The sequence below is a fragment of the Erpetoichthys calabaricus genome, chromosome 11 (genome assembly GCF_900747795.2).
Source record: "Erpetoichthys calabaricus chromosome 11, fErpCal1.3, whole genome shotgun sequence".
In the NCBI taxonomy this organism is placed as follows: Eukaryota; Metazoa; Chordata; class Cladistia; order Polypteriformes; family Polypteridae; genus Erpetoichthys; species Erpetoichthys calabaricus.
Window position 1 is genome coordinate 123203176 of NC_041404.2, and position 112809 is coordinate 123315984.

The window sequence follows — 112809 nt, forward strand, 5'->3', positions numbered from 1 at the left end:
AGGTAATTAAAAAACAAAAGCCATGCCCGTTAAGGCTGTAAGTCCAGAATAAAGTGACATTTACGTGTGTCCAGAGAACAGTTGGTGAATACAGAAACATTTTCGTCAAAATATTCCTACATAGGCCCAGGATGTCCGTTTAACACTTTGAAAAAGGGTCCCTGTTCAGTGAGCAAGGCTGTAAGGCATTGTCTAGGCTGTCCATATAGAAGAGAGGGTGTTCGGAGAGGGGTTTTAAACTAAACTGACAAACCTTAACAGTACGACCACTACAGTGAGCTGAGAGAGAGCGCGAGAGAAGGGTCATTGTCCAGTTCGTACGGCAGAGAGAACTGGTAATGACCTACCCGGCATTTGCATACTTGTTTTAGACGCTCCCGGAGGGGTCCCAGCTGACGTCACCCACCCAATACCTGCGGGATCGCCTCTCTGTCACCACAGCCTCCTCCTTCTCCTCCTCCCCACCGCACAGCGGCCGGATTTTACATAAAAGGCAACGAATCCGAGCAGCGCAAGCACTCGGCAGGACAGCAGGCGGAGGAGGAGGAGGAAGAAGAAGAAGAAAAAAAAAACCCAGAAGAAGCATAAAAAGTCATTTTCAGGTAGGAGTTGTTGCGCAGGGTGGGAGGTGGGCTGAGATGGGGAGCGCCGAATGAGACTGATGAGAGCTATGCCTCTGGATGAGCGCTCACAACCCCGCGTGTTGCAGCCGGGTTGGCACAAGAAAAGCGGGCGATGAAAGTATGTCGAGGAGAATTTGGGGTCTTGTCTAAAGGAAAACAAAATCTTGCCTCTATCACATGCAAGAGGAGGGGCTTCTTGTGTGAGAAGTCAAAAAGAACCACGTGAACCCCTACGCCCCCCCCCACCCCCCGCCAGCCAGCATCAGTGTCTACACCGAAGGGGACACACCGACCGTTAGTTTAGGGTCACCCTAAAGCGATGTGCGATTCCATTCCCCGTATCTTTGAAGCGTAAATTCCTCAGCTGCCTAGAGATACAAGATTTCTTCATGCTAAGTTGAGAGTAGCAGTGATCAGAGCAGCCACCGGCAGTAGGCTCGCCTCTATTTTAATTATTTGAATTTCCATCTGGAGATGGCATTCTCTCAGATTTCCAATGCTAATTATTGCTGACAGCATGCAAAGCAGCTCTCACACAGCGAAAGCACAAAGGGCACACTGAGCTGAGAGTAGCGCAGATGCTCCAGCACCTCTGAGCGCATCTCCAGTTCTGTGGATGTCACCACGGTCATAGAGACCCGGCTGACCACTCTGTCACAAGTCCAACTTGGACTCCAGCTCTTCCAGAACAGCCTAAGCACATTTACTAAAGGACCTGTTTTGCTCACTTCCAGTTTTCAAGCTGGCTGAAACGGAGACCATGGATGAGATGGATGTGCCAACGATGAAGAAGGAGGTGGAGAGCCTAGAGTATCAGCTAGCCTTCAAGAGAGAGATGTCCTCCAAGACCATCCCAGAGTAAGTACCTCAGCATGTCTCTGCTAGTTCATCCTTTCCTTCCAAAAGCTTACCACAAAAGTTGATAGGTAAAGGTGAACAGAAGAGACCTCGCTATGCTTTTATTTGACAGCCTTATTCGTGTTGGTAGCCATAATTTGCAAAATACTTTTGAGAAAGGTACTATAAAAAGATGAATTGAAGAGACACCTTTATCCTCTAGATGTTGCATTTTTCTGTTAAACTTTCCTTCTTGTGCCAAAATGTTTTAAGAATGCTGCAGCACTGCCTTTCGTTAGACAGAACATTTCCTGTGTCTTTGGTGTGAAAGGCGCCATAAAAGGAACAGTTGATGTAAACAGCTGAGTGTTTCACTGCTTAGCCTGAACTTCTCCTGATTTAACACTCCTCCCATTTTCACTATTCTTGAAGTACCCTTGGAAAGTGCTCACTCTGACAACTTCTGGACATGAACATGCACTTCCTACACTTTTGTCAGATTTAATGGCCCATCTGCTTTTAGTTATTCTTACTTTGAAAGACATTATGCAAAATCTGTGGATGTGATATCCCTCTTCAGAAATTAATTATTCCTACTAATCCACCATTTCTGACATTCTAAGCAGTGTTCACTGCAAGGACTGTTCTATCCCCTTATCTTGAGAAGACCTTTCCAGATTTGCAATAATTTTTGCTATACAAGGTTTAGTGAGTGGGTGCTTCACTCTTCATCTAAGACAGCTCCTGATTTAGTCATACCCCCCTAAAAATTAGTAAAAGGTGCTACATGGAGACTGAAGTGCAGCGACCCCACTCCCACTGACTTTCAGACACGGCAGCTAATTTACTGTTGCACTCTCTTAGTTATCATAATGGTGATTCTTACTGGGACTGGTCGATATGCCAGGCCAATGTTGTACTCCATCTTTTCTTTTTCACAGCACTGTTACCTTATCTTCTGTATGAGCCTGCCAGGTACCTCCATGCTTGTGTCTTCAGAGGTTGGGCTGTTCAAGGCACTCCTCCACTTCACTCCCGCTTGGAAACCAAATATGGCAGCTCTCAGTGTGAAACGTGCAGTTCATAATATAGACATAGCTTTACTATCGCTTGGGAGTGTTATTTTTTTTAGTTCCCTGTGATTAAAGTCACTCTGAAAGGCACCATATAAAATTAATGTTGACTGATGTGACCATGGACATGTTCAAGCAGCATTCTTAATTAAAAGGGGGGGGGAGGTTTTAAAGGTAATCCAAGACATTTTGTGTATCTTTGTGATAATCTTCAACATTAAATAATAAACGACTTTAAAATTTTAAGATGGATGGAGTTTTACCTGCCCATCATCGTTCTCTGTTCCGTTACCATCTCTACTGCTCGAGTGACTTTTCATAATTAATCCTTTTGAAAGTCATGAGCAGATGCACAAGAAGGCTTTCTGTGGGCCTTGTCCCCGGGGTCTCATTACTGTGACAACCTAAGTGTGACCACACCCCCAAGAGACAACCCTTAGTTTCCCCCACATCCGCCACTCTCGTCGCAGCTTGTTGTAGGTTACTGTTGCTCCCTGTAGTCTCTGGCTTACTCATGGCATGGCTTATGCAGATGGCTTCTTGACCAAGTCAGGTGACACCATCTTTTCTATTTCTTGTCTGTCCACAGCCTGGTGAAGTGGATTGAAGAGCGTGTGCCACAAGATCCATTCCTGAACCAAGAGCTCATGAAGAATAATCCCTGGGTGGAGAAGGGGAAGTGTTCTATTCTTTAGTAGGAACGCGAGTGGGTGTGGCACTGAACATATCGACCTTTTGTAGTAGAAAAAGGTGAGAAAGTAGTGAGTCAGCTCTTTAATAAAAAAACAAACAAATGTAAATGGTGAGTTCATATACAGTATACCGGACATGTACACCAGCAATCCAGAGACAAGCCCACACACAAGGACAGAACTGGCTATTTTTCCTTTAATGTACTTCAGTGCTTCAACAAGAGATCTGTAGGAATAAAGGTTTTCTACTCCATGTTCCTTATTAGCAACGAAGTGTCACAGGCATAGCTTCTTGACATGTCTAATTGCTCTTTCTTCTTATTCTACAGAAGATCACGGATGTACACATTGCGCCTCACTGCATTGGACACACCCTCGTTGAACCGGAACCAGACATCACTGTTGCCTACTGCTTTGCCAATTCGCTGCTCTGCTGATTCCGCTGCAGGTTCGAAGAAATAGGACTGAGTTTAGAGAAACATACGGGGCAAAGAGAAAAATACACCACGCAGAAGATCTCAAATTTGGGACATGCAAGATATAGGTTTCCATACCTCAATCCTCCCAATACCTTCTATAATCCTTTCAAAAGAATTAAAATTTAAAGAAAAGTATCTTGATTTGTCTACACAAAGCCGACTAGGCCAGGAAAAAACAGGCTTGGTTACAACCCCATTAAATTTATATATTTCTTAATTTACTTTTTAATCTGTGTTGGTTTGTTCCTTCTGTAATATAAAAAACAAAAAAAAAATCCATGAGATCTATACAAGTGCATGGAGTACCTGTAGTGGAGGTAGATGATAATTTTTCCTTTATCACACACCGCCCAAAGAAGTCCACTGCTGGCTGTAAAAACAAAATTGAAGTGTCACGACCAAGTTGACCGCATCTTATTATCCTTTCAGTACTAAAGCGTTACAATTTAACTTGTCAGCTTTGTTCCCCTCTACTGGGTGCTAAGTGAACATCTAAGAGCTTCAGGAGACTCCTAGCTAACAGGCACAAAGCGGATCTGCTGACACCATAAAGCCAAAGCTGTAGCTTCCATTAACCTGATTTCTCTCGGTTAAGGATTATCCTTAGAAATCCCTAGGCAAAGCATCCAGAGGTTGGCATCTGGCCTTTTCCGTGCATGTCACTGTGCCACTGTCTGTTGTGGAATGTTAGGGTCTTGTGCTGTAAAACTCAGAGCGCTCTGCACAAACAGTCTGTCCATGCTGCAAATCTCGACACCATCTTTGAACAGATTACCTACCTTGTCTTGAATACTGGCCTGCTTCACAATATTTTCCAGCCTCTGTTGGTGGTTCTTTATGGAGACTTTTGTGCTCTCATCTTTGTTACAGTCCACCTGTAGATTCTCATCTTGATTCTGCACAGTACAAAATAAAAATGCACCCTAAGCCCAGTCATAGATAATGAAGTAAAATACAGACTTTCAAAAGGCCAAAGCCACAAACCTGGGCAAGTCTGAGGTGTGCCAATAGTGCAGTTCAGACCTACAGCCACAACCCTTGGGTAGAGCAGCTCATTGCCACATTATTCTTTCAGAGAGACCTCCCCATCAAGTCTTTATCAATACCGCCTGCCCACTTTAAATCCTTGAGTGGAGCGCCATACAGTATTCCTCTTTCACCACGCAGGAGGCAGGAAATGCAAGCACTGTTATGTTTCCCTGGGGTGCTTACCATACAACACACTTGATGGTACAACATAAGAGTAATTACTGTTTGACAAGATGATTACACAAAGGAGTTCTCATTGAGGGTGAATCAGCTCTTAGCTAGGCAAGTCTGTGCCAGGCTGCCAGGCTCCTTTCCACCCAGACTCCTCCTCAGATTATTTGCAGGCACTTGTTTATGCACAACATTTCAGAAAGATGTTTCCCTAAGCACCAGTGCAGCCTGATGCCTCCCAGCAACTGTCTCCACAGGCCTCATTAACAGGTCGCCAAGTAAGAGAGTGTGGAATGAACCATGTGGATAACAACTACAGCAGGTACACAGAGGGTCAGCTGCTGCTCACCAAAGCGTCCCAGTAGACCAACTTCAAATCGACCAGGCTGGTTATCCCCATAGAACGGTTAAGCACACAGGCAGTGTGTATCATTTCAGCGCCCTCTTGATTAGTGGAGGGTCTTTCAAAAACAGATGGCTCTTTCTACACAGCTTGCTGAAAAAAGGCACTCCATTGGCTTCCTCATTTGCATAAAACTTTTTTTTAACGATTCTTACATTTTTCACTTATGCTATTGCTGTTTGTTACATTTGAAATGAAGGGGGTCTCTTTTTTAAAAAAAAAAATAAACATCAATGTTAATAAAATCAGAGTTTGTACACTTCAGTACATTTCAAATTCCAAACTCTTTATGACTTTTCCATTATTAAAGAGCACAAGAATCCAGGACTACTTTACATTCTAGATCAGAATATCCAAGGCAAAACTACATGAACCTAAGAACACATGTGAACTCAAACACGTGGCCTATTTTAATTGCTGACCACTTACTAAAACTGACATGGAAGCTTGTGCTACTTACCTATTGTAACAGTGCAGTAACACAGCATTGTGGGAAAGGCCGTTACTTTTTAAAAATAGATGTATCAGTTTCAGGACAACGACTGTGCCATTATACACGTGGTGTGCAGAGAACTGGCTCATACCAATATTTTGAAATGTACACGCAAAAGATGTAAATAACTCATGGAAAAAAGCATATTTTGTTCAAGTGCTGCTTACAAATGGAATACTTTAAAGCACATGTTAAAATACAGAAACTCTACTGTGTTGGGGTGCCAGCAACCCATATTAGGCAAATAAATGATGATAAAAATATATATATTTTGACATATTTTAGGTAGTAAATTGCTGTGGATGAAAACTACAAAGTATGCCTTGGGAAAGGCATCCATACACACTTGTATGACTCTCAACAATATGCTCTCACTATTGGGAAACATTTCCTGCAAAAGTTAAACAAGGCCTTCGCCATGACTAATTCTTGTCCATCAAATTTCATACCCAGAGGATTTCAGATATTCACTTTAATCACATATGAAAACAAGGAAGGGGATATAGTATCACTAGCCTGACTAGAATTCTCACCAGCGCTGTTGCCAGCTAATCCACTGCCACTTGAACAGCTTATGCGTGTGGCAGTCACATGTGATGATAACCCAGCAAAAGGTCTAAAACAATTCTTAACACAATTACTGGATTCCTTGCTCTTCCTCAGTATGCAATGTTTACTTCCTTTCGTATGGCTTATCAAAGCGGACTCGCCCATATTCCTAATGTTAAACTTCTTCATAAAGGCACTCAGCCGAATGCTCATTTGATTTGTCTTGTTGAAACCAATCTTTGTAGTCAGCATTTTCCAACCATTTCAAGTTAAGCACACACAGTCTGCCAGCTGGACTGCTTAGTAAATCACAGTGACATGTCTAATATACAGTGTGTAATTTACTTTGCTAACTACATACCATTTAATGCTAAAACGGCACTAACAATTCGACATGCAGGCTAACACCTACTACATACTATACCAGTTGGCGTGTGCACACACACACAAAACAAGGTGACATTAAAGCGCAAAGTCATTAAATGTGATATTAATTTGAGATGCGTTTTTCTGGACAAAATATTGGATGTTTCATCTCATGACACTATATTATTGGAATGCACTTTAATGTTTTCCATGACATTTAAGTACTATTTAAATATTTTTAAGAATTTCAAGGACTTTTCAGTACATGATTTTGGCTTGTTAATTTTTCATGACTTTCCAGGTTGTGCAGGACCCATATGAACACTGCAAAACGTGTGATGGAATGGTATACTAAAATCAAAATATTGAAATTATTTTACTAAATAAGAAAATGTGTAAGTCCTCTTGTTTCTGACACAAATAGGTCCAATTACTGCAAAAGAGAACTACTCTGGATATTTTGGCTGCCAGACGCAGACACATTCTGTGTAAATGATGACAGACTTCCATGTACAGTATTCTTTGACTTGTGCTGTACAATACTTAAAGATGAATCAAATTTCTTTACCACTCACCCGCTTACTGTTGCGGGCCTGAATAAGAGCCTCCATCTTTCTCATTTTCTCCACCTCAATTTCTCGAGCAATCATCTGCTTGGCCTGATACGTCATTTGTCTTCGTGGTGGCAAATTTGGAAAGTGGCACAGCTCTTCCACATTTCTATATATAAGAATATAAATTTTCAGACTTGTTTACTGTAGCATCAGGCAGCTATGTAGCCTTGAGAAAGATGCTTGCTGATAAAGATAATGGAAAATATAATTAAATCATTTAAGTTACAAACCATGTCTCTGCTCATTATCTTAACAACTCCAGTAAATGACCCTACCAAGGAAAATGAGAGAAGTAGTGTAACAAAATGGAGAAAATAGAGAAAATAGAGGGAGCGGTAGCATAGCCAGGTAAGCTTGCAGGTAGGGAATACTCCAAAAGCTCCAAAGAAATCTACAGAATCCTGGCACTGACCATAAAATGGAAACATGTCTAAAGAACAAAAGACCATCAAATACAGAAAATCTTGAATTGACTCACATATTTATAGGCAGACACAACAGAAGAATGTTGCATTTCTTGGGAGGGTTCCAGTAAGTAGAGAAGAAGCACAAAGAATTTAGTGATGGGTAACTTTAAAGAGTCCTGTCAAGACCTTGGTTTACTATCATGCCAAAATGTATCACATACAATACTCGGGAAAATAACCGTGTTCCCTTCTTTTGAGTATACAACCGTTCAACATAATTATGACTTTCTCTGCCTGGCATCAATTCAGTAGCCAATCTGCTGTAACTAGGCCGAGAATGGAGACGTGCTAAACAGCTATGTGGGTATAGAAAGGGAGCATTTCTATGAAGTAATGCTCATGGTATGTAGTATATTTTAACATTTTTATTTAACTGTCCAATTTAGAAAAGCATTTCCAGACAAACAGACACACACACATATATGCAGTATAGTGCAGGGTAAGACACTGAAAGCTCATAAAAACTACTAGGTAGCCCAATGTCTCAATCACTGACTATCATGAACAACTGCACCTCTTGGTAGCTAATAATCTGCTGCTAAAAACCAAGTCTGCTTAAAGAGTATTCGACAAGCTGGATGCTGTGATTTTCCTCTGTGTGCCTCTGCACATTTACAAATGCAAATCCCACTGCTGTCACATGCCACACAGGCAAATTTAGTTTCCATTTTAGTTTTATTCACCCTTTCACCGCTTAGACTCCATCCTATCTATTATCAGGATCAAATACTTGTGGGTTTTCAGAGTATAACTGCCACAAGACTGAAAAACAAAAGCAAGGAGCAATCACACTAAGTCAAGAGGATCTGTGTCTGACAAGACAAAATCCAGTCTGCTGTAAAACATATTTCCATTTATCTTAAAATGGATTGACCAGCCCACTATTAAAAGGAAGCCAAAACACTGGATTGGAAAGGAACTTGTTGCCCACAACACAAGGCATCAACAGAGATAGATTAGAGAGGATTAGATAATACAAAAGAGCAGCAACATCCTCATCCAAGCCTGAGGGATTAGGATTAATGTGACAGAGTGGTCAGGCCTCCACCAATACCACCCCCACCCAACATTAGGTAAACCACTCCATCACAGCTCTCAACAAAAGTGACTGAAATGACACAACTCAACAGAAAATACAGCCAGCAGTGAGTCAAATGGGCAAGACAATTTCTGGACTGACACAGCTCCATTCACTCCACAGATCAAATGTTCATTCATCCACATACTGCTATAGAACTAACTACTTCAGGACAGATGGGCACTCGGTGGTGGGTGCAACAAAAATAAAATGTCCCTCCTTACAGAAAATGCCAGGCCCAGCCTCCATCTGGGCATAAGCATCCCTCTTCACATAAATTATTATCCATCAGGACAGGATAGCCATGATCATAGTGCATCATCCCTCCTGGCTGCCTGTTTCGTTTGCCAATGTCTGGTCCAGCAGAGCTTTATGCAGTGTAGACGGCAAGTAAACAAATAAGTAGAGAAGTAAAAGAAGAAGCAGAGCAATAATCAGTGGGATCCCCCAGTCTGAAATGAACAGAGTCTCCTGGCAGCGAGCCTGTAGTGTAGAATGCTGCATGGGGCGTCTATGTGGGAGCCGTCTTCAGCACGTTGTCCTCCTGCCAGCTCTGCCGTCCAGCTCTTATTTAAGTCTTCTCACTAAGCTTTCATGGTTGTCTGAAGGATTTGCAGCTCATTTAACTTCTAGAAACACGCATCTTAAAGAGGCCGCTGCTGTCCAAAAAATAACCTGGTCAGATATAAAAGTTGGGAAACCACAATAGTCCCATGCAAAAGACAGGGTTCCTGGATTAAGTCCCCTGGGGTCTCACATTACATCTAATTTTTTTGGCTACTGTGCAAGTTAAAAATGGTGTAATTTCTGATCTGCTCAGAATAAGATGTTACAGTTTATAAATACAAAATTTTTCTTCATTCAGGCTTTAATTGTTCTAACCCATCCACAGGCGGTGCACAAACCAGTGTGTTTCTTTGTGCTGTTCCCAAGCCCGGATAAATGGGGAGGGCATCTGGTGTAAAATTTTGCCAGATCAATATGCAGACAACGATACAAATTTCCATACCGGATCGGTCAAGCCCCAGGTTAACAACGACCGCCACCAGTGCCAACAGGGTGCTGGCAGAAATTGGGCTACTGTTGGCCGAAGAAGGAGAAGAAGAGGGGGGAGACGTTTCCGGTGGCAGAAGGACAGGAGGAAGGTAAAGAGAGTGGAACTGAGGGTAGGAACTTTGAATGTTGGCAGCATGACTGGTAAGGGAAGAGAGTTAGCCGATATGATGGAGAGAATGAAGGTTGGTATATTGTGCGTACAAGAGACTAAATGAAAGGGGAGTAAGGCCAGGTGGATCGGAGGTGGATTCAAATTGTTCTATCATAGTGTGGCTGGGAAGAGAAATAGGGTAAGGATTATTCTAAAGGAGCAGTATGTCAAGAGTGTTTTGGAGGTGAAAAGAGTGTTAGAGTAATGACTGATGAATGTTGTTAGTGTATCTGCCCCGCAAGTTAGGTGATCGATGGATGAGAAAGAAGATTTTTGGAGTGAGTTGGATGAAGTGATGGACACTGTACCCTGGGACAGAAAGTGGTGATTGGAGCGGATTTCAATGGACATGTTGGTGAAGGGATTTTGCCAAAAGGATGGACATGGCTTTGGTGAATACGTATTTTAAGAAGAGGGAGGAACATAGGGTGACGTACAAGAGTGGAGGAAGATGCACACAGGTAGATTATATCCTATGGAGAAGAGTCAATCTGAAGTTGATTAAAGACTGCAAAGTGGTGGCAGGGGAAAGTGTAGTTAGGCAGCATAGGATAGTGGTTTGTAGGATGACGTTGGAGATCAAGAAGAAGAGGAGGAGAGGGAGGGCAGAGCAAAAGATCAAATAGTTGAAATTGAAAAAGGAAGACTGCAAGGTTGAGTTTAGGGAAGAAGTAAGACAGGCACTGGGTGGCAGTGAAGAGTTGCCAGACAGCTGGACAACTGCAGCTGGCATGACACCTGGACAGAGGAAGGAGGAAAAGGAAACCTGGTGGTGGAATGGGGAAGTACAGTAGAGTATACAGAGGAAGAGGATGGCGATGAAGAAGTGGGATAGTCAGAAAGATGCAGAAAGAAGACAAGAGTACAAGGAGATAAGGCGCAAGGTGAAAAGAGAGGAGGCAAAGGCTAAAAAGAAAAAAAAAAAAAAGGCGTATGATGAGTTGTATGAGAGGTTGGACACTAAGGAGGGAGAAAAGGACCTGTACTGATTGGCTAGACAGAGGAACCAAACTGGGAAAGATGTGCAGCAGGTTAGGGTGATAAAGGATAAAGATGGAAACATACAACTGAGGAGGTTGTGTTGAGCAGATGGAAAGAGTACTTTGAGAGGCTGATGAATGATGATAATGAGAGAGAGAGAGAGAGAAGGTTGGATGACGTGGAGATAGTGAATCAGGAAGTGCAACCGATTAGCAAAGAGAAAGTAAGGACAGCTATGGAAAGGATGAAGAATGGAAAAGCCGTTGGTCCAGATGATATACCTGTGGAAGCATGGAGGTGTTAAGGAGAGATGGCAGTGGAGCTTTTAACCAGATTGTTTAATGGAATCTTGAGAAGTGAGAGGATGCTTGAGGAGTGGAGAAGAAGTGTACTGGTACCGATTTTTAAGAATAAGGGGGATATGCAGAGCTGTATTAACTACAGGGGGATAAAATTGATGAGCTAGAGCATGAAGTTATGGGAAAGAGTAGTGGAAACTTGGTTAAGAAGGGTGGTGGTGAGGATTAGTGAGCAGCAGTATGGTTTCATGCCAGGAAAGAGCACCACAGATGTGATGCTTGCTCTGAGGGTGTTGATGGAGAAGTATAGAGAAGGCCAAAAAAAGTTACATTGCGTCTTTGTGGACCTGGAGAAAGCATGTGACAGGGTGCCTCGAGAGGAGTTGTGATATTGTACGAGGAAGTCAGGAGTGGCAGAGATGTATGTAAGCGTTGTACAGAATATGTATGAGGGAAGTGTGACAGTGTTAAGGTCTGCAATAGGAGTGATGGATGCATTCAAGGTGGAGGTGGGATTACATCAGGGATCGGCTCTGAGCCCTTTCTTATTTGCAATGGTGATGAGACAGGTTGACAGACAAGATTAGACAGGAGTCCCCGTGAACTATGGTGTTTGCTGATGATGTGATCTGTAGTGAGAGTAGGGAGCGGGTCAAGGAGACCCTGGAGAGTTGTAGGTTTGCTATAGAGAGGAGAGGAATGAAGGTCAGTAAAAACAAGACAGAATACATGTGTGTAAATGAGAGGGAGGTCAGAGGAATGGTGAGGATGCAGGGAGTAGAGTTGGTGAAGGTGGAGGAGTTTAAATATTTGGGATCAACAATTCAGAGTAAAGGGGATTGTGGAAGAGAGGTGAAAAGGAGAGTGCAGGCAGGGTGAAATGGGTGGAGAAGAGTGTCAGAAGTGATTTGCGACAGACGGGTATAAGCAAGAGTGTAAGTGAAGGTCTACAGGACAGTAGTGAGACCAGCTATGTTATATGGTTTAGAGATGGTGGCACTGACCAGAAACCAGGAGACAGAGGTGGAGGTGGCAGAGTTAAAGATGTTAAGATTTGCACTGGGTGTGACGAGGATGGACAGGATTAGAAATGAGGACATTAGAGGGTCAGCTCAAGTTGGAATGGTTGGGAGATAAAGTCAGAGAGCTAGATTGAGTTGGTTTGGACATGTGCAGAGGAGAGATGCTGGGTATATTGGGGAAAAGGATGTTAAGGATAGCGCTGCCAGGCAAGAGGAAAAGAGGAAGGCCTAATAGAAGGGTTATGAATATGGTCAGAGAGGACATGCAAGTGGTGGGTGTAACAGAGCAAGATGCAGAAGACAGGATTATATGGAACAATGAATCTGCTGTTTGCAACCCTAAAGGAGCAGCCGAAACAGAAGGCGGCTTTAATTGCTCTGCTGTGTAAAGAGCGTATCCCTTGGTTTTCTATACCATTCAACAAAGAGTGGTCTGCAACCTGGAGCAGGCAATGAATGGGAGAATTTTTAACTCCCCAATGAATGTTCATCAGAATGAGGTATGGTTTAAAAAAACATCTGATTTTTTAAAAATTAAAATTTCAAATGAGTCTAGAAACATTAAGAACAATATATCTATACAACATATATTACGCTCACAAAACACTAAAACATTACTTATGCTTTTCTAATACACAGCAAAGAAATAAGAAATGGAATATGAAACACATCTCTGTGGTATAATACAGCAGACACGGAACTGCAGCAATCAGAAGCCTTAATAGCATTATTTAAAATATGCAAACCTCTTATTTGTATATTTCCTCTAAAGTACCACACCTGACCTTCCACAACACATTTGAGGCAACTTCTAGATACTCACGGATCCAGCAGGTACACATACTGCCCATCTGCCGTGCGCTCTTGGTGATAAGTGAGATTATAGGTCAGCATGGCATTAATCAAATCAGAGAGCTGTTGCTTCTCACGGGTGCTATACAGTTGAGGGTTAACCTATGAGAAAAAAAAAAGTTTAGGTTTTCAGAACAATTTCTCATTTGAATATAAACATATGGGCAGCTACAAAGATGCAGGCCACAGGAATTACAGTAGGCTATAGGATTAAAGTAATTTACTAAAAAAAAAAAAAAGCAGTAGCAAAACACTTAAACTAAGAGGAAGACACGTAAACGAGAAACTCAAACATAAGGAAACACCAAATACAAATCAATTTTATTGGAGGAAATGAAGCAAGAACATCTATATTTTATCTTAAGAGATACCAATATGGATAGTGCAAGAAAGGCCACTAACCAGTTCTGTCCAGACAATAAGCATTACAATGTGTATGAGTTTTGGGGAAGATAGACAGAGATATATACATACAAGGCTGGTCAACGTGTGGGACACAAAATGACATACACAAGGGCAGCACAGAGGTTTGGATTTTCTGAGGAATTCAAAAGGAGGCAGGACATCAATAAGACAGAGTGGACAGCAAGAATAAAAAAGGAGAGAGAGTCAAGTTTGGCATACCGGTCTCATTTTTGGAGACATGATTTCCAGCACGAGAGAGAGTGCCTCCATGACAAGACCCTGTGGTGCCAGGTTGCTGCGAATCGTGGGGCTGATATCTGTGAACAAAGTTGTAAGAAGATTGTCCATTTGCGTCTTCTTGGTCTGAAACTGTAAGGAATGCAGAGATGGCCTAGTCCCGTTAAAAAGACAGTAGCAAAGCCATAAAAACAACATTTTACGAAATAGAGTTGTATGTAAGAATGCAGCTGGCTCAATTAATCACACTCACCTCAAACTGGCTATTTGGATAGTTTATACGGGGCACAGAGGAAGCAGCAAAAAGCTGGTGGAAAGTAACAGGTAGGAAGGGCAAGTAGCGCATTAGGCTAAAGTTCTGATTATGCAAGATTTGCTGGTTCAGATGATCTGTAAATTCAAGCCACTCAAGGGCCAAGCACAGTGAAATTAAATGTGGGTCCTTGAACTTCATATTAAGAAAGTTGTCATAAAGGCCCTGAAAGGAAAAACATGGAAAGCACTTGAACATACTAAAATGACATTAACTCCCAAAATTTCCAGATTGGTTGACCGAAACAATTACCTGTGTAACCTTCTCATGATCACCCGTGGATGTGGTCAAATGTAGAATGTGATAGAATCTTTGGGCTGCTGCGTTCTGTGCAACACTCCCAGTGCTTACAGGCTCATCCTCACGTGTCTCAAGAGCAGGAGTGGGTAAAAACAGTTCCTGGCCGATTCTCTTCCTTATAAAGAGAACAAATTATTCACTTAAGTTTGCAGGTGATTAGGTCCATATCTGTCAGACACATCACATAAACAGTTTTGATGGGGGTGGCAAGTACATACTGCTTATTCCAAATCTTAAAAAAAAAAAAAAACTGTCTTTGAATAATCGCCAACTCGTTAAAACATGCAGTGCCTACAAATAAAACTGTCCTAGGCACTGCTCTATGGGTCAAAAGATTTTAATCAAAAAGCAGACCAGGAGCTTGTACACTTAGTATTACTTTCCTAATCATCACTTAAGAGGACCCCCATAACAATTTAAAATTACTTCAATACCCCACCACCACAATCATTTATTTACTTAGCCATTGTTATTATCCAAAGCAACACCCAAATCACAAGACTATTACAACTGTTAATATATTACAGACATGTTAAATGAGTTGCTCGTGGTCACACGAGGAGTCACTAGACGCGACTGAACAGGGGGATATTTAATAATAATAATAATTCATTACATTTATATAGCGCTTTTCTCAGTACTCAAAGCGCTATCCACACAGGGATTTAGCCTACAGTTCATGGTGTGAGGCAATTACACTAACTTATAAACATACAAAAGACCACCAATTTAAATTAAAATATACAGTAAGATTTGAGTCTATAATTACAGCCTGCTTCTCTTGTATTAAGTTTATGTCGATTTTACTTTTTATTATTTTTTAAATGAGTTATTGATGCTTTACATGATGCATCTTTACTTACATTTCTTTTTTCAGGTACATAATATGTGGAATAGCCTTGCATTATCTTTCGTATTAAACTTGGATATAGCAGATTTCGAGTGCAAGGTCCTTTTTAAGTGGGAGGCAGAAGCAAAATGCATCTAGTAAGACACAACTACGTTTTTCTTTATAACCACAGTCTCTTTTTTTACCTTTTGTTGTTTTGCATTTTGTTTTTTGTAGAGATCTATAAAGTACTTTATGTTGGTGTTCTCCATGAAACGTGCTACACAACATGAAGAAGTATTGAGAAAATTTAAAATAGAAGATAACAAACATACGTGAACTCTCATATCCGTCCAATCTAATTTAGGGTTGAGAAATAGAACCTGCAACTTATAACTGATGCAAAGGGCATAAACCAAAAAATCCTCTGTAACAGAATTTAGATTCGTTGCAGGGTACAAAAACATGCATATCAACATTGAGGTTAATTTAGAATTCCCAATTAACAAACCACATGGTAATATGGCAGAAATGCCCATGCAGACAGGGAGAGAATATGCACACCACACACACAAAACCAGATGTGGTCATCAAACTCAGAATTCTTACTCTGTGAGGCAGTCGTTCCAACCATTCGAGCCACTATTCCACCAAAGCTTTGGGCAACAGAGATATACAAATGTAACATTTTATCTATAAAACACCCGTATTGTAATGTACTAATTTAAAAATGTTACTTTTAGTAGACAGTAGGGTTGTGAAAAGAATCACAACATTGAGCAACTTTAAAAATGTTATCAATACTCATTTTTTACAGTATCTATTATGCAGCCTACATTATGAATGCACTTCTGGTTTGCCATGTCTAGAGTTGTAGCCCTGCTCCAACTCATGACAGATTTTAATAAGATGGCAACTTCAACGGCATTGGAGCCATCACCAGCACACTTCATACTTTCCAAAGACATCATCAAAACAGTACTAAATGTACGCTGTTATCTACTGCAAAGAACAGGAAATTCTGTTCTCCACAAAAGTTTAAACACAAAAAAAGTACCTCTTAACTCGGGGGAGCTGGAAGATCTCCTGCCAGACTGAGAAGAGCCCTCTGTTCTGGTCCTTCAGTCCAAAACGCATAGTCTGCATGTCCTTCATTGACACATCCTTTCGACCTCGACTGTGAAGGAACTATGGTGAAAACGCAAAATATACAAAGACTATCACACACACAAAAAAGCAAGCATACAGGCATAAAATTGTATGCCCATTCAAGTGTGGACCTACTAATGCAACGGACCAATTACACTGCATGGGCATGAGTTTACCTGCAATGTGTTCACACAAGCCCGGATGTCATTCTCAGTCTTTTCACATAGTGCCATTAGAGCTCCTGTATCTGCTTTCATTCCCTGCTTCCTGGCAATCTATCAAACAAGAGTGCTACATTGTTAGTTTAGGACACTCCAAACTGATGGACCAGAAAACTAACCAGCAACTGTATTACTGCTCACCTCACAGAGTCTCTGAACTAGTCTGGATGGCAGTGTTGGTGGAAAACTTAACAAAAATGCTTGCTGGCGCAGCTGCCTTAAAGCTGGTACATAACTGTCAAAATAAATTGTAATTGTTATAGCAATAGAAAAAAATCACAATATGTGTAGAGGGGAATTGTCAAAAGCACACTTACAGATCATTACAGATACAGATAATGGGTCGAAGCAGCAGACGTTCACTCTTCTTCTTCTTAGAGCCAGTACCAGTTTCACTCTCCTTGCTGTCTTTGCGATTGAGGACATTCAGTAAAACATTAATGGCAGCCTGAGAGCAAGAAAACAGAAATTTCACTTAAATACCCATTTTGTGCCTGTTAGGTTAACTGTGCAAGTGCTAAGGTATATGTGGCACTTTATCAAAAGGCTATAGTTGTTAGCTGTGTACACATGGTAACCTTTTATCAATACCTATCCACTTCAATTAACCACATATCAATGAGCTCTACCAACATAGGGAGACATGAATCTTTCATCGTTATTTGGTAAACTAATTTTGTCGACTAACTAACAACAACTACATAAAATGCAAAAAAAAAAATACTACATCATAAAAATGTGTTTGTGGATGTGTAAAAATGACAGGCAGCCTCATATTAGCATATATTACATATCTCAAAAATGGTAATATGCATAGAGACAAACAAAAGTAGAACAAATACAAAGCAACAGAAAATAAGCAAAACCATTTGGCCACTTTGGGCCTATAAACTATGACTGTCAGATCAGTGAGAATTTGTGTACAAACAAACAGTGTAGTGGAAAACGTTTCTATGACAAAAACTGCTTTAAACTTCCTTCTGTAGTTTGGGGTTGCCCCACATTTTTTTTTTTTTAGAGACACAGAGTGAATATTCTCTCAAATTATCCCTTATGTTTCAGTGCCCCTAAATCTTCAGCTACCCTTACAGGTATAAAAATCTCCAGTTTTGTTCTCATTATTATTTATTGGGCTGACACCTTTATGTAAGGTGACACACTGGGTTAGGAAATTTTACAACTCTTTACAGGTATTTTTACAGTTTGAAAACAGGCAAGTTAATTAACTTGTATGAATCACAAAGTGAGGCAGAGGTGGTATCATAACCAGAAACCTTGGGGACTTAATGTAACGCCATTGCCACTGCACCTTTCAATGCAATCTGTATGCTGCTCAATTCCCCAAAAGGAACAAGAATTTATCCTTTAGAAGGGGATCAGTACCCATATTTATTAAGTTTCTCTGAGTAGAAAAATTGCCCTATCTGGTTCAAAATTATCAGAATGATGCAGATTTGGTCCTAGTCTTAGGAGTAGGAGTAAAAGCATTTATTCAAATTTCCCTAATCTAGGAAACTACTCCCAACTTCACCAGGATTTAGGAAAGCTCTTGAGGTGTCCTAACTCACTAGGATTTTGGAGAAGATGGCACTCTGGGGGAGACTGGCAAGCACATTCCAGGAAAAGCTGAATGTTTTGGAAGCGCAGGGCAACTCATAAAAACAGATATTGATTTGACAGAGAAATTGAATAATATTTGCAACAAATCTTGTTCATTACTTGAACAAGACTGATCCATCTACAAAGGGAATCCATGAGCTGTTAGTCAAAACAAAAGTGTTTGACCACAGGGAAAATGCAGCTTTTCAGTAGTGATGGTTAGGTATGTCACAACTGACCATATCTCAAATTTTGCATCAAAATTTGAACACCCTTACAACACACAAGGTAATAGACAGATTTATACATTTACCTACCACTCCATGTGAACGAATATTAAAGCAGGCTGCATTAAAGCAAATTTGTATGCACTTAAAAATTATTGCTTCAAGTGTGGATTAGCACACATATGTGAATCACAAGCGATATCACAATATTAATGCACAGGTGTTCATGGATGCAAACTGTATAGTAGTAGCCCACAGATTGCCCTTTAGATAAAAGGGGTGAATGGATGACTGACAGCAAAATGTCACATAGGTATGTGAAGCTTTGAATACCATGAACCCTTGGAACGTTCTGGTTACATTTTATAAGCCCGGAAAAGTTCAAGAAGGCAGGCAGACTACCTACCTACCTTAAATGTTTTCCTCTTCTTCTTCTCCTCCTACTACTACTTTGCCTATTATTATTATCTTTATGGTGAAGGCTTACCGTTAATATCAGAAAACTATCAAATATTTTAATGAGTGGCAATTTATACAAGGGGTGTTAGAAAATCATGACATCATTCAATCTCAGATATGAATTCATACTTTTAGCTGGGAAATACTACGTATGCCCTACCCTTGGGAAGGACAAATTCTTATGCTAGCATGACTTTTAATACAATTCCTAGGAGTAATTGTGATACACTTGAAAAATACGGGCACAGGTCTTACTCCCTGCTGGTTATTTGGAAGGCAGCTGACCTCCCCAAGATCATTTTCTGAATGTGCAACTTGACTTCAGCTTTACCAAATGGTGTCCTCAAGCTGCAATCCGTCAGCCAGGAGGTTGTTGAATTTTGCCAGCTTACTCTAAATAGATGTTTAAACAGCCCTTGTGTCTATTGGGTTATCTGCCTACTTGTATACTCCATACATACAGGCCTTACTGCTTTCTACGGATCACTGTGCTCCCCACATTGGTATGTCTAGTTGCTCTCTCTCTGTTGTTTGGGTCTCTCTATCTGTAGGTTTAACTATGGAAATACCCTTTATCCTGATCCATCCTAGTGGTGCATTTGCTCTGGGTACCTTACTGCCAGCCAGACACTTCTTCAAATTAAGTAAATAAATAAAGACTTAGAAAAATTAATAGTGCTTCCCACCTTACAGCAGAATTGTCACTTTAATCAAATTTTCTTTAACATGGAAATTACATCCAATGTGCTCACAGTACACCTAACTTTTTCAGTGGTCACAGGCTAATTGAAAGCTGCTTATGAGGTTTGATTCAACCTTAGTGTACTCTTTGTAAATCTCTCATTTCGTAACTAATTGGATTCTATCATGCTATTTTTTTTCTCATAAAGTATGTGTACTTACAAAGGATTAATTAAATTGCAACTAATTTGATGCTTATACAATCAGATTTTAGAATATTTTCACACTATATAAAATATCAATATATGTAAATAAAACAAGAAATACAAAAACAGATGAAAACCAACATGGCCTATTTATAAAATGATACAACTGCATTTAAGGATTTCATTAAAAGTGCCCCAAATATCTCACCAAAATAAGCTGAATATAACCAATGAAAGTCTTAATCTTGGCATAAAATAATTTTTCAAATATCTACTAAAAAGTTGAGTGAAAAAGAAAAAGCTTTAGAATATTCAGAACTAGCAAAAAAGTGAAGCAAAATGGCAAAATCTATTCTAGGAGACCTTTCTCAAACTACTGCATTTCTTAAAATAAAGCATTCACATGTGTTCTTAATATTGCCGAAACAATGTGTTGTGTACTTGCTACAGAGCAGTATCTTCATACATAAAATGGGCTGTCCGTTCTGTACTTAAGATTAATATTTTAATAAGCACATATCAGTGAAAGTGGTAGCAAAGTTAAACATTAGCAGTTCCCAAATGTTTCCCATTTTAAACAGAACAAACAAGTGAGCAGTTTTACATTTTACTGAAGTGAAGGCTGAAATCAACACATCACACATTCCATTAATCCTAATAAAGATGTATAAGATCTTTGGAAATAAACAAATGGGTATTTTTAAGAAAAATTATTAAAATAAATAAATGTCTTAGAAGGGCAAGTGTGCCCACATTTGGATAGAGGTTGCAACCGTCTTTCAGATTAAACCATTGTCAATCTAGCCATGTACTAAAGCAATTTGCTTTCACCTGGTATTAACTGAAGCTATTTTGACCATTCTGAAATACAAAAACAATAGTTCCTTGGAATTTCTCTGAAGATTTCTTGGAAGCATATCATTATCACGCTTTTATTTGGCAACACCAGGGATTTGACAGTGCTCTGCCTTTGTCACTACAACTAACCTATCACTGTTCCACACCTTCCCCTACTTTTCTTATTTTCATATACACACACACATATATATATATATATATACATATATATATATATATATACACACATACAGACACACTGTATATCCATGGAAGACAATAGTGGTGGATGATCGCAGAAGATCATGTCCATGGTGAAGAGAAACCCCCTTCACAACAGCCACCCCAACGTGAACAACACTCTCTAGGGGGTAGGCATATCGCTATCCAAGTCTACCATAAAGAGAAGACTGCATGAAAGTAAATACAGAGGGTGCACAGCAAGGTGCAAGTAACTGATAAGCCTCAGGAAAAGAATGCTAGATTGGACTTGCTAAAGAACATCTAAAAAGCCAGCACAGTTCTGGAAAACATTCTTTGGACAGATGAAACCAAGATCAACCTCTACCAGAATGATGCCAAGAAAAAAGTATGGAGAAGGCGAGGAACAGCTCATTATCCAAAGCATACCACATCATCTGTAAAACACGGTGGAGGCAGTGTGATGGCTTGGGTGTGCATGGCTGCCAGTGGCACTGGGACACTAGGGTTTATTGATGATGTGACACAGGACAGAAGCAGCCGCTTGAATTCTGAGGTGTTCAGAGACATACTGTCTGCTCAAATCCAGCTAAATGCAGTCAAATTGATTGGGAGGCTTTTCATGATACAGATGGACAATGACCCAAAACATACACCCAAAGCAATCCAGGAGTTTATTAAAGCAAAGAAGTGTAAAATTATTGAATGGCCAAGTCAGTCACCTGATCTTAACCAAACTGAGCATGCATTTCACTTGTTGAAGCCTAAACTTCAGACAGAAAGGCCCACAAACAAACAGCAACTGAAAGCCGCTACAGTAAAGGCCTGGCAAAGCATTAAAAAGGAGGAAACCCAGCATCTGGTGATGTCCATGAGTTCAAGACTTCAGGCTGTCATTGCCAGCAAAGGGTTTTCAACCAAGTATTAGAAATGAACATTTTATTTCCAGTTGTTTAATTTGTCCAATTACTTTTGCGCCCCTGAAATGAAGGGATTTTGTTAAAAAAATGCTTTAGTTGCCTCACATTTTTATGCAATCGTTTTGTTCATCCCACTGAATTAAAGCTGAAAGTCTGCACTTCAACTGCATCTGAGTTGATTCATTTAAAATTCATTGTGGTAATGTACAGAACCAAAATTAGAAAAAAAGTTGTCTCTGTCCAAATATTTATGGAAATAACTATGTATATATTATATTAATATTATATACACACACACACACACACACACATTATTATATATATAGTGCTGTGCAAAAGTTTTAGGCAGGTGTGAAAAAATGTTGTAAACAAAGAATGCTTTCAAAAATGGAAGTGTTAATCATTTGTTTTCATCAATCAACAAAATGCAGTGAATGAACAAGAGAGAAATCTAAATCAAATCAATATTTGGTGTGACCACCCTTTGCCTTTAAAACAGCATCAACTCTTCTAGGTACACTTGCACACAGTTTTTGAAGGAACTCGGCTTGTTCCAAACATCTTGGAGAACTAACCACAGATCTTCTGTGGATGTAGGCTTCCTCACATCCTTCTGTCTCTTCATGTAATCCCAGACACACTCGATAATGTTGAGATCAGGGCTCTGTGGGGGCCACACCATCACTTCCAGGACTTCTTGTTCTTCTTTACGCTGAAGATAGTTCTTCATGACTTTGGCTGTATGTTTGGGGTCGTTGTCCTGCTGTAGAATAAATTTGGGGCCAATCATACGCCTCCCTGATGGTATTGCATGATGGATAAGTATCTGCCTGTATTTCTCAGCATTGAGAACACCATTAATCCTGACCAAATCTCCAACTCCATTTGCAGAAATGCAGCCCCAAACGTTCAAAGAACCTCCACCATGCTTCACTGCTGCCTGCAGACACTCATTATTGTACCGCTCTCCAGCCCTTCGACGAACAAACTGCCTTCTGCTATAGCCAAATATTTCAAATTTTGACTCATCAGTCCAGAGCACCTGCTGCCATTTTTCTGCACCCCAGTTCCTATGTTTTCGTGCATACTTGAGTCGCTTGGCCTTATTTCCACATCGGTAGTATGGCTTTTTGGCTGCAACTCTTCCATGAAGACCACTTCTGGCCAAACTTCTCCAGACAGTAGATGAATGTACCTGGGTCCCACTGGTTTCTGCCAGTTCTGAGCTGATGGCACTGCTGGACATCTTCCGATTTCGAAGGGTAATAAGCTTGATGTGTCTTTCATCTGCTGCACTAAGTTTCCTTGGCGCACCACTGCGTCTACGATCCTCAACGTTGCCCCTTTCTTTGTGTTTCTTCAAAAGAGCTTGAACAGCACATCTTGAAACCCCAGTCTGCTCTGAAATCTTTGTCTGGGAGAGACCTTGCTGATGCAGTATAACTACCTTGTGTCTTGTTGCTGTGCTCAATCTTGCCATGATATGAAACTGTCTTCCACAACCTCACCTTGGTAGCAGAGTTTGGCTGTTCCTCACCCAGTTTTTAAGCCTCCTACACAGCTGTTTCTGTTTCAGTTAATGACTGTGTTTCAACCTACGTGTGACATTGACGATCATTAGCATCTGTTTGGTATAATTGGTTGATCATACACCTGACTATAATCCTACAAAATCCCTGACTGTGCATGTGTACCTATAAGAATTGATGCTAGTTTGAAGGCAAAAGGTAGTAACACCAAATATTGATTTGATTTAGATTTTTCTTTTGTTCGCTCACTTTGCAAATTGATAACAATAAACAATAATCATTTATATTTCTGAAAGCATTCTTTGTTTACAGCATTCTTTGATATCTGCTTAAAACTTTTGCACAGTACATATATATATAAATCATATATATAATTGTGTGTGTATGTGTATAATTATATATTATATATATGAAATTTCATAAGCAGTACAAATTTTTTAACTGAACAATTTTAAGGTCATTAAAAATCCAGAGTACAGACCAGTAATACACATTATTTCAACAAAGTGCAGGCAAAATGAAAGTTATGAATAAGAGTATTGATTGGTTAAGATGATATACTAACACTGAAAAAAATGAATATTTTTTTGTGTCGCACAGCAATGATTTTTATGAACGATGAACATTCATTCATATAATTTTGAAAAGGTTCAAATATATTAACAAAACAATGAATAAATATTGCCATAAAATTAGCATTTTTTTTCTTAAACTAAGCTCCTTTACAACAAAGAGAGAAAATAAATTTGGTAAAACTAAGACCTACAGTGATAAACTAGACATATCGTTAATTTATTCATTCCACATGTCTGTCTGCCTGGAAGTTTTTTCTTCAGGGTACCAAAATTGTCCTTTCAAAACAAAGATGTGCCTGTTGGGACAGTTCAGAATTGCCAAGTCACCTAATATTAGACAGTGAAGGTGTGTACCGGAGTGTATTCTGCAAAGACTGGCACCACATGTAGGTTTAGCTGCTATCCTGCACAGAATAGTAGCGGGATTGACTTTATAACAGCAAAAATTAAATGAATTCAGCAATTTCAATAACATATAGATGTCTGAGTGCGGTGGGCTGGTGCCCTGCCCGGGATTTTTTTTTCCTGCCTTGCGCCCTGTGTTGGCTGGGATTGGCTCCAGCAGACCCCCGTGACCCTGTAGTTAGGATATAGCGGGTTGGATAATGGATGGATGGATGTCTGTCTGTTTGAATTACTGTATATGTAACAATCCAAGGTATGCTCTGTATTGGTTTATAAAATTTTACATAAAAAAGGGTCTGGAAAATAAGTAGCTGTTCTATGTTGACTTACCTGTGGTGCGCCATCTATCTCATCAATGACCAGACAGTTGGGCTTTTCATTTGCTCCCAAGACGGACTTCATTTGAGTTGCTGTGTCTATTTTCTTCTGGAAGGCTTCAACACTACGATCATCACTGAAGGAGTCAAGAAGATTTGAGTTTAGCATATTCGAGAGAGACAGTGTGAGAATCCAAATACCACAAGAAGCTACCTGTACCTTGCATTCATCTCCACCACATTGTACCCAGCATGTTTTGCAATGATGTGTGCCAGAGTTGTTTTTCCAAGGCCAGGGGGGCCACTCAGCAATGCAACCTATTGAAGCAAGCATTGCTCTATGTAAACAATAGTTTCATGCTATGCTCTGCAATTAAATATCTGCTTCACAAAAAAAATACACTATGGTCAACTAGTTCAAAATGACAAACCACCAACCTTGACCTTGCACAACTGATGAAAGCCTTTCCTACCTTGAACTTGGGCCTGTTGTGCTGGTCTAAATCAGCTTCCAAAATCTCCTCAGTTATTTGTGTCTTTGTTTTCCACTTCTGCTGCTGTTCCTTTTGTTGCTTAAAGGGTTGTCTGTTCTCAGGAACAGAGGGCTTGGCTCTCTGTGCAGACTTCTCTTTTCCAAATACCACTGTGTCCCATAGTTTTAGCCACTTTAATAAGCATCGATTTGTATACTTGAAAAAAATTAAATGAAACAAAATTAAACTTGTATATACTCCCCAAGATGTTTTGTGCTCGGGGAATTCAGGTAACCAGGGGGGAACAGACCCCATCACATCAAATAAAAAGAATGCAGTTCAAACTCTTTATAATTTGGATATTATATTTGTATTTTTCCTAACAGAAATCCATACAAATAAAAAGGAAAGAAAACAGACATCCACCAAGTGCTAATACCTGGAATGAAAAAGAGAATTAAAATGATGGAAAAAACCTACATCATCACTGAGCAGCTCTGTGTAACGCATGGGAGTAAATTTGTCTACCCAGAGACGGCTAGTACTGGAGTCTTCATCATCAGACTCTTCATCCTCTAGGACATCAATTTCACTGAATTCATGATCAACCTGACTGAAACACAAAGAAAAAAACTAATTGGTTACAGTAATGAATGCAAGAGAAAGAGTCAAACGTCACATTTGTGCTTGGTACAGAACAATATCTGTAAAAACATATTGACTCACTTTCCAAATCACAAAATTATACCCACTTAAATCCAAAGCAGCTTTTAGTTTTTTTCTCTTTATGGCAGGGAGCAGAAACCAGATGAGAAACTATGTATTGCACCAAAGTTTATTTAAAATAAGTTAACAAATCTGTATACCAAACATATCTCTAATTGAATTTAACTTACTGAATTCATGTACTGAAGCTCAAAAACAACAATACTGTACTCTATACTGTAAAATAAACTTCAAATACACTGGTTTCATTTTCATTGTGTTTTTAATTAAAGGCAGTAATGTATTCAAAGCATGTCAACATTAATATATCTTCCAACAGAAAACAGACTAATATTTAATGTTTTTTATTAAATAGGTTGTATTCCCTTTGAATTACTTCAATGTTAATCTTATAAACATGGTTATAAACAAATTCTTGTAAAACCTACCTGCAAAAAAGCCAAAAGCACTACCCTCAAACTGCCTCATCATTTAGATTGAAATTATTAGAGTATTAATCCAGTGACAATGCATTCATCACATGCTGCTCTATTCTTCGCTTGGCTGCTTAATAGTATGACTTCCAAATAATACAGGTTCTACCATTTTGCAAGTAGATGATATCAGAAATGTATTTGGAACTTGTCTTGCATGAAGTTGTATGCATTTAACCAAAAACCATCTGAGAGAGAGAGAGAGAGAGAGAGAGAGAGAGAGAGAGAGAGAGAGAGAGAGAGAGAGAGAGAGAGAGAGAGAGAGAGAGAGAGAGAGAGAGAGAGAGAGAGAGAGAGAGAGAGAGAGAGAGAGAGAGAGAGAGAGAGAGAGAGAGAGAGAGAGAGAGAGAGAGAGAGAGAGAGAGAGAGAGACATTTCCAAGTCTATCACTTTAGCACTTTCTCTCTCTCTGATGTTTAAGGCCAACTATTGTTGGGTGGATCATAGATACACTGAAGCTATAGCTTCAGAGGAATAGTCAGTTCTCATCAAAAATGTACTGATGTTCAAATCAGAGTTTATATGGGACAACTGCTGCAGAGTTTCATCCTAACACTTAATCCCAAACGGTGCTAGGTTACTACAGTCCTTTCAGTGATCCTGCAATTTAAAATTATAGCTGTGCTCTGGGTGTGAGCCTCTTTTATCAAAAAATAAATATATTAAAAAAAATCACATCAGAATTGTTTTTTCTTTAGCCCAGAAAATACAATACAGAATAGCTATTCTATGAAGAATGTGGAGAGCTAGGACTCTGTCCCAAATAGCTAAATTAATCAGGTTTATGTTGACAATGTTCTTCATTAATGTAATAAAGTTGGACTGATCCCTTTCCCAGACTTTACATGGGGTAAGAAATTCTTGCTTAGTATGTGATGGACATCGTATTGAAGCGTATTGAAGTCCATAGATTTGCTTTGTCTTCCATTGTGCAATTCCTGTATTGGACTGGTAAAGCTGCCCTGTGTGTGTTTGCATGTGACTGTGCCAATGAGGATGAACAGCTGTTTATGATGCTAAAAGAACAGTAAACCCGTGACAGTGGATTATAGAGAATCTAGCAAGCACTTTCATGTGTATGTAAAGCTGCTAGAAAATATCAAGAGACTTATAAATGTGAGTTCAGCAGTTAATTGACTCATACCCAATTTCTCTAGATTAACTATGTTAAAGATGAATCAAATTACTGTATTTATTTTTCATCCACTAAGTTAAAGCTTAATTGACTTAAAAAGAACGTTTTGACCCTGTGACTCTAAAAAAAGAAAAAAAAACAAAAAAAAAAAAAAAAAAAAACACACACACACACACACACCAACACTAAATGATATATAGTTGGGAAAAAATGTTTTAAACGCAGCATGAGTGTCCCTCTGGTCCATAACTATGAACTCTCAATTTAAAGAAAGGAATCATTGAATATGCATGATGCAATTATTCCATCTAAACTGAAAGACGACACAGTATATCTTCTAATTAAAAACTATAATCTAGCCTTCTTTCCACAACACCATTACACATTTTCTTTTATACATAATTTTAAAGCACTTGGTAGTAATGTGCATGGCCTGTGCCACTAGCAAAACTGACAGCAGAGCAAACAAGGAATCTTGCTAATGAAGACAAAAAAATGAAATTAATTCAAGGTACAGAGTTAAACTACATCAAAGTGGAATCAAATGGCATGGTGCATCCAAGAAATAAAAAAAGAGAGCAAGACAGTGTAATGTATCCTTGGATTACATTGGAATAAACTGAAGTTTTTAAGCAAATGCAGTAGTAGTCTTTATAGAGTTACATTTTAAGTACAGTTAAAGAAAAAAAATTAAACAAGTAAGAAAACGTACACATAGTGCAACATTCCGTTGTATTCAGGGACGTAGTTAACACTTTTGAAAGTTAGATTTTTTTTTATCAAAATATTAAACACTTTTGCAATAGTGGGTCATACAGTGGAACCTCGGTTCACGAACGTCTCGGTACATGTACAAATCGGTTTACGACCAAAAAGTTCGTCAAACTTTTGCCTCGGTTCACGACCACACACTCGGTATATGAACAAGCCAGTTTCCCTTTCGGTTTGTACATGTTCAGTCTCTCCCTGTGCATTTCCTGTGCAGTGAGCAAGAGAGAGAGAGCGAGAGAGCGCGACACACACACACACACACGCAGCGCGCGAGAGAGAGACGCACTCACAGGCAGCTCGAAAGAGAGAGCTGGACGCATAAGGTAGGAAGGCAGTTAAAGAATGCACTGGGCTTGATTTTGTTTTCACTTCTGTTTACAGCGATCGGTTTGTAGCGTGCATTGTTGCAATGTTACTTTTCTTGGTGGTTTACTAAATTACAGATTTTTTCAAATGTTCATTTTTTTTCCCTGTGCTTAAAACTCATTTAAAAAAAAAAAAAAAAAAAAAAAAAAGTGTTTTTAGCCAGCAGTTGGTAGCGCTATAGCGCTAACTATTGCAGTGTTTTCTCAGTGTTATTCAATGTTTTTACATTTAGTTTACTATTACGCTGTGCATTCTATGGTTTAATTAACTATATTTGTACTTAAAAACTTAAAAAATATATATATATTTACATACAGTTCATATGGTCTGGAACGGATTAATTGTATTTACATTCAATTCTATGGGGGAAAATTGCTTCGGTTCACGACCAAATCGGTTTACGACCAGAGTTTTGGAACGAATTATGGTCGCGAACCGAGGTTCCACTGTATTAAGATAAATAACTGAGAACAGAATTAAATTACATGTGTTAGTATATTACATAAAAAATGCAATAGTATTTTACAATATCATCCTATTAAAAATAGAGCCTAAATAGGCATCTCAAAATATGGTTCTCAAATAACTTTCATTAAGTGCAGATTTTGATTCAAGTGATATATAAACTGTAGTTCTTGTAGTAGTGTTTGTTGTTGGTAGTGGTGGGAGTAAATCTAACTTTAAAGGAAGTTCAAATGTCTTTAAACAAGTGCTACAATGGACTGGCACCATGTTCACGGTTTGTTCCTGCCTTGTGCCCTATGCTAGCTGGGTTAGGCTTCTGCATCCCCTATGACCACGATCTGAATTACGTGGGTGAGAAATTGACATGACATTTCTTTAAACATAGCATTTGTGAAAGTGTCTGGTGAAGAATTAAAATTTATGTTGAAGTGTCACACTAAACTTTTTAGCAGCATCAGGTCACAAAGAGCAAAAGGTAGTTGTGAACCTTTCACAAATAAAATAGTGTTAGAGAAATATTTAATCATTATGTTCTGCTGAGAATGCAACATGAAGGTTGTTTTCAGTGTAATGTAAATAACAAGTATGTCACTATTTACTATATGAATCACATGTGTTACCAAGCCCCACTTGCTCTCATTAATGGAACAGGATTAGAAAAATTTAGATGAGAACAGGCCTTTCAAGCCCAACAAAGCTCACCAATCCTAGCCACCTAATTTCTTTAAAATAAAGTCAACTATTAACGGTCCCTAAAGTCCTACTGACTACCTTAAACCTTGGCAATTTATTCCATGCGTCATTGGCTCCCTGTGTGAAGAATAACTTAACATTTGTGCAAAATTTACCCTTAACATGTTTCCAACTGCGTCACCATGTTTTTGTTTGACTCATTTTAACAGCCTGAATCTACCACACTAATTCCTTTTATAATAAAAACTTCAATAATTTCATCTCTTAACTCTCAACTCCTGGAACATTTTCACATAACTCATACCCTGTAGTCCTGGAAACTGCCTAGTTGCTCTTCTCTGTACCGTTTCTACCACTGCTATGTCACTTTGCAGCCCAGAGACCAAAACTGCATGCAGAACACCAGGGGGCTCATGTATAAACATTGTGTACGCACAGAAATGTTGCGTACGAACGTTTCCACGCTCAAATTGCGATGTATAAAACCTAAACTTGGCGTAAAGCCACGCACATTTCCACGGTACCTCATACCCTGGCGTACGCAAGTTCTCCGCTCGGTTTTGCAGACTGGCAGCACCCAGCATCAAAGCAGTGCTACTGTTCCTGTGTGGTTACCCTTTCTTTCTTAGATCCACATTCCTGATGCAGCTTTATAAATACACTGAAACTAACTGCATATTGTTTATTAGTGTAATGCATCTGATTGTAATTAACCTGTAACAATGTAATGATCCAGGGAATAGCCATAGTATTCCAAATACCATAACTGCTTTAGCGTTGTTACTCTCACTGCAGCTTCTTTTTCTTCTTTCAGCTGCTCCCATTAAGGGTTGCCACAGTGGATCATGTTTTTCCATATTACTCTCACTGCACCACTCGGAGTATTTATATCACTATATCTGTGTTTGGAATCACAGCAGCAGCTGATCGGAAAGAGAATTATCGGTATGCAGCATCAAGCACACGCTGCCTCAGCCACGGCAAAACGCTTCAGAGGCTTTCCTGTACGGACCTCGTGGTTCAGAAACAGTTTCATCCCAAGAACTTTAAATGTACTCAATCAGTCCATCAAGTGCTCCTTGTAGAACTGTTTGCACTTATAAGTACAATGACCTCTCTGTACACTTGTACTACAGTTATAATATTGCACAACCTGCGCCACTTTATAAAGCGCGTATTTACATATGATGACTATCATTTTTAAGATGAAATGCAGCAAAATATGTTGATTATATTATACAGATAAAACTAGATTATTTAAATGAAGTTAAATATTGTTAATAATTAAACATGTGAGGACACAGTGCCGCAGCGCTAGCTAGTTCACGGATTGTTCCTACCTCGTGCTGTATTCTTGCAGGGCTGGTGCAACACTGGAAGGATAGAATAATTAAACACGTATTACCAAGATATTTCAATGTTCCTTAAACGTTTTGTAGAATCGTCGTTCTAAGCTTACAGATGGCTTAACGTCTATTACAGAGCCGATTGTATGGAGATTGGGTATTTGGAGAAAGAAAAGTAAGGACAAGAATTCGAGATTAGTACGTTTGAAAGAGACAGTACTGCTGCAATAAATTATTTCATCGAAGGTTGCGCATGGCGCAGGAAGCATCTTGCGTGAGACATGAACAATCACTGCGCCACCGTGTTCCCATGTTTAATAACATGCTTTCATTCCCATCATCATGAAAAAGATATCACGTATTCATCTCAGTATTTTAATTATTCAGAGAGATGTAATATTACGAATGTAATGGATTCTGTGTCCTGTCGGAGGAAGAGAAAGCCCAGAAGCACGTAGTGATTCACACAAATAGAGCACATAGAAGATCAAATACAAAACAAAGCATTTAACGTGCTACTTTAGTTACGATGGGATTTGAGAAACTACTAAATTAAACGATTTTAAGATGAAGTTTATGATGTTCTACTTTAATGACAAAATAAACTACGTGATTAAAGTGGAAATTCCGAGATTAAAGTTGACATTTCAAGCTTTTTTCCCCCCACTGTGTGGCTATTTTTTTTTCTCTGTACCCTAATAAGCTTTCATATGACACTCAGATGGTAGGCTACGACTCACCTTTTCACGGTGACTTTGATATGTGACAACTTCTTTTTTATTTCGGGCACTGAGCGACTTTATGAACTTGAGCTTTCAAGTTTCTCCAACACTATATGTTACTCGATCAACTTCCTTTTGTTGATTATATCACTGTTTCAACTAACGAATAGTAAGTTTTTCCTTGCCTCCACTTAGTATTTGCTGAAATTCTTCTATTTTCCCCCATGCTTTTACCATTGTCTTTTCACTTAACACTGAGCTTAAGGGCTATTTATAATGATTTGCATATTCAAAGAGGCATAATTCTGGGAGGAGCTGGGGTGGGGCAGCAGGTGCTTGCGTTACTTTTCACGCTGATTGGGATTTATGTAGCGGAAGAACGTTGAAGTTGGCGAACGCAGAGATTTATGCATCTGGATTTTTCTGTGCATACGCACATTCCCGCTTTTGTGCTTACGCCATGTTATAGTACGAGTTCTACGCACGGTGTTATACATGAGGCCCCTGGCGAGACCTCACCAGTGTGTTATAAAGCTTAAGCATAACCTCATTTGATTTGCACTTTACACATCATGCTATATAACGTAACATTCTGTTAGTCTTCTTAATGGCTTTAGTACACTGTCTGGATATTGATAGTGAGGAGTCCCAGAATTTCACATTATTTGCTAACTCACCTAGAAATGGACAAAGCAAAAACAAAAGGAAACAAGCACTTTTGTGCATGGCCTTATTATATTGTCTAATTAAGTTAGTAGCAATATCAGTATTCTAGCAATAAAACCTGTCATCTACTGCCATCAGAATGCTTATATCAATCTCACAACTCAAATGCTAGACATTCTTGATTATCCTGTCTTTATACAAAACATAACTGCATTTTGCAAGTATAACTTACACAGAATAATATTTGCATAATTTCATATTTATATATATATCTATATATATATATATCTATATCTATATATATGGCAGCACAGCAGAAGATTTATTAGTGCTGCTTCTCATTGACCTAAAGACCTAGGTTTAAATTCTGGCACAGTTATCTGTATATCTGGGTTTGTTCCTGCATTCCAAAAAATGTTTTAGGTTCCATGGTGTCTAACTAGCCAGGTGTGAGTGTACCTTGCAATGGACTGATGAAGTAACCAGCCTCAGTCAGCATCTTTCACCAGTTTCAAAACAGGTTTTAGATTTATCTGGAAACTACCCCTACATACTACATTAAACCTGTTCCCAAAACAAATGTATGCATTACTTAAAGTATTAACTTTCTTACACTGTAAGCAAAAGTGGATTCTGATTATCATTTCTTATACAGTATGTATGAAGCATCTACAGGTTAAACAGGCTGATTAAAAACTCAATTTTAATGCTGAACTTATGCCTAAATGTACTCTGAACATATTGATGGCATACTGAAAATAATAAAATTCCTATATAAAATCACAAGAGAATTTAGTTATAATCTTCCATCTTTTTCAGAGTAAATACAATGCATTTACTTATTTTTGGAGGCATGCACTTGCACTGAAAGCGAATATTCTGTAATATGGATTGTATCATGCTCATCTCAATTATTTCATTTAGAGATAACAGTTTTCTTTTTGCATTTGTAAAACAAAAAATACATACACACTGGTGGCCAAAAATTTTGAGAATGACACAAATATTAATTTTCACAAAGTCTCCAAGTTTGCCGTCTCAGTTTTTATGATGGAAATTTGCATATACTCCAGAATGTTATGAAGAGTAATCAGATGAATTGCAATTGATTGCAAAGTCCCCCTTTGCCATGAAAATGAACTTAATCCCAAAAAAACATTTCCATTGCATTTCAGCCCTGCCACAAAAGGACCTGCTGACATCATTTCACTGATCCTCGTTAATACTGGTGAGAGTATTGACAAGGCTGGTAATCACCCTGTCATGCTGACTAAATTTGCCACAGGGGATGCACAAACCAGTGTGTTTCTTCGTGCCAGTCCCAAGCACGGATAAATGGGGAGGGTTACATCAGGAAGGGCATCCGGTGTAAAAAATTTTGCCAAATCAATACGAGGACAACAATACAAATTTCCATACCGGATCGGTCGAGCACCGGATTAACAACGACCGCCACCAGTACTGTTAGCCAACAGGGTGATGGCAGAAATTGGGCTACTGTTGGCCGAAGAAGAGGATCAAGGTAAAGAGAGTAGAACTGAGGGTAGAAACTTTGAATGTTGGCAGTATGACTGGTAAGGGGAGAGAGTTAGCAGATATGATGGAGAGAAGGAAGGTTGATATATTGTACGTGCAAGAGACTAAACGTGAGTAAGGCCAGGTGGATTGGAGGTGGATTCAAATTGTTCTATCAGGGTGTGGAAAGAAAGAAATGGGGTAGGGGTTATTCTGAAGGAACAGTATGTCAAGAGTGTTTTGTAGGTGAGTGTCAGACAGAGTAATGATTATGAAGCTGCAAATTGGAGGTGTGATGAATGTTGTTAGTGCAGATGCCCCGCAAGTTAGGTGTGCAAAGGATGAGAAAGAAGATTTTTGGAGTGAGTTGGATGAAGTGATAAACAGTGTACCCAAGGGACAGAAAGTGGCGATTGGAGTGGATTTAAATGGACATGTTGGTAAAAGGAACAGAGGAGACGAGGAGGTGATGGGTAGATATGGTGTCAAGGAGAGGAATGAAGAAGGTCAGAGGATAGTGGATTTTGCCAAAAGGATGGACATGGCTGTGGTGAATAAATATTTTAAGAAGAGGGAGGAACATAGGGTTTTGTACAAGAGTGGAGGAAGATGCACATAGGTACTGTAGATTACATCCTATGCAGAAGAGTAAATCTGAAGGACATTGAAGACTGCAAAGTGTTTGCAGGGGAAAGTGTAGTTAAGCAGCATAGGATGGTGGTCTGTAGGATGACGTTGGAGATCAAGAAGAGGAAGAGAGTGAGAGCAGAGCCAAGGATCAAATGGTGGAAGCTGAAAAAGGAAAACTGCAAGGTTGAATATAGGGAGAAGGTGAGACAGGCACTGGGTGGTCGTGAAGAGTTACCAGATAGTTGGGAAACTACAGCAGATGTAGTAAGGGTGACAGCAAGGAAGGTGCTTGGCGTGACATCTGGACAGAGGAAGGAGGAAAAGGAAACCTGGTGGTGGAATGGGGAAGTACAGGAGAGTACACAGTGGAAGAGGATGGCAAAGAAGAAGTGGGATAGTCAGAGAGTTGCAGAAAGTAGACAAAAGTACAAGGAGGTGAAGAGAAAGGTGGCAAAGGCTAATGATGAGTTGTATGAGAGGTTGGATACTAAGGAGGGAGAAAATGACCTGTACCGATTGGCTAGACAAAAGGACCGAGCTGGGAAAGATGTGCAGCAGGTTAGGGTAATAAAGGATAAAGATGGAAACGTACTCACAAGCGAGGAGAGTGTGTTGAGCAGATGGAAAGAGTACTTTGAGAGGCTGATGAATGAAGAGAACGAGAGAGAAGAGGCTGGATGATGTGGAGATAGTGAATCAGGAAGTGCAACGGATTAGCAAGGAGAAAGTAAAGACAGCTATGAAGAGGATGAAAAATGGAAAGGCTGTCGGTCCAGATGGCATCATACCTGTGGAAGCATGGAGGTGTTTAGGAGAGATGGCAGTGGAGTTTTTAACCAGATTGTTTAATGGAATCTTGGAAAGTGAGAGGATGCCAGAGGAGTGGAGAAGAAGTGTACTGGTGCCGATATTTAAGAATAAGGGGGATGTGCAGGACTGTAGTAACTACAGGGGGATAAAATTAATGAGCCACAGCATGAAGTTATGGGAAAGAGTAGTGGAAGCTAGGTTAAGAAGTGAGATGATGATTAGTGAGCTGTAGTATGATTTCATGCCAAGAAAGAACACCACAGATGTGATGCTTGCTCTGAGGGTGTTAATGGAGAAGTATAGAGAAGGCCAGAAGGAACTGCATTGTGTCTTTGTGGACCTGGAGAAAGCATATGACAGGGTGCCTCAAGAGGAATTGTAGTATTGTATGAGGAAGTCGGTAGTGGCAGAGAAGTACGGAAGAGTCGTACAAGATATGTACGAGGGAAGTGTGAACGTGGTGAGATCTGCAATAGGAGTGACGGATGCATTCAAGGTGGAGGTGGGATTACATCAGGGATCGGCTCGGAGCCCTTTCTTATTTGCAATGGTGATGGACAGGTTGACAGACGAGATTACACAGGAGTCCCCGTGGACTATGATGTTTGCTGATGACATTGTGATCTGTAGCAATAGTAGGGAGCAGGCTGAGGAGACACTGGAGAGGTGGAGATATGCTCTAGTGAGGAGAGGAATGAAGGTCAGTAAGAACAAGACAGAATACATGTGTGTAAATGAGGGGGAGGTCAGTGGAATGGTGAGGATGCAAGAAGTAGAGTTGACGAAGGTGGAGGAGTTTAAATACATCAACAGTACAGAGTAACAGGGATTGTGGAAGAGAGGTGAAAAAGAGTGCAGGCAGGGTGGAGAAGAGTGTCAGGAGTAATTTGTGACAGACAGGTATCAGCAAGAGTGAAAGGGAAGGTCTACAGGACAGTAATGAGACCAGCTATGTTATATGGGTTGGAGACTGTGGCACCGACCAGAAAGCAGGAGACAGAGCTGGAGGTGGCAGAGTTAAAGATGCTAAGATTTGCACTGGGTGTGACAAGGATGGATAGGATTAGAAATGCGGGATATTAGAGGGTCAGCTCAAGTTGGACGGTTGGGAGACAAGGTCAGAGTGGCGAGATTGCGTTGGTTTGGACATGTGCAGAAGAGAAATGCCGAGTATATTGGGAAAAGGATGCTAAGAATAGAGCTTCCAGGGAAGAGAAAAAGAGGAAGGCCTAAGGATGTGGTGAGACAGGACATGCAGGTGATGGGTGTAACAGAACAAGATGCATAGGATAGAGAAGATGATGATCCGCTGTGGCATCCCCTAACGTGAGCAGCCAAAAGAAGAAGAAAAAGAAGAAGGTTTATTTGTTGTGAAGAAGGCTTCAGGGTGCCCAAGAAAGTCCATCAAGCACCAGGACCATCTCCTAAAGTTGATTCAGCTGTGGGACTGGGGCACCACCAGTGCAGAGCTTGCTCAGGAATGGCAGCAGGCAGGTGTGAGTGCATCTGCACACACAGTGAGATGAAGATTTTTGGAGGACGGCCTGGTCTCAGAAAGGGCAGCAAAAAAAGCCACTTATCTCCAAGGAAAACATCAGGGACAGACTGAAATTCTACACAAGCTACAGGGATTGGACTGCTGGGGGCTGGGGTAAAGTCATCTTCGCTGATGAATCCCCTTTCCGATTATTTGGGGAATCCAGAAAAAATATTGTCCAGAGAAGAAAAGTTGAGTGCTACAATCAGTCCTGTGTCATGTCAACAGTAAAGCATCCTGAGACCATTCAAGTGTGGGTTTGCTTCTCAGCCAAGGGAGTGGGCTCACTCACGATTTTGCCTATGAACACAGCCATGAATAAAGAATGGTATCAAAACATTCTCAGACAGCAACTTCTCCCAACAATCCAAGAACAGTTTGGTGACAAACAATGCCTTTTCCAGCATGATGGAGCACCATGCCTGAAGGCAAAAGTGATAACTAAGTGGCTCGTGGAACAAAACATCGAAATTTGGGGTCCATGGCCAGGAAACTCCCAAGACCTTAATCCCATTGAGAACTTGTGGTCAATCCTCAAGAGGCGGGTGGAAAAGCAAAAACCCACTAATTCTGACAAACTCCAAGCATTGATTATGCAAGAATGGGCTGCCATCAGTCAGGATTTGGCCAGAAGCTGATTGACAGCATGCCAGCGCAAATTGCAGAGGACTTGAAAAAGAAGGGCCAACACTGTAAATATTGACTCTTTGCATAGACTTAATGTAATGCTTGTAATTATATTTCAGTATACCATAACATCCGACAAAAAGATCTAAAAAAACAATGTAGACGCACACTTTGAAAAAATTGACACAAATATTATTCTCAAAACTTTTGGCCATGACTGTAGCATATTCATAAATGAATTTCCATACATAGTTCATCAATGCTACATTATATACGAGATCCTTAGTGAAAATTGTCCTCTCTGAAACGGACATTGTATCAAATATATTTAGGAAATATCCCAGAGATATTAAAGGTTCTACTGCTCTGACAGTGAACAACAGATTGGTTTTAATAGACAACCAGTTGGTGAAATCTAGTGGCCCAGGAAACTAATTTTACCTCACAAACCTACAAAAGAATCTTCAAAAAAGCAGCAGTGACTGACCTGTTTATTTGGTTGGATAGCCTTTGGCATTCCTCCATCACTCGCCTATGGTGCTAAAAGAAATATAAATATAACCTGGTAAATATAAAAGCCGCCTATTCAAAGGAGACATCTATCTAGTTAGGATGTTGCAAGCTGCATTGTTTAATTTAATACACTACTGGAAACTACACAAAGCAATTAAAAGGAGTAGTTTTTAATGTGAAAGACCAGCCTAAGTGGCATTGAACTGTTACCATCTAAACCTGTATGAGGTATTTCTCTGCCATTGAAATAGTTTAAGTATTATGAACACTACTGTGAAATAAACAAGACTGCATACTTCTTGTGTAATGCTGTCCTTTAAGGTCGAGAAAGGAACTCCAAGCAGATTCAGCTGCCTCTGACTATTCCAGCCTGCCTCTGCATCCTGAAGCTAAAAGAGGGTGAAAAAAAAAAAAAAAAAACAGTTGGATCCGCATTCTGTATGCTACTATACATCTATGCCAACAACAAGGTCCAGTAAGAAACATGAAATCATGTAAACTTAACCATCTTGCATGACCCCCTTTCCTCTAGACGTGGGTCAGAATTCCACAGACTCAAAGAACAAGAAAACTGCAGCATTGAAAGACAAGGTGTGTAGACCCATTCTATTCTGCTGGATTTTTAAAAAGGCATTTTCTCGAACTTCCTAATCAAATTTTAAAAAATACCTTATTTTGAAATAACTTTACAGTACAATTAGTTTTTACAAGGCTGCCTGTTTCATGTGTGATTGGAGAATGTTTTATTATATAAGTAATATTTGCAACTGCTTTCTGATATGTGCAATATATACTTATAAAACGTTTTACAGATCACATTAACAATTATTTTTACCCACAAGATGTTAAAGAATCTGTTTCACAGATCGCTTTCAGCAAAAATACAAGTACTGTTGTACAACACATTCAATCTGTGAATGAGGGGGGTGCAATAGTAAGGGTTTGAGAAACTTGTTCACCTGCACACCAGTGCCAGAATCATCATCTTTCAGCACCATAAATACACGGATCCCGTCACTGGAAGTCACATTAACGTAGTCCTCCATGAAAGGTGGCCTTTTCAGGACTTGGGTCCGCACTGGCTTTATTGGGGTCTCTTGAAGAGGTGCCATATCACTGATGTCAAGCAAATTCTGAAAGAAAAGCTTCGAGTTCCTAACAAGAAATACATTTTAGTTAATTCAGTTTTGAAGAGACTTGAATTCTTCTGGTGTGGAGCAGACAACTGATTGTTAATATATTCTGTTAAAGTAAAATTGACAGCCCACAGTCATACCCATCTAAGTAGAGCATTCAGACAGACTTCACTTGTTCCAAAGTGGAAATTCAGTCATTTACAGAAGTTCAAGGAATATTTAAAAAAACCAACAACAGCCCAACCCCACCCTGGAATACACCCAAAATTACCAAAAAAAAAAAGACTAACTTAGCAAATGATAAGAGATAGCTGTCACAGAAAGGCACTACAGAGGTTTTTCCTGTAGGTATGAATGAGAACCAGACATGCTTTCACCTTTACTGAATAACTGGTTTACTAAACCTATTTAATGCTGGTGTGTCCTAGAGAGGATGTGCAGCATTGTTCATAATGAACATCGGCTTTGTCTTTATTCTCTTCTCCAATACACTTTTCAGGATTTTGAGTGCATCATAAAACTGGGCCTGCATTCCAGCCCAGCATACTACAGCACAGAAAAAAATCAGAGTCATAGAATAATTGAAGGAAGTCACGAAGCACAGAAAAGTAGACAGAACTGCTCCTTGTGGTGCTCCAGTGTTGTGAACATCCACATTCGAGACACAGACCAAACAACAATAAAACAAATAATATAGTTATTCATTACCTGGTATGAAATTTCACTGCATAAAAGCAACCATATTTCTCAGACACAATATTAAACTACTGTATATTATACACAAGTACAAACAGTAAGGCAATTCTGAAAGAATAGTTTGCATAAATGTGATTGCTAATATTGGGGTCACAAGAGCTGCATCAAACAATTCTTGATATATTTGGAAGAAAAAAAAAAAAAAACAGGTTAGTCTACATTGCAAAAACAGCCATTCCATAAACAGTAAATAACTTAAATTTACACAGCTCTGGCCTTCACCAAAGTACCTGTTCTCTGGCTTCCTGGTGTACTCCTCAGGTGAAGAGGGAGGGGTGATGTCATCATGATGGTCAGTACCAGTATGGTCGAAGTTCAGTTTTTTAACAGCTTCCAACTTTGGTCTCTTTGGCTTAGAAACTACAAATGAATATCAGTCATAAGAAATAAGAAATCACACTTTAGAAGACAACCCTCGCATACATACAATGACTTTGAGATATGGGGCAACCACTAGGAGACCCCCAACAAAAAAAAAAAAAAAAACACTAGGCACATGCAGGGTGAATATACAAAGTAACGGTGACAGCGTCTGGGGAATGACCTGAACCTTGGATACTGTACGGGCGAGATTGCAGCTCTAACCACTGACACCTAGTGTATAAATCATTTCAAATAAAATGCTTTAAAATATACATTTGTTCTTAGAGTCAGTCAAACGACATAACTTTGTTTTAGTCAACTGTTTATAACTAAACAGTGGAATTGGCGTTGCTAGCAAATGATGGATCGAAAAACTTGAAAATAAATCTTTAGCTAGAGAACGTCGTTTTCCGAAGTGGAAAAAAATACCTTTTTCTTTAAATAATTCCACCTTCTTGGTGCAGGTTTCATAGTAGTATTCATTAGTAGTAAGAGGATGCAAACGAACACAGTTTCGGGCAGTTTTGAAAACAACAGAATGAACTTTGATGCTTGGTAAGAGACGGATGTAGCTCAAACTAGACAGATTCAAAAAGGGGCACAATGCATTACCCACAATAAGAACTGATGTAAATAAGTCCTTACCAGCACTTTCACCATCGCTCATAGACGCCAACACCTCCAATTCGTCTGCAAACTGCTCCTCAAAGTTGTCCTCTATACCATCCACCTCCTCGTAGTCTTCCATACTCGCACGCCGAACTGTTTACCCTCGTTAGGACTTTCCCGCGAGCAATTCAGAAGAAGCTATTCCGGGTTGTTATAGATCACGTGAATAATCCTAAATTTCGATTGGAGGACTCTACTGCCTGTTAGGCTCATGGGCGTAGTACGTTGCTTTCTGTCTCTGAAAGAGTTATGGAGGCTGCCAATGTGGATAATTTGCGCGTCCTTTATCAGAGCACAGACTTTATTGTACTGGACAAGCATTGGGATATCCGCATCGACAGTAAGCAGTGGTATGAGACTTGCACGGTGCAGAAGCAACTGAAGCACAAATTTCCTGAGCTTGCCGACCCCAGCACTTACTACGGATTCAGGTGCCAATGTCAAGCTAGGACAGATAAGTAGCTAAGCCGGAGTAGGTGGTAGGGTCGCATCTGAAAAGAAGGGTGACTGCTGGACTTATGTTTGACAAGATCAGTAATACCATATGATTATCAGAAAGTCTGAAGATGAATGAATGGAGATACCAGGGAGTGGCTTCATTATTCATTACTGCTGCTGCTACTGTTGAGTAATTTGGGTGATATCAGTGATATGCCGACTGTCTCAGGTTAACTACTACTGCGGGGCGAAATTCGACGTAGCACAAATACTATGTGCGAATTATTCACGTTTTTATTGTGGGAACCATTAGGTAGCTGCTGGCGTTGGCTAGCAAGTAGTTACCTCTTGGTCAACGTGATATTCATCAAGCACTTTGTTCTCCAGGTTCTGCCATCAGCTAGACTATTCTACCAGTGGAGCTCTCTGTGTTGCCCTTAACCGGAATGCAGCAGGAAAAGCTTATCGGTGCTTCAAGGAACGCCTGGCCACAAAAGCTTACCTGGCACTGGTATGTGGCTTCACTTTTATTATTCTTTGCAAAATGCTACCCAAACAGTTCACAGTGTTCTGCTGATACCCAAACTACTATTATTTCTTTAGGTACGCGGCCATCTCTCGAGAATCAGCATGACCATTGATTATGGAGTTGGCAAAAACAGCACTGAGGGAATGACCCACATGATGTGTGCAGAAGGAACACCTGGTGAGAACTTGCCTAGGAAGTCTTCAGAAATTATATTTGTTCCTGATCTTGTACCCTTCACCCATCTAGTAACAGTATCTGCCAGTGTTTGTTGTTCTGATGAAATGCCTTATTTCTCTTGTCCGTACAGGTTGTACAAATGTGAAGCCATGCAAAACAGAGCTTTTTGTGCTACAGTATGGAACATATGATGGTCAGCCGGTGACAAAGGTTCTTTTGCAGCCTTTGACAGGTACTATAGCCAGTGGTAGCATATTTTTTCAAAATACACAGTCTCATAAAGTTGTTATTTCAATACTGATGATTTTGAGAATTGTTGGTAGGTTGATATAAAGGGTAAACCACCCCACATAAACATTGCAGCTGCTGCACATCGGTTGCGTAGAGTTTTAATTTCCGTAAAATGCTTTTGCATTATCGTACTAAGAAAAGTAAGTCCTGTGAAAAGGTAAGTACACCCCTTGGACACTGTTGCTTTTTCAACACATTTGAACAGGTAAACATTAGATCTTCATGCAAACAGTTTCTACAGATAAAAATTATATATTTGCCTTTTCAATCATTTATTCAACAAAGACGTCAATAGATGTAGTGAGGAAATCGTAAATGCACCCTTGGCCTTGGAAGTTGGTATTTTTCCCTTTGGCAGAAATTACTTATTGTAGGCAATTTGCATAACTGCCCACCCATCTCTAACAGCAGCTCTGTAAAGTATTTGACCACTCTTCCATGCAAAACTCCTTCAGTGACAAGATGTTTGTGAGTTTTCTTGCATGTACTGCATGTTTCAAACCCCCACCCCCCTTTCCAACATTTCAATGGTATTCAAATCAGGACTTTGACTAGGCCAGTCCATAACCCTCTTCTTTTTGATCTGTTCGTCGGTGGATTTTCTAGTGTGCTTCTGATCATTATCATGTTGAAATGTCCATTTCTGGTTCAACTTCCACTTTCAGATGGATGGCTCACATTCTCCTCAAACACAATTAGATACAGTATGATGCAGAATTCATAGTTGACTCAAAGAAAGTATGCTGCCAAGGCCCTGAGGCAACAAAACAGTTCCAAACCATAACATTTCCACCACTGTGCTTTTCAGTTGGTATGAGGTTCTTCTTCTGAAATGCTATCTTTAGTTTGTGCCAAACAACTCTTTATCTTTGATTCATCTGTCCTGTGTATCTTTGCCTATATGTTCAATGGCAAACTGTAGTCTTCCTCTAATGTTCTTTTTTGGACAGCAAAGGTTTATTTCCTGTTATACTTCACAGGCAGATCACATTTGTGCAATCTCTTCCTGATTGTAGATGCTCTCACTTTCAGACCAGCTTTTTCAAAAGTTACCTGTAGATCCAGAGATGACATTTTGGGGCTCCTGGAGAATTTTTTTAATATCAGACAGTCACATCTTGGATGGAATTTGCTGGGCTGACCAGTTCCTGGCCAAATTAGCATTCATTTGAAATCTTTGCTGCTTTATCTTTTTAAATACACTGCCAAAGTCATCGGCATCCAAAGTCTTCTTTGTGAGGGCTTTAGAGAGGTGTTTTGGTCTTGGCATGATGATACCATACATGTCGATAACAAAGAAAACACCATATCCTAGGAGAATATGGTCATTGGCACCAAATCTGGAACACCTGATTCTCATTTTATTGGTTTGAAGCAGTTATAAATGTAGTGGTGTACTTACACATTTGCTACATGGAAAAAAGTATTTTTTTTCATTTAGATTATGAGACTGAATACACTTTGTCAATTTTGTGTGTTATTTGTTCAAGTAATATGGTATGGCCTTTATCTGTAGGCACTGTTTGTATGAAAGTCTAATGTTTTGTCTTTTTGAATACGTTGAAAAAGCCAACAAATTCCATAGTGTACTTACATTTTCACATGACTGTATATTAATTTCTTCTTCTTGCATTGGAAAGATTATATTTCCAGGTTACATCCAGAACCCTAAATTTGACTGAGCAGATTTGAGAATGTTTTTTTTTTTTTCTCTCTGCTATGAACAAACAGAACATCTATGCCCCCTTGTGGCAAGCAGCACCAACTGTAAAAGTGTGTGGTACAAATAAACATTTTCAATTTTTGCTGACATTTGTACCCTTCTTCCCAGTTTGAGGGTGGTGCTTTAAATAGATGAGTTTCACCACCAGTCAGGGAGAAAGGAAATAAAGAAACTGCATCACGCAGTTATGGCTTAGCAACATATCAAGACTTCTGTAGCTAGAAGAGGATGCAGTTGTGTGGTAGACCAATAAAAAGTTGTGCTGATATTTTGCAGGTAGGACTCACCAGCTCAGAGTACATTGCAGTGTAATTGGACACCCTATTGTTGGTGACTTCACCTACAGCCTGAAAACTGACTGCTCACCATACCGTATGATGCTGCATGCCTACTTCTTACGTATCCCAGTGGAGGATGAGCCAATTGAAGTCATTTCCTGTGATCCCTTTGTGACCTCTGTAGATGAAAAGTGGGTCCCTCAGCAGACCGTGCAGGAGGTGCACATTGTTTTCTTGAAGCTGAAGGAGCAGGGACTACAGAGGGAGTTGTCACTTCAGAGGGTTCAAGATGCAGCATGTGGCAAACATAAAGAGACTGGCCATGAGGTTATTCCTGAGACTGAGGAGCAGAGCTTATTGTATACTCAGTGGCTTGCTAATTGGAGTCTGGACTGAGTCACCCGCAAAGCAGAACTGTAAAGGGCAGAACCTTTTTCACAGGTATGAGTTATCTTGGCCTTACTTCTGTCTAGGAACTAAAGCCTCATCAGTCTGCAGTACTACCTGTTATTACAGCATTCATGATCAAATGGATTCCAGCTTCCTGGTTTTACAACGTGCTTCTGCCATGTAGGAATATTATCTGCAAAACCCACTGAAAGATTATAATTTGCATTTCCTTTGCCAGATTTATCTTCTCCATACTGCAGCCATTAGATGTAGATGACTGTGTTTTTTGCTTGCTTATACAGTAGGCATCTGACTTTTAATTTAAAAAATATATATTTTAGCATTGTTTAATAAATAAACATCAGAAATGACAAGCAAATCAGCAATTGTAAATACTCTGGATTCCAGACGTAGACCACAATCTGACTTCACAAATTAAATCCACCTTGCTTGAACGTGCAGTTTGCAAAATGGCTCAAGAGGCAAAACGCAGGCTAGTCAGGTGCCTCCTTTTCCAGTATCAAGGGCTTCCACTTTCATGCAAATATATAATATATTGAACAAACATATTTAACAGTCTATAAACTTCTAGATCTCTGAAGGTACTACCTCACGGCACTATGCATGCTCATTACATGCTGACTACTGCATTAATTTCCCATTTCTGTTTAGCCAACTTTCCAGAGTTGAGCTACTCTTTGGTGTCACGTGATGAGTCCAATACTCCGCCCACTCTTTTTTTTTGTCCTGCGGTAGCGTCATCAGTTCCGTGTCAACACGGAAAACGGTGGTATGGATGAGTGACAGCCGAGCGTTCAACATAATACACTCTGGAGACAAGAAGACTCGCTGAAATGTGTGACAGAGATGAAGAATTTGCGATTGCACTTGCCAGGGTCACTTCTTCTGCTAGGGCTGTGCGTCGTGCAGGTGAGAATCCTGCTTATTGCGAATGGTAGGCGCTCCGCACGTGGGAGGTTTCTGTCGATTCTACTAGTTGAAAGCGTGCGACTTTCAATGAGAACAAAAACCGCAATACTCTGCTGAGTCAGTTGGCTGTCTACTGGCATTAAATGTGTGGGTCGTGGGCGTCGCGATTGTGTCGTCCGCTGGGGGTCCTTAACACCTTACGCTTATCGCGCGCAGGTACACCAAACCTGTTTTCCGCCCACCCTGGTTGCTAACCAACATCGGTGCACCCCGGAAGACAGAACCCACCAGAAGATGGCTTTTTACGCCAGTCGTGCTTTATTTTTATGATATACGATGTGTGAATAAAACTTTTCAAATGTAAAAGAACTGTTTATTTAGCACTCCCGCTTTTTAAAACGCATAGTTTTCATTTTTCCATATAAAGGTTTGAATTCGGTCTTTCAGTGCTGATCAGTTGTTTTCTACCAATGTAGTTTACAAGTCACAGGGATTTCCGAGAGTCACCATTACATCTCCAAATGGCTAAGTTCTGCTGGGGCCAGTAGGGCAGTGCCGCATCTACCTGGAGCAGGTGTGGGAGGAGTTGCCTTAGGTTCCTAAAAGCTTTGCAGTATTAAGTGGATGAGCCAGTATAACCGACACCACGTCACTGCCAAGGCACAAAACAGCAGGTGGAGGCTCATTTTCACCTTATTACATTGCTCTTACTTGTTTCCCATATTCCACTCACAACAGTTCCTCATACCTCCCTTGGCACAGTGCCTCCCTTGTGCCTCGCTCAAAGTGGATACAGCGTTCTCCCTTTCTCATTTTTTTGGCTTATTTCCCTCTCATATTACATTCTTGCTTTAGCCAAGCACAACATTATACCTTCCACATACTAGCTACAACTACCTAATTTTTTACTGCTCCAGACTGTAAAGCCATTCTCACTTTTAGCACCCAGCAGTAAAGACTTTGTTTTATTGATACCCTGTTTAATTTTTTTTTAGTGTTATGGCGGTCATTCAGTTACTCTTCCAGAGACCTTGTTGTTTGTGTCCACTCTGGATGGGAGTTTCCATGCAGTCAGTAAGGTCACCGGAAACATCAAATGGACGCTGAAGGAGGGTAAGCAAAAGCATTGGTCGATGTCAGGCCCCAAATGGGCACAGTTAATTGAATCTTATGTATTCTAGTCCTATGACACTTAATGTATGCAGTTGTGGTGGGCCTCTTGTGCTTAATGGATTGAGGTTTTTTAAAGTTATGCTACTTTAGTATGTGTAGCTAGTCTGGTTTCAGTAGTGCATAATAGGTTCATGTGGGTGGAGCTGCTATGGGTGGGACTGTATCAATTATAACTCGTCAGTTCAGCTTACAGTGCTTAATATGTGTACAGCTCGGTAGGGCATAATGATTGCAGCTGGATTCGGTTTCAACAGTTGTATGGATGGGTGAAATCTAACATTAAAGGATGCAGCTGTATTGTATAAGAGCACTCAAAAATATTGTGCCATTTTCTATAATTCAGTCTAACCTTAGCAGGAAAAGTGTGGAACTTATTCTGGGCTTAATTTGAAATGCCCTGCTTGCTGCTGGGGGTGTGGCTATGAGTGGGCAGGAGCATGGCTATTGGTGGATGGGGAATCAGCTGTGCCCACCCAATGAAAAAAATCAGTAAAAAACAATTTTAGTTTTTTGATAACTCTTTATGGGTGGTTAAAATGTCTGCAAATGTCTGGATTCCTCAAAATGTCATATGTAGGAAAATATTTGGGAGCAAAGACAGTCTAATGGAGTAGGGAAGAAGCATTTAACTGCTATGAGAAGGTAATAAAATGGTTTTGCCTCTCGCCAGTGCAAGACTATTGCAGTTGATAGAGATTCTGTAGACCACTGTGGAGTGCAGCAAAGACACCATTATAATATGAGCATGTTCAAATAATTTTACAATAAATTAACAGCAACAAAACAGTTGTTTGTTGCAGCCCTTGTGTTCATTGAATTCAGTTCAATGTGATTTATAGTGTTAAATGGGCATAGCTAGAGACTGTGAGGTGGTACTTAAGTAGGTTCTGCTAGATCAGACCATACTGTGTCTAATTTATTATGCTGGTCCAGATTTGCTAATGCTAACTGGGTGCACAAGCTTGGACCAATGGATACAGTTGATCTTGACATACTGTACATTAATAGATGCATTTTGATCAGTTTTGAAAGTGCTTGGTCAGTGCCTGAGAGGACCTAGTGGAACTCTGCAGCCCATAATAAATGCAAGTGAGTGAAGCGTACCTTGTGGTTTTGCTATGTTTGATTAGTGTACTTGGGTGGAGCTGTACTGTGCTTAATAGGAACAATAGAGAGCAGCTTATGGTTCTTAATGCTTGGGCTGGGCTGTGTTTAGTTTTGCTTAAATAGGAAAACTGAATAGACCTGTATTACAAGTGGGGTCCTGCTATGCCTAACGGATGTCACTTGGTCAGGAGGTGAGCATATTGAGTTTTCACACTTGTAAACCATCATTTCTGAACTCTTCCATTCTGATATTTCAGACCCAGTGATCCAGGTGCCGGAATATATTGCCCAGTAAGTAGGCCATACTTAAATGCATTCCCTGTGGATCTACTTTATCTGATCCAAAAAACGGTCTGACTTCCTGTTCTGCTTGTCCTTTAAGGCCAGGATTCCTGCCAGATCCTATTGATGGCAGCCTATATGTTCTTGGGGGAAGGAACAAAGAAGGCTTAATGGTGAGTGCATTCACTGCCTGATTGAACACTAGACTGAAAATTCAAATCTCACTCCCTACTTTTATATACAGAAACTCCCATTCAGCATCCCAAAACTGGTTCAGTCATCACCATGCCGTGGATCTGAGGGAGTCCTGTACACAGGTGAGACATGGCATGGTGAATATTTTCAAGCTTATTTGATCCCGGCCATGGGCCTTACTTAATTGAGGTATCTTTATTTTTGAGAAACAGGAAAGAAACTGGATACTTGGTTTTTAGTGGATCCCAAGACAGGCGAGAAACAGACCACCTTAACCACTGAGTCTTCTGACAGCATTTGCCCATCAGTCCCACTCCTGTACATTGGACGTTCAGGTGAGAGACAGTGATTTGCAGTTAAACAGCATGGTGCAGAAGTAATACACTGTGCATCTGCTACAGTGTCAGGTTTCCTTTTTTTTTTCCAGAGTATGTAATCAGTATGTATGACACCAAGAGTCGTGAGCTTCTGTGGAATGTCACCTACAATGAGTACTCTTCATTACCGATTGAAGATCCTGTAGAGTACAGTGAGTAAAACAGTAAACACTACTGGCCATGTGTGCGTCATAGAAAACTGATTACAGGGTCTCTATGACTTGTGTTTCTACAGAAATGGCACACTTTGCCTCAAGTGGTGATGGCATACTGGTTACATTAGACCGAAACACAGGAAAAGTGCTCTGGAGACAAAATTTTGGTTCACCAGTAGTGAACCTGTACATTTGGCAACAAGACAGCCTACGCAGGATCCACCACATGAATGTCGCCATGGAGACGTTGCGATATCTGACATTCCACTCTCAAGATATCCATATGATGCAGTGGAGTCACCCTTCTACAAAGGAGCAGACTAGTAGCAGGACACAACTATTGTAAGTCCACTAAGAGCTGGTCGGTATTTGTGTAGGAGGCTTGAAACAGTAATGCGCGAAGTTCACATTCTAATTACTGCTTGTCTGATTTCTGCAGCCCTTCTCTTTATGTTGGTAAATTTGCCAGCAGTTTCTATGCATCCACTTCTCTTGTCCATGAAGGAGTAGTCATGGTGGTAAGTATTACATGCGTATTATTATTATTACTATGGGGACATCTTCTTCTTGACTTCAGCATAACAAGAAATTTGTCCTTCTGCAGCCACGAGGCCTTATTCTTGCTCGAATTGATGGTCCAACAACTAAAGAGGTAACTGTGCGAGAGAGTGGAGGGTGTGAGATCACCCCCAGCACAAATGTCAAATACCCAGAAGGTAGCTCCACCAGTGTTATCCACAATCATTGGCTTTTGATAGGTATACCTGCTAAAATGTATATGGAGTTTGTTGAATCTTACACATGCCACAGGTATAGAACTTATTCCTCATGTTCTGGTTTTCAGGTCACCATGAGCTACCTCCAGTGGCACACACAACAGTCCTGCGTACATTCCCTGCAGGCATGAAGAAAGACAGCGAGGTGGTCATCCCACCAAAGGAAGAAAAAACAATGTTGGATGATGTAAGTTTATTTACCAGCATGGCTCTGTTGGTACATTAAGTCTTTTTTTGTGGCAAATATGGTACATTTCCTTTCCTACAGTTCCCTGAATTACATGACAGCACAGTTCATAGTCCGTCTGGTGAAGAAGAGAGATCCTTGCTGCCACTCTCTCAGAGTACTATTGTCATTACTGCGTTGATGACGCTTCTTGCTGGCTGCGGCATTTTTATCGTTGCCTATCCTAAAGTGAGTTAGTTAACATATCTAGAACCATCTGGAGACTTGACCCGTCTGGTGTGTAAGTGCCTGACCAATGTCCTGTCTTTAGCGAGCCCAGCTTGATGCCACTCCAGAAGAGCAAGTTCCATCCAGGATCATGAAAGCTACAGAAACAGCAACACAGACCACTCGGAAAAGATTGTCCAACAACAACTATCAGGATAATTCTTCTGAGAATGGGAAAATTCAGCCAGTCAAAAACAGGACAGGTAGCACAGGGAGTGAAGAAATTGTTGTTGGGAAGATTTCTTTCAATGTAAAAGAGGTACTTGGCAGAGGAGCAGGAGGAACCTTTGTGTTCAGGTACCATTTCTGTTTTACATATATACAGATTTTGAACGATACATGTGTAATAAGTACATCTTTCTGTACAGGGGGCAATTTGATGACCGCCATGTAGCCATTAAGCGCATCCTGCCGGAAACAGTTGGAGTAGCAGAGCGGGAGGTACAGTTGCTTCGAGAATTAGACCAGCACCCCAATGTTATTCGCTACTTCTGTACTGAAAGGGATGAACAATTTTATTATATTGCAACAGAGCTCTGTGCAACCACTTTGCAGGAGGTGAGGCAAGGCAGGTTGGGGTAGGTTTAATTGGGGCCTAGTTACCGGAATCCTAACATTTAGTTATGTTTGTAGTACATTGAAAGTACAAGAAGTGAAGCTTGTGACCTGGACTCTGTCACCATCCTGCATCAGACGGCTTCTGGCCTGTGTCACTTACACTCCCTAAATATTGGTGAGAAATATATTCTCCCATATGCTCCCATCCATATTTAGCACTAATGACTCATCAGGTTTCTTCCTCCTTCAGTACACAGGGATCTGAAACCCCGGAACATATTGATTTCCCAGCCCAATGCTCTTGGAAAGGTGCGGGTGGTCATTTCTGACTTTGGACTGTGTAAGAAGCTGCCGCCCGGTAGTCACAGTTTTAGCCTGCGCTCAGGAATTCCAGGAACTGAAGGCTGGATTGCCCCTGAGATCCTGCTGGACAAACGTAAGAATAATCCTGTAAGTATATTGCCTTTTACTTCAGATGTGGATTGTTGCTGAAATGAATGAGAGATTATAAAACTTTTGTGCATTTTCTGGCAGACATATGCTGTAGATATATTCTCAGCTGGCTGTGTGTTCTACTATGTTGTTTCACGAGGCCATCATCCTTTTGGAGAAGCACTACAGCGGCAGGCTAACATCTTGTCTGGCATCTACATGCTGGACCAACTGTTGGATAACCAGCAGGGTGAGAGAAGCAAAATTTTGAAAAATGTTGGAAGTGACTTTTAAAGTCATTTCAAAAATTGCTAAAAAATTCTCTCCCTTCATCTCACTCAGTGCTACTTTTTTTTTTTTTTGCTCATAATAAATGTTTCAGAAGACTTGCTTTCCAGACACTTGATTGAACAGATGATCAGCAGTGACCCTCAGTTGCGACCATCTAGTGAAGGTGTTCTGAAGCACCCATTTTTCTGGAGTCGTGCTAAACAGTTGCAGTTTTTTCAGGTGAGTCCACCTCCTACAGTAGTTGTATTAATCATAAAATACATGAAGAAATTATTCAAAGTCGTATTTTGTGTTGTAGGACGTGAGTGATCGCATTGAGAAGGAGCCATCTGATGGCCTATTAGTGGGCCAGCTTGAGTCTGGAGCTAGACGGGTAGTCAGAACCAACTGGAGGATGTACATTTCCCCACCACTACAACAAGGTAAAGTAGAAAAAAAAAAAATTGAAGTAATTGATGCTAGTTCAGCTTGTGCATAGATTGTTGTCAGTTATGTCCTTCACTGGTTTAGTAGTTTAGCTTTTGTCCATCCCCACAGATCTGCAGAAGTTTAGGAGTTACAAGGGAAATTCTGTGCGAGACCTGCTGAGAGCAATGCGGAATAAGGTGGGAATTTATGTGTATTTAAGGTCCTGAAAACAGTGGGCTTAGTGTGGTTATTGCTGCATCACAGCAATAACTAATTACCTATTCTTGAACCTGGTCTTGTTTAACCAGTTACTCCAGAATATTATCGATGGTTCATTGAATAAAATGTATTGAACACAACTGATATTGGCTAAATTGGTGTGTTCTGACTGATAATCTGTTTTATGGTTTCAGGGCTTTGCCTTTTTAAAATTTCTTATAAATGTGAAAAAAAATCCTAAGCATTTAATGGATTTGTTTTTTTGCCTCCCATCCATGTCACACAACACTCACTGTAAAGGTGAAGCCTTGTGGGATTTTCCAGTTGGTTTGAAGATTGTTGCCAAATTTCAGTTATCACGTACCAACTGTTAACAAAACAAGGTGGACACACACATAAAATATATATAGCCTGTTATATAATTTACCCAGCAACCCATTCTAACCTCCATCTTAATTTAAGATGGCCTCCCTCCTCTTAATCCTAGCAGTAGAGTTGCATTTACTTTGTAAAACTGTTAAATGGTACTTTTTTTTCCACCAATGTTGTCTTGTCTTTCCTACAGAAGCATCATTTTCTGGAGCTGCCACCAGATGTACAGGAGACCCTTGGAGAAGTGCCCGATGGCTTTGTTCACTACTTCACATCTCGTTTCCCTCAGCTTCTCTTGCATACATATAAGGCTTTAGGAACTTGTGCCTCAGAGAGCCTTTTTCACCCTTACTATCCACCTTAATGAGTTAGAGATGCAAGACTAGACTTTTATACAATTTTTAACTGAGAAAATGCTTTTTTTCTTTTTAAAAATATCAATGATAGGCCAAATTAACTGTGTGCTGTAAATATGTGTATTAAAGTTGTGAATAAACCAGTACCTTCTTATTCCCAATAAAAAAGCGGCTCTGTCATGCATGAAGTAGAATTCCTCTTCACTGCCTTTAAAAAGGAAGTTATCAATGGAGATGCTTAACATGCACCACCCCCAATCATTTGAACACAAATATTTAAACAATCTTTATTCACAACATAAAAAAGACATATTGGAAATTGATAGTTAAGGGTTTCAGTTTACATAAACTTATTTACAAATGACACTCCAGCCACTACCTCAGGCACGTTCGACAGGAGGCTTCCGTCCAGAAGCAGACTTTGATGCCTGCAGCTTTTCCACCATATTAGATGCGTAGCGTAACCGGCTGGCCAATTCCTTACAGCATCCGTGTTCTTCAATCAGGCTCAGTTTGTAGGTACGGAACTCTCGTTTCTCATCAATGTATGAAACGGCAGACATTAGGGGACACAGGATGATCTTTGTGTGGTCCTTCATGGAGTGGAGTGAACAAACGGTAAGTACAAATAGGCAGAGTATAGTGGACAGTTATAACTAAAAGGGAAACTCTTACCTGGAAGAAGTTAATCTGTACAGTGCCATTGCTGAGATGTAGAACGATGGCACTCTTTGTCCTAAACCAGTGATGCAAGAAAGGCAAGCGTGCAAGTTCATCTCCATCACGAGGTGTAATATTAGCACCAGCCTTCAGTAAGTGTTCACTCATGTAGTTACGGAAGTACTTCAGCAGAGTAATCTAAAAAAGAAAAAAAGATTGCATACGTTCAGGGTGGCACAGTGGTGACACTACTGCCTAGCAGTAAGACCACCACGGTTTACATTTGGGGTGCTTCCTGCAAGGACTTTGCATGTTCTTCCATGCACTTTAGAACAGACAACCCTAGATTTGCCCTAGTGTGTGTGTGGGTTGAGAGTGTGTGTTCACCACCCTATGGTAGACTGGCACCTTGGCCAGGGAATTGTTCCTGCCTTGGACCGGATGCTTGCTGGTAGAGGCTCCACCCCAAAACTGCTCAGAATTCAGTTTGTATGTCTAACCCATTTCTATACCAAGTGATAGGCCATAGCTGCCCCAAATATCAGACAACCTACTTTTTTGTTAAGGGCCGGAGGGTATGAGCGTAAACTCATGTAAGACTCTGTGGTGTTACGCTCTATGTACTGAAGGCTATCTCCATCTTCATACATGATCAGCCTGGTTGAGTCATTAAAAAGAACACCAACACTATTGTCACACAACTGGTACCCTACAAGGCCAAAAAAAAAAAAAAAAAAAAAAAGGGTTAAAAGACTGAGCCAAGTACACATATATACACACACTCCATATTTTGTAATAACTCACCCAGGCCATACTTGTCAGAATAATCAACCCATTTGCTGATCCAAAAAATTGGAATACAAGCAGGGTCCTCTGCTTCCTCTGAATACAAAATTGTACAAGGACAGAATGAATCAGTTAAATGGGTCTAAAGTTCAACACCAGTCCATTTATAAAAAACAGTTTGCGATTAGCAGATTACAACTTACCTTGCCGAACTACTACTCTCTCTGAGGGTTTTGAAGCATTCACACTGTTTAACTGTGCCAAAAGTTCTGCGAGGTAGCCATCACTTGAGTCCACCATCTCTCTGCAACCAAGCGTCAAAGTGAATTTCAAAACCAGACCCCGAAACTGCTACACCACTAGGGCTCAGACTAGGCAAAACCTCACTCACCTCTGCTGCATCTCTTCCTTTTCCGCAGGGGCTGTTACTTTATCCATGGGACTTTCTGGATCTAGAAGAAAAGGACATGCAACCCGGTCAGATTGTTCTTTGGTCCCTGTTGCAAGCAAACACACAGTACGGCATCTTAAAAGATGCAGAGCATCCAGAAGCAACTAAGAGTACAGAGGTCACATTATCTTAAGCCTTTGCTGAACAACATTTTCTGTTTTAATAATAAAAAAGTGGAGTGCCCTCTCAGGGTTGGTAGCGAGATCCTGCCCCAAGTGGAGGAGTTCAAGTATCTCGGGGTCTTGTTCACGAGTGAGGGAAGAATGGAGCGTGAGATCGACAGGCGGATCGGTGCGGCATCCGCAGTAATGCGGGCGTTGCATCGGTCTGTCGTGGTGAAAAAGGAGCTGAGCCGCAAGGCGAAGCTCTCAATTTACCAGTCGATCTATGTTCCTACCCTCACCTATGGTCATGAGCTATGGGTAGTGACCGAAAGAACGAGATCGCGAATACAAGCGGCTGAAATGAGTTTCCTCCGCAGGGTGTCTGGGCTTTCCCTTAAAGATAGGGTGAGAAGCTCAGTCATCCGGGAGGGGCTCAGAGTAGAGCCGCTGCTCCTCCGCATCGAGAGGAGTCAGATGAGGTGGCTCGGGCATCTGATCAGGATGCCTCCTGGACGCCTCCCTGGTGAGGTGTTCCGGGCACGTCCAACCGGGAGGAGGCCCCGGGGAAGACCCAGGACATGCTGGAGGGACTATGTCTCTCAACTGGCCTGGGAACGCCTTGGGATTCTCCCGGAAGAGCTAGAAGAAGTGGCCGGGGAGAGGGAAGTCTGGGCATCTCTGCTCAAGCTGCTGCCCCCGCGACCCAACCTCGGATAAGCGGGAGACAATGGATGGATGGATGGATGAATTAATAAAAACCCACACACAAAACACCAACACCTTAGGATCCACAAAAACACAACTTTGAATTTTTATCAGACTACCTTTGTTCAACGCAGTGAGTGGTTTTCTTGTACTTGCATCAATCATACTTGGTGCAATGGAAAAGCGTGGCGGCACAGTCAGACAGGTGGTAGGAAGCCTCTGTGGGATGTACCCTGATGTGAAGAATTCATCATCAAGTAGATCTGCAATGGTGGGCCGGGTTGTTGGATCACTGCGAAGCATCCTGCCAATTAAAGCTGCGGCTACTGGGTTAATGTGCTAAGGAAGAAAAAGCAGAAACATAAAAATTAAAAGTGCACAGAGAGGACCACAAAAACTTCAGACAAGATCTTGCAGCCAACTGTAGACATGGCAGTGGCAGCCTGTCAGAAAAACCTGACAATTGCTCCAGGGTGCTGTACAATGGCTGACCCTGCATACTGACCCCCAAAGGTCACATGAAGACAATTTCCCCACAGGAATTAATAAAAAAAAATTTTTTTTTTAAAAAATGCATGAAATAACACTTTGGAAAGAAGGAAGCACTCAGGTTAAGAAATTTTGTAGTTCCTTCAGACTCAGTTGTTTGGAACTTAGAAACCTTATCACTAGGATATTGAATTAAAAACAAACAAAAAGTCCTGCTGGCATCGAGGACATTCATTTTGTTTTACACAAACTAACTCACTTTAGGAATAATATAATCATTTTTCTTAATGCGAATGTAGGTTTCCTTCAGGCATGATGTTTCAAAAGGAGGCTTCCCAACCAGCAAAGTGTACCTAAAAAAAGTGTAAAGACACCAAGTAAGTGAAAAGCACTCCCTGTAATTATACCATTAACAAAAAATATTAGATATATAAAACTCACAGAATGCACCCAAGGGACCAGATGTCCACTTCAAAGCTGTGTCCTTTCTTGCATAGAACCTCAGGAGCAATGTAATTGGGTGTCCCACATAGAGTCCTCTTTCTTTCCCCATCGTACTCTATTTTGGTAGCCAAACCAAAATCACCTAAAAAACAAAAAAAAAAAAAAAAAAAAAAGAATATTACCGTCAACGTGTCAGACATTTCAAGCTTTGTCCAAATACGTCACGCATTCTACACATATACACACACACGAGAACTCCCACGTTATGCGGAATTATAAAGGCGGTCAAGCAGGAGGATCGCTTTGCTCTTAAGGAGACAGAATTGATAGATCAACTCACCAATTTTGACTTCCATTTCATCATTGAGAAACAGGTTGCCCAGTTTGAGGTCTCTGTGAATCACTCTGTTATTGTGGAGATACTGGCATCCCATAATCGTTTGTTTCATGTAGTAACGCGCTTCAGGAAGCGTTACAGCCTTCCTCCTCTTGTGCAATTCCAGCAATGACTGTATAGATATAATATATATATGTGGGAAAGAGAAAGAGAGAGAAAAAAAAAAAAAACAGCGATTAAAGTACAATAGAAAAGGTTGACAACTCACACTCTCACAGATCAATACAGTGTAAAGGTCCCTAAATTAACAGAAGGCTCATTTGTATTAGGATATTAAATCTGTAGCTGTATCCCAAAAGCCCGTAAACTAAGCTGCTACATAAATCCCACCACAATATAGGTTTACACCTTAAGTGTTAAAAGCGTACTTCACTGCCGGACACAGAACCAACCCGGGGAGCCACATCGGATAAAGGAAGCGTTTTAGCTCAGACGGAGTGACCCAAAGTAGCCGGAGTCCTGTCACATCGCTGAGTATATACGCGAGGACAGCCTGACCAGGGTTCTCAAACGTCCCAGTACACCAAATCCAAACGCTAATTGGTCTAAACTGAAAGTTGGCGTCAGGTTTGCGAAACGTGCCGACAAAAGAGGGCGCTCGGGGCAGAAATCTGTCACCAAACAAGAAAGCACAGCCACTCGCCGGACTAAACGCGAATCCGTAGTGACCCAAAGCTTCACTCACCCGTCTCCTACAGATCTCCAGCACAACAAACACGAAGTCATCATCCTCGAAAAATCCGTGGAAGCCAACAACGTGCTGGTGGCTCAGACTGCGATGAATTGTGATCTCCATCGTCATCTTTTCTCTCTGATGGGGCTTGAGCAGCATTGATTTGGGAACCACTTTACCAGCGAAAACCTCCTTAGTGTCCATGTCCGTGATCTCGTAACACTTAGCAAAACCTCCCTTCCCCAGAAATCTGCCTCGCAGATAGCGTTTCTTGGTCCGGGGATCCACCAGAATGTCCGGAATTTCTTTTAGCGGAGCCGTTTTGGCAGGGTCCAGCGTGACGGCCGCTTTCACAGGTTTAACTGATCCAGTTGCCATATTTCGTTAAGAGAACCAAAACAACCAGCTAAACTTGTTACTGTCTGCAGACTCCAGGGAGATGTTCTCCACGCACAGGCGGAGAGAAACGACAAGGAAACCCGATTCAAGCTTCTACTCTTAGTACATATATTAGTTTCTATTCAGTCCGTTAAGTGCAGTCTGAATGTGAAATCGTATCTCCACTGCTAGGATTCCTTCAGGTTCTACGATTCGCGTTCTCTCCAAACCCTCTTCCACTACCGAAGCACTCGATCACTCTCTGCAGCTTGCCGTTCAAATTAAAAGCGCTGTTCGTTAAAAGCAGATTGGCAACTTCTGATTGGCCTAAATAATTCAAACCTCGCCCTTCCCTCCCGCACAGCACCACGGGAACCGTCTGTTTAAATGGCCAGTTAGCTCCGCCCCAAACTTTGAATAACTTTATGAAAACGTATATTGAAAACAGCATTCTCACGTAGAGGTGGCCGGGTCATGAATTTGCTGCGCCGAGACGTTTAACTTTTCCGATCGTCAGTCCCACAAAGCCTGGCGAGCTATTTTCCTTTCGTTCACCAAAGGTTGGAAATGGCGAAATAAAGAATCTGTGTTTCTAGGGATTTAACACAGGAAGTGAGCAAAATGAAAATCAATAATACTAAATAGTAACATAAATCAGTATAATGTAGCAAACAGCAAAGCTAAATTAACAAAAGTGTCTTTAGCTGGGTAAAGTCATTTATTGGACAGCTTTGTTAATTTCACTCTGGTCATATTAGTATATAGCTTCAATAATATGGAAAATGGATCAAATGTACGTTACAATAATAATAATAATAATTGAATCGTTTTTCTTTTTCGCTCATTTAATCAATGGCTATGATCATATTAATTTAAACAAAAGCATTGTTCAACAGATGGTGACGCTAACAGCAATTGTTTTAAGCACAAAATCTAATGATTATTTTTGTCATGATTTTTGTTTAAATAAGCAGCCACCATTCCTTTAAGTGTGGCTCAGCAGTTAGTGCTTCTGCATTATGGATTTTTAACATGTTGGGTTCAAACCTATTGCCTGTGCAGACTTTACATGTTCTCCATATGTCTTTGTAGGTATGAGTTATGACAATTGGTCATTCTGAATTGGTGAATGTGCATACATGGACCCTGCGGTGGACTGATTCCCAAATGTTTGAGAAATGACACAACTTTTCTAGAAAGAAAAGGACCATTCTTGTAATGTTTAAAAAGATGCTTTATTTTCTTGGCTACTGAATATATACTTTATTCACTAAAGCTTTGGTGTTTGCTTAAGAATTAGCTGTTAATTACTTCATGCAGAATGTGTAATGAGTTCTGCTTGGCCATTCATGTTTTTGTTGATGACTGCTATCATAATGCACATAAGTTTTCATAAGCTGTGTCTAAGTTATACAAACATGCTATCAAGGTAGTTGATTTTAGAAACATGATTTTAGTTTTATGAACTTTGGATGATGGCACAAGATCGCTTCTTTAAACCCTTATTTCTAAGTTTTCCAATCAGTGGTATGCTGATAATACATAACTATGCCTGTCTTTTCCTCCAGAGGACCACACAGTATCAGTTAGAATCTCTGCATGCCTCACTGATATTGCAACCTGGAAGAAGGAACATCATCTCTAGCTCAACCTGGCAAAGATGACCCTTCTTGTTGTTCCAACTTGTCCATTTATTCAGCACCCTATTTCTGTTCTGCTTGGCTCCCTATCTCTAACACCTCCCTAGATGGTACGCAACCTTGAGGTGGTGATCGATGACCAACTTTCATGCAGGGACCATGTTGTTACAGGCCAAAGGCCCTGCAGATTCACTGAGTACAATACTGTATCTGCATAATCAGATGGTATCTGAAAGAATATGCAGCATAACTCCTGGTCCAGATTTTGGTCTCATCACATCTGGACTACTGTAACTCTCTTCTAGTGGAAGTACAAGACTGTGTCACCAAGCCACTGCAGATGTTTAAAAATTCAGTGGCACATCTGGGGTTTAACTAGCCAAGGCTTGCACATGTCATTCCTCTCTTCAGATCACTACACTGTCTTCCTGTAGCTATACATATTAAGTTCAAATCCTTGATGCCTGAGTCTACACCTACAGTATACTGTACATGGAGACACTTGTGATGTCCTTTGCTCCTTCTCAGCCACTCACGTCTGTTGTTGAACAGCGTCTGGTGATGCCAGCTCTGCATGGCATGAAATCTCAAGTATCAAATCTCTTAGTGTCTGCTAATAATAAATGTGTTATACAAACACACTTTACTATAGTCACCTGACTCTAATGGCATAAGTATATGACCCCTAAAGGCACTTTTTGAAGACAAGAAATTTAACTGTAAAGCAAGTCAAAGTTGTCTTGGAGACAGGATGGCCATATCATACTTAGATTAGCATTATAGGATAATTAAAAGAGCTAATCAGAGGGAGAAGAAAGGAGGAGGGAAAAATCAACCTAAGAATGTTCTGAATTACTGCCGACATTTCAAGCAATACAAGAAATGGGCCACCTGGGAATGAACCTTTTAGTAGTAGCATGTTGTATGGTGTTAACACTTATTATTTTGCTTTTGTTTTATAGCAATATGTTATCTATAATGCAAAAATAACTTTTTCTCCTGCCTGTTCTGGTGCTCTGCCTAAATGCCTGGGGTTACAGATGTAAAGTGTAGCAGTGGCCACATAAGTGTTGTCATTGTTGTTGTCCTCTCCCCTTATTGTTTGTCTATTCATTTGAGTGTGCTGATCTGCCCCTTTAAGAGAGAAGTTGCACTGTGGACTGGCCAATGGGAAGGGTGGCAGGTTGTTTAAAAGAAACAGGAAGTCCCATACAAAAGAGGGATTTTCAAACATCAGAGGATCTCAGCACTGGCAGGAGGAGAGAAGCTTTTTGGCAGAAGGAAATACAGCTTATCAGGACAGGAGCCTGTTCTACACCATCCAGAGGTTGTTGTGGTGAGAGTTGGAAGTTGGGAAGGGTTATTCTGGACGAGTGAACTGTTTGAAGGCTGTGGAAGATTTAATAGGAACAAAATGTACCTTTTTATCAGGGAAGCCTTCCTTTAGCAGTGTTTGGTACAAAAGGAAGAGTGAAGTGCTAAACTACAGTATCTGATGGTGTGATAAGAGCATGGAGTTTGGGGATTTCTGTTAAAGGCTACATAATAAAGACTATAAAATGGGAGAAATAGGGTCACAATAAGATCTAACCATGACAAGACACCTGTTTAAACATTTATAGATTTAATGGTTCCTTATTGTCCAGGGCTGCCAGGATAGTCTTGTTGCTCGCTGACGCCAACTTGGATTAAGCTGTTTGAGAATGTGATGATCTAAAAGACGTCTACTAATAGGAGTGTATTCACGGTACAGTGACATTCTGAATTGTATGTCCAACACATCACCACTCTCCTGTGCCACGACAAATCAGAATGTATCATCTAATTTTATTTAACAGACAATACTAATCCGCTTGCCTCATGTACTCCCTTAACGGTACGTGGATCCCTGAATGGGCCTTTCAGGCCCAAAGGTTAATGAAAAATAAACTAACTGAGTCTCAGAATCTGTACCTGGGTGCATTGGTAAGGATTTTGGGCATCCTGAACAGTCAGTGTTTGGGTATGATTGCCACCTCAGGGGTTTTTCAGGGTGCATTGTGCACTCCGGGCACCCTTTCATACTGGTACTTCTTCATTCATCCCTCCTCTTGTGCATACACAACACCCCTGAATGTTTGCCATTTGTACGTCTTGATTATGACATATAAAGGAAGATCACAAAATTTAACAGGACTTTAAGATATTGTAAAAAAAAAAAAAAACAGATTCATTGACACTGACACAAATTACAAGAGGCCTATGGGCCTGTACATTTACATTTATTGCTTAGCAGACGTATTTATCTAAAGGACTTACAAAAGAGGCCAGCACAATCGATTCAACATAAGTCTGGTGGACTGCTTGGAAACAAGGGTTACAGAATAAGGGTACAAAATGGAACTCAGCAAGTAAAGAACTCGGGACAAAATAGAAATATCACACTTCCTAGGGCACAAAACCTAATTAGACAGAAAGTTAGCAAACAAGAGAGTCTCCAAATGCTTCTTAAACACCTCGAGGGAGTCAGAAGTTAAAATGGAGGTGGGCAGCTCCTTTCAGCAACCAGGAGCTACACATGAATAGAGTATGGAATGAGATTTGATACCACACAGAGAAGGTTTACATATAATAACATTGTTCAACATACACTGAACATAAACATGTGAAGAAGGAACAGGCAATGAAAGTGAGGTGTGATTTTGTGCCAGTGGTAAACAGCCAAACTTACCCTAAACATCCAGATATGTCCCCACAATGCTAAAGTTTTTGATCTTTCTACTTCTATAAATAACAAACGAATAAATAAAACTCCAAAGTAATGTACAATACCTTTCAGCAAGCACTAAAAACCATCATTCTGTTGTGTACTAAAGACCAGGCTCCTTAAATGTGTTGGAATTTTGAATGCTTTATTTATATAAATGCATCTCTAAACTAAAGGAGTAAATATTGTCAAAGATGTATCAGACATCCATCCATCCATTATCCAACCCGCTATATCCTAATTACAGGGTCACTGGGGTCTGCTGGAGCCAATCCCAGCCAACACAGGGCGCAAGGCAGGAAACAAACCCTGGGCAGGGCGCCAGCCCACCACAGGGCACATACACACACCAAGCACATACTAGGGACAATTTAGAATCGCCAATGCACCTAACCTGCATGTCTTTGGACTATGGGAGGAAACCCACGCAGACATGGGGAGAACATGCAAACTCCACGCAGGGAGGACCCGGGAAGTGAACCCAGGTCTCCTAACTGCGAGGCAGCAGCGCTACCCACTGTGCCACTGTGCCGCCCTATAGCTTATGCTTTTTTTACATGACAAGACAATGCTCATGTGTGCACTGACTGTGCATTCTGAGTCCTTCAAATAGAAGAGGAAGTTACTGAAGTCACTCTTGGAATTGTGATATGTATTCCAAAATACTGGTTTGGCTGTCTGTCTGTCTGCCTTGCTGTTGCTGTCCATATAACAAACTCAAAAGGCAAAGAGCCAGTGGATGCCTGTAGTGCAAAAGATGACAAGGAAAAGAAGGATGCCAGTTCTTTCTATTTGTCACAAATTTTCTCTTCATCATCTTTTTAAGTGTTTGGTTAAATTGTTCTGACATCCATTTTATTTCAGTCCCTGTAAACACACCAGCTCTGGCTGGACAGTTTGGAAACAAAGTCAGGGAGGTGAGATTGCATTGGTTTGGACATGTGCAGAGGAGAGATGCTGGGTCTGCTGGGAGAAGGGTGTTAAGGATGGAGCTGCCAGGCAATAGGAAAAGAGGAAGGCCTAAGAGGAGGAAATGATGGATGTGGTGAGAGACAACATGCAGGAGATGGGTGTAACAGAGCAAGATGCAGAGGACAGGAAGATATGGAAACAGATGATTCACTGTGGCAACTCCAGACGGGAGCAGCTGAAAGAAGAAGAAGAAGAAGAAACACAACAGAATGGTCACATTAATAACTTGAATACTGTAGATTTGCCTGCACTCTCCATTTCAGACCATACTAGTTCTGTGTTTTATTGTTCAGTATAATACAAGTCTGTTATTTCGCTCTGTTAGAGGTCCTGTACTTAGTGCTCTCCAGAGTCCTAAGTTAAAACCACAGCCCAATCTCCATCTGTGTGGAATATACACTGTGAGAGATAAGACAGAGGCACTTGAAAGGGGTACTAGCCTGGTGAATTCTGTTTAATGGACTATCCAATTCAATGTTGAAAACAAAAATAAATAAGCAAAAGCAATACAGCACTTGTGAAGCACCATGCTCTCTTATCAGCTGAGAAATTCATTTGAAATTATCATCATTCCTGGAGGTACGAAGTGTTCCCGCAGGTACAGTTTTCTATAGTTAATGAATGCTGACGTGTGGGTGCTCAGATGCTTATATCTACCTGAGGTCGGTAAGGGAAGGACAAATTTCTTTTCAGCCATTACTTGGTGAATTTACTGGAATATATATATATATATATATATATATATATATATATATATATATATATATATATATATATGTTCCAAGGTCCACTCTCAGTTTTAACAGATGGTCTCGTATTATCCTCAAGCACCCTCTGGTACAGTGAAGAATTCATGGTGGATTCTATTAGTGGTGGGTTATATGATCTCAAAACTGAGATCATGATATTTTCCCCAATCCTGACAACACTGATAGCACATCAGTAAATAATAAATAAATACAGTACATAACTAATGGTCAGTCTTACAAAAGCCTGGTGAGGTACTGTCCTTCGGGTCTCCAAAGGCTAATATTGTTGCTGGTGCCTTCCATTATTCATACTTTCCAGCAACATGAAATGAACTGGATTTCTTGTTGCTTTTTCCTAAGACATTATAGGTTTGTAATTAGCTCTTTGAGTTGTGTGTGTTTTGGCCATGGGGCCGCCGATGGACAGAAGTTTGTAAAATGATTTGCGTGTACCCAGGCACCTCTCTTATGTGTTTTGTTTATATTCATCTTTTGTCAATACTGTATAATTTTACTCTACCATCTTTCAGTATGTTATTGTCATTCATGGTGGATTTCTTTTAAGCAGGGTTGTGCAATGTTTGAACTGAAGAGTTTATTGCCTGTTGCTTTTGCTTATGGATCTTGTGCACCGCTCCATTCTTTACCAACAACAGTGGAGCGTCGCAACTCAAAAGAGTAGCACGAGTATCATGTGTGATATATATATTTTTTTTTTTTACATTGTGTTTAGAGGATTTCTAGAAGTTCAACTTTTGAAGGTCTTGAAGAGGTTATTACTGGTTCACCATTTCTGGGCATATCCTGATACCAGCGATACTGCAGAATTCAGATGGTGGTACAACTGTCACAATGGTATTCATGGTCAAACCGTTATACCATCTACCTTTAGATTCTGTAATGGCGAGCTGCCCAGGCCCTGCTGCAGCAAAGCAGTCCCAAGCCATATCACTTCCATAACTATGGTTTACAGTTAGTATCGGGTTCTTCTGGTCAAATGTTGTCTGTGCTTTTCAACAAACATGTCTTCTGGTACTGTGTCCTCATTTATCAATAGCACATTGTTCCAGAAGTGCTGGTCTTTGCTTAGGTGTTCCTGGGCAAACATAGGCTTTCCCTGATGTTCTTTTTGGACAGAAAATGATTTCCTCCTGGCACATCTCCCATGCAGATCTAACTTATGCCTCCTCTTTCTAATGGTATACTCAAGCACTTTGACATTAACAGTAGGAAGAGGGTCCAGTGATGAAATTCCAAGGTTCTTACCGAGACTTCTTTCAGCATCTTGCATGCTGCTCTCAGGCTGAACTTGGTGGGGCGGCCCGGCCTAGAGAAGATGGAAAATGTTTGAAATTTTCTCTACTTGTAAATAATCTTCTGAGTGGCAGAGTTGTTGATTTCTGATTGTTTGGAGATCTCTTTAAATCCACCTCCAGAGAACTAGGCACCTATAACCTTTTTTCAAAGACGTCAGAGAGTCCCCCTGCATCAGTGCATGGTGATAACACACACTTCAACAGCAAAGAGCAAGCCTAGCTCAGTGCCTGAGGTTGTATTAAGACAGGGTCATTCTGGATCCTTCAGAATGATTATCATTTGGACCTAATGCTAAATGTGGGGGTGCACTTTATTTTTTCCACATGCAAAATGTGTATTCATCTTTATTTAAACTACATAATGGACTACACAATGTAAATGTGGTATGATTGTATGTTACCTTTATCTATAGATATGTTTAAATGAAGATCAAATCTTGATATGTCCACATATATAAAAAAAAAAAAATTCATAGGGTGTACTTACTTTTTCACGTCTGAAACGTTGGCGGATACTAAGATATAATGAACTATAAATAAAGCCTCAAAAAAACTGTGACTATCAGAAGCGATTAAGATTACAACCAGAATACTATAAATGTTAAATCTCAATTTTTAATTGTTCTCCAAAAGTAGCTGGTATAGAGGGAACATAGTGGCAAATAAACTTCAAGCAAAGTTTAGAAAACACACTGCACAGAGCAGCATGGAGGCCCACAGGTTAATGCTGCTGTCTCCAATCTAGAGTCTTGGTGCTTCATTTATAGAACTTTGCATGGATTTTAGCATGAAAATATGTGCACTCCTTACACACAAAAAAATAAATCAATTTTATAAAACCTGGAATAAGCACATTTATATGCTGTGTTCCATTTCAAGTGGAAAGTTGGAATTTTTTATTCCAGTGGAGCAAGCACAACAAAGGTTTTCCTGGATGCATCCATATTGGTTTTCCAAATGTTTTACTGGAATGCGTTCACCTGGGGTGTAACGTCATTCCCAGTTCCAACATCTGAATTCCAAGGTAAATGGAACACAGCATTACCAATCACAATCACCTTGTAAATGTGAATTTGTGAATATGCCTTGATGCTAACTAACCTCATACATATGCAATCACAATGCTGCAGACGCTCATTGGCTGGTACAGCTGCCTTCCACCCGATGCCTCAAGACTCCACCACCTGCGTTCAAAAGCGTCTGCCTATGCTCCGCAACTGAGCACGTAAGACCATGTGTGGCATTATAGCATTTCTCCTCTTTCCTTTTGGGGTCCAGGAAAGGTGCTAGCCTCTGAGCAGGTAACTATTAAAACTGGCACATGTACTGGCATGACTGCTGATTCAATGAATAGTATAGAACATATGAAAAACTGAGGGTTCAGCCAGTTACCTTACCAGCAAGCTAGCCACCATGTACAGAACTGTCTGGTACTTTACTGTCTGGTAAAGCTAGTTTGCCTAGAAATAAATGAATCACAGGTTGACCCAGGCTAAGGAAGCATGATGTTTGTCAGTCTCATCTTGGCATCACATATGACTTGTGTGTTACTGGAATGTAAGAATTTGTGGTTGAAAAGAAAAAAAAACAGAACACTTCATTCTCGCTAGATGCCCTTGTTGCAACATGAGTGCAGTAAAATGATCCAATTACATTATGGGAACTGGGCACTGCTGCAAATTGCCTCTTGTTTTGGCAAAATATTATGTTTTAAGTATATACACTCATTCAGTACACCTCCTCAGTCAGCTATTAGCTTTCAGTACAATGGGCATGATGGAATAAAGCATGGTTGAGATACTCCTGACCTTAAAAGGTAGCAGATATAAACTGACGAAAAACCAAAAAAGCTCTTCAGTGCAAATGCACAGCATTGGTCCTCTTAAAAGGAACTGAAATACTGTCTTTATATCGTATTCATCACTTTTGAGATTTAAAATGTCTGTCACATTAGCACACATTATAATTGTGGCTTGATGATATGAATTATTATTAATACCACTGAGCCATTATTGTAATATATTAAAATAATGCACACAAGTCATCATTTAGATGGTTCGTCTGCCCTTTCTGATTGATCGAGTGTGTCACCATTTTCAAGTTTCTCCGAAATGTTGTGTAAGTAGGGGTCAGAGTTGCTGTAAATATACGCAAGTTCCCCCATTAAGTTTTTTTTTTTATAAATTCTAATGTTTGCTATGCGCAAATACAGGGTGGCCCACGAAAAAGTGGCCCGCCTCCACCGAGATGACTCTCGTCTCGTTTGCCGCTAAAGGTGTAGCTGCAGATTTTTTGCCAGTTCTACACACAACTGATGAACTATGAACGCGACCATTGTTATTTCCAGCAAGATGGTGCAACTTGCCATACTTCCCGCATATCTATGGCTACTATTCGGGAGCAATTCCCTCACGAAAGGATTATTAGCAAGGGTTTATGGCCACCACGATCACCTGACTTAACAATGTGCGACTATACTGTATCTTGTGGGGACACTTGCACGCAACAAATCCACGAACTATAAATGAACTGAAGTTGAACACTGAAAATGCGATACAGAGAATCGATCCAATGACATTGCAAAGAGTGTACTGTACATGAACATGCTGAAACGGGCACAGTGATATATTGACGCACAAGGAGATCACTTTCAGTATCTTCTATAAATGTGAGTACCAACTTCGATCATTTTTCTCTTCACCATGTAATGGAGTTGACTCGGTGGAGGTGGGCCACTTTTTTGTGGGCCACCCTGTAGAAGCTCTTTCTGTGCATAAGCAAGCTATACACAGTAAATGAGGCTTCTAGTTTATATCTGTGTGGAGTTAGCACATTTTATCTGTTTCTAATTGGGGTTTTCACAGGGTACTTGAGAGTTTGCTTCCAAATATCTCAAAATACAGATGGTAATTTAAGTAGCAATTCTAAACTGGTTTTATAGGTGTCTCGATTGTTTGTCTGAGTATGCCCTGTGATGTACTGGTATCCTACCTGCTGTTAGCCAATTCTTTTCTGAATTAGCCACAATATACTACCACACAGTTATACCTGATTTCAAGTCTTAAAGCCTATTTTTATTCTGAACTCATATCCACCTCACTTTGGACTGAAAAGCATGAATAACTATCTCACTAAAATGGTTCAATGGATTAGACAATGGAATGTGTACACAAACTTAATGTTAATATTTTTGCAACAATATCTGTTTCTCGAGATGTTATTTTTGAAGTGCTCTCACTTGACTTCCCATGGGCTCACCACCTATGGGAGGGGCCAAGGAGGTCGGGTGCAGTGTGAGTTGGGTGGTGGCCGAAGGCGGGGACCTTGGCGGTCCGATCCTCGGCTACAGAAACTGGCTCTTGGGACGTGGAATGTCACCTCTCTGAAGGGGAAGGAGCCTGAGCTAGTGCGCGAAGTTGAGAGGTTCCGGCTAGATATAGTCGGGCTCACCTCGACGCACAGCTTGGACTCTGGAACCAATCTCCTTGAGAGGGGCTGGACTCTCTACCACTCTGGAGTTGCCCCCGGTGAGAGGCACCGAGCAGGTGTGGGTATACTTATTGCCCCCCAACTTGGAGCCTGTACATTGGGGTTTACCCCGGTGGACGAGAGGGTAGCCTCCCTTCGCCTTCGGGTGGGGGGACGGGGTCCTAACTGTTGTTTGTGCGTATGCACCGAACAGCAGTTCGGAGTACCCACCCTTTTTGGAGTCCCTGGAGGGGGTGCTAGAGGGCATACCTTCTGGGGACTCCCTCGTTCTGCGGGAGACTTCAATGCTCACGTGGGCAATGACAGTGAGACCTGGAAGGGCGTGATTGGGAGGAATGGCCCCCCTGATCTGAACCCGAGCGGTGTTTTGTTATTGGACTTCTGTGCTCGTCACGGATTGTCCATAACGAACACCATGTTCAAGCATAGGGGTGTTCATATGTGCACTTGGCACCAGGACACCCTAGGCCTCAGTTCGATGATCGACTTTGTGGTCGTGTCGTCGGACTTGCGGCCACATGTCTTGGACACTCGGGTGAAGAGAGGGGCGGAGCTGTCAACTGATCACCACCTGGTGGTGAGTTGGCTTCGATGGTCAGGCGTGGTAGGCCCAAACGTGTTGTGAGGGGTCTGCTGGGAACGTCTGGCAGAGCCCCCTGTCAGAAGTAGCTTCAACTCCCACCTCCGGCAGAACTTCGACCACATCCCGAGGGAGGTGGGGGACATTGAGTCCGAATGGGCCATGTTCCGTGCCTCTATTGTTGAGGCAGCTGACCGGAGCTGTGGCCGTAAGGTGGTCGGTGCCTGTCGTGGCGGCAATCCCTGAACCCGCTGGTGGACACCGGCGGTGAAGGATGCCGTCAAGCTGAAGAAGGAGTCCTACAGGACCCTTTTGTCCTGTGGGACCCCGGAGGCAGCTGATAGGTACCGGGCAGGCCAAGCGGAATGCGGCTTTGGTGGTTGTTGAGGCAAAAACTCGGGCGTGGGAGGAGTTTGGGGAGGCCATGGAGAATGACTTTCGGACGGCTTCAAGGAGATTCTGGTCCACCATCCGGCGTCTCAGGAAGGGGAAGCAGTGCAGTGTCAACACTGTATATGGTGGGGATGGTGCGCTGCTGACCTCGACTCGGGACGTTGTGGGTCGGTGGGGGGAATACTTCGAAGACCTCCTCAATCCCATTAACATGCCTTCCAATGAGGAAGCAGAGCCTGGGGACTCAGAGGTGGGCTCCCCCATCTCTGGGACTGAGGTCACCGAGGTGGTCAAAAAACTCCTTGGTGGCAGGGCCCCGGGGGTGGATGAGATACGCCCGGAGTTCCTCAAGGCTCTGGATGTTGTAGGACTGTCTTGGCTGACACGCCTCTGCAACATCGCATGGACATCAGGGACAGTGCCTCTGGATTGGCAGACCGGGGTGGTGGTCCCCCTCTTTAAGAAGGGGGATCGGAGGGTGTGTTCCAACTACAGAGGGATCACACTCCTCAGCCTCCCTGGAAAAAGTCTATTCAGGGGTCCTGGAGAGGAGGGTCCGTCGGATAGTCGAGCCTCGGATTCAGGAGGAACAGTGTGGTTTTCGTCCTGGTCGCGGAACAGTGGACCAGCTCTATACCCTTAGCAGGGTCCTGGAGGGTGCATGGGAGTTTGCCCAACCAGTCTACATGTGTTTTGTGGACTTAGAAAAGGCATTCGACCGTGTCCCTCGGGGAATCCTGTGGGGGGTACTCCGAGAGTATGGGGTACCGGCCCCCCTGATAAGGGCTGTTCAGTCCCTGTACGATCAGTGCCAGAGCTTGGTCCGCATTGCCGGCAGTAAGTCGAACCCCGTTTCCAGTGAGAGTTGGACTCCGCCAGGGCTGCCCTTTGTCACCGATTCTGTTCATAACTTTTATGGACAGAATTTCTAGGCGCAGCCAGGGTGTTGAGGGGGTCCGGTTTGGTGGGCTCAGGATTGGGTCACTGCTTTTTGCAGATGATGTTGTCCTGTTTGCTTCATCAGGCCGTGATCTTCAGCTCTCTCTGGATCGGTTCGCAGCCGAGTGTGAAGCGGCTGGGATGAGAATCAGCACCTCCAAATCCGAGACCATGGTCCTCAACCGGAAAAGGGTGGAGTGCCCTCTCAGGGGTGGTAGCGAGATCCTGCCCAAGGGGAGGAGTTCAAGTATCTCGGGGTCTTGTTCACGAGTGAGGGAAGAATGGAGCGTGAGATCGACAGGCGGATCGGTGCGGCATCCGCAGTAATGCGGGGCGTTGCATCGGTCTGTCGTGGTGAAAAAGGAGCTGAGCCGCAAGGCGAAGCTCTCAATTTACCAGTCGATCTATGTTCCTACCCTCACCTATGGTCATGAGCTATGGGTAGTGACCGAAAGAACGAGATCGCGAATACAAGCGGCTGAAATGAGTTTCCTCCGCAGGGTGTCTGGGCTTTCCCTTAAAGATAGGGTGAGAAGCTCAGTCATCCGGGAGGGGCTCAGAGTAGAGCCGCTGCTCCTCCGCATCGAGAGGAGTCAGATGAGGTGGCTCGGGGCATCTGATCAGGATGCCTCCTGGACGCCTCCCTGGTGAGGGTGTTCCGGGCACGTCCAACCGGGAGGAGGCCTCGGGGAAGACCCAGGACACGCTGGAGGGACTATGTCTCTCGACTGGCCTGGGAACGCCTTGGGATTCTCCCGGAAGAGCTAGAAGAAGTGGCCAGGGAGAGGGAAGTCTGGGCATCTCTGCTCAAGCTGCTGCCCCCGCGACCCGACCTCGGATAAGCGGGAGACAATGGATGGATGGATGGATGCTCTCACTTGAAATGAGCAATTTGCTTGAAATTTATTATTTTATTGTTAATCACCATTGTACAAGGAATGATGTCAAAGTCACTGTTAGTGTGTAGCTCTGCTGTGTCATTTTGAAATGGCAATGACACTGTGTGCTTGTGTGAAGTGCTTTACCATGCTCACTTGTCACATGGTTTCTGGGTGTTATATCAAGGACTGTTTTTTTTGGATAAAACATTTCCTTACATGTGTGCAATAAAGTGACATTACCCAGCCTGTATTTGATAAAAGTCTCATCCACTCGACTCATGATAGCTATCACAATACAGTATACCTCCACATTTAAATTATTTTAGGTCATGTAATACGCTTTTAAAGAAGGCATGTACAAGCTGCTCATATTCAGTTATAATTAAAATATTCTTTTTTTCATGTAAAACCACAGGACTTCAAAAAAAATCTAATTTTTCTTAAACTCTAACACTCTACGATTTATATTATATAGCAGAATATTCTTCAACTTCCATAATCCAACTCAGAGTCACAGGGGGCTGAAAACTATTCTAATATTAGGTGAACGGAAATAACCAATCAAATCCACCGCAGGCCACACTCCTGCACAAACAGACTTTCACACTCACATAGCATCAAATATGATTCACCATTTAATCTAGAATGCCTTCTGGAATGTGGAAACAGAAGAAGCAGCCCATACAGACACTGGAAGAATGTGCAAACTTCACACAACGCCTGGAAACTGAAGCAATGGGGCAACATTAAAACCACTGCACCACTATATTACTCTATGATGTGTTGTATATAATGAACAGTAAATCAGAATTAAAAAAATAACAATAAAAAAAGATCTTCTGATACACACAGAATACTTCACTTTATTAATCCATTTCTTACCAACTTTTTCATCTTCATGGATGGCTTGTACACATGTCTCATAAATGGAAATAAGAACACATAACACAAGATACTAATGGAATAGTCTTAGCTTTGCTCGATAAACAATAAATAAAATGCTTAATTAGATAAAGTACTCAAGATGGAATGGTATGGTTTTTAAATAGGACTGCATACCTAGAACAAATTTAGAACTTTTTTATTGTCATCCCTACCCACACATACAGCTGAGCACCTTGAATCTGCCACACTGAACAGTCTCATCCAGACGGGGCTGGGACAGACAGGAATTCAGCATCTCTCGCCTCCAATAAACGGGTCTCCTCTGGGCAATCCAGGATTACCCCACTAATTATTAAGTCCTCTTCTCTTGTTACATTTTAAATCTGGCTCAAGGGTAAAAACTTTTGGTAGTAGCTTTTTGTGACATCAATCATTAGCTCCTGTGTGCATTCTGGGAGTTCTGCAGAGAACAAACCTTAAGCAAGACAAAGACAACAAATCAGATATAATATTTCTGCAGGGCACAAGGAGTTAAAAAAAATTAAGAACAGAAAAAATTAAGAACAGAGTTTTTGTGTCCCAGGAGGTAAGTGAAAAGACAGTAACTGAGAGCACTAGTATGAAATTGTTATATGGTCCGAGTTTTGTAATCATAACCAGGCTGCCTTGAACACCTTTAGGCAAATTAAAAGACTACCTTAGCAATAGAGTCAGAGGGAACATTTTCTGTTAACTATATATAGCTAAGAGTATGAATTGGTTGCTGGTATTACACATTAATTCAGAAAAAAATGTGATTCAGAATACAAATTTCCACATTTATGCAGTTACTTCTATAGTTTGTTGGTTGAGTTAACATATATTTCACTCACCCGGACAGCCAGAGAACACAGTGAAAGGTGGAACAACTGTCTCAGGAGGCAGGACTGTGTTGTCAAGAATCTTGCAGCAGTCTTTGAGAACACACCGTCGACCCTAAACCAAGTAAGTAAGTAAGTAAGTAAGTTTACTGTTCATCAGCGCATCATATAGAAGCTGAGCATTCAGTATTATAAAAATGTTTTCCATCCGAGTTTACTTTTCATCAGCATTTTTATAGAAGCTGAGCCTTAAATATTATAAAAATGGTTTTTTTTCCACAGGCTAGGCTGTTGGCAGGTTTGCAAAAGGATGACATTTTGTTAAAAAAATAGTTAGAAAATGTGACAAGGTATTTTGAAGCCAGTTAGGGAGGGGGTGGGCCAAACCCTGTCCTATTGGGTACAGAGTCAGTTACCATTTGACACAGAGACCTAATCAATCATACAGCCGACATATGCAAATATCAAGCCTTAAAAGACTAACTTTGAGAGGGCAATTAATCTGCCACACCTTTGAAATGTGGGAGTACACAGAGGAAACCTCATGTAAACAAAGCAAGGTTTCAAATCCAGAATGCTGTATCTCCAAAGATGAAAACTAACAGTAACAGGCAGTCTCATAAGATCTTAAAACTGAATAACTGAATTCAAATTCCAGCACAAGAAATTGGATAAATCAAGTGGAATTTGCATTTATCGGCCGTATTATGCCTTCCATTGTGACAAACAGCTAGTTAATTAAGTATATTAAGATGAAATTCTGTCGTATCTTCTTGAACAAACTGATCATAGACAGTCTGATGAAATTTCTACATGCCACACATTCACAGGAACATTTTCATAAATAGATGGCTGTCTCTCTATTATAAAAAAAAATCTTGGGAGGGAGACAAGACATGATCTCGGGAGAGACACTTTAATGTCACGTGAGACAAGACAGTGAGACATTTAAAACAAGTTCACGGACATCTAACCAAGCAGTTGTTGGAATGCTTTTGGCAGACAGACATCATGTGCTCCCAGCTCTTAAAATGACAGCAAGCCAGCAGATGATCCGACTGTTTCTCCTTAGCGTGCATCCAGCTAAACCCCCCCCCCCCCAATTAACAACGCAAGCAGCAGAGATGCGAAGTGGCCAAAGGACAGCTGCTGTGCAACAAGCAGAAAACACAGCTCGCCAGCAGCAACAAGCCAGCAGATGATCCGACTGCAACTCCTTAGCTTGCATTCAGCCCCCCCCCCCCCCCCAAAACAAAGCTTGTGGCACAGACACGAAGTGGCAAAAGAACAGCTGCTGTACAGGCTTTAAATGATTGACGTGCAGCGCGACAAACATAACACGCAGCTCACCAGCAGCAGCAGAAAGACAGCAGCTGATCCAACGGCATCTCCTTAGCTTGCATTCAACCTCCCAACCCAAGCCCCCCCCCCCCCCCCACAACGTGAGCAGCTTTATACGTCCTGCGAGAAAGATTTACCCATGCCCGGGGCAGGAAAAAAAGAATAAGTATTGTTTTTACAAAAGTTTTAAAGTAAAAGTGAAAATAATGCATATGTAACCATTCCCATGAAAATTATCTCTTTAAATTGTACATCCTGTAAACCAAACCCGGGGGTGGGCGAGCAAAGCTCCCTAATTTTATATAAATAAAAAAAAAAAAAAAAGTGGGGGAAATCCAGAGGCATCTCTTCAGCTGCGAACAATGTAAAATATGCATATATCAAATATATGTTCTCTTAATTACAAAGTGCTGTTTTTATCAGCAACATGATTTCTGATCAGAACACTAAACTTCAATTTTAAAGGGGCGGAGCCACATTTTTCTACCTTTTCATGAAACTCATCCTCTTTCATTATGGAATGTTATAAAATTGCATACTGAATTGTTGCTGACAATTTGTAAAAATCATCACAGAAGGGCAGTCCACTGAGCTTGTGGAAAAACTCAAATCCCAAGAATTAACATGACAGTTAGGGGGTAAATTCATGCTACTGCATGAATTCTTTGGATTTTGTGCCCCAAGATATTTTCATTTAGACAGTGGACTTAAGTTCAGCACAAGCTGAATATTGTGAAATTCAGAAAGAACAATCAATATACTTACAATAACACAATTTTTTCCTATGTGGACATATGATCCTATCTGTGCTGCATTAACGACACAGTCTTCTTCAATAAACACATGGTCTCCAATGTGAAGAGGAAAGAATGCTACTCTGCAGGAAAGAAAAATAATGTGATAAAAGGAGAGTGCAAAATAAATCAAAGATGAAACTGAACCAGCAAACCCCACACATTAGTTATTTAGTAAAGCCAGTAATTTCATAGAAGCCTTGAAAGTTCAAATTAAACACCATAAGCAGATGCTGGAACTTAGTAGGAGTCATTAAATCCATTTAATTTCCTGTAGAATGTACTATATTATTACAAGCACTTTTGTCTTGCACCCTTTAAAGATTAGACAAGATCACAATAAATACAGCTTCCAATTTTACTTCCTCTATAAATCACAAGGTCCCCAGCTAGTCAGGAGCAATATACAAAAAAAAAAACAAAAAAAAAACAGCACACAGTCCAAAAGGGAATATATCACTTATGTAGATGGCCTCTCTGATTCGCTGCATAATTCTTTAAACATAAAAAAACCACAATGTCCTAGCAGTGTGACACAACCACTGCATAAAGCAGGTAAAACACTTTCACTTTTAATTTTCACTTAACTATACAAAACCTTTTTCAATAATGTGTACCACTGGCTTTCTGTTTTTCACTCCCACTAACACTTAGTCAGCAATTAACAGTTTAAATAAAATAATAACTCCTCCAACCACTTTTCTAATCAATTTTTTTGGTGAAACCATTGACTACCCTGGCAACACCAGGCATAAGATGAGAACCAAAATGAGACAGAGCATCAGTCCACTGAATGCCACACTCGCTGGAAGTGCTGCCACTTAAACAAATTGGCATGAATTAGGCATGTGGAATGAAAATTGGAGTACTCAATAGAAACTTACATACACTTGAGAACATGCAAAGGCCCAGGCCTGAGCCAAAATTCTATGTAACAACCCAATACAATAAAAACAGCAGAATGCACTAAAGATACCTCCCTTTGCTTTGTAAGTGGCCATACTGCAGTTGCACATACATATAATCAAATAACTGAATTTTTTTAATGACGTATTATATCTATATAATAATAATAATACATTTTATTTATCTATATATACATACAGTATCTCACAAAAGTGAGTACACCCCTCATATTTTTTGTAAATATTTTATTGTATCTTTTCATGGGGCAACACTGAAGATATGACACTTTGATATAATGTAACTTAGTCAGTGTACAGCTTGTATAACAGTATAAATTTGCTGTACCCTCAAAATAACTCAACACACAGACAAGTGAAAAATGTCCATATTGTGCCCAATTAGCCATTTTCCCTCCCCGGTGTCATGCGACTCATTAGTGTTACAAAGTCTCAGGTGTGAATGGTGAGCAGGTGTGTTAAATTTGGTGTTATCGCTCTCACACTCTCTCATACTGGTCACTGGAAGTTCAACATGGCACCTCATGGCAAAGAACTCTGAGGATCTTGAAAAAAGAATTGTCGTTCTACATAAAGATGGCCTAGGCTATAAGAAGATTGCCAACACCCTGAAACTGAGCTGCAACACGTGGCCAAGACCATACAGCGATTTAACAGGACAGGTTCCACTCAGAACAGGCCTCGCCATGGTCGACCAAAGAAGTTGAGTGCACGTGCTCAGCATCATATCCAGAGGTTGTCTTTTGAAAATAGACGTATGAGTGTTGCCAGCATTGCTGCAGAGGTTGAAGGGGTGGGGGGTCAGCCTGTCAGTACTCGGACACTGCATCAAATTGGTCTGCATGGCTGTCGTCCCAGAAGGAACCCTCTTCTAAAGATGATGCACAAGAAAGCCCGCAAACAGTTTGCTGAAGACAAGCAGACTAAGGACATGGATTACTGAAACCATGTCCTGTGGGCTGATGAGACCAAGATAAACTTATTTGGTTTAGATGGTGTCAAGCATGTGTGGCGGCAACCAGGTGAGGAGTACAAAGACAAGTGTGTCTTGCCTACAGTCAAGCATGGTGGTGGGAGTGTCATGGTTTGGGGCTGCATGAGTGCTGCCGGCACTGGGGAGCTACAGTTCATTGAGGGAACCATGAATGCCAACATGTACTGTGACATACTGAAGCAGAGCACGATTCCCTCCCTTCGGACACTGGGCCGCAGGGCAGTATTCAAACATGATAACGACCCCAAACACACCTCCAAGATGATCACTGCCTTGCTAAAGAAACTGAGGGTAAAGGTGTTGGACTGGCCAAGCATGTCTCCAGACCTAAACCCTATTGAGCATCCTCAAACAGAAGGTGGAGGAGCGCAATGTCTCTAACATCCACCAGCTCCGTGATGTCATCATGGAGGAGTGGAAGAGGATTCCAAAGGCAACCTGTGAAGCTCTAGTGAACTCCATGCCCAAGAGCGTTAAGGCAGTGCTGGAAAATAATCGTGGCCACACAAAATATTGACACTTGACACATTTTGGACATTTTTCACTTGGGGTGTACTCACTTTTGTTGCCAGCGGTTTAGACATTAATGGCTGTGTGTTGAGTTATTTTGAGGGGACAGCAAATTTACAGTGTTATACAAGCTGTACACTGACTACTTTACATTGTATCAAAGTGTCATATCTTCAGTGTTGTCCCATGAAAAGATATAATAAAATATTTACAAAAATGTGAGGGATGTACTCACTTTTGTGAGATACTGTATGTATGTATATATATATATATATATATATACACACACAGTAAGCCAAATACCACTGACACACTCATCATGAAATCTCCCGAACCATTGAGAACTTAGGACTTGAAATTTGGAATGTAGGTTACCCTTGGCCCATAGGTGCTCGCCAAGAAACGGTTTTAAAAATTTTGTGGTCCAAGCGCATTCTGTCTGTATGTCTGTCTGCTTTTCATGAGAGAATTACTTAATGGATTTAGATCTGTTTGTTTTCTATAATTTGCTTGAACTTTCCGGTTGATTTTGCGACTTCCTCATTGCACTAAGTACCATAGTTCGCTTGCGGTACCGATGCATTTATGCAAATCCAAGAGAGTGGCTGTGGGCCAAGAGCAGGGGGGTGGGGCCTTCCTCATTCACTCGCCAGCCTCTGTTAGAGCTGGTCTACGTCTCGCCATGTGTTGGAGTGCACCTTGCCTCCGCTTAGCTAGTGATACATGTTTGTTCAACAGACATTATCATCTCCAGATTGTTAAGGAGTAACGTTTGACGTTTTTGAGAGACAGATTAGAGCTCCATGTGTTTTAGAGGGTAGCTGCCGACTGCCAGAGATATTACGGCCATGTGCTTTTCTACCCACGAGGGACACACGCTCCCATCAGAGCTGAACATGATCAGATATGGTGCCAGCATCTATTTATTTTTAAAGTTTGTCCTGTTTCATTACTATGTGGGCATAGCCACGGGATACAGCTAGTCTCTGTATAAATGAAAACCTGGAGATGAGACATTCAGATATTATTTCTTAGGCAGGTTTTCAAAATTAGAGTGTGTCTAGCAAACTCAGTCTGTAAATCACTGCCTGCTGTTTGGAACGAACTGAAATATGAATCACCTCTATCTGTCATGCTATAGTTAACCAGAATACTGTTAAAGTTTGTCCACTTATATTGTAAATTATCAGGGCACTGTACACATTCAGTACACATAAAGATGCTACACAAAATTATACAGACAATAAACCAATTAATTGTAACCAAATGACGTAATAAAGCAGAGGTACCAAATGGTAGATGCTTGGAACCTAATTGTATGTTCCAAAAGACAGAGGTATTACAGTGAACAGAAACAGCAAGCCAGAAGGATATCAAGCTGCTGTTAGCATCAATACAGCATGAGACGGAGGTATGAACAGTTCTGAACATAGACCCTTACCCTTTACTGAATTTTTTGAATGGAGGCCTAATGACACTTCGACTCTTGATGACACAATGCCGTCCCACACGGACATTAGCAAGATCTCCCCGAATAATGCAGTCATTCATAACAATTGTCTGTAAGAAAATAAAGAACAAATTCATATGGAGCATGCACAAGACTCCATCAGCCTCCTATAATCTTCTCCACTTGCAGAATAGTACCTACCCTCTATCCTATACAGAGGTGTGAAAAACTATTTGCCCCCTTCCTGATTTCTTATTCTTTTGCATGTTTATCACACAAAATGTTTCTTGATCATCAAACACATTTAACCATTAGTCAAATATAACACAAGTAAACACAAAATGCAGTTTGTAAATGGTGGTTTTTATTATTTAGGGAGAAAAAAAAATCCAAACCTACATGGCCCTGTGTGAAAAAGTAATTGCCCCCTGAAACTAATAACTGGTTGGGCCACCCTTAGCAGCAATAACTGCAATCAAGTGTTTGCGATAACTTGCAATGAGTCTTTCACAGCACTCTGGAGGAATTTTGGCCCACTCATCTTTGCAAAATTGTTGTAATTCAGCTTTATTTGAGGGTTTTCTAGCATGAACCACCTTTTTAAGGTCATGCCATAGCATCTCAATTGGATTCAGGTCAGGACTTTGACTAGGCCACTCCAAAGTCTTCATTTTGTTTTTCTTCAGCCATTCAGAGGTGGATTTGCTGGTGTGTTTTGGGTCATTGTCCTGTTGCAGCACCCAAGATCGCTTCAGCTTGAGTTGACGAACAGATGGCCGGACATTCTCCTTCAGGATTTTTTGGTAGACAGTAGAATTCATGGTTGCATCTATCACAGCAAGCCTTCCAGGTCCTGAAGCAGCAAAACAACCCCAGACCATCACACTACCACCACCATATTTTACTGTTGGTATGATGTTCTTTTTCTGAAATGCTGTGTTCCTTTTACGCCAGATGTAACGGGACATTTGCCTTCCAAAAAGTTCAACTTTTGACTCATCAGTCCACAAGGTATTTTCCCAAAAGTCTTGGCAATCATTGAGATGTTTCTTAGCAAAATTGAGACGAGCCCTAATGTTCTTTTTGCTTAACAGTGGTTTGCGTCTTGGAAATCTGCCATGCAGGCCGTTTTTGCCCAGTCTCTTTCTTATGGTGGAGTCGTGAACACTGACCTTAATTGAGGCAAGTGAGGCCTGCAGTTCTTTAGACGTTGTCCTGGGGTCTCTTGTGACCTCTCGGATGAGTCGTCTCTGCTCTCTTGGGGTAATTTTGGTCGGCCGGCCACTCCTGGGAAGGTTCACCACTGTTCCATGTTTTTGCCATTTGTGGATAATGGCTCTCACTGTGGTTCGCTGGAGTCCCAAAGCTTTAGAAATGGCTTTATAACCTTTACCAGACTGATAGATCTCAATTACTTCTGTTCTCATTTGTTCCTGAATTTCTTTGGATCTTGGCATGATGTCTAGCTTTTGAGGTGCTTTTGGTCTACTTCTCTGTGTCAGGCAGCTCCTATTTAAGTGATTTCTTGATTGAAACAGGTGTGGCAGTAATCAGGCCTGGGGGTGGCTACGGAAATTGAACTCGGGTGTAATACACCACAGTTAGGTTATTTTTTAACAAGGGGGCAATTACTTTTTCACACAGGGCCATGTAGGTTTGGATTTTTTTTCTCCCTAAATAATAAAAACCATCATTTAAAAACTGCATTTTGTGTTTACTTGTGTTATATTTGACTAATGGTTAAATGTGTTTGATGATCAGAAACATTTTGTGTGACAAACATGCAAAAGAATAAGAAATCAGGAAGGGGGCAAATAGTTTTTCACACCACTGTACCTGCAGACATTGACACTGGTGAAGGAATTGTATACATAAGTTTAAATGAAAACCAGGGAAAGATGAAGACCGAAGAAAATAAGAAGAGCTAAAAGATGCAGAAGAAAGCAAACAAAACATTTTGCTTACAGAAAAGATGTCAAATACATACAATTCTATTTCACTATCCAAAACAGAGTGTTTAGTCTGGTTGCTTGGAAAATTGTACCAGTCATAAACCAAGAAAAGCTTACAGTTCAAAATTGAAAGCATAGATAAAAATTTCAATTAAAAAAATAAAAAATAAACTTAAGCAACTCCAATGATCTTAAACTAGATAAGCACATTAGAAAAAAACAGATTACAATTAATCCAAAAGTTTAAAAGGCATGTGTAATAAATAGCAATACACAGTCACAGCCACCATTATAGACTTCCATAACATTTAATTAAACAGTTTCAATTAAGTACATGACACAGTGTCAGAAACAAACCTGCCACTAAAAAAAAAAGAAAATATATAATGCACAGTACTCCCTGTAGCTTGTCTGGTATGAATGTGATCCGACACAGGACCAATCATGAACCATTCCAGGTTTCACTTGGTAACGGACCACAATAACCATTTCCAAGGGATCTTGGTACACTTCCTTTGGTCTTCACCAGGGCTCTCATTTATAAAAACTCTGATTGATTTGTAAATCAGAGTATGTGTATGCCAAAAAACAGGAATTAGATTTACAAAACCTGACCCACACACATTTCTATGCAGTATACTCTTTATAAGTTACAATCATCTTGTAAATGTTTGTATGTGAGTGCACCTTGAACCCTCCTTGGTTGCCACCCTGAAACAACCATATATGTACTTTGCTAATCAAGCTTGTACATACTCAGTTACAACACTGCAGACCTTTATTGCCTACCACCAGATGCACCAGACACCACTACTTGAATTTAACGAGTCCTATGCTTTGCTCCACAACTGTGCGTACAAGAGCAGTGCAGTATTATACTGCCTTTCCTCTCTGTTCAGCGGGGGTTGGGAAAGGGCGTAAGGTGGCAGCTACTATCACCTGGCACATGTGATATGATTGAAGCTACAATTAATACTATAAGTCCTACAAAAAAAAAACCAGAGTTTAACCAGTTACCGTACTAACAAGTCAGCCATCACATAAAGTACCGTGAGCAGGTTGTCTGCCAATTTTACTTTGCCTCAAAACAAATGAATCATGGGTTGGCCCAGGCCACCGAACCACGTCGTTTGTCAGTCATTTTGGAATGATGACTTGTATGTTAATAGAATGACACTGCTTACGATTAGCAAAAGCAGCTTCATTCTTATTAGGTGATCTACTGCAATATGACTACTGTCAATTACAATTACATTTACAATTACAATTACATCGACTGGCCTGGGAACGCCTTGGGATTCTCCCGGAAGAGCTAGAAGAAGTGGCCGGGGAGAGGGAAGTCTGGGCATCTCTGCTCAAGCTGCTGCCCCCGCGACCCGACCTCGGATAAGCGGGAGACAATGGATGGATGGATGGATGCTATCTTTTATGTATGAACACCCACACCATACAGAAAATGAATGTGACGCCTTGTCGGTCAGTTAATGGGTTCCGGCAGAGTGGAAATGAAGGAGCTGAAGCTTGGCTGAGATATTCCTGATCTGTTGGCCAGTTCCCTGAAAAGTGACAACAGGTAGCCACTATAAACCAACAAAAAAAAAAAAAAAAAAAAAAGTTCTTCAGTGCAAATACGCTGCATTCACCCTCTTAAAAAGGAACTACAATAGAATTTGTATATCATATTCATCTCTTTTGAGGTTTAATGTGTTTGTCATGCCAATGCACATAATAAAGGCTAGATAATATGAATTACTGTATGCATGAGTTGTCATTTAGCTAGTGAGGCTGCTTTTCCCACTTTCTCCGAAATGTTGTGTATGTATGGGTCAGGGTTGCCATAAATATATGCAAGTTCTCTCTTTTAATTTTTTTTTTTAATAGATCATGCCATTTGCGTGGACAATTGAGATTGCACTTTTTGGTCCTCTTTTTGTGCATATGCAAGTTTTACAAATCTGACCCAAAGAATGATTGGTGTATTCATACCTACCTCAATGAACTGGCTACCTTCAAGCAGTCTAGGCGTGAAAACTATTATTTGTCAAAAAATTATGAACTACAGCCAATTCCATAAAATTAATTTAAGTAGTTTTCTGGGTGGTGTTGGGTGACCAACTGGCCAAATGACGCTGCACATTTCACTAAATCAAGGATCCACTAGAGGTCTGTTTTATAAAGGAATACTATTAACTTGATTTTTTTGTTTTTCTCTTATCCACTACCAAATGGACATATGTCCTGTTAGTATGACTTCTCCATACTCTTAAATTGTCCTCAATTTACTTACGTTTTTCCCTTAAATTCCACCTTTGGGAACAGCCAAGATATAACTGATTATTCTTTCTGTTACAAGTCATTTAAACACTGTGAGTTTATGGATGCAAATATTATATATCTTAATATACCTCCTGTTACTTTATATTTGCAAATAGGCATAAACACATTGAGACTGCCTTCGGAGGACTACGTAAGAATAAACTGAACGGCCAATTGAAATATGTCAAGAAAGGGGAATATTCAATACAGACCGTTGAAATATATATAAACTATTCCAGGGTAAATTTAGTCCAATAAGTCAAAAAGCAGGCACCTTTAATGCGATTTGTTGAAATTACTCAAAAGCAAAACTACCACTAAAACTCGGAGCTCTCAGACAACAGAAGTTTACTCACTTTGCCATTGAGCACGATGTTTTGGCTTCCGCATAGCACAGACTGTCGGCTCACTTTATTACCAGAAGCCTGGAAATGCAAATTAAACATCATTATAGTTTCAACAATATTTCCATCGTATTACACATATTAAGAAAACAATAAAAACAAGCACTCAGGTAGCTTAGGATAATTCATTAACTAATAAAAACTAACTGCAAGGTGAGAGTAAAGAAAAGTCCAAGTAAAGAAAATGCAAAAATAAAACTGTCACTCCCTACAGTGGCATCCCATTGAATCTCCTTTAGCTTCCATTACGTCCACGATCTGATTTATATAACATTACTTCTATTTATTATGTATATACCATTACTTCTATTTATTATGTATTTTATGTTCCTATATTTTATTTCTATTTATGTTTTATGTTAATTGTTTTGTTTTTCTTTTATTCTATTATTGCAACGCACTTTGGCCACAGCATTACTATGTTGTTTTAAAAGTGCTATATAAATAAATTGACATTTACATGTAGTGTGGTTGGCGTGTACCTCCTCAGTCTATATTATGGATGTGGCGTGGACTATGTACTGTAGGACTCTACAGACATTCAGTAATTGATAAGATACATCCGTTCGTTACCCTCTCAAGCTGTACCGGTGCTTCTCTAACGGCCTGTATACGCCTCTCGTATGTAGTGAAGTGCTTTCTGTGAAGGCCATGCTTCTCCCATTTCGCAGTACACAGTTACGTAACATTTAACCATCTCCACCTGTCATGCAGTCCCGTGCATTCCATACCCACCGTTTCTATGTATTCAGCCTTGTTGTACAGTATTTCGCACAACTCCATCCTTTTCCCCAAAGGGCGCCGGCCTTAGGAAGTGAAGACGAAAACAACACACCACACAGCAAGTACATCCGATCACGCCCAGGAAGTTTGGGCCACATGATCTGAAACCGCCAATCAGGCTATTCGTAGAGCGCAAGCGCCCTTCAGTTGTTGTTTGCATTCGGAGCGGGAATGCTAAAAGTAGCTGTGTGGCTGCTGAGTTTGGTAGGGAAGAGGGTGAGTTTGGGAAACGTGGATGTGTAATGGGACAAGAGGCAAATTAGAGTATAGCGAAGGAGCTTCTACGTTCAGTTTTGTAGTGGTATGTATGAAACAAAGGTTAGACGTTTGTCACATGAGATTACTTGTCTTAATATTTGTTAGTTCTTTCTGGAAGTACGTGTGTTTATTGAACTGTGTGATGGAGTTTAAGTTGTGTAATGAGAAGTGACGTAAACTTGAAATTGTATGCGTGTGACTATTAAATATCTGTCAGGACAGCGTTTTGTTTTTGTTTTTCTTATGCAAAATTACCAAGGTTTATTTTATACCATGCCAATGATGTATGTTGTCACGAAGCATGTTTTGAAGTTCACCTTTCAAGTAAAGCACTCCTGCATCTGGTGGTGTAAGTAAAGAAAATGCTGAAACTCATGGTGAGGTTAGATATAGTATATGCGGATAAAAAACGGAAATAAAATGACCTGTTAAGCGTTGAAAATGTGTACAGACAAGATAGTAATGATTGTACCTAAACGGTCAATACGTGTCAAATCAACAGGTTTTAGAAACTGCTTCCTACTGACTATCTCCGATTTGCGTCATACCTGCTGAAAGTAATGTAACTGTAACTGGTGTGCAAAGTTTTAGGCTTGTATGTTATTTGGTTTCTGAGATGTGGCTCTAATTTAGCTGTAATACTAAGTGCAACTAAAAATGGCACTGTTCCATACGTCATAACGTTTGAATTGCTAATAGTAGATACATGCAATTTTCAAGGATCGTTATTTAGTATTAGATAATGTATCTTAACATCTAAACAGTTGACCCACGGTTGCATATTTGACGATTTATGGCTGCTGAAAATTGTATAAAAGAATTTCTCTTGTGCTTTAGAGTAACGTTGGTCCTCTTTCTCCACACTAAACCATATAAGATCTTTCAAACATTGGTAGATATCATTTATGTTATGGTTCTTTTTTTACCAACTTGGTACCATTCTGAAAGAAATCAAGCTATCTGCTTTATGAGGCATTATAATTGAGAAAAAAATAATTTCATATCTACAGTATATTTCAAATGAATATTGCCTATGTATAACAAAATCTACCATAAAAAGATTTATACAACTGGAGAGAGTATGGTCTAACTAGTAAATACACAAAATGCATATGATGTTGGTACCTTGTAACAAACTATATTTAAATTTTCTTTTAAGGCATATAAATAGTAGTAGTAGTAATGGTAGTATATATACAGATTCTGCCTGTGAATGCACATAATTTGTAATGATTTAAAACCTATATTTTAGAAGTATATGGCTGTGTGCTATTTCTTTTCTGGCTGTAACTGTAAAACTGGGTTTGGCAAAATATGGCAGAATAAAAACATTTACTATTTAAACATAAAATAGTAATGAATTTCATAATACATTTTTAAATTTGTAATTATAAGTAGTATGCCTCTGTATTTTGCATTTCTCTTTGTAGTAAAACATGGCATGTTTGATACCTTAGTAAATATAGTTTAGTTCAAGGTGCCAACATCATAGTTTGTGCTAAAGAAGAACTATAACGTGTAATACCTATCAAAGTTTGAATTGATCTGATGTAATTTAGTGCACAAATATACAGGGCCAAAGTTGCTGTACAGCACAAAATATTTTTATTGCAATTTTCAACAAGCCTTAAATTGACAAATATACAACTGTGGACCCACTATTTTTATAATTCTAATACATTTAATACTTATGGTCAGTCCTTCAAAATTGTATGCATCTAGCATTATTAGTTCAAAAGGAGTGACCCATGGAACATTGTCATTTTTTTTAGTAGCACTTGTTTTACAGTAAAGTTAGGGCCAAGCCCTCTTTTTAAGGCCTCAAAATCTCAGAAATTAGTGAAGATACACTCCTAAAATTTGACACACTAGTTATTGGGTACAGTAACATTATTACCATAAAGTATGAAGCAAATTGGAGATGGTTAGTCAGGAGGCTTCTGTTGATTTGATGTGGATTGGCCCCAAGAATAAGAGATGGAAGATTATGGGCATTGGGAGAAGATATGACATGCAACTTGCTAAGAAAATGGTAAATGTACTACATGAGAAGTCAAATTTCAGGAAAAGGCTAAGAAAGTTTGATCTATATAAGTTAGATGAATCTCTTTGTAAATGTAACAGTAAGTACTTATTGCCAACCACATGCCATTTTGTATTTTTTTGTAGTAATGCATACAGTTTTATACACAATGGACAACCAAACAAGAAAGCAGCTCAGCTCTGAAGAAAGACAGAAGGTAGGTAGCTGAAAGTGTATTATCATGTTATACTATTTGGTACAGCCTTAATAAATTATTTATTATGTTATTTATATTTATGTGTATATAAACAGCTCAAGGAAAGACTGGCTTTGCTAAAAGAAGAGTACAATTTGACAGTGAAGCGACTTAAGGTATGTAGATTAAGTTGTAATGCAGGTAAGATTATGTAAATATTGCTAGAGAAAAAACTATACACTTGGTTTCTATGATGACTGAACTATCTGTTTAATTCTTTCCTCTAGCAGGCCCAGAGCCTTAAATATGAAAGAAGTGATACCAGTGATATAGCAGTTGATAAGGTGGGATCTTCCTCCTGCATTATTCTAAAAGGTATGTAACAGTGTATGTATATGTCAGTTGGGTTTACATACTAGAGGTTAAAGCTGAACAGATGCCTGTAGCAGTTCCAGATTGACATCCCTAATATTTCACTTTGTTAATAAAATAACATTATTGCCTTGATCCATGTGTAAAGTGTCTGAAAAGCTGAGGCTGCTAAAAATTGTCACTATCTGCTGCCTATTTTAATTAGCATATTTCTTTTCTTGCAGACACACCAGACCTTACCCCACCTAACACCTGTAAAGATTATCTGTCTACTAGTTACAAGGACCAAACAAATGGAGATATTGTCATATCACAATGTTACTCTAAAACTCTAAGCCCTGGAGCCGATGATGAGAAGAAGCTGCTGCTCCCCACTGACAGTCCATCTACAGAGATTGGCATTCAGCATTCTGCTGATTCAAAGCTGAAACGAATATCAAGAGACCGTTTAAAAAAGAAAAAAAGCAGGCATAGGTGGAGTGAAGGGAACACCAGTCAAGATATGAAACAGCTATTGTCACTTCAGGACAAAACATGTTCTTCTTGTATATTGGACAGCAGTACTCAGTCAGATTTTGACGATAATGGTCATCAGAACCACGCTGATAAGAGCAACCTTTCTGTTGTCAAGTCATGCCAGCAGAGTGATATTTCTGCAGCAGGTGACCAGTATAACAGTTTTGCTATTAGAAACATCTCATTAGAGGGAGAATCTGTCTCTGAACAGAACAAAGCTGTTGCCATTCTCAAAAAGAAAGATCAACTAAATCTCTTTAGTTCGCCAATGATCAGCCAATCTTCAACAGATTCTGAGGAGAGCATCCTGAGCTCCTCCACAATTATTGAGGGTCTAATTTTTCCTGCGGAATATTACGTAAGGACAACTCGAAGAATGGCCTCATGCCAAAGGAAAGTAAATTTGGAGGCTGTAATTGAAAACCAGTTGGGTAAGAGCCACAAGAAATCAAGAAAGACCAGCTTAGTTGGTCAGAAAACATCCACCATTAGTGGTAGGTCTTCGCCTGTGGCTCATCCTTTGTGTTCTGGATGTCCTACAAGTAGGGGCCAGGACCATGGGCAACATAACAATTTAAATATAGTAACCAATGCTGGCTGTACAAGCCAAAGTAGTGGTTTACAGAGTAAAAATTCCAGAGAGGTAAATGTTTCAATTTTAGAGAGTGATCCTAATATCCCTGATTCTACCCATGGTGAAGCTAGCCATAGCAGTATATGTCCACTGCTTCCAAAGATCCCACGGTTGTTTTCAGAGTTTACTGTGAAAGATTTTCACCTTCCAGATGAAGACTTTGGTTGGCTCAAATTGCAGAGATTGAAATCCTCCCCAGCAAGAATCCCTGGGCTGTTGTCTCCCCGTTACTTTACAAGGAGTCTTGCTTCAAAAGTTTGTCTTAATTTGAACCAGACAGATGACCAAAATTGCACCACTGACTATGGATCAAGCACTTCTATTTTTGCTGGAACATTAGGATGTACAACAGCAGCTGGTTCCAAGTGTGGAAGAGATGAAAACATTGGGAATGAGATATCGGTGTCCTCTCAAAGAAATGAATATATTGAAAGTGAAGCTGTCAAAAATAGAGCAGATAATTACGCTGAGATGGAAGCAGCAAATATAGTAGATAATTGTAGCAGACTAGAATCCACAGTATCTACAGGTGTTTTTGAAAATAACTGCAAAATGTTAAGAGCTACTGAAGAAAATAAGCAACTGTCTAGAAAAACATCAGATGTTGAAGGTAGTGGGCCCAGTGAAAGAGTAACAATGGGTGCTGCAATGGCTGGATTTAATGAAATGGAAACAAAAGGAACAGGTGGTTGTGAGCAAAAAGAAGTAGAAAGTGAAGGTTCCCCGTGTTCTCATCACAGTGAAAGAAACTTAGTATCCAAAGAAATGGATAAGAATAAGAAGAGGCTTATTAGAAAGGGTACAGGAGATACTGTAACTGCCTGCAGTGGAAATGAACCAAGGACTACTGACAGAGAGGGCAACAGTATACAAGTAAGTACAAGTGCAGTGGTTACTGATCATAATGAGAGAGAGGTAGATATCATTAAAGGAGTATGTAATCGTAATGAGAAGCAAACCAAGCCCACAACAGAATGCGGTGAAAAAAATGTACACCCTGCAGAAAATGCTGGTCTAGAGGGAAGAGAATTGGTGGTTACAGTAGCAGATGACCAGGCTAAAATTGAAAAGATGACTACAGTTGACACTGATGAAAGAAAAGTAGGGGTTACATTAGCAAGTCAGTGCCACGAGAGAGAAATGATGAAAATTAAAGGATTTTGTCACAGCAGAAAAGAAACTGAAATTTCAGCAGGATTAGGAGACAACTGTAAAGAAATTACGGCTTCAGCACTTTTAGGTGACCAGTGTGCAGTATTATCACAGGAAACTAAGACAGGTGACCATGACAGAAATGAAAGTAAAAGTGTAGAAAAAGCTCTCCAAAATAGTATACAAACAGCTCAGGCTAGAGAAATTCAGAACCTTACTGATCTTAACATAGAGGCTGCCGGAGAAGTTTATCACAGTGGAATTGAACACACTGCAATGGGAGATTCCTTGTATGAAGCTGTGGCAGTAAACTGCTCCTTCATGTCAGTTTCAGAGTCCAACTTGCTTATGCTGGAGCAATTGAAATCTGAATACAGTAATGACAATACTGAGGAAATGGAAATGTCGGTAGTAGGAAACATCTCCGAACCCAACAGTCAAGGGTATTTGGCTAGAAAGATTCTTGGAAATAAGATTCCTTCTGATTTGCTCTGCTTGACCCCAGAACTGACATTGCAATCGGATAAACAGTTAAGTGGGACTGAGTCTGTTTTGCCATCACTAGGTTTCACCCCCACTTCCTCCACAGAATTTCACAGCCCATCTTATTCAGTGCCAGCATCCACAGAAAAGGCATCTTGTCGCCAGAAGCTGAGGCAATTGGACAGTGTTGCTATAGATTTAAATGTGGTTTGTGAGTCACTGAACAAGTCAGATGTTGAAGACTGCCATGAAAACAACAACAGTGGAGGAGTTTTGAAAGAAGTAAGTAGTATAATTAAGTCAGGGGCATAGTCATTGAAGTTGTTTTAATTAGTTGACATTTTGTTTTTTTTGTTTTTTTGGGGAGGTATACAGTTCTTGTTTGGAGCAAGACATAGCTCATACTGAAATGAGACGAAACAAAAATTCCTTGAAGCTGCTGTCGAAATTAAAGGTAGGGAGGAATTTGAACTATCACATGATGTGTATTTGATGCTGTGGATATTTGCTGATACAGTAACTGTTAAATGAGTATAGTATAGGAAGTAATGTGATTTTACTTTTAGGCACCATCTGGACCTCACTTGGTTGATGTGTGTACTGTTCAGTGGTATGATATAAATGGAATCTTGACGCCACATGTAGTGACTTCAGGAGAATGGGCAGTGTCACTGTGGGGTCCTTGCAGCCAAAAACAATGGAGCCATAAGCATACATGGGCGTTTACACAGGTATTTCTTCAGGGTCTTTGGCTTTTTAGACTTTCCTAATTCATGTCCTGTCTCTTTATACTATATGTGTGATTGTACTTGCTTTGAAAGGGAAGCACCTAATTTCCAAAATGGTTAAATTCCATCACGTTTTGTTGATGTTTTCTTGGCACATAGCTCCCCATAATTAAGCTGATCACAATCCCTGATGCCCACAGCATGTTTTGTGTTGCCTTTGGGAAGCTACAAATCAGAGAAGTGAGGTATGTGTCTCTGGTTATTTACAAAATCTAAACAACATCCACTCCTTTTTTTAAAGTAGGAGTGAGGTATAGTGTATTTGTTGTAGAACTGAAACATACTGTACTGTATATCACACTGTGATGGGCTAAAGCCCTCCAATGATTGTTTGTGCCTAGCACCCAGTGCTTGCTGGGATAGGCTTCAGCTTCCTTGCCTCCCTGCTCTGGGTAAGTGGAGTTAGCAAATAGATGAAAAAAAATGGGTGGATGTATTGATACATATATTTAGTCATCATTATCAAATGTGTTGCACACTAAAATCAGACTAACATTTCAATGTTTTACTTTACAGAATTCTTACATCTTTAAATAACTGTGATCATTTTGAGGTGCTGCCACTATGTGAGGGTGACATTAGTGCCATATTAGGGGTGTCCAACAAGAGAATGGTGAGCTGCTCTGGATCTGGAAGAAAACAGACAGTTGAGCTTATATGCCTTTCTGAAGAGGGAAGGTACATTCTAAGTTAAATACTACTTCAGTTAGGTATTTAGAACAAAGGTCTTGCTCACACTTGAAAAGATTTAAAAGCAGTGTATTGAGTTAGTGTTTATCAAACAAATATGTGGCTTTTCTTCTGATTCTGTGATTCATTTTCTTTTTACGTAATTAAAAATGTCAGCCTTAAGAAAATTTTGATACTTGTAAAAAAATAGTCTGTGTGCAGAGTTTAGTAGGAAGTAAAGAGGAAGTCCTAAATTAACTACAGACATATTAAGAACATAAGAAATTTGATAAGTGAGAGGTGACCAGTCCATCAGGCTTGTTTGTTTAGGTAATAGCTAAGATGTCTCAGTGTCTAATTTATGATACAAGTTTAGTGGGGTTTGTGACAAGTGAAGCCCCTCAGATAAAGGTATTTGGAATTAGGGTTCTGTGACACCCAGAAGAGGAGAGGCATACTTCAGAGTTTAGTAGTTGAGGTATTGCACTGGGTAAAACAGGGCTGCCAGTTCAGTAATTGTCATTGCCATTGAGCAATGGTATCTCTAATGCTGTCTGCCAGTGCTCCAGTTACATGAAACAAAAACATATAACATTGTTAGTCACTTCAGGTTAGCAAGGCAGGTACATAAATAAAATGTAAAATGTTTTTAGAAGATGGATCATAAATAAATTGGAACAAGACCACCTAAAAGCTGCATATATGCTTGTAGATTGTTCATTTTGGTTTCAAAGTTTTTTGGTCTTAATGTATGATTTTGTTTTCCCAGAATTGAGGGTCTTGTTTCTTTAGCCTCACCTCCAGAAAAAATTATTGCCTTCTGTGAAGTTTTGGGTCAGAAGGATGCAGTAATCGGCTTTATTGGAACAAATGCAGTTGTTATCTGGTAAGGTATTTGTGGTTAATGCTTTAGATATCATGCAAGTCCCTGAACAGTTAAGTGACCATTTATGTAAATTTGTTTTCTTAGGAACTTGAAAACTGGCCATCTTCTTCAGAGAATATCCCTGGGGGAGTCTTGTCCTGCCACTGCATGTCTTCATTCATACTGCCATTCTGTAAGAGCTATTTTTCTTTACTGTGCCATTCACTGAAAATGTTTTCTGTGCTTTATTTTCTCTGTTACTTGATATAATATGCATCTGTTTCAGGGCATTCTTTATGTTTTACTGCTTTGCCGAAATTCTGAAAGTCAGAGCATGGGACGAAATGGCCCTTTCCATCTTGTTGCCATCAATCCTATGAACGGTAAAAGTTGTATGGTTCAGGCACTGAAGTGTCCACCGGAGTTTGAAGGGAGGTATGTGTTAGGCACATTGTTCAATCTTCTGCAGCTTATGGAGATCTTGCCACTTAATGACAAGTGAAAACAACCAAATTGATTTGTTACTTATAGCCAGTTAGTAGCTGAATGTAGCAGGAATTGCACCTTTTACAAGTAAACAAAAACTGGGAGCCACTCTGGCAACTGGTTGTTATGTTTTAAATGTTTCAGTCTGAACATCTGTTTCAACCCTGTCTGTGAGAAGTTGTTGTCATCTCCATATAATGTTAGCATAACATTTTCAAATTCAGCTCAGGGTAGTGAGGGCCAGAGCCCATTGTGGCAGCACCAAGCACAAGGCAGTTGCCAGCCCTGGATGGAGTCCATTGCAATGCCCAGTTATGTACTCAACTGGCATGTATTTGAGGTATAGGTGGAAACGAATATCTGGACAAATACCACACAAGCATGCAGACTCCACAAAAATGGTGACCTGTGTATGCAGTTGAGGACTCTTATCTTTTTTTTTTTTTCCTTTCAGGTTTATGGATGGAGATGTGAAGGGGCTGTTTGTGGCAGCCACCTTTTGTACTGGTGCTCTTGTGGTGTGGGACCTTGCCTTTTCTTGTTGCAGAGATGTGCTCCATGCAGAAGGGTTGGAAAGCTGGCAGGTGGTCAGATGGAGTGACAGTGATTCATGTCTGCTTGCTGGACGACTCCATGGAGATGTTTATATTTACAGTTGGATGGGAATGGACACTGAAGTGAAGTGAGATTCTGTTTCTTACAAAGGTGGATCTGCCTGCAACTGATTGGCCAAGGTGAAACATTTTTAAACCAGGATGTTCATAACCAATAATCATACTGCATTTTGATACTGTTAGTATGTAAATGTGGAAGTTGTGGTTGTTAGTCTGTGCACTTTATTGATACAGAAGTTCTGTCATAGACAAATCCAATGGCAAGGGCAACAATTTGAGTATGTTTTGGGAATAACTTGTCAGCCTTTTTTTTTTTTAAATCTACCAAGAATACAAATGACCAGTTCATACAGTTGGAATTTAAAATATTTTTCACTCATGTAGCCTACGAACAGCTACTAAAAACAGTCTGATTACTGGACTGGAATCCAAGTTTGATGCCTTTTCATTTACATATTGTTACTGCTTTGTAGATGTTCTGAAATATTCCTTTGCCAAGTGTATGAACTTAACGAAAGAGTGAATGGATGACAGAAATAAAGACTTACCGCTTGCGCCTTTTTCTTGTAAAACCAATGCAGGACTAAGAAGTTGTTTACAGAAACACAAATTATTCATCAGTACTTACTAATGGAAATGCACAGCCATTCAGCTGCATTTTCTGTGATGTACGAGGAACCTGGAAGAATGTTCAAAGATTACAAAAAATATATACTCAATAAAATGTTTTCCTGTAATTAGATAATAGACACAAGTCAGAATAAATATAATCAGTCAGTCTTGCTACATGAACGGTTGACTGTGATTCATTATGGGTTTTGTTATTCCCTAGTTTAATGAATTATAATATTTGTGCAGATGAAGTGGTGCTGTCATAACATTTTCACCTAGCAATCATCCTTTCATAAAAGTTATATTTATTATGAAGGCACATGCCACACTACCAGTTTATTATTTTGGTTAGGTCCGGAAGAAGTATGATGATTTTATATAGCGGCTTTACATGTAGGTTGGTAACTTGCTCTTCCTGCACAGTGTTCTTTAAAAGATGTTTTATGTTTTTTTGTCTGTCATGTTTGTTATGCTAGGATGCAAACCTGGAAATGCTAATTTCTTGTAACAATTTAGTAGAATTGATGGACTACTTAAATGATGTCAGAAACACTATTACCAAAATATTGAAAAAAAATTACAGCATACTTGTAATATCCAAGACGGAAAACATGTGATACATGTGCACCTTTTGTAAACTTTTAGCATTCAAACCCAAAACCAATTTTAAGAAAACTGGTTGTAATCCTAATGCAGTCAAGTGCCTTCATTGGGACAAGGTTTCCATGTATCAAAATATTGATTATTTTCATTCCTTTTATTTATTTATTTATTTTAACTATATGATGTAAAATTAAGAAATATGTGAAGTGTAAAAGCATTTCATAAACTTATTTATTCATTGCTTGGACAATTAAAATTTTCCTTGTTAAAATATTTTTCAATCGTTAGTCGACAGACTACAACTAATTAACTTTGCTTTTTCTTGGCTCAGTCAAACCGTAATTGTCATTCTTTTTGAACAACTCTTTTTCAGTGAATCATGTGAATCAATTTGCGTTTTCAATGGGAATGCTAAAACACCTGCATATCCTACTTAATGTCATTGGAGTCTTTCGTTTTGCTGATACTGGTAAATGATTAAAGCGTGTGTGTCAAGAACAGCTTCAGTCATGAGTTTCAACTTGCTTCACTTAGGATTCTTTTGAGTTTGAACTATATAAATATCGGCAAACAAACTCTGTCACTGATTATTTTCTCATTCATCATACAAGTACAATACAGTAAAACATTAATATTTTAATGTTTTAATAGTTTTGTACATTACATTATTGGAATTGTTTTAAACTGAATATATAAACTATAAAAAAATGTATACCTTTTGTACATTCAGCCGATAAGTCAAATAAGACTTAACCCTATAAAATATTATTCTAAAATCTAACAATTATTTGCTTTCAACTTTAGTGCACTTTTGTAGGGTCTGTCCCTGAGACTTATTGTCATTGCGAAGCAGAGCCTTACTGGAAATTGGAGGCATTTGAATTGAAGTGGGTTTCATCGATAACTTTGCATCCAGCTTTTGAGAGTTTAAACATTCATAAACATCAAAGTGTCCACTACTCAAATCATCACCTGTGAACCCAAGATGTTTAAGAGGCATTGGCGGTTGTTCAAAGATGTAAAATATTTGGCCATTTCGGTACACTTGAAAGCGACAACCAAACAATTCAGCGGCAGCCATCAACTCAAATGCAGAACCATAGGTGAAGGGCTTAAGCATTTCACTCTTATAGTGCTCCTGTGTAGTATAATTATCTCCTGTACCGTCATCAGTCCACACCTTGAACCTGTCCAAGTCATTCAGTACATAAGACACAATGTTCCTTCGGATATCAAGAGTGAGCCTGATATGACCGTGCAATATGTAACACAGAGAATGGAAAAGGCAGTCGCCATCTCCGGGCATGGAAACCACTCGGTAAGTGACAGTTCTTTGATCGATGGTGTTGACCTCGATAGACATGTTAATGGGGGTACGGTTGGAACGATAAAGGAAGTGGGTACCTGAACAATGTAAACAAAGTCTAAAATACCTACATAATAACTATAATCGTAATAAACGAACAATAAAACAGCAGAGAAGCCGTGAATTAAATAAAAAGGCTGCAGTTACCAGCAGGGAGACATGAATACCGTGGCGAAACAAGAAGGGAATGAAGAGACAGGAGCGACGGATGGCCTTATATAAGCAGGCAGCCAACTATGAGGGAGGCATGGGGATGGGGGACCCAACGCCGCCTCACACAGAGACCGAGCTGCAGCCTATGGACGTATATATGTACTGTACGTAAGTAGGATTCAGTTAGCGTTGGGAACCCGCGTACCAAATTTCTTGAAGATGGGCCCATAAGTAACAAAGACTGTTGGAAAGTTCAATAGGGTGGCCAACAGTGGCGTCATACCACCAAAATAAGTACGTACATTGGTTTCAGTTAACGCAGGGAAGCCGCCTACCAAATTTCGTGAACATGGGGCCATAGATAAGAAAGTTTAACATGGCGGACATTGTCGACCGTTATGACCATTACGTGTAGAACTTTTCTAAGTAAGCTGTAAGGAATGAGCCTCCCAAATTTCAGCCTTCTACCTACACAGGAAGTTGGAGAATTAGTGATGAGTGAGTCAGTGAGGGCTTTGCCTTTTATTAGTATAGATTATACTGTGTATATGCTAGCAGTGCTAACCATCTAAGACTTGTTAACACTCAGGTCTGCGTTGATTACTTGGTTTACATTTGCAGGTCACGATACTATGCATATGTCTCTCTTTTATAGCTTTTAGTATAGGATTCGCAAAAACAGTATTAGAATGACAAATGGTAATATATTTATTACTAAAAATGTTTGTGATGAGCCATCTTTTGGAAGACATAGAAAATGGGCAGACAGACGAGATGTATCCTTTTTGGCCAATTTATTAGGTACACCTGTTCAACTGCTTGTTAGCACAAATATTTAATCAGCCAATCACATGGCAGAAGCTCAATGCATTTAGGCATGTAGACATTGTCAAGACGACAAGCTGAAGTTCAAACTGAGCATCAGAGTCGGGAACAAAGGTAAGTGACTTTGAATGTGGCTTGGTTGTTGATGTCACATGGGCTGGTCTTACTATTTCAGAAACTGCTGCTCTGCTGGGATTTTTGTGCACAACCATCTCTAGGGCTTACAGCGAATGGTCTGATAAAGGGAAAATATTTAGGGAGCGGCAGTTCTCTGGGACAATATACTTTGTTGATGCCAGAAGTCAGAGGAGAATGGCCAGACCAGTTTGAGTTGATAGAAAAGCCACAGTAACTCAAGTAACCACTCATTACAACTGAGGTATGCAGAAGAGCATCTCTGAACACAGCACGTCGAACCTTTAAGCAGATAGGCCACAGCAACGGGAGACCACATAGGGTGCCACTCCTGTCAGCTAAGAACCATCAACTGAGGCTACAATTCACACAGGCTCACCAACATTGGACAATGAAAGACCGTAAATGTTGCCTGGTCTGATGAGTCTCAATTTCTTCTGTGACATTTGGATGTTAGGGTCAGAATTTGACATCAACAACATGAAAGCATGGCTCCATCTTCCCTTGTATCAACAGCTCAGGCTGCTGCTGGTGGTGTAATGTGAGGGATGTTTTCTTAGCACACTTTGGGCCCCTTAGTACCAACTGAGCATTGTTTAAATACCACAGCCTACCTGAGTATTGTTGCTGACCAAGTCCAGCCTTTTATGACAGCAGTGTACCCATCTTCTGATGGCTACTTCCAGCAGGATAACACACCATGTCACAAAGCTCAAAACCACTCAAACTGGTTTCTTGAACAAGACAATAACTTCGGAGGCCATTCGAGTATAGTGGAGTCATGAGATCCCAATCCAATATAGCACCTTTGCCATGTGGTGGAACAGGAGATTCACATCATGGATGTACAGCCAAGAAATCTGCAGCAACTGTGTGAGGGTATCGTGTCAATATGGACCAGAATCTCTGAGGAATGTTTCCAGCATCTTGTTGAATGTATGCCATGAAGAATTACAGCAGTTCTGAAGGCAAAAGGGATGCAACCCATGTATCTAATGCAGTGGCCGGTGAGTGTGTGTGTCTATATATATATATATATATATATAATTTCTACAAAATAATGTATGAATTCTTTGGCCACTATCCAGGGAATTGTTTCAGCCTTGCTCTCAATGCAGACTGGGATAGGCTCCAGTGAGCCTGCTCATGATTATTCGGGCTTTAGAACATGATACAATATGTTAGTCTGTTAATTAATTTTTATTGTAATCATTCCATACAAATAGATCAATTTATAACCAAACAAAATTGAAGACATATCAAACCCCACCCCAGAGAAGGAGAGCTCAGCCAAAGGAGAATTGCTTAGGGCTTTTTAATAAGGCAACAATAAATAAAAGAAAGGGAGAAATAAATATATAGGTAAATAAGAGATGGAGAAAGGAATTAAATGCGGTAATAGTTATTTCTCTTATTCTAAAATAATATTGATTAGATCCTGCCAGGTTTTGAAAAAATTTTGTACAGATCCTCTAACTGAGAATTAGATTTTTTCCAATTTCAAATAATATAAAACATCAGTTTCCCACTGACTTATAAAAGGAGAGTTAGGATTCTTCCAATTTAACAGAATAAGTCTGCGTGCCAAAAGTGTAGTGAATGCAATCACCGTTTGTTTGTCCTTCTCCACTTCAAGTCCGTCTGGAAGAACACCAAACACAGCTGTTAGTGGGTTAGGAGGAATTGTGACCCCAAGGCTGTCTGAAAGGCACTTAAAAATTTTGGTCCAAAATGATGTTAGTTTGGTGCAGGCCCAGAACATGTAACCCAGTGAGGCAGGAGCTTGGTTGCAGCGTTCGCAGGTTGGATCTTGCCCTGGAAACATTTTGGACAGTTTTAAGCGAGACAGATGAGCTTGATATATAATTTTGAATAATTCTATGCTTTGCGCATATGGAGCTCGAGTGAATTCTCTGCATTCCTACCTTCCACTCCTTTTCTGATATATTGATTAAGAGATCTTCTTCCCAATGTCCTCTTGGATCTTTGAAAGGTAGGGACTCTAATAAGATTTTATATAATGCGGAAATGGTGTTTAATTCCTTGAAATTGAGCAGTATTTTTTCCAGCATTGTAGAGGGTGCGAGGTGGGGGAAATCGGGCAATTTCTGTTTAACAAAATTTCTAATTTGAAGATAGTGAAAGAAATGTGTAGCTGGGAGGTTGAATTTTGAGCGTAATTGTTCAAAAGATGCAAATATGTTGTCTATATAAAGATGTCTGAGCATTTTAATCCCAAAACTTTTCCAGGTATTAAAAACTGAATATGTTTGCGAGGGTTGAAAGAGGTGGTTCTTTTGCAGAGGTGCCACAGATAAAAGATTTTCCATCTTAAAATGCTTTCTAAGTTGGTTCCATATTCTGAGTGAGTAAAGCACAATTGGGTTATTAGTATATTTGCGATAACTTGCATTTATTGGAGAGCAGAGCAGGGAGTATAAAGAAGTACTACAGGATTTTACTTCTATTGCGGACCAAGCCTGTGTATGTTCATTTATTTGTGTCCAGGTTTTTATGGCTTGTATGTTTGCTGCCCAGTAATAAAACTGAAAATTAGGTAAAGCCATGCCACCTTCTGCCTTTGTAGGGTCGCTCTTCGGATACGTGGGTGTTTTGAGTTCCAAATGAATTAAGTTATTGTTGAATCTAACTGTTTAAAAAACGATTTATTGATATACAGTGGTGTGAAAAACTATTTGCCCCCTTCCTGATTTCTTATTCTTTTGCATGTTTGTCACACAAAATGTTTCTGATCATCAAACACATTTAACCTTTAGTCAAATATAACACAAGTAAACACAAAATGCAGTTTGTAAATGGTGGTTTTTATTATTTAGGGAGAAAAAAAAAATACAAACCTACATGGCCCTGTGTGAAAAAGTAATTGCCCCCTGAACCTAATAACTGGTTGGGCCACCCTTAGCAGCAATAACTGCAATCAAGTGTTTGCGATAACTTGCAATGAGTCTTTTACAGCGCTCTGGAGGAATTTTGGCCCACTCATCTTTGCAAAATTGTTGTAATTCAGCTTTATTTGAGGGTTTTCTAGCATGAACCGCCTTTTTAAGGTCATGCCATAGCATCTCAATTGGATTCAGGTCAGGACTTTGACTAGGCCACTCCAAAGTCTTCATTTTGTTTTTCTTCAGCCATTCAGAGGTGGATTTGCTGGTGTGTTTTGGGTCATTGTCCTGTTGCAGCACCCAAGATCGCTTCAGCTTGAGTTGACGAACAGATGGCCGGACATTCTCCTTCAGGATTTTTTGGTAGATAGTAGAATTCATGGTTCCATCTATCACAGCAAGCCTTCCAGGTCCTGAAGCAGCAAAACAACCCCAGACCATCACACTACCACCACCATATTTTACTGTTGGTATGATGTTCTTTTTCTGAAATGCTGTGTTCCTTTTACGCCAGATGTAACGGGACATTTGCCTTCCAAAAAGTTCAACTTTTGACTCATCAGTCCACAAGGTATTTTCCCAAAAGTCTTGGCAATCATTGAGATGTTTCTTAGCAAAATTGAGACGAGCCCTAATGTTCTTTTTGCTTAACAGTGGTTTGCGTCTTGGAAATCTGCCATGCAGGCCGTTTTTGCCCAGTCTCTTTCTTATGGTGGAGTCGTGAACACTGACCTTAATTGAGGCAAGTGAGGCCTGCAGTTCTTTAGACGTTGTCCTGGGGTCTCTTGTGACCTCTCGGATGAGTCGTCTCTGCGCTCTTGGGGTAATTTTGGTCGGCCGGCCACTCCTGGGAAGGTTCACCACTGTTCCATGTTTTTGCCATTTGTGGATAATGGCTCTCACTGTGGTTCGCTGGAGTCCCAAAGCTTTAGAAATGGCTTTATAACCTTTACCAGACTGATAGATCTCAATTACTTCTGTTCTCATTTGTTCCTGAATTTCTTTGGATCTTGGCATGATGTCTAGCTTTTGAGGTGCTTTTGGTCTACTTCTCTGTGTCAGGCAGCTCCTATTTAAGTGATTTCTTGATTGAAACAGGTGTGGCAGTAATCAGGCCTGGGGGTGGCTACGGAAATTGAACTCAGGTGTGATACACCACAGTTAGGTTATTTTTTAACAAGGGGGCAATTACTTTTTCACACAGGGCCATGTAGGTTTGGATTTTTTTTCTCCCTAAATAATAAACACCATCATTTAAAAACTGCATTTTGTGTTTACTTGTGTTATATTTGACTAATGGTTAAATGTGTTTGATGATCAGAAACATTTTGTGTGACAAACATGCAAAAGAATAAGAAATCAGGAAGGGGGCAAATAGTTTTTCACACCACTGTATATTGGAATGTTTTGAAATAAAAAAAGAAGTTTAGGAAGGATATTCATCTTAACAATGTTAATTCTTCCGGCTAGAGTGAGATGAAGGGTTGACCATCTATGCAAGTCTTGCTTAATGTTTTCCATACAGACAGCAAAATTTTGTTGATAAAGAGCTTTATGTTTACTTGTGATATTTACCCCTAGGTATGATACAATATGTTTGAATTCATCAATTATATATTTGTGATACAATCAAAGGGGGACCCCAATGCCCCCCAACACTTTACATAAGTGCCAGCCTCTAATCCTAAAAATGAATCAAAAGAATCTATTCAGTAAAGTGAATCAAAATGCCCCTCGCCCCATTTAATGGAAGTCTTGCCTTTCAGCATTAAGTGACAAGAATAGTTAAACTTACTGGCTTCTGGGGTAGTTGTAGTTGTCCACCATGTACAAAGTGGAAATCTTGGCTTCAGTGGTTTTGAAGTCTCAGTATTTTTAAGGGTCTCTGGTTTGTGAGTGATTGCAAGAAAAAATGAAATTATGTATGAGCATCACTTGGATAATAGCACCATTAATGGAATATCTGTGAAACAGTGCATTAGGTATCTTGGTGTTGACATATGCAAAATAAGTTCTGAGAATATTTAAAAACTTTGATCCAAAAATAGACCAAATAAAAAAAAATAACTACTGTTGGCTGCAGAGAGATCTTACACTTTATGGAATGGCCTTACTGACAAAGGCTGAGGGCATAGCATGTCTAGTGTACCCAGTGCTGTTACTCCACATGTTCATAAAAGAATGTGCAATTCCAATGATTCCCTATTGTTTAAGTTTATTTGGAAGAACAAAACTGAATATATTCGATTCAGATTTTCAGACTATTAATCAGGTATTCAAAGTAAATTGGGTAAAGAAGTTTCTGTCTAGCACAGACCATTCCTAGTACTGAATCTCAAATTTAGTATTTGACCATTGTAGTGGCTTAAAAGTTTTTGCTGCCCTGTAATGTCAAATATAGTAAACTCCTGATCAAACTTTCCAGTTTTCACAAACAAGTGCTCAACTCATGGGAAACTGCATTTAAGCATATTTTTTCTCCCCACAACTGCAAATGATGGAACACGAGCACATATTATCTGGCAACAAATCTGTATTTATAAAACAGTGGGCCGACCAGGAGATTCTTTGTTTCTGACCTTCCTAATGAGCAGGGAGATCTTTGCACTTCTGATGATTTTGTTGTTTTGACAGGGGTAGCTGTTTCTTTAACAGATTACACTAAGGCGACAAAAAGCATTCCTGCTAGACTGAGTGTTTTTTAAAAACCCAATTACACTCCACGACTTTTAAGCAGGGCGGCACGGTGGCGCAGTGGGTAGCGCTGCTGCCTCGCAGTTGGGAGACCTGGGGACCCGGGTTCGCTTCCCGGGTCCTCCCTGTGTGGAGTTTGCATGTTCTCCCCGTGTCTGCGTGGGTTTCCTCCGGGCGCTCCGGTTTCCTCCCACAGTCCAAAGACATGCAGGTTAGGTGGATTGGCGATTCTAAATTGGCCCTAGTGTGTGCTTGGTGTGTGGGTGTGTTTGTGTGTGTCCTGTGGTGGGTTGGCACCCTGCCCAGGATTGGTTCCCTGCCTTGTGCCCTGTGTTGGCTGGGATTGGCTCCAGCAGACCCCCGTGACCCTGTGTTCGGATTCAGCGGGTTGGAAAATGGATGGATGGATGGACTTTTAAGCAATGGTATTAATATTATGGACAAGAATTGTAACAATTACTTTATCAGAAGAGCTTTAATCTCGGATCAAAGCACTTCAAGAGCTTATGTTAAATTGAAAGTTTAATATCCCAAGTTAAACTTGAGTAATATGTGAATTGTCAAACATAAATTTCTTGTCCCCAGTAAAGTTAAGGAAATTCACTTTAAAATTCTTTAATGTTAAAAAATTACAAATGGCTAAGTAATTTTGTAATGATGTGTCTCATTTGAAGAAGAGACACCATTAATAATTTATTTTATAGCTGTTCCAATTCCAAGGGTATTTTGGTTAGAGGTTGTTGCTTTATTGTTTGTATGTTTAATAAGCTTGTACGGATTTCTGAAAATATGATTTTTATTTTGGACACTCAAAGAAGTGATATTGATTTTTTAACACCTTAAAATGACTTTGTCTCATGGGGAAATATCATATTCATGAAACCAGAACCATAAGCACAAAACCTAATTACAGACTGTTCTCTCGCGACATGGAATCCCTCTTTATTTTTTGATTTCATATGCTTTGTTAATCCCCGAGGAGAAATTGTCTTTTCGCATACTTTTTTCGGGGTCGGAGCGCAAGTTTATGACAATAAAAAGAATGTCAAGGCCAGTAAACAGTAAAGCTGCTAAAACATCATATTATTAAAATAATTGTTATTAATCCATTTTAAATTTTAATAGTGTATTTGCATTGTATACATGTCTATGGACCCAGTATCCCCAGTCTAAGTTCAATTGTCATTTTCAGTTATTGGTTGTTAGTTTTCATTATTTATAATTTTGCGTTTTATTTAATTTTAAATAAAAAAATATTAAAAAGTGCACTTTCACCTTAGTATACGTCGCCAACACTGACGATGCGCGGATTAACCGCGTATTTGACTTTGGATGCTGACATGCCAGCGCTTTACAGTGACGTTAAATACTGGCAATTCAAGTTTCGCCTCAGATGGAGCTTTGCGCAGGCGCTGATGCTGGGTCAAAGGCTCTCTGCGTAGGTGCATTGTGGGATAGTTTCTCCTGCAGAGATGGCGGCGCGTGTTCTGTCCCGGTGTGTCCGCTCATTCGTTAGGTCGTCCGCCATCTTCACCCCTGCCAGTACATGTACCCGAACTTTAACGCTTCCCAGCTGCCAGTCTTTCTCTTTAATTACCGACTCTCGGCGGCGCACGCTTCCACAGGTAAGGGTTGCAAACTGTTGTTGGTCGCCGTGACCTGAGCGTCTTTGAGAATTCTTTGATTTCGCGCATTGTTTTGTCATGTACTGCGCCAAAAAAGCATCATGTCTTAAAAAAATAAAAATGAAAAAATAAACCTTTTTGGTCACGGATACCCTGCATACTTTAATTTTGAAGGTGTACAACCCGGTCACGCAGTTAAGCAGACAGTATGGAGACCTGCCCCCTCTTACGCTGGACAGTGTACAGGAGAGGGTCCTCTACGTCCTGAAGCTTTATGACAAGATCAACCCAGAGAAGGTATGCCTGTGGCCGGTTTTGTGGATGTTGCATTGAGTACCTTCGGGTGGAATTGAAACTATGCAACTTATAATGCAGTGAGACTTGGATGAGTTTTCTCGTGGCTTGGTGAGGTCGACATCAGAGTGCCCAGTTTCTTGCATTGTAGTTTCTGAACATTTTCTGGATACTACCAGAAGTGCTTGCAGAATGCCAAATTATGTGACTCCTGGTATGCTTGAAACTGGTAAGGTTTATGAGATTTAACAATGATTGGCTTAGGTTGCTGGGTAGCTCCGTTGGGATTGAATTGCTGAAATTGAGTGCATATGTGTATAGTGCCAGTCAATAGGGACATGAGAAATTTGACAAACAAGAGGAGGCCATTCAGTCCATCAAGCTTCTTTGCTAAATTGAACCTATGTGCATGCCATTGATTGACTGGTGAACCATCCTGGTTTGGTTCCTGTCTTTTTCTCATTGTGGCCAGAATAGTCTTTCTCTCTGTGACCTTTACTAACCCACTTACACATTTAAAGGGTTGGATTGTTTTAGGTGTCATAGATGCCCGAGAGGATGTGCAGGTTTTAATGTATTTATTTCTTTTCTAGTTAACAGCCACATGCCATTTTATGAAGGACTTGGGCTTGGACAGTCTGGATCAAGTTGAGATAATCATGGCCATGGAAGATGAGTTTGGTTAGTGCTCTCTTGATTCATACTTTTGGGACCACTTGACAGAATGTTATTTGTTTTTGGCTGAAAAGCCTGCTCCTTGTTTATTGATTACCTGACATCCTTTCAAGAATTCTTTCCAAAGTTAAAGTTCTTTATCATGTTTACAGTCTGCATCCCACTTTCTCTGCAGGATTTGAAATTCCAGATTCAGATGCAGAAAAGCTGATGACTCCTCAAGAGATTGTAGATTATATCGCGGATAAGAAGGATGTTTATCAATAAAGGCCTTCTTCTGCAAAGGTATTGCAAATTTCTTTTCTGACTTGTTTGTTTGGGAGGAGATCCTTGTGAGCAAAAATTTAGCCTTTCATGAGGAGTTTATCTTAAAATAAATACTACTCTTCTGCATAACAGACAAAAGCAGACACAGGTTTATTCCAGAAAGTGTACTTTTAGATTTAGAAAGGTTTATCCTCGTGATGTGCAGAAGCCATTAAAAGGCCTATAAAATATTAGGTTATATTGTAAAAACTGTTGAATATAAGTTAATGGATGTTGTGCTCAAACAATATAATGCACTGGTAAGATTACGCATGGAGTATTGTGTGCAGTTCTGGTCACCACGTTACAAGATAAATCAACATTTAAAGCTCTGATGAGAAGAGCAATCTGATGCATTCCAGGACCTAACAACACATTGTACTCTGACAGACTCAGTGAGTTTAGTCTTGAGCAGAGTAGACCTAAATGTAGAGAGACCTAATCCAGTTTTTACAGACTTCTCAAAGGCATTGATAAAGTAGATGTTACAGAATTCTTTCAGCTTAAGGGTGAGTCACATACTCGGACACCATTGGAAATTATGGGGAGATTCATTTAAAACTGAAGCCAAGAAACACTTTACATTAAAGGTTGTGAGAATGTGGAACAAACTACCAAGACATGTAGTTGAAGCAGATGCCTTGACAAGCTTTAAGAAGTATCTGGAAGAGATATTGGACAGCTTAGTTATTAGCTAAACAAAGTAGCTTGATGGTCTGATTGGTCTCCTTGTGTGTTAAATTTCTTATGTTCGAACTGTGCTGATGCTGAGCAGGTTATGTTTGTTTTTCATTTCAGGTCAAACAGTGAAATCTCTGGATCTCTTCCAGCAACTTATTGAGTTTCAGTTGGATTGATAGATGGCGTTGACATTTGAGTTTGTCTTGTTCAGTGTATCATCCAGTCAGTTTTCTGAACGCGTTTATATTTAAAGGTTGTATTAAACGTGTGAGTTCAAATAAACAACATGTTAACTTTCCTGCCAGCGTATTGGTATTAATGGGTGAGACATTCCTTACTTGTATGTGCATCATCCCCGATGGCAGATCATCTGTGGCAGTGGCTTCAAACTTCAATCCTGAAGTGCTACAGCTGCTGCAGGTTTTCCTTTCGGTCCCCTTTTTAAGTAATAACCAGTTACTGCTGCTAATTTAATAGACTTATTTTTGCCTTAATTGTAATTGACGTAACTGTTTTTTTTTCTCTTGACTGGAAATAAAACAATAAAGAAATGCAAAGAAAGCAAACAGATGAGCAGTTAACTTGGATCTATTAAACAGTCCAGTTTTCACTCCTGGCAGCTTCATATTTAGGTGTTTGTGAAACTTAGTCATGGCCGAAATTATCGGCACCCCTGGAATTTTCCCAGAAAATGTACCATTTCTCCCAGAAAATTATTGCAATTACAAATGTTTTTGTATATACATGTTTATTTCCTTTATGTGCATTGGAACAACACAAAAAACAGAGAAAAAAAGCCAAATCTGACGTGTCACACAGAACTCCAAAAATGGGCCGGACAAAATTATTGGCACCCTTTAAAAATTGTGGGAAAATCGTTTTATTTCAAGCATGTGATGCTCGTTTGAACTCACCTGTGGCAAGAAACAGGTGCTGGCAATATAGCAATCACACCTGAAGCCAGTTAAAATGGAGAAAAGTCGACTCAGCCTTTCTGTTGTGTGTCTTGAGTGTGCCACACTAAGCATGGAGAACAGAAAGAAGAACAGAGAATTGTCTGAGGACTTGAGAACAAAAATTGTGGAAAAATATCAACAATCTCAAGGCTACAAGTCCATCTCCAGAGATCATGTTCCTCTGTCCACTGTGCGCAACATAATCAAGAAGTTCACAACACATGGCACTGTAGCTAATCTCCCTGGACGTGGACGGAAGAGAAAAATTGATAAAAGACTGCAACAAAGGATAGTCTGAATGGTGGATAAACAACCCCAATCAACTTCAAAACATATTCAAGCTGTTCTGCAGACTCAGGGTGCAACAGTGTCAGCTCGAACTATCCGTCGACATCTGAACGAAATGAAACGCTATGGCAGGAGAGCCAGGAGGACCTCACTGCTGACACAGAAACATAAAAAAGCCAGACTGGAGTTTGCCAAAATGTACTTGAGGAAGCCAAAATCCTTCTGGGCGAACGTCTTGTGGACAGATGAGACCAAGGTAGAGCTTTTTGGTAAAGCTCATCATTCTACTGTTTACAGAAAACAGAATGAAGCCTTTGAAGAAAAGAACACAGTATCTACAGTCAAACATGGTGGAGGTTCTAAGATGTTTTGGGGATGTTTTACTGCCTCTGGCACTGGATGCCTTGACTGTGTGCAAGGCATCATGAAATCTGAAGACTACCAAAAGATATTGGGGCGCAATGTAGAGCCCAGTGTCAGAAAGCTGAGTCTGCGTCAGAGGTCATGGGTGTTCCAGCAGGGCAATGACCCCAAACATACCTCTAAAAGCACTCAGAAATGGTTGAAGACAAAGCACTGGAGAGTTCTGAAGTGGCCAGCAATGAGTCCAGATCTAAATCCGATTGAACACTTATGGAGAGATCTCAAAATTGCTGTTGGGAGAAGGCGCCCTTCAAATCTGAGAAACCTTAAGCAGTTTGCAAAAGAAGAGTGGTCGGAAATTCCAGTTGAGAGGTGTAACAAGCGTGTTGATGGTTATAGGAAGCGCTTGATTTGTTATTTTTTCCCAAAGGGCGTGCAACCAAATATTAAGTTGTGGGTGCCAATAATTTTGTCCAGCCCGGTTTTTGAGTTTTGTGTGAAATGATGTCAGATTTGGCTTTTTTTTTTTCTGTTTTTTTGTGTTGTTCCAATGCACATAAAGGAAATAAACGTGTATACCAAAACATTTGTAATTGCAACAGTTTTCTGGGAGAAATGGTGCATTTTCAAGGAAAATTCCAGGGGTGCCGATAATTTCGGCCATGACTGTAATTAATTGTACTGCTTGATGTTTCTGAGAGTTTGTGTTCAGTAAAGCTGCTGACATTTTGTTTCTTTACCTTTTTATAAGCCCATCCAATGTAAAGCTAGAGAAAGGGCTGCAACAAAAGCATTTGTGTATGTGCAGGTTGTCATGAAGAGCTGGAGTGGAATAAGCTAATGGCCTTCACAATGGGAGGCTCCTAGTCTTTGTGTCTATTCTTTAAAGCAGGCTGTGCCTAGGAGCCCTATGGAAATACAGTTTCCATCCTGGCCTGGGGGTATCTAAATAGGGATTGCCAAGAGTGATGCTGCCACCTATTGCACTGGGCAACAATATGCACTCCCACTCCCACTGCACCTCACTTCTTTATGGCCTTGTAAGTGGGAAATTTAACATCATGGTTGGGATTCTCCACCCTTTATAAAGTCCTTCCATTCTGGCCTTCTTGCTGGGTAAGGGAATTTAATCGATGACCACCACCGTGACACCAGTCCATCTGTTTTTCACACCACATGGTCATCACTTACCAGTCTCCTGCCTTAGACCGGGAACACCCCGACTCTCTGGACCATCCATTAATTTTGGCCTCCTGGCCAGGCAAGGGAAATGGGTTCATCCATGACACCAAATTTTATAATACCCTTTAATAAAATCAGAGAATGTGCACTTATATCACATGTGAATTGTTTGATTACAAGTTTAAAACTGTGAAGCATTTGTGCAAATCAAGAAATTTTTTTTATCTTTTTCTCAAATTATGAAGGGCTTGTAATGTACCAGTGATGTTATATGCAGTCTTTATATGGGCAGCATAACTCAAGTAGTCCAACTTGGTATCCATCTTCTTAACATGTAAAGTATTCATTTATTTTCCACCACTTATCTGAGACCATGGCAGGCAACAATCTTAGCAGTGAGGCCTCTCCCCAGCCACACTTGCCAATTCAGGCTTTGGGATCCTGAGGTGTAATCCAACCATCTATGAGATATAATCCTTCCATGGTGAGCCCTGGGTCTTCCCTGGGGTCTCCTCTCAGTTGGTTGTGCCGGTAAAACCTCCACAGGAAGGTGTCTGGGAGGCATCCATATCATGTGCCCAAACCACCTCAATTGGCTCCTTTTGATTTGGAGGGTTAGCGCTTCTATTCCAGGCCTCTCCCAGATATCTGTGCTTCTCACCCTGTCCCTAAGGGAGAGTACAGCCCCCCTGTGGAGAAAGCTCATTTCAGCTGCTTATCCTTAGTGGTATTACCCAAAGCTCATGACCATAGGTGAGGGTAGGGACGTGGATTGAGTGGTAAACTGATAGCTTTGCCTACTTGCTCATCTCCTTCTTCGCTACTATGGATCAGTATAATGACCATAAAACTATCTCACTGGACCTGCCCATCTGCCAATCTCGCCATTCCTTTTTCCCTATGTTCAAGACCCTGAGGTACGTAAACTATTGTACTTCAGACAGTAACTCGGCTCCTACTTGGAGAAGACAGTCCATCTTTCTGTTACTGAGGACCATGGCCTCAGATGTAAAATGAGTCACTTGATTAATACATGAAGAGTTTAATACATAAAGCATCCAATAAATGTGACTTCTAATTGCGATAAAATGATAGATAGTATAAGAGGTAAATGCCTGGAGGACAGAGATCTTTACTTTTCAAGCAGTAACTTTTCACCAGACTTATTGTATGTATTAGAAATACTGAGCAATACATGTCAAATATAATGCAAAATGTGTTTAATTCAGAATTGTTTGAAATTGTATATAATCTTTTGGATGACCCAATGACTATCCTCTTCATTAGTCCATTTCTGTAATATTCTGCTCCATTATTTTCTACTTTCTATGCACATAATTATTAGTGTTCTCTTTTATTGTTAGTGCCTCCTTTAAAGGTGTTCAGTCAGAGATCACAGCTTCAGCCTGTTCCCAGATATTTGCTTGTGTTCCTTCCTTCTCTTCCTCTGATCACCTCTGACTTGTGCTCTTTTATGGAGTTGATTTTCATGCATTTTCACAGTATTTCTGATCCCGTTCAACAACTATATGGCGACATCGACTTCTCAACTCCGGAACAACTCAGTATGCAAGCTATATTAAGCGTCACCAATGAAGACTCGCTACACCTTAGTGAACAGGTACTGAAACTTATCCCTACCGATGAAGTAACTTTCACCAGTGTTGACTCCATCTTCACAGACAATCCAGCACATCAACTTTCATTCCCCAAAGAATTTCTTAGCAGTCTTACTCCCACTGGCATGCCTCCGCATAAACTCAAACTTAAAATTGGTTCAGTCGTCATGCTTCTCAGAAACCTCATGCCAGCAAGAAGTCTCTGTAAAGGCACTAGACTGACTGTTACCAGCATTCACCACAATGTACTGGAGTGTAAAACTATTGCAGCTCCTACCTCACAAACTGTCCATATTCCCCGGATATCCCTGACCCATTCAGATTCAAATTTGCCTTTTACTTTTACACACAGACGATTTCCTGTTAGATGGGCCTTTGCAATGACAATTAATAAGGCACAGGGACAAACTTTCAAAAAGATATGCCTGTATCTGCCAAAACCAGTTTTCAGTCACGGACAATTGTATGTTGCTCTCTCCAGAGTTCCATCTTTGCATTCACTCACAGTCGTATCCTCAAACCCACCCCATTTGGACAACTGTGTCTTTCAGGAAGTGTTCACCCATCAATAAATAATTATGTGGCATATGCTACGCCGCGGGTTGGCTAGTATACAATATAACACCAGCTTATTTTACTTGCAGAAATTCTTGAAGAATTTGCACTTATGCAGTGTATTGACAAGGGGTTGAGACATAGTATAAGGCTCAGGTGGAGAACTTTTGTTTCATGGGGCATAAAAACATCAGCAAAACCAAGGAATTGGTTATTGAGTTTCAGAGATCCTCTGTGCCTGGTCAGGTCCCTTTTCAGGGAGTGGATGTGGAGGTGGTGCACTGCTACAAGTATGTAGTTAGGGGTCACCGTCAATATTACCCTGGTGTGGTAACACAGAGGAACTATACAAGAAAAGGCAAAGCAGACACTTATTCAAAGGATAACTTTGCTGTTAAAGTTGTTTCTTCAAAATCATGATATATATTAATTTCCACATAAAATTATGGAAGCATTTTGTATAAACTGTAATAAAAATAGTTTTTCTGTTCTTGCAGCTTGTAATGGTGCCTTGTGGAACCCAGTGTCTATAGGTGATAGAAAAAGCCTTAAAACGTACAAGATACCTCAATTATGAAAGCTCAAAGATTTCAGTTTAAGAAAACCTGCCTTTTCTGCGGTGGGCTGGCGCCCTGCCCGGGGTTTGTTTCCTGCCTTGCGCCCTGCGTTGGCTGGAATTGGCTTCAGCAGACCCCCGTGACCCTGTAGTTAGGATATAGCGGGTTGGATAATGGATGGATGGAAAAAACGCCTTCTTTGTTTATGAGGTATCCTTGTGACAATAGAATAAAACTAGAAATAATCATTTTATCGCATATTCTGGATCCTATTTTCCCAAGGTAAGAATATATGACTTGCTTGTTTAGTTTGTGTACTAACAGCAGCCTTGGAATTGCGACAACGCAATGCCAACATTTTTCAATCTGTGTGATAATTTTTCAAAGTCCATGAAGTGAGATGCACATC

The 112809-nt window shown here is 40.3% G+C and overlaps 8 protein-coding genes across 9 annotated transcripts; 5 read left to right on the forward strand and 3 right to left on the reverse strand.

Annotated features, from left to right (window-relative positions):
- Positions 1–476: 476 nt before the first annotated feature.
- On the forward strand, positions 477–3266 carry gng13b (guanine nucleotide binding protein (G protein), gamma 13b). The gene is made up of 3 exons (XM_028813807.2): positions 477–602; positions 1358–1481; positions 3123–3266. The coding sequence occupies exons 2-3, from the start codon at positions 1384–1386 to the stop codon at positions 3226–3228; spliced, it is 204 nt and encodes a 67-aa protein (XP_028669640.1). The 5' UTR covers positions 477–602; positions 1358–1383; the 3' UTR covers positions 3229–3266.
- Positions 3267–3403: 137 nt separating this feature from the next.
- chtf18 (CTF18, chromosome transmission fidelity factor 18 homolog (S. cerevisiae)) lies at positions 3404–41176 on the reverse strand. Its single transcript, XM_051933332.1, has 21 exons — positions 41014–41176; positions 40236–40365; positions 39073–39268; positions 38410–38502; positions 38088–38140; positions 25599–25731; positions 25119–25334; positions 24866–24963; positions 24659–24782; positions 17007–17137; positions 16831–16924; positions 16645–16743; positions 16377–16507; positions 14443–14605; positions 14131–14355; positions 13860–14009; positions 13207–13337; positions 7291–7435; positions 4484–4600; positions 4011–4074; positions 3404–3676 (listed from the first exon to the last, which is right to left on the reverse strand). Exons 1-21 carry the CDS (start codon positions 41114–41116, stop codon positions 3549–3551), a joined length of 2724 nt encoding a protein of 907 aa, XP_051789292.1. The 5' UTR covers positions 41117–41176; the 3' UTR covers positions 3404–3548.
- A 78-nt stretch (positions 41177–41254) lies between these two features.
- rpusd1 (RNA pseudouridine synthase domain containing 1) lies at positions 41255–45242 on the forward strand. The gene is made up of 5 exons (XM_051933334.1): positions 41255–41468; positions 41863–41986; positions 42079–42181; positions 42312–42413; positions 44472–45242. The coding sequence occupies exons 1-5, from the start codon at positions 41287–41289 to the stop codon at positions 44867–44869; spliced, it is 909 nt and encodes a 302-aa protein (XP_051789294.1). The 5' UTR covers positions 41255–41286; the 3' UTR covers positions 44870–45242.
- A 380-nt stretch (positions 45243–45622) lies between these two features.
- ern2 (endoplasmic reticulum to nucleus signaling 2) lies at positions 45623–53091 on the forward strand. Of its 2 annotated transcripts, none has more exons than XM_051933331.1 (21): positions 45623–45793; positions 46789–46906; positions 48331–48364; positions 48456–48528; positions 48600–48672; positions 48763–48885; positions 48978–49079; positions 49163–49424; positions 49522–49600; positions 49687–49840; positions 49927–50045; positions 50127–50273; positions 50356–50609; positions 50681–50870; positions 50946–51045; positions 51121–51320; positions 51405–51552; positions 51688–51812; positions 51892–52015; positions 52131–52198; positions 52786–53091. In XM_051933331.1, exons 1-21 carry the CDS (start codon positions 45731–45733, stop codon positions 52954–52956), a joined length of 2727 nt encoding a protein of 908 aa, XP_051789291.1. In that variant the 5' UTR covers positions 45623–45730; the 3' UTR covers positions 52957–53091. The 2 variants fall into 2 exon arrangements, with proteins under 2 accessions (XP_051789291.1, XP_051789290.1); XM_051933330.1 differs by having other exon boundaries at positions 45624–45793; positions 51685–51812.
- A 128-nt stretch (positions 53092–53219) lies between these two features.
- plk1 (polo-like kinase 1 (Drosophila)) lies at positions 53220–58333 on the reverse strand. Its single transcript, XM_051933333.1, has 11 exons — positions 57670–58333; positions 56928–57096; positions 56585–56729; positions 56403–56496; positions 55774–55993; positions 54786–54846; positions 54598–54698; positions 54413–54490; positions 54163–54317; positions 53624–53806; positions 53220–53541 (listed from the first exon to the last, which is right to left on the reverse strand). The coding sequence occupies exons 1-11, from the start codon at positions 58033–58035 to the stop codon at positions 53329–53331; spliced, it is 1785 nt and encodes a 594-aa protein (XP_051789293.1). The 5' UTR covers positions 58036–58333; the 3' UTR covers positions 53220–53328.
- Positions 58334–72577: 14244 nt separating this feature from the next.
- Positions 72578–85058, reverse strand: dctn5 (dynactin 5). Its single transcript, XM_051933379.1, has 6 exons — positions 84905–85058; positions 84122–84190; positions 79489–79607; positions 75592–75703; positions 73498–73600; positions 72578–73100 (listed from the first exon to the last, which is right to left on the reverse strand). Exons 1-6 carry the CDS (start codon positions 84950–84952, stop codon positions 73003–73005), a joined length of 549 nt encoding a protein of 182 aa, XP_051789339.1. The 5' UTR covers positions 84953–85058; the 3' UTR covers positions 72578–73002.
- Positions 85059–85092: 34 nt separating this feature from the next.
- Positions 85093–95308, forward strand: palb2 (partner and localizer of BRCA2). The gene is made up of 13 exons (XM_051933377.1): positions 85093–85168; positions 87380–87450; positions 87546–87605; positions 87717–87804; positions 88026–90868; positions 90954–91040; positions 91153–91317; positions 91474–91559; positions 91891–92052; positions 92813–92929; positions 93014–93101; positions 93195–93343; positions 93849–95308. Exons 2-13 carry the CDS (start codon positions 87382–87384, stop codon positions 94078–94080), a joined length of 4146 nt encoding a protein of 1381 aa, XP_051789337.1. The 5' UTR covers positions 85093–85168; positions 87380–87381; the 3' UTR covers positions 94081–95308.
- Positions 95309–104723: 9415 nt separating this feature from the next.
- Positions 104724–107178, forward strand: LOC127529588 (acyl carrier protein, mitochondrial-like). The gene is made up of 5 exons (XM_051933571.1): positions 104724–104924; positions 105099–105221; positions 105812–105899; positions 106069–106178; positions 106998–107178. The coding sequence occupies exons 1-4, from the start codon at positions 104772–104774 to the stop codon at positions 106158–106160; spliced, it is 456 nt and encodes a 151-aa protein (XP_051789531.1). The 5' UTR covers positions 104724–104771; the 3' UTR covers positions 106161–106178; positions 106998–107178.
- The last annotated feature ends 5631 nt before the right edge of the window (positions 107179–112809 follow it).

What these genes read in the sequence shown, in the direction of transcription:
- gng13b (XM_028813807.2), top strand. Translation starts at nt 1,384, where the DNA reads ATGGATGAGATGGATGTGCCAACGATGAAGAAGGAGGTGGAGAGCCTA. An exon ending in TCCTCCAAGACCATCCCAGA is followed by an intron (nt 1,482 to 3,122) that starts GTAAGTACCTCA and finishes GTCTGTCCACAG; the next exon opens with CCTGGTGAAGTGGATTGAAG.
- chtf18 (XM_051933332.1), bottom strand. Translation starts at nt 41,116, where the DNA reads ATGGAAGACTACGAGGAGGTGGATGGTATAGAGGACAACTTTGAGGAG. An exon ending in GTGGTGGAGATGAATGCAAG is followed by an intron (nt 24,783 to 24,865) that starts GTACAGGTAGCT and finishes TGACTCCTTCAG; the next exon opens with TGATGATCGTAGTGTTGAAG. An exon ending in AGGCCCGCAACAGTAAGCGG is followed by an intron (nt 4,601 to 7,290) that starts GTGAGTGGTAAA and finishes TGTACTGTGCAG; the next exon opens with AATCAAGATGAGAATCTACA.
- rpusd1 (XM_051933334.1), top strand. Translation starts at nt 41,287, where the DNA reads ATGGAGGCTGCCAATGTGGATAATTTGCGCGTCCTTTATCAGAGCACA. An exon ending in CAAAAGCTTACCTGGCACTG is followed by an intron (nt 41,987 to 42,078) that starts GTATGTGGCTTC and finishes TTATTTCTTTAG; the next exon opens with GTACGCGGCCATCTCTCGAG. An exon ending in GTGTGCAGAAGGAACACCTG is followed by an intron (nt 42,182 to 42,311) that starts GTGAGAACTTGC and finishes TTGTCCGTACAG; the next exon opens with GTTGTACAAATGTGAAGCCA.
- ern2 (XM_051933330.1), top strand. Translation starts at nt 45,731, where the DNA reads ATGAAGAATTTGCGATTGCACTTGCCAGGGTCACTTCTTCTGCTAGGG. An exon ending in TGAAGATCCTGTAGAGTACA is followed by an intron (nt 49,080 to 49,162) that starts GTGAGTAAAACA and finishes GTGTTTCTACAG; the next exon opens with AAATGGCACACTTTGCCTCA. An exon ending in TTCCCCACCACTACAACAAG is followed by an intron (nt 52,016 to 52,130) that starts GTAAAGTAGAAA and finishes CCATCCCCACAG; the next exon opens with ATCTGCAGAAGTTTAGGAGT.
- plk1 (XM_051933333.1), bottom strand. Translation starts at nt 58,035, where the DNA reads ATGGCAACTGGATCAGTTAAACCTGTGAAAGCGGCCGTCACGCTGGAC. An exon ending in TGGTCCCTTGGGTGCATTCT is followed by an intron (nt 56,497 to 56,584) that starts GTGAGTTTTATA and finishes CACTTTTTTTAG; the next exon opens with GTACACTTTGCTGGTTGGGA. An exon ending in TTCTGACAAGTATGGCCTGG is followed by an intron (nt 54,318 to 54,412) that starts GTGAGTTATTAC and finishes TTGGCCTTGTAG; the next exon opens with GGTACCAGTTGTGTGACAAT.
- dctn5 (XM_051933379.1), bottom strand. Translation starts at nt 84,952, where the DNA reads ATGGAGTTGTGCGAAATACTGTACAACAAGGCTGAATACATAGAAACG. An exon ending in TTCAAAAAATTCAGTAAAGG is followed by an intron (nt 75,704 to 79,488) that starts GTAAGGGTCTAT and finishes TCTTTCCTGCAG; the next exon opens with AGTAGCATTCTTTCCTCTTC. An exon ending in TGTGTTCTCTGGCTGTCCGG is followed by an intron (nt 73,101 to 73,497) that starts GTGAGTGAAATA and finishes GTCTTGCTTAAG; the next exon opens with GTTTGTTCTCTGCAGAACTC.
- palb2 (XM_051933377.1), top strand. Translation starts at nt 87,382, where the DNA reads ATGCATACAGTTTTATACACAATGGACAACCAAACAAGAAAGCAGCTC. An exon ending in CTCCTGCATTATTCTAAAAG is followed by an intron (nt 87,805 to 88,025) that starts GTATGTAACAGT and finishes CTTTTCTTGCAG; the next exon opens with ACACACCAGACCTTACCCCA. An exon ending in ATACATGGGCGTTTACACAG is followed by an intron (nt 91,318 to 91,473) that starts GTATTTCTTCAG and finishes CTTGGCACATAG; the next exon opens with CTCCCCATAATTAAGCTGAT.
- LOC127529588 (XM_051933571.1), top strand. Translation starts at nt 104,772, where the DNA reads ATGGCGGCGCGTGTTCTGTCCCGGTGTGTCCGCTCATTCGTTAGGTCG. An exon ending in ACAAGATCAACCCAGAGAAG is followed by an intron (nt 105,222 to 105,811) that starts GTATGCCTGTGG and finishes TTTCTTTTCTAG; the next exon opens with TTAACAGCCACATGCCATTT. An exon ending in GGCCATGGAAGATGAGTTTG is followed by an intron (nt 105,900 to 106,068) that starts GTTAGTGCTCTC and finishes CTTTCTCTGCAG; the next exon opens with GATTTGAAATTCCAGATTCA.